The 144,179-nt window shown below is 43.9% G+C and overlaps 1 protein-coding gene across 1 annotated transcript; it reads right to left on the bottom strand.

The window, feature by feature from the left end:
• Nucleotides 1-51,150: 51,150 nt before the first annotated feature.
• tmtc2b (transmembrane O-mannosyltransferase targeting cadherins 2b) lies at nucleotides 51,151-142,611 on the bottom strand. Its single transcript, XM_041938913.1, has 12 exons — nucleotides 142,492-142,611; nucleotides 100,497-101,073; nucleotides 80,052-80,898; nucleotides 78,226-78,340; nucleotides 77,652-77,737; nucleotides 75,690-75,874; nucleotides 74,364-74,442; nucleotides 71,720-71,841; nucleotides 65,155-65,236; nucleotides 63,931-64,045; nucleotides 58,966-59,029; nucleotides 51,151-53,482 (listed from the first exon to the last, which is right to left on the bottom strand). The coding sequence occupies exons 1-12, from the start codon at nucleotides 142,572-142,574 to the stop codon at nucleotides 53,303-53,305; spliced, it is 2,535 nt and encodes an 844-aa protein (XP_041794847.1). The 5' UTR covers nucleotides 142,575-142,611; the 3' UTR covers nucleotides 51,151-53,302.
• Between the last annotated feature and the right edge of the window lie 1,568 nt (nucleotides 142,612-144,179).

The following is a 144,179-nucleotide window of genomic DNA, read 5'->3' as shown; positions in this document are numbered from 1 at the left end:
GGGCAAGAAAATGAATAAATAAAGGAATTAAATTTTGCCACATGGGTAAACATTGGTTTTTCCTTTGTCTGTGTGCTAAAACCTCAACATGTTGGAGTCTATGCTTGTCAGGGACATAGAGGAGATCTGTGTATACGGTTACTGACAGTATCTCAGCAGCTAAAATCAACGACTTTCAACTCGCAGATGGACCTTTGAGATCAGACATTTATATTTTCAGTGCTTAATGAAAGTCTCCATCCACAAGAACAAGAAAACTAGACAAAGACTGTGAGACTATAAATGCTAACATCAGCATGGTCACATGCTCACAATGACAATGCTAACATGCTGATGTCAAGCAGCAATGTTTGCCACATTCATCATCTTAGTGCAAGCATTAGCATGCTAACATTTGCTACTTAGCACAAATTCAAAGTTCACTAGTTTGGCAGATATTTGGTCATCAATAGAGATTTTTGTTTTTTCTTATTCAAAGTAATTCAAGCCTGACATTTACACAACAAAACAGGTTAATTTGCTGAACTCTAGTTACAAAGCAAAGTGTTGGACAAATTTGCAGATTGCAAGCTGATGATGACCTGATGATGGCACTTGATAAAAAGCAGGCTTCATCCTCAGGGACCATATATGTCTGCACAACATTGTACACCAACCCATCTAAAAGCTGCTAGATATTTTAGTCTGGACCAAAGGGGCTTACAGACATTGATATAATAGAAACTAATAAAACTAAAAAAAAAAATAAAACTAATTAAAAAAAGAAATTGGAAAATCAGCAGAAAAAAAACTTTACATATCAAATGAATGCATTTTGTAGTAACCTAAATAAGTTAGTGTGGAAAATGACTTAATGCTCTGAAACGCTCTAAATATCTCATTTGTCCTCCAGTATACCTGCTGACCTTGCCTTCTTGCTGGACGTGGCAAAACATGATCAACGCTGCAGGTATCGAACACTTCATTACATCAGGCCGTGCTTCATCTGTTGTGAAACTCTGCTGCTGTGCTCTCCTGCAGTGCTGAACTCTCCATACCAGTCCTCCCTGAACACGATGACTCTTACCCAATGCACATTAGTCTTAATTAAATGAAAGTGTTTTCTCTCTCCAGACTACATCCTCCCTCCTTCCCCGTCCTTTTCTCCTCGACTCCTCCAGCCCTCCCTTTTCTGTCCCTTCCGTGTTTTTCCCCTCCGTCCTTCCAGCAAAGCTTCATCACATTTAATGACTTGGTTGTCTGGTCCCATGGGAGGTGCAACCAGTTTACATTCATCTATTCACAACTGTAGGCAATAAAAAACAGACTTTCAGTTCAAAAACCGATGGGATGTTTCCAAGGCATTTCGAATGACTCTCTACTGTAAATCTCTGGCTCCATTTTCAGTGTGTGTAAAGCCTGGTACAGCTACCCGTTATCACTCCTGACGCATCACATATGGACGCTTCGTCAGGAGCCCTTGACGTCACTTTTTTAAAGGTATATTATGTAGGATATGTTCAAGAAGTTTATCAACAGAATGTGAAGAAGCAACAGGTTCTGATGTTATGTCAAAGATGTCTGTGCATTGTGCTGCAGCGACATCTACTTAAATTAGCATGCTAACAAGCTACTTTAGCTACAAGAGGTGGCAGTCTGATAGTTTGGCCCATTGTAGTTTCAGCTGTGGAGAAATGATGTGGTAGAAAACATGTGGAGAAGGGTTGGCGTCGGGGGTTGGATGGGTCAAGCACAGGACTTTCACCCTGGAGACCTGGGTTCATGTCCCATCTCAAACCAAGTGTAACATACATCTCTTAATGTACATAACTAATATACTTATTTTAAGTGAATCCATGATTTAGCTTTAGCAATTCATAAACCTAACCAAACTGTAACTGTCAAAACCTTAACTACGTGCTTATTATCACTGTCAGCAAGCTTTATCTTGAAAGTGCATCCACATGGTCCTGACCAGATGTGTCATATTTATTCTTATTAACTAGACCACGGAGTCCTGCTCGCTGAAAAGTTACACCGAACGCTGAGTTACACCCCATGCCTTAAAAAAGTGACGCCAAGGGGTCCAGACCAAGTGTTGGGTACAGATCTTCAGGCTGTTTGTATAGTACCACAGGAGAGGATGGCAGACATGTAGCTTTGTACACTGATTTCATTTTTTCTGTGAACATATTTAGCTTTACACTCACTGGTTAAACATAATCCTCACTCATATGGTCTATGTGCATGGAGAACGTAATGTATTTTAAACTGCACTTTTAACAGCAGTGGTTCCCAAACGTTGGGAGCCAGTCTAAGCCAACAATGGACTGATCAAAACAACACATTTTGACGGTGTATCCAAAGCCTAATGGATTGTATTCCTCGCCATGAAGTAAAAAACTGTTAAAAAGACATCAGTGAGCCACATCACGATGTGTTTCAGAATATGGGAGCTGTAGTTTATTTTGAGTCAGTCCCACATACACTGTCCTGCTTCTGTAAATACGCTAGCGCACACACACACACACAAACACACAAACACACACACACACAAAATTATTCATCTGCCGTTGAAAAGTATCCCCAACAAATATAGTATTTAATCCTGGTTAAGTAACAGTAAAACTGCAGGGCCAAGCTGTTTTGTGGAATTATTTAACCTTTCAAGAACATGAAACTATATTTGCAAGCTGTTTTTAAATATTTACGCATTCAGTAGGAACCACTGGGTTTGAGGCTGAGTGCTACAGACAGCGTAGACAAATAGGAAAGTATTGAGAGGTGGATGGACACATTTTCATAGGATTTGTTGACAGCAAGACGTACATAGAAATACACCAATCTTATTTTTGAAGCTAACATGAGTAACAGTTTTTTTAACATGAATATAAACACTGTCCTGTAGTGCTATAGCATGAAGAGATGCTCAGGGATGATTTTATCCTCCTCACTCCTGTAGGAAACAGTAAATCGCATTAACTGTGGCGGTTTTAAAAACAGAAAAATACCTCAGTTCCAGTTTGGCGCTGTGTCCACCGGCTTCCTTCCTGTCCCTGACCTCAGAGGTCACGGCAGCATAATGAGCGCGCTCTCCAGTTTCTCCTTCTCCTCTGCACTGTCAGCGTGCCTCTTGCAAAATATCATTCCCTCAAAGTCGTTCCACTGATGCTGCCTCAATATGACCCCCTGACTGCGAGCTTTTCCACTCGTTTGGACTCAGGGACAAACGGCCAACGTCTATGACAGTGACTCATAGTGAAGGGGACACAGGACTGGCTGCAGGAATATTACTGATTATTAGAAGAAGCTCTCTTGCAAAACATGTATAAGTGTCTCACAGGCTAAATGTAAGCTGCACCCAGTCAGAATAATGCTTGGTGTCTTGTGGCTGATGACATCTACCCAGACACCATCACCCTGTCCGTTACAGTCCCCGGTAGATTTTAATAATCACATGTACTTAAGCATTAGCGAGTTTCTCAGCTGTACAGGAGACCACAATACCTTTGGGTAGCAGAGGTTGGTAAACCTCAATAATGTTGGCCCAGAGAGAAAAAGGCCTTTTTAAAGCCTCAAAGTGGACTGTAAAAGGGACTGGATCAATAGTGTCTTTATTTGTCTATACGCAGGCTGTCAGCAAGTTCTCTCTGTTGTTTTCCTGAGAGTCTCTTTTGATTTAACATAGAATCCATTTCAATATAAAGCCGCGCATGCAGAGCAGTGCAGCTTAAGTTCTAACTTGAAAGAAAACCACTTGCCAAGGAAATGCATGCTGAGACTCCACTGGCACACAGCGCACGCCGTCTGAGGGCTAGATTCAATTTGGCAGCACTTATTCTTAGCTGCTGCTGTTCTTATCTTAACTCACAGCCAAACAGGTGTCACGGAGTTATTTAAAGTTACAGTCGCCCTTAAGATTTCCATGAAAACGGTTCAAATGTTTCCATTTTTGCCTCAGTAGCCATTAAATGTGTTACAATCAGTAATTCCCTCTCTATACAATAGTTTTATTAGTATGTGTAAAGTCTGACATTCTCACACTGGATGCAGGTTGACACATGCATGTAATCCAGCACAGTTTAATCACACTGATGTCCTTTACTGTTCCCTCTCTTTGCACCATATTAGGTTAGTAAATGGGAAATCCTACTGCTGCTTCACATTAAAGCACAACTGTCACTGTGTGGCTTTCATTGTGAAGAAGTCTGCATGTGTATTTGTCATAATAAAACAACACTTCAGTCACTTTTAGTTTTTTCCTGACAGTCGATCAGCTCTAAAGATATTTGTTTGGCTTTGCTGTAAACACACAGAACAGTCTTCTGTTGTTTTTGTGACAAAGCAGTTGCTCAGCGAGTGTTTGTGGGAGTATTAAACTGCACTTCCTCTTACTTCTCAAGAACAGGTGGGATCTAAAAGTGAAATCTCCAGGATTACAACTTTAACTTGCTTTACAAATATTAAGGTAATTTAGCTCTCTAGACTAAAACTCTTTAGTTGAGTTTGACCCGTACAAATCAGTCACCGCTCATGACAGGCAGATGAAACCGGAGGGAAGAGAGGTCGACGGTTTCCTTAGCGATGCGTGTGCGTGTCTGGAATGTCTCTATGTGTGCATGAAGCCTTCTCTGTCCCACTGAGCTGTGGAAAGTCCACTAAGTCTCTCAGCAGCCCTGCAGACTCGCTTTTGCCCATAGCACAATTTTATTCTCTGCCCAGCTCTTTTTTTGGCAGTATATAAAAGCGCTGGCTGCGACTGCACAACTCATCACACACGGCCAACAAAGGTTGTGGTGCGGTGGAGGAGGGCAGCAGCCTGCTGGTGGATGTATAGCAGCAGTGTGCACTGTAAATTAAACATCAGATCAACCTCTATCTGCCTTCAAGGCTGCAGGAGTGTGGGAGTGGAGGTGCCTGTGTGGGTCTCTGTGAATAGCAAGGCAGCTGAAGTCAAGGAGCTGCAGCACATGCTGAGATGTGAAGAGGAATAAGCCGCTGATGAAGAACTGGGGATTATTCTAGGCGAGTTTAGCAAAGGGAGGGTGGGCAGATGAATAAATAACTTGTTTGGCTGTTTTTGAATAACAGGGGCTAGTGTTCCTTCTTCCACCCTCCTGGTGGTGGAACCATGGAAAGCTTAATCCAAAGCAGACCACAGAACGGGAGCTGGCAATTTCTCCTCTTAAAATGATCAGCTGCCACTTTCAGGTTTTTGTCTGCACTTTGTATCTCATCTCTCACCTCAGCTGGATCGAGCTGGAGGTCTGGCACCAGGCGTCCTGATAATAAGGAGAAAATGAGGGGAGCGGAAGCCGTGAAAGGAAATATCCCTTCAAAAGTGCCCCTTCTTCTCTGAGCCCCCCGCTCCCTCCTCTCTGTCCCCGCTCCAACCTCTCAACCTCTATTCCCAGGCTGCACACCAGGCTGGGCCCTCCATGGAGAGCAGGAAGCTGGACTGGGAACTCTGAGCCCGCTGTCTCGAAGCCAAGGCGAGTGGGTATGAGATGTCTGCCTCGGAGGGAGAAGGTGGCCACTTTCCCAACTATGAGCCAGAGTCAAACTGACAGCCATGTTCAAGAGACACAAGGGAAATTACAGAGTCTGAAAAACCTGAGTGCACGGGGGCACAATGTGATAACCAGCACCCAGTGGATGAGCATAATAACACACATTGTGCTCGCTGGTCCCCTCATACGGGGAATAATTAAGCAAATTTATATCTGGCACACACAGAGCCTGGGAAAAAATTTTGTTGGGCTTATGTGTCTTTTGGGAGACTTGGTCAACCGCAATCCAGGGAACTTTAAGAATCTGAGTTTTTTCACTGAGCAAAAACCACCAACTTTCATCCCCATGGTTACAGACGTACATTAGCATTTGTTGTTGCCTTCCGCGTGGTTTACGGAGGATGGTGAAATGTGTCGTCCACAAAAAAAAAATTGTGAATGTAATTTATTTTTTGCTGTCAATACAAGACGTCAGACACTTCTAAAACATTTTCCTATGCACCGAGGAGCTGTCTCGCTGACACGATTCACTGCTTTGCCACCACAGTATGTAATAAGACTGTGTTGCAGAATTCATAATTGTTACTGCGGCGTTTTCTTTTGTCAGACCCCACAAAAATGCACATTTTGCTTGAGGGAGGGACCCTATTTTTGCATTAAACTCCAGTAATTCACGGCCAGTTTGATCAGAAAATTAAAAACTTGTGACGGGGCTCTCTGGCTGTCTGATTAGCAGTGGGCGAACAAAGACATGTTGTATTTTCTAAACTGTGATTCATTGAAAAGAAGAATTATGTAGACTCCAAGACAGGCAGCTAAATGAAGCAACCCTTTGGCGAGATGGTTTCACATAATTGAAAACACACTGTTCACTTGCATTCTTGTGGCCGGGAAGAGGCTTGTTTTCAAGAGGTTAACCTCTCTCTTTTTGTCCTGTGTGTGTCATATGCGAATTACAGTGGAGGAACAAGATTTAACATCTTCCCCTCTGTTCTCACCCTGAGAACTCCTTTAGGATGTTTTCAACCACATTACAATTGTGGACTGTCTCAAACATTAGTCAGATGCTAAGAAATTGGTTTTTAAGTGCCGTGGAGAGCAGTTTTTTGTGTTTGGTCCAAGAGGTCTCCATAAAACATGTTTTGGATTTTAACAGTAAATGTAAGCTCTGTGGGAGCGCTGGGTTGATTTAGAAAAAGTCATCAGATGTTTATTTATGACATGTGGAGATAATAAAAAAATGATTAAGATAAGAAAAGAGATTAAGACATTTACTAGATCTAACTATTTGAAGCGTAATGCCCCCAATCTTCCCTCTGAAAGGGTCAGTTCATGCATTTTTTTTTCACTCGCTGTACCCCTGGTGGTAAAGAAATTAATCATGCAGGTAGTTTTGTTACTATTTGGAGCATTTTTGCAATATCTATTTCTGTTCACACTCAAATACAATGAAGGTGAATAAAACTTTATTTGTGCAGATCAAGTTACCAGAAACTACATTTAAAAAAATAAATCAGAAACATGCTAGAGTCAGTGTCCCTGTTACTCTGGACAAAGCACAGCTCCACCTCTGAACACTCTTCATTTTACGGGCTAGATGAGCAGAAACAATGAAAGATGCTGACTGAGTGAAATTTTGTGCAGACATTGGTGATCCCTGACTTCTTAACGCCAACAGCAGATTCACATTTGGTGATTTGAGTCTTTGCAACTATTGGGTGGATTGCTATGACATCAGGTACAGGTGTTCATGTTCCCCTTAGGGTGAACTGTAATATCTTTGGTGATCCCTTAACTTTCCATCTAACACCATCATCACCGATTATTAGCAATTATTAGCATCCAAACACAGCAAACTAACAAGCTGAAAATGCTAAAAATCTTTACATTAGCATGGTGGTTAAGATCACATCAATCAAACTGTATTAATCCCCAGATGGGGAAATTTGGTGCTACAGGCAGCATCAATAAAAATAGCAAATAGCAATTTCAATGTAAAATAAAATAAAAAAATAATACAAAATACAAAATAAGAAGTTGATAAGAAAACACTAAAACAAAGAAAAGCGGTCGAAGCTGCTGTAACAAGCTACCACACGTGCGGCGCCATCTCGATCATCTATGAGCATGATGTTAGCATGCTAATGTTCACATTTAGCTTAAAATGCTGCTGTATATAAGTAAAGCCTCACAGAGTCGCTAGAATGGCTGTAGAGTCTTGTTTAAATGCGATTTTTCAATTCTGTCAGCACAAGAACTGACATTCAGTCCACCATATCTCAAAGCCTGGCTTCATACTAACTCTCTGCATGACTGGACAGGCTACCATGAAACCCTCTGAGCATCTCTAAAATGAGATGCAACATACCCACAACAACATCCCATTTATATTCAATATCTGCTTTTCCCCTGCTTAACTGAAACTTTATCACACTTGGAGTGAAATACTGAATTCAAAAAAGCTCAAGACGCTGTTTTTTTATGGCTGCACCATCACATCAAATGGAATACTATATCCTCTGTGTTATTTTTTACTTAATTCCCAGACATTTCTGGTGTCTGAGGAAACCCTGGGACTCTTGTCTGAAGTTGAAGAATGAAGTAGCCCAATAAAGTACTTGAACAGTCTGCACAGCAAGAGTCAAACCAAACTAAAGGGTTTGTGTGGTTGAATGGTATCACATAGAAATTATTCATTGGTCACTGCTATTTGAAACGGTCTACAGTATGTGCTGCTCATTGAATGTCCTCATGTTTTTGATGAACGGTGAACCGAACGCATCAGTTTACAACTAATGAATATGAACATGTGCGTACTTAAAGACGCATTATAAAAACCATGCATTGATTAAAAAAAGTGTGATGCAGACTCACAGCAGAGAGAGAAAGAGAGAGCGCGAGAGGTGTAGGCGTGACATGAAAACTTCCTTTGATCGTGAAGCCTGATGTTACCCTGCAGTTCAGTGAAGTGTGTAAACTCGGCTGCAGACTGGGGTCTCTGTTCATAGTGACAGACAGATAGAGCTGTGTTTGGGCTTTGCTCTTCTCCTGTACGAAACGTCTGTATCCTCGCTGCGCTGCACTCCAGCCCGCAGACACTCTCTCTCCCTCTTCATCTTCATCTCCTCCGGCTCTCATGCACTTCTGTGTTCTGTGTAGCTGCTGAGGCTGCTTTGACATGCAGTATGCTGCTGTTCAGCTCGCTCTGTGCTGCAGTGTAAATGTTCTCAAATTGTTGTAAAATGAGTCAATAACTGTATCATACACCATTTACTATGATGGATGATATATATATATACAAATGTACGAGCCCAAGAACAGATTGTACACTTGTACACTGTGAAAATAGTCCACTGCAAGTAAAAGTCCTGCATTCAGAACCTTACTTAAGTAAGAGTATGTAATTATTTTAAGCAAAATGTGTTTAAAATGAAAGTGATGTGCAGTAAAATGGTCCTCGTCAGGATTTTACTACTATATGTGATGTTTTTGGATTAATCTTAATGCTGCATTAATGTGCATGTTGCATTTTACTGCTGTGGATGTTTAAGGCTGCAGCCTTTGCAGCTCATTAAAAAAATGAGAAATGAGAAAAAGAATTCAAACTTGTGAACCGATGGTGAACCAGTTCATTTTAATGAGCGTGAACTGAACTTTGAGCTTGCTCTTGTGAGGTGTGAACCACCACAACACTGCTATAGAGAAAATGATTGATTGTCCCAATGCCCCTGTGAGAACTGGCAGCTGGTTCCCGGTCCCCTCGGTGGCCTTGCTAACTGGAGAGCCATAATGATTTTTGACTGGACAATATCTGTGAGGAGTGTCGGCTGAGGGCAAGGTGTCCTGGTTGTGTTATGACAAAGATATTAAAGCAATCTGTCTTTATCTTGTGGGACTTTTCTGTTTAATCCACTCAGAGAGGGATGGCTACCCCTGTGTGCTCTCCCTCTTATAATATTGACGGATGGGAGCCTCGTCACGCGCTCATAAAGCTGAGCGAGGAGAAAATCCTGTTATTCGTTTGGAATATTACACTATTCCCAGAACAGGTTTCAGGGTCATGTAATATGTGCTGACAGAGATAGCAGACACTTCTGCCTCTCAAACCTGCTGTTTTTTTATTGATCAAAAGAGATAAACTTAAAGTTTGGAATGAATAAGTAGCTGAATAAGTTTGAGATAAAAATGCTATGCATCAGACAGCACTGAGGTTTCTCATCTCCATTTCTGGAATATTTTAACAACTACAATGATTATCTCTCAACGCAGGAAGTTCAGCAGTTCCATAATTGAAGAAAGGATGGCTAGATCCATAATTTAGAGCATTCTGCACTTGTCTGCCCGACAGCAGCAACACAACAATCCTTTTTCTGTCATATATGTACTAATACATAATTCAACAGTTAAAAACAACAGGGAAAGAGTTTTACCCAAGCTTTTTATAGTTTGCACATGACAAAGTGCTATGTGTGTGTGAGAGAGAGCCAGAGAGACATGGAGAGAGCAGGGTAAGGAAGCAGATTATGGCATAATGAATCATTACAAATTGACGGACGGGTGCGAGCGGAAACTGGGATTACGCCTTTCGACACAGCCTGCCATGCCGGAGTCTTCGGCTACTGTCACTGTGAGACTATCTGAGTGTTCCTAACGTCTCAAAGCCTCTTACTCAATGAGCGTGACGTCCAGGGACGAGCACAGGCCTTGTGACGACTTCAGACGAGCTCACCACATCAAACATCCTGTATTAGGGGGTTTTGCCTGATCTGCAGCGGGACTTAAACCTCAGCATCAGATTGCCGCTGCAGAGAGTCAGAGTTTAGTTTGATTCCAGAATTAGCCAGTGCTTCTGAATCATTATGAGCTGAAGTCTGGAAAACGCATGTCGTTGCCCTGGATATTATCACTGTCCTTGAGTTTTACTGTTAAAACAGATGGTTTGTTTGCTTTGTATCTCCACGCTTTATGGTCTTATAACCTCCATGTGTCATATATATCACATATATCTGACAGTGCTCCCTGCTCACAGGCAAAGCACCGTTGGAGCAAGGGCTGCCGTTATCACCGAGGGAGGCCTCAACTAACCTTCAGGATATATAGGTGCCTCTTTTTACATTTATTTGACTTTTGCAGGGCCGTGAAGGTAGGTCAGAATTTATAATTATGTAATGTGGGGCAAGAAAAGTCATTTAAAAGAGACTCCTTGCCTTTTCCAGGGGAATTCTTTCAGCTGACTGGTTTCCTTTTGTTAGTGCAAACCTGTTTTTTGTGTGTTCTGCTGAAGAAGGTTGGTCAGCTTAACATACTGTCTGTTCAAATTTTGATTTTAATGCATCAAATGGTATTATTTTTTAAAATTAACAGTTTTATTGCATCGGTTTCATCATGACACAGCAGTAAAATATTCTTAGGATATTTGTAGTATCACATTGATAAATTCTGCCATCATCATCCTCATATACCATACCAGGGACATCATGCTGAAGTACTTGACCTCTGAAAATGATTAATCTTACTTCAGTATATGAGGCACCCTCGCAAATATTACACAGGGATACTGAAGGCAGTGGCAAAAAGTGCAGTTTTCTGTACGGGCTGCAGTTTGACCGTTTTTCAAAACTGCAAAGTTAAGCAGACCAAAAGAAAATGAGGATTTGATGAGGCATATAAAAATACTATATTACCCAAAGACCATCACTGGTATTTAATTGATTTAATGCCTCATAGGCACAGTGTCTTATCCCTTTGCCTCTGGTTTAAGGAAACCTATGTGCAAGTCATCAAGAGTGGGTCTGTCCTACATCACTGTATATACCACACACACACACACATTTCTCATTTGGCACAGTAATGATATCCCCCCTCCCCATTCCCTCCAACAAGAAAAAAAAATAATGATGCATTTCTTTTTCATGTCAGCAGACATTTACACACTGTGTGTTAACTTTTCAAAAACATTCACCTAAGAAAAGAAGGCTATTATACGTAAAAATGACATTATCATACGGGAAAAGGGTCAAGTTTTTATGCTTGGTCCACTTTAGATGTGCAACATCAAGAGTAACAGTGGGTGACTTCACAGAGTCTGGAAGGTTCAACTTTGAGCACTTTATGATTGGTACAACCAGATGAGATGAAGGCTGTGGTGGTGGGTTTGGGTTTCCCAGGAGAAATAAAGGTAAAAATGGACTTTCTGTGAGCCACTTTCCTTCTTTTCTAAATTGACACAGCTGTGTTAAATCGCTTCTAACAAAGACAGGAATCTACTGCATGGTCATTCGAGGTAATCTTTTCTTCCAAGTTCAACAGTTTTATTGTTCTTTATCCAAATAAATGTTTTGACCATGAAAGTAATTCATACAACTGGAGTACTTACAAAGTTCCTGTTTAACAGCACCACAACAACTCCACTGATGCAAGTGTTCCCAATTCTGCCGTTTTTTCAGATTTAACTTAACTGAATTCACAACTGCTGCTACTAAAGCCTTACAGGTAACAAGAACATTCAAGATTCAAGATTCAAGATTGCCTTTATTGTCACTGAGCATAACATATCAATGAAATTTGCATTGCAACCAGAAACAAGATAATAAGAAAGACAAGAAAGATAATAAAATAAAATGAAGATAACAGAATAAAATTAACTAACATGCAGTAAAAATATCCGTAAATGCAATAAAAATATACCAGAAATAAAAATATACTAAGACAATAAAAATATACTAAGACAATAAAAATATACTAAAACAATAAACAATAAAATATACCAACAGCAGCTCAAATATGCTAAAATGTATATACTGAGTACAGCTGACAATTTAGTTAAGCGTGTGTGTACTTAAATGTTAGGCACACAGAAGGTGGAGGTGAAGGTGAAGGTGAAGGTGGAGGTGGAGGTGTGGGTGGAGGTGGAGGTGGAGGTGAAGGTGGACAAAGTGCAAAGTACCTGCCCTCATTTTTAAATTCTAACCTGTGATAAAAGAAGAGAATTAGTTCCGCTGAAAGTCAGCTGGAGAACATGCAACCACAAGCACAAATACGCCTTTCTCTGAGAGACAGCATAATTCAACATTTAGGCAGTGTGTGAATACACGAGCCACCTTTTAAGACACTGTGTGAACATGATGCAGGCTCCGTGCGCTTCCTGCATTAACATGCTTCAGAAATTTCAACGAATGCTCTGGGGTGTCCTCGTCTTTCCCTCGCCGTCTAGTCCGCCGCAGCCTGCCCTTCTTCTCTTCCTTCAATGTAAATGTGGCAATGAGGGCCCCAAATGCTACATGTGCACTTGCGGAGTGGGAGCGTGCAGCTGCAGGGAAGAGCTGCCGCTGAGGACCAATTACTCTGCTGGAGAGCTCAAGTCAGGCCTTGAGATGCTTGATGAGACATCGATCACGTTCCAGTTAAAAGCTGTCAGTGTGAAGATTCTCCGGCTTCTTTTGTCATGAAACGGATGAGGTGCATAACGAGGCCTCGCCATGACTACACAGGTGGTTTGCTTCATTTACTTCCACCTGGCCATCTCGTTCTGCAGCCATTGCATCCGATTTCACTGAAATCTGAAGTCACAGCTCTCTCTCCTCTCCTTTCCAGCCTTTCAACATAGGCTGACTATGCTTTTAGTGCCAGTCATCCAAGAATAGTGCCCTGCTTAATGTCACAGCTGCTGCTGATTTCCTCTTTCTTTTAGGACCCTGCCAGCTTCGCCACAGCAACAAAGCCCTGCTGCATCCTGGGTCCTCGGGTCCTGTTTGCACAGAGCCACTATGGGGGGAGCTGCCTGAATTTACTTTGAAAATGATTTCTGTGCACACGGAGAACTTGAGGGATGAAAGATATGCCTCTATTTCAACATATTCTTGTATATTCAGCTTCCCTGGCTGAGCCCAGATGTCTTGAGGTTGGAATAATGGGAACAATAAATGAATTAAAGGCAAATTCACAGATATTGAAACTAGCCCACACGGTCGGCCGGGGGCTTGTATAAAAATACTTCAGCAAGACACTCATTACAACGTTTCTGCGGTATTTGAGAATCTAATATTCCACGCGTTCTGTGATAGCGCCCGGAGGTTCAGGCATGTTGAGAAGCTCATTAATCACCAACCTGCAGTCATTGTGTTTTGTGTGATAGATCGCAGAGCGAAGGCGGCGTATAAATGACAAGGCGGAGCATCAGTGTGTGTGTGTGTGTGTGTGTGTGTGCTATGATACCACGATTTGTCCGTCCAGCTGCGTATGTGTGTGAGTGTGTGTTTAACCCTTTCCTTCATTATGAATGACTTGACAGCTGATGGCGCAGTGTGACTTTGCACAAACATGGCATGAGTTCCCGGCAGGGGCATGCGGTGGTGGCCACTCTGAGGCAGATGGCGGCGGTCCTGTTAACATCTGTGTCAGACTGCCCCTGCTGTAAAATAAATTTCCCCTCCAGGCCTGAGACACGACTTTGTCTTCAGGAGCGTTAACATGCCATGTAATCACGCTGTGTCTGTGAATGTCGTTAGCCTCCCTTTGAAATATGTACGGGAATAAGAGGGAAGAGGTTTAGCTTTTTAAAAACAGGTGTGTGCACATTTGCTTCCTCCTATGAAAAACCTCCTTATGGTTTTTAAACTAGAGACTGCGGCGTGCCAGGTCCTTTCAGAATTCAGATGAAATCAATCCAAAGAATAAAACAGATCCAGGAGTGGTGTAGTAGGAGTAGTGCGGTGTTTCGCACTCGTGGATGCTGGGCTGAAGTCTTACTCGAACAGTGTACTTACAGTAGCCGCTCCAGCAGCCTTATACCTTACAATATATGAAACAAATTGTGATTGTACACTAATGAGCCATTAAAGCGACCATATTCCAAAAAGGTTTGCCTTTAATTTGTCAAGTTAATGCTGCATTTAGCAGAACAGGCCCCACAAGGACTGACCTGGCAACCTACAGCCCTTTCCTTTCATGTTCTTTCCTTTCCTTTCCTTTCCTGTGGTTTTTCTTTTCTTTTCTTTTAATTTCCTTTCCTTTCAGGTCTGACTACTTATGTATTCCACAAACACGGCAAACTTTCCTTCTCACACCGGCTTGGGCTTCTCTTTTAGCTTGAAATTTACGATGCGGAGGTGCAGCAGGGGTGTTTGCCCTGAGTACAACTGGGAGAACCGTGGAAAGGGCAATTCCGCAAGTTGTCCTCTGACACGCCACCCACACGGTCCTAAACGGGGTGTTATCCTCTGCCATAAATCACTCGGGTCATTAAATCACACCCCAGACACTCTTGTGCCCTTTCTCATCACAGTGGTTTCTCTTCATCTTTATTCAATTAGGGAGATTAATGGCACGGGATACAGCACCCAGGTTGACATTCTGTTATGGGGGACATGACTGAAATGTCACAGTGTGAGGAGGACAGGATGGGAAAAGATGGGCAGCTCATTTATTCAGGACAGATGGTGATAGGCCACACTGAAGGAGCTTTGTATCCCTGTTTATAGATACACCTGTTGCTACTGGCTTGATATGGCTTCAGGATAACAACTTAGAGAGACAATCAAAAGGAAACTGCATTTTAATGTAATTCACATCATTATACATCTATTTTTTTTTATATTGTTTTGCCTCTTAAGCCCTGGTTCAGTGTTGTTAAGATGTGGTAGAGATATGTTTTTTCCTGTCTAACAACAAGCAGCCTAAAAGTTCCGTCCTCATCTGCACCATGAATGAAACCTCACCACAGCATCACAGACAGCAATCATCCTCTCGCTGTGAGTCACTCTAAATATGAGCTTTGCACCGTGGAGCCAACAGACCCGGAGACACAGAACTCGCTCAGCGACTGCCAGAGCCCACAGTCTTTCCCTGCAGCACAGAAGGGTTTTGAGCTGGGGATCGACCAGTGTTTCGTCTGTCAAACAGTAGACCACATCTGAATTGTGGCCCTGGGCAAAGGCTTTGAAGGCTCCTTGTTAGTCCTGCCACTTGAACTGCCACTATAATGTGAATTGGATTGGGTTGTTCAAAAATGAATAAATAAAATTAAAATTGATGAAATAAAGAAATAAGTGCAGTGTTTCTTTTTATTTCAATTAGTCTTTGGTTCATGAATAAATGCCAGCCTCAGCTGTAGCGTACTGTGTTTAGTGCTAATTAGCAAAAATGTAAACATGCCAACACTAACTCAATTAAAATGGTGAAGATGATCAGTTAGCATCGTCACTGTATGCACTGTTAGCATGCCGACAGTACATTTAGTTTAAAAATGTAGCATTTTAAGTGCTGTAGATAAGTACAGTCTCACAGACCTGACAGTGTAGCTGTAGACTTCAACTTGTTATTGGGATTAAATTTTCTTACACTTTTAGTTTGCAGTTGTTTTGATATGTGAACAGCCTTTTTATTGGCATCTTTTGGTTTTATTGATGTTGTATATTCTTTTTAATGAAATGTGCTTGTTGCAGCACACAAATTATACTTTCACCTCCCCTGCTGGTATGAGTGCTGCCTTGTATACATGCTATATCAATTTTTCGAACGGCATCTTATATCTTTTTCTGTAAATAAAATCTAGGATTAAATTTAACCTCAGTCATTTTCGTCAGCTTCCCTTCTGAGAAAAATCATGTTGCGTAATGTGGACAGAATTCTGTTTGTAAAGCTATTCTGACCAAAAACTCTGGAATCATCAACAGAAGAAAAACGATCTGACATGAATTGCGACAGCTTGAATCCCTATAAACTCTTTCCATCTGTGGAGGCTTGCCCACATATTCTGCATTTCACTTAAAACATTAATTGCCTCTGCAAGTGCTGTGTTACGCTTTCCACGTCCAACATATCACACATATGAAATGTCACTCTGCAAGGAAACATGGCGAGTCTGTGAGGTCTGAACGTCAGGAACACTCTCTGAAATGTGCTCTATGCTGTTGTAGTCTACTTATCAAAACATTACGGTTATTGTGATTTCAGCACGGTTGTTTTCATTTCATTAACGACGCTTTCAACATGAAAAAAAACGTGTGACATGATTTATAATAGAATCTGCAACAAACTAAACCAAGAAGACATTTGAAATATGCATCTGATGACTATCGAATGCCGAAAAGTGTTGGAAATAAAGTACCTGCATCTGTGTGGTATTGCACTGGGTGAAGAAGGAGGCAGCTCACTTTCCATTTTACGGGTCTCTCATCAAAGTCTGGAGTCGACTCAAGCCGCTGTTGGCTCGCTCCTCTCTGCCGTCATCTGGCAAGTGACTGACAAGAGCAAACACTCAGGCAGCCATGCTATTGTTCATGGTAGGGAAATTTCCTGGGAACCGTAAGCAACAGCCCCCCTCCACCAACACACACACACTCAGACACACATTTACAACCCTTTTCAAACACAGACAGGATTGTCTACCATTAGTTAGTATTCATTTCTTTCACTGTCTGATTGTTAGGCTCTGGGCAGCCATTGTTCGAGTTGTGTAATGTGGTTTTAGATGTCGTGTAATGTGACAGTTATTGTTAGCGAAGCTGATTGGAGCCTGGCAATAAGCTTGTTCTACAGGAAATTAAATAACACTTTATATGACAGTGGAATAAAACGATAAGGTGCCATAACCGTTTTAGTGCAAAATGCAAATCCTGCAAGGCATCATGCTGTTTCGGTCTGCTTAAAAGCACAGCTTTTTAATTCATCATTTCATCTGCAGTTGACACACGGGACTCCTGTGCGCGCTGCTTATACAATTAACCTTTACCCATCTGTGCAAGTCGAAGCACAGTGGAGCAAAACAATCATGCATATGTCTTGACGCTCACAAATACAGTTTGTCTCTGATGAAATGAGGAGGCGTGAAAAGATCTTGGCACAGGAAGTAATATGATTATGCAGAGACTTGCAGGTGTAGCATTTCCAATTACCGCTGCTCTCGGTTTAATCAAAACAGAGCCACCCCAGAGCATCACCATCTACATGTTTATGAATTGTAGTTTAGAGAGTTGGCTGCACTGTGTGTTGTTTTTACTGTTGTTAAGGCGCTTAAATAATCACTTCCTGTAAGTGTTGCATTAACATCAAAATCAGTCATTCTGGCCTTTACAGAAGTAACAAAACAAACATTTTAGTGAAGGTGTTTCATGAATTTGTTGATTTTATTTGCCTGATTATAAGGCGTGATTACCAGCTTGGCACTAGTTGCGTGTATGCAAGCGGTGAGCGTTTTTGGCAATCAAACTGTTGAGTTGACTCCGAAGCCAAGACGGCAACAATAACAACTGACTGCAGCTTATGGTAATGCAGCTGAGCACTTGCTAACAAAAGCAGGCGAAACAATTGCACATTTTCACTTTCTGAACACTGTGATATTTATATTGTGGTATATGGAGAAAAAAAAACGCGACGACCACTTACAAATTACACACATTTACCACCAGCTATTGTAAAATGAGTGGATTTAAGTGGAGCTTTCCTTTATGTACACAAGAAACTTCTAGCATTCCTCAACAAACTTCTGGTGCACTGAGGAAAAGCACACAACTGAAGGGAAAAAACAATAAATCAAGGCAACCAAACAGCTCATTACAGCATTTGAGATCATATAGCTTTTGTTCAATGCAGGGGCAAAACATTAGAGATGTTGAATAGAGATGTTTTCTTTTCTGACCAACATAAAAAAAAGGTTAGTGTAACTGTAATGGTGGATAGACTCACCAGAGACACTGGCAGCATCTCCAGCCAATATACTCAATTAACGATTGTGAATAGGTTAAATATGATAGCATTTCAGTGCGTTTCACAGCAGGCGTGCAAGCTGATATGTTAAGTTAGCATCATCTGCTGTTGCTGCTGGTTTCCAGTTCTGGCGCTATTTCGAAGGTTAACTAAACACTGAATGAAATAAAGCATTGGTTTTGGATGGAAACATAAGAACTACACCAATCTTCATTACATGATAGTAGAAGCGCCAGTGAAAATACGGGTCAGTCCCTTGGTTTTCCAGCGTGGCTACTGTTATGGCAACTTCAAGCACGATTACAGCCCTCTTTCCGTTAAATGAGTATTTGTCACCATAGGGAAAAAACTGTGGCCGGTTGCACGAGCTCTTCATAAGTTCTAGGTCAAAAACAGAACCACAAAGTCAGAATATTGTCAGAAAGTGATGTTTTCACTGTGTGTGGCCAATCATTGAAAAGCACTGTTCTGAATGCAGTGCTTATTGTCGTGCTAGCTGTCATGCCCAACTGCCTTTAAACACGTTGCTGCATAATAGCAAACAGGCTAACGGCTAAAAATAGCTAACATTAATGATCAAACCAGAAAAAAGCCTTAAGATTAAGTGATATTATACAACCTTAATCTAAAGCAAGTACAAAATAAGAACAGTGGCCTCATGTGGTGAAAACAACAACTGCAACATATGGTAATATTGCTGGACAGATGAAGTTATAAATGCTAATTGGACTGTATTTATATAACACTTTTCTAGTGTGATGACCATCAAAGCGCTTTCACAACATCTCTGCATTCACCCATTCACACACACACACATTCATACTTCACACACAGATTCATACTACGTGGCTAGGCCACCTGCTCATTACGAGCTTTTAAGCTTACGCACACCAGATGGTGCTGCATCGGGAGGAATTTGGTGTTCAGTCACATGCACAACTCCGACGTGTGCCGAGGGTGGGGATCGAAGCAAGCCATAAGGGCGCACCTTGACATCTGCCGGCCATAAAGACACTTGAGAAAAGCTCCTAAAAAGACATACGCTGGCGGGAATGACAGCAGGGGGTTGCACCAGTTATGCATAAGTTCAAACGTAGCCTAGTTATGTTAAAGTTAATAAAGTTACAAGAACGCGTTGCCGACACACAACAGCAGGTATAATTAGCTCCTCCACCTTTCAAAACGATGCTCCATGCTAACTGCTCTTTTGCGGAGGACTTGCTAAGACCTGCTAAGAGCTACGTTTAAGATTGCAGTTTTTACTTATGTCTACGTTGGAACTGTTTCATCTGGCGAAACCCTTAAAATGTTAGTAGCACCCAAACTCCATCCCAAGTTCAAAATAACGAATTACAGCCCACTGCTGTCCTTCCCACCTACATATGTCTTTTTAGGAGCTTTCTTGACTGTCTTTATGGCTGGCCGGTGTCTCAGTGTGTCCTTATGTTCTGGTGGGAATTACACGAGCCAACAGCCTGAGTCTGTCCATGACAGAAAATGGACTCAATCGAACCATCCACGACTCGACAAACACAGCTTAAAGGTGGGTTGGAAAGGTTGGACCTTGGAAGGAAAAAGCACTTTGATGCCAGAATGGCTCATATGCTCTGTGGCTGCAGCAACACACATGATGTCATACTGTCAACATTAAACGACTCACTCTGTGGCCAAAACTTGATTGGATCTCAAGAAAATACTCGAGACCTGTCTGCCAACGCTGTTCTCCACGTTAGCATGAAAAGCTGAGCGACAATAAACAAGCGTTCTGTTATTTCCAAGCCAATTGTTGTCATCAACTCTTCGCTGCCTGCCATTTCTCAGGAAAGCTCAGATTCATGGGCAAATATACGCTCTGAATCTGAGCAGCGATGCTTTCACTTTACCATTCTTCAGCAGGATTGATACTTAGTAGGAGGGGAGGCAAACGAACAGCTTGGCAACTCCATTAGCATAATTGCATCATTAATTGTGAATCCCTTTCACTCTGAGAAATAGTAGCTGGTACTGGGTGCAGCTTCTAGTCAAGAGAAAGGCTTCACACACAGCGGTTTGTAACGAGCCAAGGAAATGCCTGCTGCCTCATTAGTGCTAGATCCCTGCAGGCCTCCTTCTCTGAATACAGGGGGGGTCTGATGCCTGTGAATGACATACCCATGGTGTTTGGTAGAGTGGAGGCATTCAGGTGAAAGTTATTACACTTTTCTTCCCACACTCAACCGCATAACTCAGCTTTGGTGTTTTCCCTACAGGGACACTCCAAGGTCGATTGTATCCCTCCAAGTAAAGCAGCGACCAAACTTATGTTTGAGGAACTACACCCAAACTGCTGTCTCCGCCATAATGAGGACGCTCTCCCAGCATTCCTGCAGGCTGGTGCTGTGAAGCAGAATGGAAGAAAGACTGTGTGAAGAGGATGAATGCGTAAGTAATTAGGAGTGTACGGCTGATCTTGAATTAGCAAAGGAATGACAAGTGTGAAAAGCGGCTCTTTATGTTGACACAGAGAGGAACCTAGTGAGTGGGCAGAACATGCTTCACAACAGGCAGCGTCAACTGCATTCAAGAGACAAATGCACAATGTTAAATGCACACTATTAAAGATTTCTCACTTTATGATGCGTGTGGGATTGTTCTGATTGACACTCACTTAAGTGCACTTAAAGAAACAGTTTGAAATTTAGTATAAAATGCATATTTACTTTCCTGACAAGTGAGATGAGAAGATTGATGCCCCTCGTTTGTCTGTACTGTAAATATGAAGCAAAGCAGTAGCTGGTAGCACAGCTTAACATGAGGCTGAAAACTAGTCTGGCAAAAACATCCCATAAAATGGTCAACTGTTGCTTTCACACTATTTGTATAATGTGTTCATTTTTGAGCATTAGACGTGTTGGTAGGTAGAGCTTGTTTATCTACGGTCAGAGCCAAGCTAGCTGTTTGCCCCTGTTCTGAGCCTCATCGAGTGATACCACCCATGTTTGTTTGGTGAATATAAAGCTACAGCCAGCCGACTGCTAGCTTAGCGTAGCATAAAGACTGAAAATCTACTGTCTGTAGGTAACAAAATCTGCATACCTTTAAAGCACATTTAAACCTTTAAAGGTCCCACATTATACTCATTTTCAGGGTCATACTTTTATTTTGGGTAATGAGTCCATGCTTTAAAAAACACATTTTTCTCATACTGTCCATTGCTGCAACACCTCTATTCACCCTCTGTCTAAAACGTTCATCTTAGTGCCAGTCTCTTTAAGGCCCCCCTTACGAAAAGTCCAGGTTGCTCTGTTTGGTCAGCTCTCACAGGCGTGAGCAGGCACCACCTACCTTGTTTTGCATCGGCTCTGCTGGTGTTTGTGGCTGAGTGCGGTACCTGTATACTTGTGACATCACAACCTTATAGAAGACTTGATGGATGGTTTGAAGGCACAGTGTCTGAATATGGGCTGAATGCATTTCTCAGTGGATTGAGCGTTTTGATACTTTGACAGTATTTATATAGCACCTGCTTTGTGATCACAAAAGATATGGACACAGTATGGGACTTTTAAAGCACCTTTAACCTTTAAGAGCACATTGAAAGCTCACTAATTAACACTTTTTTTAATCTGTACAAAAATCAAAGCATAAAATTGACAAGTCGTGGGTTGAAGAGCCTGCCCTCAGCCGAAAAATTACAGTATGGATCATCCTTGCAGGTCCGTTATTATGACCCATATTTACAGCTATTGTTAGGCAGTGACCTCTAGTGGCTGTAGTAGTTATGACGGGAGCAAAGGAGGAAGTTAGGTGACGTGGTGTAAAGGGCAAGAAAGTCTGCATTTGCAGGAAGTTGGGGTGGATGCATGGGTCAAACAAACACAGAGCTTTGCCCCAGGAGGCTGCTGTTAGTGTCCTGTGTGAACCTGAAAGTCAGCGGTGACCCATTTTATGTTGCATCACGCACTTCCGTTACATCAGGTACGCAATACTAACATACTAACTTTAGCCCATGATCCTTTCCTGAACGCAACCCAGTACTTTTGTTGCCTAAACCTAAAACTAATCAAGTAGTTTTGTTGCATTAGCCTAAGCAACAGTTTCACAATACAATATGAAGACAAAGACCTGCTTGGATGTGTTGGGTTTTATAGCGGGTTATGTATGCCACTATGCTCAACCATGCTAACCAGCTGCTGGTTGTAGCTTTTCTTTTTGCCATACAGACATGACATGAATCCTCTCATCTAACTCATTAACTCGACTTGATGTCAGACACCATAGACATGGTGAAAGAAAAATGATAAAACAATTTCTGAAAGCACTGTTTGGATTTTTTGGGCTATTTTCACTCTCCTCTTTCCCCTCTTGGCCGAATGAACGCAGCAGCTGATCATCATGGCCCAGCTGCTCAATCCTAAATCCTAAAATGTCTGGTGACTCCCAGATGAAAAATAAGCCAACATTGATGTAACTTGGTTGAGAACTGGCCTTTCATGGAGGCGTAAATGGTCTCTTTCAAAAGCAATTACTGGAAATATTTCCCCAGCCTGCATGGTTGAATAATTATTCAGCAGCAGTGTCAGAGAAATGCCAAAGGTAGATGCAGTACGATTGACTTGAACAAGAGTTTACAAGATATAAATATTGAAGTCATTTTCAGCTTTCAGTTAGAGCGTTGAAGTCTCTATTTTCCTGCAGTTTGTGGTTTTGAAGGCATCTAAACAAATTAATAACCCTCGTTTTGCCTGAAAATGAACTGCACACATTTGTATCTGATTAATCACAGGGATGTTCAGGGTTGCTGTAACGTTCGGCTCATTATTCATGATTGATAAATAATGCAACAAGTGTCACAATGGGCCACATGGAGGATTTCACGCTTTCTGCATATTTAATATAATGTGGCTTTCTGTTTCTGGGCTGCGATGAAAACGATTCACTGACCTTTCTCGCTGATGTGGAAGTTAAAAAGCCCCTCGGCAACATTTCAAATATAAGAGAGAGGAAAGACTTCAGATGCACAAATCTATTCGTAATGAACAATGTTCACGTGGGTATGTGGTCTCATATTTATGGAAAACCAAACACACTAAAAGGTTTAGCTGTGCTTGAGTTGGATGCTGAAGTCTGTGCTGAATGACAAGAGGATTATGATTTTTGCCAGTTTGCAACCACCCAGGTGTGGGTGAGAAAAAACCACCCCTGAACGCTGTGTCTAGAAATGCTGGGGTTGTTTTCAGCTATAAGTCTCCCTCTGTTTATTCTAAGATTTGTGTTTGCATTTGGCTTTTCCTTTTTGTCAGGCAAAGAGCCAGTACACTGCATTGTTTTGTTACATCCATATGCTTTGTCGATGTCTAATGTTTAAATAGTTTGATCATTTCTGTCTGTTGCTGAATTGCTCCAACAGTGCGATTTGTTTTGAATGCGTGTGTCAAGTGTTCCTTTCAAAGTAGTCCAAAAATAAAAGGGATGATACATCAGGGGCCCTTTGGAAACTTGAGTTTGCGGAGCTACAGCCACCTCAGTGCAGTAAACCCTCGTTTAAAGGCCAAGAAAGAGGGATTTCGGGAAATAGTTGGCAATACTTGCTAATATAATATTTTATATCACATTATTCTACTTTACTCTATTAATCTTATACTCTGTGGTTTAGATTGGCACTTCACTACACATCGCCTTCTGGCAAAAAAAAAAAAAAATGAAATAGCTTGATTTTGAAAAGGTCCTTATGAATGAAAGAGATTTGCAATGGAAAGCAAAAGATTCAAAACTGAAGTGATATAACAGCACTGCTTTCCTTTGCCAGATTAACTCAGTATTTTAGAGAAAAACTGACCTATTTATTTTGAGTGAGGATGCACAACCCCAACCAAAAACTACGTTTGTATACAGTTAAGCAGTTTTGCAAAAAACAGCCTTTCTGTCTGGATTATGTTCATTAGGTGGTTGGAGAGATTCTGTAAGACTGAGAGTCTCCAGTCATCCCAGCAGCTCTGTGAGGCTGCCGTCACAGCGGCTGCTTGAGCTAAATGCTAACGTCAGCATGCTCATAGTGACAATGCTAACATGTCGATGCTAAGATGGTATAATGTTTACCCTGTTCATCATCTTGATTTAGCATATAAGCATGCAGCAATAGGGTTAGCATCATTTGCTAATCAGCACAAATACACAGCTGGGGCAGATGGAAATGGCATTAGCTTACTTATTGCGTTATACATCAAAGAATTAGACAAAGCATAATATTGAACTGTTCATGACAGCAGATGGAAAGTCAGGGGACCACCAAACAATTCATCCTGAGGGGAATATGAATGTCTGCATCACATTTCATAAACATCTTTTAATGCAAATACAACTCCTTCATGTTTAGACATGAATGTTGTAAATTCACTATTTACACTTCAACCAATGAATAGCTCTCTCATTAAGTTTTGTTCTGCTGCTCAGGACACTTTGCTGCAGAGAATACAAGCCATCTTTAAACGTAGCTGATCCTCTCACTAATATACTCAGCACCCACTGAAGGCCAAACCCTGGCAGATATCACAGTAATGAAACGGAAAGATCTATCACATCAGCATATATGGTCTCCATCCCAACTGTCATACCACGGCACGATGGATGAGCGCTTCCCAGCAGTGAAAATCTGCTCTACTTTTACGTGTTATAACAAACGGAGCATCCTGCCCACCAGGAGCTTCTTAAGTGATAAGCTGCATTTATTTCCCAAATGTTTTTTTTTCTTTTTGGTATGAATCTGTGGACATCTGTTAAAGCTGATTACCAAAACAGACCTGTTTCATGCATTCCTGTGTTTTTTTCCCCCCACGTCGACCTTTGGGATTGTTTATTGAAATAATTCTGAGCAGTGGAAGGAGTCATCCAGGGAGAGGGTGCATGAGATAAGACACAGATGGTGGAGCGTTAAATTTTTTGATGATGTCGGTTAGTACAGTGTCGACAAGTGTGTTGTGGTTAGTGAGGAGCACTGACTGAGGACTAATATAGTTGATTCATGTAGGCTAAAGTCTGGGTGAGAGTGTATGGAAGTCCTGCCTGCTTACAGTCAGATCTAGGGGTTAAAGCAGTACATTACATACGCTCATCTGGCTGTCAAGTGACTTTTTGTCAGAAAGTGTGATACTTAAAGAACATGCAAGATAATAAGTTGTGCTTGTCTAAAAGCATTTATTTTTTTTTATGTAAGACTGTTCTTTTCTCTTTCTGCACAAATGAGCAGTTATTACCACGTCCCTCCTTGTTTACCTCCAAATATTCTGAAGCGGATCATTTTACTTAAGTACCTTTAACCCCAACAACTGGAAATAAGGTGGGTTCTGTTCTTACCTTTGTCCTTCTTAGGAGCGGCGGTGCCAAAACCACAACCGCCCTGGAGCAATATTTGCCTCTCTGCCCTGAGCTCAGACCGCTCTTATATCTGGCAGACTGTTAGGATGCCTCTGCGATACATAAACAAAACCCGAGCTTGCATTTCTTGCATATAAACAAGCTCTCAAGAATTCAACATTTGACCATAAAGTTAATGTAATTGGGCTTAAGTATGATGCCCAAAGTGGAACGGCCTATCTTGTGATTAGAAGAGATGATTACACGGTGAAAATCTACAATTATCTTGCGTAAGGTCTGCACACCAGCAGCGATCCACTTTGGCTCAGTGCTGGTCGTTAAAGCGAGCTCATGCTTCTTTAGTCATCCAAAACAAAGCATCAGATCTCTTTCAGATCTCTACCTTGGAAGCTTTCCAAGGCTCGCTTTGCTCTCTTTTAGGTAATCCTGCTGCGGTTGGTTAATTTGTCTTGTGATAACCTCCGGCGCATGCAAAGATCCAGCACAAGAGGCCGGCATGGTGGCAGGATAACAAAGGAAGATGGATGTCATAGAACAAACCTTGCAAACAATATCATAACATGTTGATGAATGATAAAAAGAGAAACATCTCTCTCTCCCGGGTTTCCTCGTGTGCCCTCAGAAGAAACCGTGCGCTCATATGTGCCGAACATGGGCGGCAGGCAGTGCAGAATGTTTGTGTTTACCTCACAGATTTACACGACAGTCTTTTCTACAAAATCTGAACCATTCGAGTTGGATCGTGAACAGAAGATGATTTGGATCTTGTTTTACTGATTGCAATGTTTTGTTTCCATAAAAGCAAACAGTATGGACACATACCGTTCACATGCAGTGCTGGTGTTTATGAAACAAGGCCTGTGAATGAGTTCAGGCAGTCAACTTGAGTCCATTGTTAGTCTCACATAACATGTTGTTCCAACCCGATCAGCAGACAAGACTATCAAGCTTGGACGAGTCTGCGAAACCCTGGAATGCATTTATTGTCAATGTTTCTCAAAGTCCAGGACCTACGTTTTGAAATGTCTCTGTATGGTTCAGGTTAGGGAAAATTGTTGTAACCCAAATTAACTATGATTAGACGAGTGCTCCACCAATTTAGCCCTGCAGTGCTATAACACTGTCTGGACAGTTTTAAACAAAATATCCAAATAAATTCAGAGAAAAAACAGATATTGTCTGTTTTATTCCATGCATTCTTCCTCTGCGCCACAATTACCCACAAAGCAACTTGAAAGCCTCCAGTTCACTCTAACATTTGGGTTTGCTTCGCTAGTAGCAGCTAAAGCATAGCCTCAAGCAGAGATAAGGGCTTTAGACCGGTCAGCTGACTTCTTTCTGACACCACAGCACGTCCACCTGCAGGCCGTGAGTCTACATTCTCAAGGGAGAAGTCGCTATCGTCACCCCCTTAATCCCCGCTGCGAGGAGCCAAATATCAACTCTAAACATATTCTTCACTCATGTACTTTCCACAGGAGCTCGCTGACTGATCTGCTGCAGTGACGCTGGCTCGAAGGTTACGAAACTGGGGTGTCAACAAAGGTCACTGCATTCATTTCCTCAACAAACAAGGAAAAGGGCGAGTAAAGCCTTCTTTCAACAGCAGCCTTGAGCAATGCAGAGCAGCCTGCTGTCGCTGCGGCAGAACGTAAAATCTCGTGTTGTTTTTCCTTCTCACCTCTACCGTTCTGTTTAGTCAGTTGTGAATCAGCAGTGCCTCTCACATGTGGCCTCCTGCTCTTACAGCTAATAGGGAAGTCTGCCCAATATGGCCCACAGATGTTCATTTGAAGGGTCATTTGCTGTTGATGTTGTATTAACGCAAGTGTTTTAGCTGACTGACCCAGCTGTGATTTATGATCTCCTGGGAATTCCAGGAAATTGTAATTGCAGGGGAACATTTTTAACTCCATGCAGTTCACTGGACATCATTGTCCAGTCAGAGGTCTGGCAACCGGAGTGGCACTTATGTCAAAAAACTACTGTTCTGACATCCTGTGATACCATAGCTTCTATTTCTTGATTGATATAATCTTAATTAATTGGAGCAGCCAATGCAGTTTCGCATTATTAATGTTTACATCCTGTCCAGTAACTCACTCGGTCCAAGCAGGGCTCTGAGTCACACAGTAAATCATTCAGAAAAGAAGAGGTGGAGACTTTGAACCACAGACCAGTCCTGCCTCTGCACCACCTCCATCTTCCTACACGATTTCCTCCAGGTGTCCATCACACAAAGAGCTGCTCTGTGAGTTAAACCATACCTGGGGTCATTACAAAGCAGCGCTCACACAGTGAAACTCTTTGTCCGGGTGCTGCATGTTTTTGGCGCATTCAGAGAAAGAAGTTCAAATAAATTAAGAAGGGATCACTCTAAAATTCACTGCTTGTAAATTCCGCAGGCGGACTCAGTTTCCTGTAGAGAAAAACACCATTAAGGGTCCGTCCACAGTGAGTCACAGTAGCAGCAGTCTTTTTGCCCACGTTGATCAAGCGTGGATTTAACTTTTAAACAGATTTTGCTGCAAACACTTTGTGCTTTCACCCCCTCACCAGCTGACAGTTCAAAGTAGAATTTCAGCACTACGCCAGCAAAAGGTTTTTACCACAACTTGTAGCAGTGCAGCGACACCGAATGCACTGCATTTTGATATTCAAGACGTTGTGCTGTGGCTGGCACTGCGATGACAGAGAGCCTAAAGAGAAGCATCTTTGAAGCAGAGTGCTGGACAAGCCGAAGGAATCCTGCCGGGATGCAAACAGTGGCTGTATGTTTCTAACGAGCAGGACACTTTGGGTTGGACTGAATTCATGTATGTGCTCAACCAATTTCCAACATGCAAAGTCCACAATTTGTATCATAAAACAATCAAATCACAAGTCTTCATTTTGGGCCCAACTGTCAGGATGTCTGCAACTAATCTGCTCCTGAAAGCAGAAGTATTAAAACGGGATTCAGTCTTGTTAAGATCCTGCTGAGCGGTTCAGAACAGAAAACAGAGCCTATTATTTTAATTGTCCAAACTGTTCAGAGAAAGAAACAGAGACTAATGCCTTTCAAATGCCAATTTCATCCTCTCAACTTGACTTTCTCATCATTATTTAGACGACAGTTTTATCAGCATCCATTCCCAAAACAGAAGGCAACAAAAGAGATTTGACGCAAGCCATATCTGACCTCTTGTGTCATCCACCAAGAAACAGGCAATTTCTCTGTTTATTTTGCAAATTGAGACCAAATCCACTTCCATGTGTGTGACCAATCATGATTTGGCATTGCATGCTCTTGGGAAGGTTGAATTCATCTAAATTCTTCTATTCTTCTCTATTCCATTTCTACCTCGCACGCTCACATCTGCTTGGCCAAACAGCCAATCGGTGGAGAGTAAATACGATCTGTGTAGTTGGCTTTAGTTTAATGAGTGATCAATGCAAATCTAATTTAATCCGTTTCTTTTACGACATTACATTCTTGATAAAGCTGTGGTGCTCCTGTTTGCTTTACTGTATCCCACTGAAAGCATGGAATTAAATCATTAACTTCCAACCGTCATGAAGAATGTGAAAAATTAAATGTCTCCACTACCCTTGACGAGATGAGTCACACCAGCTGTGACTGAAACACTCCCACATCCGAGCTCCTAATGTTGACTGATAAGAAATATCAGAAAGCATTTGCTGTGTATAATCTCCTGTAGTGCGTGTTGCAATGTGATTTGGGTGAGAAAACACTGTGGATATGCCGGAGAGTTCACCAGAGTTCACACAGAGGACATCAGTTAAAAATCATTTCCACAGAGTGTCCCTGACTGCGCATTAAACCAGCACAGTTTGCATCCAGTCTGCTGAAAAAATCTTGGGTGTTTTATGCCCACATACAGTGTGTTAAATAGTCAATGCTGACTACAAGTGCAGCACCCTTACCATGTTATTGACTTTTAACTCAATGAAATCCATTTGGACATGTTAAATAGCTGGAAAGAGCGGGCCTACAGAGGAAGAAATGAAGATGTTATTTTATGGCTTATTAGTATACATCATGATGCTTCAGCACATGCTGGACACAGGAGCAGCTCTGCATATATTGTAACTATGATCAGGCTGAACTAATGAAAAACAAACTCAATGCACCTAAAACTAAATGCTTAAAATCCCGAGACTTTTGAAATAAAGAGTGTGTGTGTGTGTGTGTGTGTGTGTCGGGGGGGGGGGGGGGGGGGGGGGGGGGGCATTGGTCATGGTGCTGCACACTTTCACCAAGACTTAGACTCTCATCATTAAAAGCCCTCAAACCCCAGTAAAGCAGTGTGGTTCGAGCTAATGAAGAAATATGACTGGTTTCAAACTGACAGCCTAATGGCTGTGATGGTAAGCAGTGAACCACCAGTTGCCTGAGTTCCATTTTACTCAGCTTTAAGTGACTATTGTTTTGCCAAATATATAAACATCTTCTCATTGCTTCCAGAACGTCTTTTTATTCTTCCCACTAGGTTGAAATAACACACTAAATCCACTCATTTGACCGCTGATGTGATGAATGAAAAACAATTACTGCACTGGTGACGGAAAAATATGAGATTACTCCAAAGGGGAGAAAAAGTGTCCAAAAACAGCAGAGTCATAAACTCCCCACAAGAACAGTTGATCTGATATTAGGTAAGTCACTCTGTTTTTGCAGGAATAATCCGTCCGTTATTCATGCTCTATGATAAGTTTGCATAAGTTTGTAGCATGTGGGACTACAGTTCAGACGGGTCTGATAAAGCTGCACACTTTACTACACAACATACGTTTGTCACAAAACTGGGAGGGTGTTTACGAGGCTTCTCCTCGTTGGTCTTACGCTCCCGCCGTGGATGAACAGCAACAACAGGGTTTAGGCTCTGCTGCTGGTCTCAATGGTGACTTTGTTTGGCTTCTCCTCCGTCTGGTTTGATGTGCAACAGAAGCAGCGGTGCGTGCTGTTTTGGGGATTTCTCCTCGCACGACGAAGGTCTGCGGCCTTGGGCTAATTGCACGGCCGTGGATGGAGGAGCTCGACACAATCAAAGGCATCAATTACAATCAGGCATGTAATGAGGTTTTCTGCGTTGTTTGAAAAAGCGCTGATTTGCAAAAAGCCATTTTGGCGCGAGAGAAAAAGGGGGATTTCTTTGACAGAAGACACGTTCGCGTGCGAGTAGAGAGACTCCACACATGTGCGTGAGGCTGCGTTTAGGCTGCTTGAACAGATGAACAGCGCAGACACGTCTTGGCAAACAATGAATCGAAATGTGGTTTTGTCTGTTAATTGTTTTAACAGCGCTGAATGCATCTGAGCCAAATAAACACTTCATCATCGCAACAAACTGAAACTTAGGGAGCTGTTTTGACTTCATCAGCTAAAAATCCTAGCGTTAAACGTTTGTGCGTGCTTGTATCTGAGGGGCCAGACCCAAAGGCCTTATCGGGAGTCTGTCACATGCCGATTCCAACAGAAAAATGTTGATGGTAAAAACAAGTGCGCAAGAGATTGATTTCAGCTTTAAATGGTCTCCAATAAACGGCAGAGCTGCGTAGCTTTTTCTCAGATGCCTTAAAAACCTTTTGATGTCAAAGGACGGATTAGAGTGTTAACGCCCCCTCTCACTTTTTCGTGTTAAGCAGTCGTAATTATCAGTGTGTGAGTTTAATATTTGAAAAAGCATGAAGAAAAGGAAACATGCTGTTTTTATCGGAATAAACTGCCCCAAGGATTCTTCTGGAGCTCAGTCAGGCCCACTGGTCGAGGTCCAAACCACAGCTTTGAGAGGTTTTCCATTGGAATCCGTATCAGACTTGTCAGGGGGCCTCTAAGCTGGAACCCTGGTGCTGAGCGTCCCGAAGCCTATTTGCAAATTACCTCCTTCACCAGAGTAGAGGGTAGAATAACACACAGCAGCCTGCTGTCTGCTACCTGGGTCAGCACCCACTGGGAGAAGAGATACGGGGCAGGACCGAGGGTGGTGTCAGACCTGGCTAACCAAACCCCACTGATACGAGACCTGTTGCTCCTTCCACGTTCACCTCCTGGTGTCCCATTTCTGTTAGTATGGGGTTTTTCTTTTAAAGGAAGTGTCCAGAGTTGTTAGCAGCAGACTTTTTACCGGTTTTTGACATGAGGATATAATAAAGCAGACTGTGGTAGACTTGAGGGCCGTGTTCGTGTTCTAGATTTGCATGATGGATGGTGGCAGTGGCTGTGTGGGACAGGTTGCCTGCTCTAATGGGTCTCTGAGGAACTTAATCAGCCGTTCCCACAGCGCTAAAGATAAATAACAAGCCGGACAACTCAGCTTTAGGGGGGGTCCGGCCAAGAAAGAGCAGACTGATGGCACTCTTGCGAAAAAAATAGCAAGAACGCCCTTTAACAAGATAATGATCTTAATCAAGAGTGAAGGCTGAAACTGAGACGCATGCTCTTAAAATGCGTTTCTTTCCAAAATCTTTGGCTGCTCGCTGTGCATTCGCAGGGCAGCTAAATCTGAGGTGAGGGATGGCGAAAGGTGCGCTGTTCCTTTGTCAAACCACATACTGTATTTAGGCTCGAGACAGTTTGCACAGGAAAGTAATCTGTGAAGAAGTCCACTGTAGTATGTCCATGTTCAGTGGAAACTGGCCTGAGTGCAAAGAGCTCTCACTATAAATATCTACTGAACACGGTGAAGAGTAGCACACGGCCATCCAGGCCTCAATTACTGATACACATGCTCTCAGGGACGCAGATAAATACATCCACATGATTATAGCTGTGGCTACTTGAAATAAATGGCAGTAGCTGTCAAGAAGCAGCAGCCCCCTCCATCTTTAATGTCAGCACAGACATTTTAACCCTTTTTTACAAGGCACTCATTGAATCTATACTCATCCTGGTACGCCTTCACCTCCAAACACACAAAACAAAACTCTCCTACATAACTAATCAAGCCAGGAAGACAGTCGGTTACCCCACGCTCTCCTCCCACCCGTTCAGTGACCAAAGCAGGACCCCTCTCACCCCCTCCGCCAGTCCTTTCAGTTGCTGCGATCAGGTTGCTGCAACAACAACCCACTGGTCCACAAAAACATCGAGAAAAAATGCTTTATTCCCTGTGCGATCACCCCCTGAACAGATTTAAATAAGATCTGCACTCTGACCTGTTTAACACTTCAACACTCGTCGTCAGTTTTAGTTGTAATAGTTTTTAGTCCTATTCTGCGTTCTTAAATGTTTATTAATGTGCATTTATTTATTGTTGAGCCCTGTCAAAGGAAAACGTCTCTCACAACAGTTTACTATCCTTTTCTCTTCTATTCTGCTACAGATGGTAGGAATCAGTAAAGGAAGGAGGTAGAATAGTCAGCATATACTGGCTGGCATGGCTGATGAGCTTACAGTCAGTAATATCTGCAATATGAGCTGTTATAAGTCAATTGATACCCTGACATATGGCCTATTTCATTTTGTGAGGTACTTTAAAGCCGAAATAGAGTCGAAACAGCATATAAAACATGCTCGTCTGCAGAGGATGCTGTATATATATTACAGCTTTCCTCCGTCAACATGAAGCGAAATATGCAACAAGCAACACAATGTTGTACGAATGTCGAACTCAAGCTGTGTTTAAGAAATCACAGAAGCGCCTGGAGCTAAACTGTGATTTGCAGTCTAATTGTAAACAGTAATTATTATAAACACAAACACTTTGTGGGATGACACATTTCTGTGTAATTCGCTGTTCAGGACCAACTGTTTTCTGCTCTTTTAACAATAAGGTCGAGTCCAAGAGCCGCTGTGTGTGTCTCTTCTGACACACACATTATGTTCCACTGCTCTCTCACGTACTCTAATGAAGTCAAACTTTAACCAGTAATAAGAATTTCTGATGCTGTTCTGCTGTTTCCATCCAACCAGTGAGATCTCCCTGTGACTTCTGATGTTGCATCTCTATTCACCACGCTGCATGTACCTTTCATATGGCCAAAGCTTTTCTGCAAATTCTAGCCTTCATTGATTTCAGTCACCTGATAAAAACCTGCCATTCTCCATTCAGCCTCTCCTGATTGAGGCTGATGACTACTGGCATTCAGATATTTTGCTTGGTTTATACATATTGTGCAACAGAGAGATGAAAGACGCGCAGTGCAGTGCAGCCTGTGTTTTAGAGGGGGTGGTTGCACTCCGTCAACATGACCACAGCAACTGGACAGATGGGAAACCTGCCCAGCAGAGGCTCTGCTGTTGCGTCATGAATCCCCTTCAGCTGGTGCCATAATGGAGGGTGTGATTTGAATGCGTCCAAAAATAAAAAAAAGGCCACACAATTTAAACCCTGAAAAACAGATTAGAGTTCCATGTTTCCTCTACGACAGCCTGGTTTATACAACATGTCGGGCTGGATTAAGTGACAACAGCACATGCTGGACGTGTCGTCTTCACGTGTTGGTCACATGAAAAGATCAGCGTACTAAAACAATCAGCTTATGCTTCGTGTTGATTAAATCAGAAAAACATATTATCTGAAAATGAAGATTTGAGTAAATTGTAAAGTAAATCTGGGATTGCTGGTCTCGAGATCAGTCTTCAATACACGGAGCTCAAACCCATTACTTTCCTCTGCAGTAGCTGTTTCTAGTCATGTATGTCTCCATGTAATCCTATTGTGCAGACATATTTCCCTCGCTCTGTGTGGACCACATTACCAACAGGCTTTGTATTTATCTCATTATTATGAGAGCAGCCTGACAACACGACAGATGACCGGAGAGATTGTTGTGATGTGGGTGTGGAAAATGGAAAAAACAGAGTCTGCACAAGTGATAATGCACCCATTTATTTGGGTATGACCATGTGACATTTTGGGTGCAAGACCTTCTTCAGGTCAAGCCCACAAGGATTGGTTATCTTCAGGATAATGTTAATGTTATATGTGGCAGAATCGGTGTATGCCAGTGTGGTGGAACGTGACTGACGTGCCATTTTTATATCTCACATGCCAGGTGAATGGCAGCGGAATAGCAATCAAAGTAAAGCACCAGTAAAACTCTGCTTTATAACCCTAGGCTTGGAGTGGCACATTATCAGCCACTTCTTCATCTCAGCATCACTCTGTCTGCGTCTGACTCATCTTGTGGTGAACTGAAGCTTTCATTGCTGCTAACAGGAGAACGAGCCAGCGACTGTTGGAGTAGCTCATTATGTCATTATGTAACTGCAATAGACACACTGTAATGAAAAAAATGTAGCAAGAGCTCTTTTAGTTAAGAGGCCCTGCTTCCATCAGTGTATTTTTTATGCGCATTTTGATGCATCACATTAGAAAAGGTTGATTGAAATGGCAACATTTGAAAAGCTCATTCATATAAAAGTAATAGTTAATAAATAAGTTAAGTAAATAATTTCTGATGTAACATTTAACTCACATAGTTGATTAATTGTTTCCACTCTGAGAGAAGAAGCTTCCTACTGTCGAGAAATTCCTGTTATGTTTGACAAATTTTTGTTTAAAACAGGACTGGCAATCGTCGAAATGCAGCTTTATTGACGAGCTGGGAGGCCGTGGTTTGGAGTGCTGAGCCTGAATTACAGTTACAGGGCAGGCAGACGGAGCTCAGCAGCTACCTGGAGGCAGACTGGCCAACGCTGGCCATGAAGCATGGGGAATACAGCATTAAACAGGGTTCAAGCAAAACACGAGGCAATGTCTGGAGCCCGAGCACCGCCCTGTCAAACCGATCAATCAGGCAGTGAGAGGCTAAAGAACAAAGGCTTAATATACTGAAGGCTGATGGGCTGCAGGTGAGCAGCTTGGAGCAGGTGTGTAGGATGAAAAGCAATCAATGTGACAATTCCTGACAAGCTCTCTCTTTTTTCTCTTGTAGATTTCTGGTTCTTCTTCTTCGTCTTCTTCTTCTTCTTTGTGTCTTTATTAGCTTGAGGTTTTACAGCAGTTGGCAAACAACTGGTTTTGTTTCTGGTTCACAACCTCTACTTCTTCTGTTTCTTTTAACAATGCATAACATCCTCTATACTGCCAGCTTCTGCTGAAACTATCCTTCATGCAGCCTAGTTTCATTAACTCCAAAGCACGGCCAGTGTCATCATTCAAGTTAATTTAAAGGATCATTTGTACAGAGATGGTCCTTCTCAAGCTGATCAGTTAAAATGTTCAGTTATAAATTGAAGACAAACAGTATCCAGAACTTTAATTGTGTTCCATTCTTCAGTTATCGTTGTAGTTTCATTGGGAGGGTGAACAGAAGACAGTGGGTGAAACCAGAACCTCTACCTGAACTGGTTCATCCTCGCTCATCTTCAGTTCCGTACATTAGATCCACCTAAAGCAAACGTAAATGAACCACTGAACATAAAGCCGTGTGTGTGAGTGAACGAGAGTGTGTGTGCATCTAGATTCTGGTTATTTTGACTCTATTGGTCTTCGGGTCAGATGTCTCTGGTCTTCTTTGACAGGTGCGTCAGGGCTCCGAGACTCTGCGCTTTTATTATGTAGAGATGTGAGAATCAAAGGCAGCCTGAGAGACAACTGAACCACCTTGTTGATGTTGGAGGAGCTGTCTGGATTGCTTGTATCTACTAATTGGACCAAGTCAAACACAGAGGAGGCCGCCAAGTGTTTTCCTGCCTGCTTTGAACACATCCATCCTCTCACAGTGGAGTCTCTGTCAAGTCGTAAGGTGGTTTTTGTGATGTCCTGTGATCCATCAAAGACCAAAATTCATCAGACTGTAACTTTTCTCATAACTCCTCACTGACTGCATTATCAGGTTCTCCCTTCATATCAATATGTTCCTCCGACACTCACACCCAGCTGCTTCAATAAAGCACAATCCTCAGCGTAAGAAGACATAGGATGGACAGATTTAGTCTTATGAAATCCTGGGAGAAAAGCATGGCACAGAGCTTGCCGTTGTTCTTCATTCACCTTATTTCATCATTTCTATAACTCACACTCAATTCAGTCATTTCTGATTCCTGTCAGACATGCATACCTGCATAGCAGTTATGTGCACCCCTGACCACACGGGCAGAGCCAGACTGTGCCGGCATGCCTGGTGTGACGTTGAATCCAGCAGGTTTATCAACAGAACAACTCATATATGTACATTACATTCAGTGTCAATGAACAGTAACCTCAGTGCTAAAATTAATCATCTCTGTCAGCTGTCTGTAACTGGCAAAGAGACATAGGTGACTTACTGTTTTGTATGCAACAGTGTGTAAAACATCCACTACATAAAACTGATGTTATTTCATTCATTTCATCAGTTATTGCTTATCACATCTGTCCATTCCTGCTGCTCCGTGGCTGCCTGCCTGCAGCACTATTGTACTCAGCTAAAAAAAAAGACCCTAAAACAGCCATAATTCATGTAGAACAGAGACTTTTACATTTTAAAAGGTTGCCCTGCAGTGTCTGCTTGAGCCAATGGAGAGCCGGAACTGTGGCCGTCTGAGGGCAGTGCCAAAAGAACTGATGGTTGTCAGGATTTAGTGTTTCATTATATAACTAATCAAAATTCAGATTTGGTCCAACGTTTGGGACAGGACAAGATTTGGGATTCAGGACAACTGCTCGTAAGCTTCCTTATTGATCTCTTCTGAGATCAAATGTTCGGCTACAGTCCAAAGCCCCAATGAGCTCTTATCATATTCTCACAACAGGATGTCAGAAATGATTAGACCGAGCTGTCTGTGATGCTGTGAGTTCATCAGAGAGAGAAAAGAGTCATGACTTCTGCCATCTAGTCTACCTGCAGAATTGAGTTTGACATGGTGGTTATCATTGGAGTACTTCAATTTGCTGCTCGGCTGAGTAAAAATCCATTCATTTAAGACTAAGAGTTTTATCAGCCGCCCTACTTTCTCCCAGAATTTCAAGTTTCAAATGAGGAGTCTGACAGACTGTCATGAACAGTCTGACAGACTGTCATGAACAAAAGTGGTCTGACTTAAACCGACCATATAGTTTCTTTGTAATGGGACCAGTAGTTGTCCCAGTGTCTTGCTGTCTATCAAAGAAGGACAGTTGGCTGCTCAGCTGCTCAGCCAAGTTGCAATATTTCAATTATTTTTAATTTTCTGTGAAGCTTTTTTTCATGCACATATTAAAAAGGTGCAGAAAAGCAGGTGGATGGAAATATACTGAGGCGCTACATTGCTGTTGTAGGAGCTGTACACTGCTCTTCTCCTTCTACACCTCAAAGTGCTTTATGCACCTTTTCAGTAGTTCAGTTTGAACTTGGCAGGGTAATGATAGCTGCAGCAAACAAAGATGGCGATTCTGACGACCGGAGCACCCATGGCCGTATCTGAGGTCCATATCTGAGGCCTTTGAAATGGAGAAAGATTCATATGGTTTTAAGAGCTGTGTTTACTGTACATATTCTTCATCACTGCCCACAAAACTTCACTGTCCAATCTCAGAAAGCATGTCAAGGTATATAAATATTTGTCTATTAAACATTTTAGTAATTACGCTATGGTTGGTCAAATCTGTCTGGGGACCAGGTCCTGTGTGAATCCACTGCTGACACATAGGTAGCAAAAATGCTGAGTTGACATTACTGACTAAAGTCTTTTCAGGAAAATCTGTTTTAATCTTGTCAGATGAACACATGGCTATTAGAATTAAAAAGGCCTCCAGGCTAAATTGTTAAAGACCGTAGACCGCCATTACATAACAATTTAGTGTAATCTATGAAACCTCTCTCTCCTTTTCTGTGTGTCAGAGTATAATGTATGCTCCACAAAGAAGAGGCTATAGAAACGTATGATACAGGAGTCAATACTATACTATGTCATATACTATTACATAGAATTCTTCTTCGTCTCACCATGTTCATGGACTTCATGAACAAGATTCAAGGAATGAAACTGGTTCCAGAGGGGGTCCTATCATGTGACCTCATTGGTCACATGCATCCCAACAATGGAAACGGTGGAAACTGTAAGGAAACAACTGTTGCAACACATCACCCTTAACAATAACTAACCTGAGATCAGAGCAGATTTGCAAAGTGCTAGACCTCTCTCTGAATACCACCTACTTTCAGTACAGACAAAAGCATGGCTGTGCCATACGCTCACCAGTATCTCCCCCTGTGGCCAGCCTCTACATGGAGGAAGTAGAGGGCAGAGTCCTGAACTACTTCAGAGGAACAGTACAGAGCCACCGGTTTAGATATGGGGACAACACATGGGTCAAAATCAAAACCCAGGGGGTGCAAGCCTTCACACAATACATCAACTCTGTGGACAGTAACATCACATTCACCCAAGAAGACATCAGGAACAACAGCTTGGCCTTTTTTGGACTGTGCTGAACACACTGAAGAGGACAGGAGACTCCACGTCGGAGTATACAGGAAACACACACACACACACACACACACACACACACAGACCAGCGCTTACTCTGTCATTGTCACCGCCCACTAAAGCGTAAGTTAGAAGTTATCAAGATTCACCACTGCGGGTGGTGAAGAAAAGAGGAACAAACGACAATGGAGACATTCCATACGTGTCTGGAGTATCTGAGAGGGATTTTCAACGAACACCTCATCCCTGGGTTTTTCAAACCCACTGACACACTGAGACAGAAACTGTTCCACCCAAAGCACCGCACACCCAAACACAAAAAAGCAATCTTGTGCATCAATTCCAGTGCAGTGATGGAATGCGCAGACTTGTATATTAGGGAAATTCAACAAACATGGAACAAACGCTTGGCTCAACTCAGAAGGGCCAGTCTCCTCAGGTCAAAACTCAGCAGTTTACCTCCACCTAAAACAACATCCATACTTTGGACAGGGAGGAAGGACGCTTTAAAAGAGGAGTGAAAAAGGCGACTTACATAGAAACGGAGTAACCATCCCTCAACTGAAGAGGACGTCTATGAACCACTTATATCCCGCGTACAATGCTGTCCTTTCATGCCTTCTCATCCTCCTGGAACAACACTGAAGAGCTAATCCTCCAGCTCTGTTCTGCACAATTTTGATGTTTTTTTTTTTTTTTTTCGTTATTTTTCAGCAGCACTTGACCAGATGACTGGGCAGCACTCCAGGTGTGACAGAGCAAGTTACATCAATCATTACAGAAGATAGAACATGTGCAGAACATTTCCTTGAAACAGCCATGCCCGTTCCCATCTTCCCAGACCGTGTAATCAATCTGGTCAGATAATTAGAAATTATCTAATTTAACTGCTAGTAATTTGGCTTTAGTGACCTGCTCAACTGATATTCCATCTCTAGATAAATTGAAATGACATGTTCAGCGTATTAGTTTTCAGCAAACTTACTGTTATTTTATTAGTTTCTTGTCTGTGTGACATGAACGATTTGACTGAGTTATGACTCAGAGAAAGAGTGTGATTTTTGACTCCAATTCACCTCACACACTGTCTTTGCCTCACATCTCCCCCGTGCGCTCCTGGGGAGGCTTTGGCTTTCTCTCTTGGCTTTGTCCTGCTGAATGTGCATGCAGTATCTATTTCAGATCATATCCTGTAATTTCCCGATGGTTAAACTGCCGTCCAGAACGATGAGCTAAACTACAGAGGAGCACAGTGAATAATAATGTCGATTCTGTCCAAACAGGACTTCAGGAACATTGTGTATGATGCAGTGTGTAAAAATCAGGATGGGGAGTAGCTGCAGTACATGGGGGGCTGTCCAACTTTTATATCAAGCCACTTCACCTCAAACTGTCTGCGACTGTAAAGGACTGCATGGGAATCCATCAAGCAGTTAATGATTTGCTCTGAACCGGGGGGGTTGGATAATAAAGTAAACAAAGACCAGCCGACACATGTGCATGTTTTTGTCATAAAAATAATGAGTTATTTTAGTTTAACTATTTAAATCGATATGCAAAACAATGATTAACATTAACATGCACTGCAAATACTCGATCAACTGAGTACAGTTTTTGTAGCATCTTAAATTGTTTTACCATTTATTGTTTCAGTAATACAGTAAGATTTAATTCAATTTAATTTTAGCATTATTTATTTCATATTGTCTTATCTATTCAAGTTGTGGCTATTTCCTGGAAGCAGTATGTACCGGTGAAGACCAGGTACATGCCAAACATGTGTCAGTAGAAAATATTTATCCTATTTTTTTGCCAGTACTAGACAGGACTGGTTAGATTGGGCAGGTTACAGGTGTGACAGTGTGTAGCTGTTTGAATGTGAGCAGGACATTTTGTCAAAATGTCCCCTACTGAGGGTCCGCAAAGGAATCATAACTGATCTCACTGACTTTAAGCAATGACATCATTCAATATCAGTCAATATGAAGCTACAGTTGTCCATCTGTGTGTGTGTGCGTGTGTGTGTGTGTTTGCTGCAGATGTCCAGCAGATGTTAGTGATTATAGAAGAGGTTTCCCCTGAAGAGCCCCAGTCTGGACCAGGAGGACCCCGAGAGCCAACATATTAAAGAGAAAAGGAGAAACTCGGGACCAATCAGCAGAGAGAGCAATGTCAAGGGCTGGAGCAGGCGGACAAAACCAAACTGCCATTCACTCCTGTCCCTGTGAAGAGTGAAAATGATGAGGAGACCCCTTAGGACTGTGGAGGATCACATCCAGCCAGGAACTTATATCCACATTGTCATCTACAACCAGATTAGATGACAAGGCCTCAGATCTGAGACTGGACTCAGTGCTGATGACTGACAGGAACCTTTTCTTTCTCTGAACCTGAGACTGAAGACGGTGACTATGGTTGGAGGGAGAACAGGGCATGTGAGTCAGGTTTAAACACTCTGAAAAGTAATAAAGTCCATGTAAGTAATACAAGATGTAATCCTGGCAAAAAATGTTTTAGCTGCTCCGAGTGTGGTAAAGGATTTCACTTGAATTGCAATCTGCAAACACACATGAGAGTCAATACTTCAGACAAATCCTTTGGTTGTGATGTGTGTGGGAGAAGATTTGCACAAAAGGGAGCTATCAACAGACACACAGGAGTCCATACAGGAGAGCAAGCATTTGGTTGGGATGTTTGTGGAAAAAGATTTAAATTCCAGGGAGCTATCAGGAGACACATGATAGTCCATACAGGAGAGAAATGACTTGGTTGTTGTGTTTGTGGGCGAAGATTTCAAGACAGGAAAATGTCAAGATACACATGTAAATCCATACTGGAGAGACACTGTTTAGTTGTGGTTTTTGTGTGGCAGGTTTTACAAAATGTCACGGCTGGGAGGGCAGAGGCTCAGGCGCAGATGAAGAACTCAGTACACAAATAATTTTACAAGAATTTATTTACAATAAGTGAATACAAAAACCCCAGAGTGCTATATACAATAAACAGTGAAGTGAGACCAACTACCAAACTATTCCTAGCAGAATATTTTCACAATTCAATGACAAGCCCAAATGGTGATAATCCTGGACGGGAACCTATAGCTCAGGAGAAACAAGTCTAGCAAAGAAACATAAAATGCTGAACACAGGAACCCAACAAAGGAACTAGGGCACACTATAAACTAACTGGGAACAACTAAAGCTACCAACAACTAACAAAACAGGACCAACAAGAGAAAGGGTTTACTGAAGGTGGCTGTGGGATAGGTTTGGATGGAGCGGCTGGAGGTGAGGCTGATGGCAGCGGAATGGTGTAGCAGAGGAAGTGGGTCGACTGGAGAGGTACTTCTACTAGTGGTACTTTCGAGGAGCTGGTTATAAACTGACGGAGTGTAGTTTACGGTCCGGCGTCGAGCCATGGATTGAGGCCAGTATTTATGGCAGAGGGAGAACAATGGAGCAGAGGTAGACCACGCCCCGCCACAGGTGAGTTGAGTTACTAATAGGCAGATTCACCTGTCTGAGCCTCACACACCAGCCTGCACACGCCCACCTGAGGAAGGAGTGAGAGAGGAAGAGGGAGAGATAGGAGGGGAAAGGGGAGAGGGATTGCCACTAGGAGAGGGCAGAGGTGGAGGGCGTGACACAAAATGGTACAATCTCAAGGCACACGAGAGTGCAGACCTGAGAGATACCATACAGTTAGTGTTTTGTAGCTGAAGTGAAGCTGCCAAACAGCTGCTGGTTGAGCTGTTCAGCAGTAAGACAGAAAACTAGAGATGCATGATGATCATTCACTGGTTATACATCTCTCAACACCATCACTCCATGGCGTTCATTGTTAATATTTACCATTAAAGTTTGCATAACGTTAGAACATTAGTGGTGACGGAAGTTGACCGCCTTCCAGAAGACGAGACGGACAAGCTAATCTTCATTCTTGACCTCCAAGACAAGTCAAACGGTTCAACTCCCTCCATCTTGAGATATGGGAGATGTTTGATTGCGAGGACAAGGCTCTGCATCTGCAGCTTTCCCTGCTGACATCATTCCCCATTGCCAGCCATATGCCAGCCACCAAAGGACTTTTCCAGGACTTGCCATGCATCATCAGGATGGCAGCAGATTGAGGGGCATTGCGATGCAAGTTAACGATCTGAACCTGCTTGTAGCCTCTTATCCGGGACTTCTTTAGTACCAGGTGATTGGTGAAGAGTAAAATCCTCCACATAAACTGTCTGGAGCTGTCCATTATAATGAAACAGGTAAAACACTTTGCCCCCTGCAGTGCTGCACAGTATCCAGGGCACAAGGGCCCCCTACTACAGTGTGTTACGCAGGTAGACGGTCCACATTTCAGCACTGATGTGTGGAGAGTGGTGATGAGCTTTTTAAAAGGAGTCAGATGATAGAAATGTTAAACACTGTAGTATAATCTCAGATCAATCCACTGTGTGGATGGAGCACGACATTGATCTTCTGGCGGCAGCCCCCTTTTCTCTGCACAGGGCTGACATGGTGTCATCCATGGCACAGCCAGTACCTTCCAGTCTTATTATGCTTTACGTTTACAAGGATCTTAACTTGTGTATGTTACTTGCGTGTTGACCTTGGTGTCAAAGTGGGCACTGACTACATCAGCTTTGGTCTTAACTCAATAACAACAGCTCTTACAGGGCTAATACCTATGTGAAGTGGAATGTTAGACATCAGTTATGTACTGTAACTCCAGAGTCTATGAGTTTAGGCGCAGCCCTCTATGGCTGTTCCTGCGTTGTACTATACACAAAGAAAATACTGGCTTTTAGACCAGAACTGAGGTGACAGTGTTATATACTGTACACGAGGACCTGAAAGAGGCAAGAAAGAAAGTCTTCACATCTGTGCATATGCGCGGGGATAAACCCAATATAGCAACATCTCTTAGAGGGCTACGCCTACACTCATGATGCTTGAACAATTCCAGTACCTAGTTTGATATAATTAAACATAATGCCTTCTGTAATACTGTGCTGTGTATTCCCAATATGCAACAATCTCAGACCTAAACAGACTTTGTCGCCACATGGGCCCTGGTCTCATTCTAAAACCTGCTACTGATTTCCTGTGGGAGACCAGAAACCAGATTGGGGTTGTTTGCACTCCCGGGAGCAGGATGGACCAGGATTGGAGTCTTGGAGTGAAAATCTCCTTCAAAATATCATAAAACACAATATAAAATCATTGTTGAGTGAACAATCGGCCTCACGTAAGAACAAAAATCTTTGTGTAATTCACCAGTTTTTGTGGAGCAGACCTGTTGTACCAGTCACATAGATATAGTTTTTCTTCACAGGGGGAAATTTAGACTGCAAATATAACCACTCCTCTGTCAAACCATGTGTCCGCCCTATCCAAAATGTGTACATTGTTGTTCTGGAATGAGTGTCCCTTGTCTTTCAGGTGTAGGTAAACTGCTGAATCACCTGTAAAGCGAAAACCCGAACCCAAAGCGTTCAGTTAAATCCAGTCAGGTAGTGAAAATGACCAATCAGGATCAGTCAGTCAGAGCAACTGATTTTCCTTCACTAGATTTTCACTGAAAATGTACGGAGAGAAGATGCAAAGTAATTTTTTTCCTAAAGTTGCCCTTCCCACTCTGTGAAGCAGCTTGATGCACAAGGCTTTTGGCACACAACACTCAATGATTCAGCAGGAATGACAGGTGGAGGCAGTGACATGGATCACTGCTGCAGCTCCAACACCAATATCACAGTCAGAGAGCAGAAGAATGACCATCTGCATCCACCTCTCTCCTCCCTCTCCCTATTACTTAAATATTAGTACATAGATTTGTCTATGGCAATATGCCCCTTTAGCAATTCACTCATTAATTTCAATTTGACCTATATGTTAATATTTATCATAGGTGGTCCTACAGTGCTGTTTCTGAGCATCCATGCAGCTGCGCCAACATGGAGGCAAGTGGCTGATGTGGGTGAGCAGTTCAGTTCTGTCAGAAACACTTACATCACATGGCAAATGGAGATGACAATACATTTTGACTTAGCGGTAGACTTATCCTCCCGGGAAGACTCCCCCTGCGGGTCCTGTGTGTATGCAGTAGAAACAAACACCATCCAAGGTGCAAACAAACAGCGCAGAGCTAAAGCAGGTGGAGGCTGGAACGAGGAGCCTCTGGCAACAGCAGCAGCTACGGTAAGTAAGAGACCCATGTGCATTCAGATTGGAGTGTGAAGACCTTAAATGGCCCCCAAATTACTGCAAGTGAAGTGTGACGGTTGAATCGAGTAAAAGTGACTGTCCAGCACAGTGACCAAGTCTTGTCACGCCATCAGCTGAATCTGTCTCATTCTCTGTGCCGTCAGTGTTGTCTCCAGCTTGTCAGAGTAGTACAAGCAGCATCTTCACTGAACAGAGTGGTTAGTGAACAGGCTTCAGTACGGTGGCTGAAAGAGCTCACACAGAACACACTGCAGCTGAAACAAACACAAGCAAATTATGAAACACAGTCACCAGTTTGATTATACAAATGCAGCATGAAGAAACTGCAACAGAGAAAGAAGGATACTGAAAACTGGATATTATGCTGCCTTTATTTGTAAGCCCTACAATCATAGCCTGTGTCTCCAGTAACATCAGAATAATGAAATTGGAACGTTAAAACTGAAATAAACAGTGAGCAGACCATTACTGTTTTTTTTAGGTTGTCTGTTTATGAACCATCATTACAAGAAGCCTGCCTGCACGTCAATGAGTTGTGAGCAGTTGAAGAAATATGATTTTTCCTTCTTTGATTGTTTCAACCAAACATTTTACTGTGGTCTCAGCTAAAACTGTCAAAAAAGTTTTTGTGGTCAACCGTCCCAAAAAATCGCTGTCATGTGCCATTTTCAGTTGGAGCACTGACTGTTTTGAGCAAATAAATACAGTCCAGCAGTCAAATTTGCATGATAAATTGCTCACTTACTGTCTGAATGAACGTTTTCATTCATCTTGGGTTACTGGGATATATTTGAGAAGTGAGGCAATCTAATAAAATCCCTGTCAAAGCAGCACCAAAAATCAACCCCATATGTGAAAATGTATTGATTAAACCAAGTTGTATATTTAATACATAATCTGTTCACCTGCATGGTTGCTCATGCAATTTAGGATCTTAGTTATGGTTGTCAGAGTGTCTTAAATCACCTGGAATCACCTCCTTGTAGGTTAATTGCTCCCTATCGGTCGGCACCACATTGATCTTCTGGCGGCAGCGAGTACTGCCCAAAGGACTTCTGAGCCCACACTGGAGCACACAAAACCCACCTATAAATATTGTCCCAAGCTTGCCTGCAGTCCATGTGATGGTCTGAATGGAAATCCAGATGTCCGGAGAAGAGCCCGATGTTTTGACAGCACGCTGCTGGATCTTCACATCTTGTCTCTGCCTCTGGAACTAATCAATCCTGACACCGAGATACGCGCCGGCCACCTGCCTCCACTCTCTCTACCACGTACACATATGCACATCCACGCATACACACATCGCACAGTTCCAGCTCAGGGAACACTGCGGTCCTGCTTCCACACATCAGTGAGGGCAGAAAGAAGACAAAGTACATTCTGTCGGTGCAGACGTAATAAAAATGGAACCATTTCCTGAGATGTGTAGGTCCCAGCTGCCAGAAAAAAAAATGCACAAAATGGTGTATTCAGAAGGTCTTAAGGGTCTGGCTGTTAATAGTGCTCTGTAAATCCTCAGGGGTGGCCATACTGGGGGACATGGGGGTCTGGGTTGTGTCTCTGACTCCTTTTTCATGCTAAAACTGTCCACCTGCACAAGCACACGTGACCGCCCACACAAGATCACGCATGCGTGTGTTGACTGCGGTAGCTGGTTCCCAACAGGAAAACAGAATAGAGCAGTCTTTCGCCAACAATTAGCCAGAACCCATAATGGGTTTAGGAGGATTCCTACATGTTTGTACTGACATTTGGGTGAGCCTTGGCACTGTAACTCTAACCATGGGCTCTGGGAATCTCATGCATCAGCAACTTCAGCTTCAAACCTTTCCAAACACATATTACACCACGTCGACTTGTCAGTAGGCTGGTGTCAAGGCTAAAAAGCAAATACAGAGGTCTGTAGTGTTGAAGAGAAGATTTATTGTGTGGATGACAGCAAACCACCCAATGTGTTCATTTCCTGTTGTATGCCAGAGCTTTTCTCTCTCTTTCTCTCTACACACACAGTCACACACACACACACACACACACACTAATTTAAGTGATATCAGTAGATATCAGAACTAATTCCAGTGGGGAACTACATGTACATGTAGTCCTGAAAGCAGAGGCTCATCGTGTCATTTTGATGAATGTCTTGTCATTTTACTTGACTAAAGGTAATATAGTCGGGATTCATGAGGAGGAGATGAGTGAGGAGAATATTCATTCAAAGTCACACTACACTTTTGGTAACACACTGTCCAATTATTGGTCATATTCTGCTATCCCCATTGGGATGGTCACTCACAAATAAGCGAGAGGGAGAGTCTACAGTCATGCTAGCTTCTTGGCAGCTGTAGTTAAGGACATACGCAACCCAGTCTCACAAAAAGTCGTGAAACTGTCACGTTAATTAATCTATTGTTTCGTGCGTGCCGACACTTTTTTCGTGCTACCCAGAACGGATTTCAAACTAATGTATTTTAATGGGAAGTTTATTTCATGAGCACGGCAATCACATGCCACGACATACAGGACAAGTTGGATTTTATCTAATATCTGAGCCTTGGGAGCAACTAAATACGACATTCTCCATCATCAGGTATTATTGTTGTTTTTTTGTTTTTCTTTTAATGTCAATCCCGAATCCATTGCAGGCTTCCTGGTCATATGATCTAATGCTTTTATTCTTCTTTTCTGCTGCGGATTCAGGCATTTTTGTGATCAGGCAACTCTCATACGATGCTTTGAGCTAAATGCTAGCATCAGCATGCTAACACACTCACACAGCTATCCTAATGCTAAGCAGGTTATAACATTAAGCATGTTCATCCTCTTCATTGAGCATGTTAGCGTGCAAACACTAGCATGCACTCAGCAATAGGCGGGTGTCTGGTCACACTGAACAGATTAAAATGTTGATCCTTTGGTGGCACTAGATGAAAAATCAGGGGATCACCAAAGTCATTATGATTCATCTTCTGAGCACAATGGATATTTGCACCAAATGCTATGGAAATCCAAGATCCTCTAGCCTGGATCAAAGTTTTGGACCAATCAATTGGCCATCATAGCTGTGCGTTTCAGCCACTAACCTAATTAGGTCAGGGTGTGGAAATATCCTGAACAAGTCTGTCAAGAGAAAAGATTACACACTAGAAATTTCGCCACATTGCTTCTTGTTTTGATAGCAGTGTGAGAGGCTGACCCAGTATTGCCAACATGTGCTTCTTTTTACTCGATGTGGCTTACAAATCCATCACAGTGTGTTTACATACAGTATGCTGAGAACTCTGACACACGAAACATCGTTTGCCACGTTCTAATGAGCACTTATTATTTGAAGTTGTAGCTTCTGTTACACTGGGCTACAGTAGTAGTCGATGCAGCGAAGTAACACAATGCTAAAGAAAATCAATTTCCTTTCTGGAGATCAAAACACTTCAATAATATGAAGCAGAGTCTCATCTTAATGCTTTGTCTGTCAAGTAATAACAATGGATATTGGGTCCAGAGGGGAGGACTTGCCAGCATCACGCACAGCCGTCCGCTCTAAAGAAGCTGGCCAGGTGCTGTGAGCGCCTGGCTCAGGCACTTCAGATCAAAGTGGTGATAGTTCATCAGCACATACCACAAAATGTTTGCTTGATAACAGCGAGCAGATTTGCAAGATCACAGCCTAATATGAAAAATTCCTTCCTCCCAGCTCGAACTCTTCTGGATGCGAGAGGTCATATAAAGCAATGAAGTACAAAAGGTTTTGAGAGCGGAGCACAGACATTTTTTGATTTCCTTGGGTGCTGGACACAGGGAATCCAGGGTTTATCTAATGCCATAAGAGGAATGTGAATATTTTTAGATAGAAACAGGAAATCAAGTTGCATGAGATGGAGGAAAGTATTTTTTTAGGTCGTTTTACTTTACAAAGCCAACACATACATTATTATGCACAATTAAGTAAACTTGAGTCAGTATTATATCACTTATACTATATTTAGTAAATATAGTATATTAGAATTAGTATATTTACTAGTACAAATAGTATATTAGTATATTTAGTTAATACAGTACAGATATTTACAATATCATGTATCGTACTGTTTTACTATACATAATGATGTAACTTCACATCAATTTGTAAATTTTCAGGTGATTTAGGGGCTGCTGCACACAATGATGGCGTCAGTGGGAAAAGATTTATCACTTGATTTATCATTTGCCTTCTGATTCAAGCTGCAGTGCTAATAACTATTCTATGTTGCATATGCTTGCAGAAACTCTGAAGGAAAATGAGGACACGAGGGCTTCACTGTTTGTTTAAAGGCCACTGACACTGAGATCCAAATAAACTAATAAGCTCAACGTGTATCCGCTCAGTTCATTTTAAAGCTATCAGTGAATGAGCAGAGTGTTGTGGCTGCAGTTACATATTATGCTTGTGCAGCGAGAATGTGAACAGTGAGTGGCGCAGCTGCATGGTCCACATTTAGTCCTGTAGGACAGGGAAAAGACCACGTCTGTCGAACAGCTTTGAACCAGTACCTCTTTCAGACAACACAGGCGTATGACACAGGTCCACTCAACTCACGTTGGGCCTGGATGATGCTCGGCCTGTGAGGCTCTGTTGAGGCACAGTGGTGCATTGAGCCAAATGCTAAAATCCTCACAACGGCAAAGCTAACATGCTGATGTTAAGCAGATTTCAGCAGGTCATGTTTACCATGTTTTGCATCTTAGTCTAGCTCGGCTGAGGATGATAGTAATGTGATTAGTTTCACAGTTATTTAGTCATAAACAGAAGTATTTTGACTGGTGATGGTACTAGATCACAACGTGATCACTGAGGGGGGCAAAAATGTCTGGATCAGATTTCATGACAATCTATCCAATAATTAGTTTAGTATTGTGAGATATCACACTCAAAACCACAAATGTGAGCTTTGGTTGGATCGTCTGCCAACCATCTCCACAAAAGACTGGGTCAGTCCTTATAGATGCTGAGATATTTGATTTGTTAAATGAAAACTTTCACCTGCTGGTGACACCAGAGGGAATCACCAAAGTTACTATTCATCCTCTGGGGACCACACGTCTGTACAAAATTTCATGGAAATCCTTCAATAGTTGCTGAGATATTTCAGTGGTGGACTGGCCAACAGATGGACGTCACTGCCCCTAGGACCGTGCTGCTTGCATGGCTAAAATCCTTTAGGACGGGGCGTAGGCTGTGTGAAACTGCTTGCACGTTCAAAAATTCCTAAATTTGTAGCCTCTGCTACTGCTGCAACTACTTGTGTGCGCTTGCATAGAATTTCCATGACAGCAGTATATTGAACATCACATGGGAAGAAACCCAAATGCCTCCTGAGGCCTTTCGCCAAAACCGAAAGCACGTTGCCTGTGTGGCGTGACTCCGCAACCCAACAAAGCAGCAAGCGTCCCTATTTCATTATTTGTCATGATAAGTGAGGCGCACCTGTGTTATGAGAAGAAGACTCAAAGTGGAGTGGACAGAGCAGGCGGCGTCTGTGCATTCCAGTCCGGGAAGGGAAGCCGGGCACCATGGCGAGCACCGATCACCGGGGCAGACCTTCCATGTAGACATGTGAGAAACATCACGAGGCAGACGGCCTCGATCTCAGGGAAGGAGCTTTTGCTTGTCAGCAGGCTCTGACTTGTGGGGGGCGGTATAATCAAAACACAGCAGCCATATGTAGACACTGTGCTACCCCTTTCCATATGGGAATATTTACATGTCTTCTTTGTTGTTCAAACATCAAAGTGGAGGAGATCCATTTGAGTTGAGTTTATGACACATTTTAGCAAATTTGCGGGGGGGACTTTAAATGTCTTGTAAAACCTGTTCCGCAGAATGCAAGACCACCCCATTAAGTCTAATATCCCACCTGGATATAAAGGAAATCTGATGTAGAGCTGTAGATGCTGCTGCGGTGTTTTTGGAGAATATTAAATCCATACATTAATCTGAAATGTGATGCACTTCAATAATGGCTGCACAGGACCCAAAATAAAAGCAGAACACCATAAATTTATTGTGGAAAAAAAAGCAACATTGGGAAGAAAAGTCTATTCTGGCAAATTGTTCATCTTTATATTACAAAAAGGAGAAAAAGGCTACAAATCTCGATAATTTATACAAATACAACAACTTTCAAAAATAAATCTTTAATTTAGTAAACGCTCTGTGGACACGTTTCTGCAATAACCCACCGTTTGAGATCCCTGAGCAGAGACACAGAGTGAAACGCTTTTTTTTTGTTTGTTTTTTTTGTTACATCTTCACTCAAGCAGGAACAACTATCAGTGTTTTTTCATAAACACTTTCTGTACACACACAGGAGACACAAGCGCGCAGTTTGACGATGGGGGGTGTGAGGTGTGGGGCAGGAATGAGCGTGAACTGTGAACATCTTACGGAACATATCACTCGTGACCGCCGCAGTCAAAAAACAGAGCAGAGTTAACACCAATGTGACTTACACATAGTGACATACATATTCAAAATGATCATCCTCCATTGTGGCTGCTGCTCTGTATTAATCTAGAATGGGCCACTCAGCTGTATTTGGACATCCGCTAACTTCATAATACATGTAAAAACACAGTGCCAGCTGGTTCTGTTGCTAAGGTAACACAAAGCAATAACTTACAATGTATAAACGAAGGACACGAAGGAGGTTTGTGACCAAGACCAAACAAATGATCACAAACACTGCACATATTCTTACTTCTGGGAAGGTGCTGTTTCACTTACTGTATGCTGACAACAACAAAACAAATAGATGTTAATTGCACAGAATATATACAAAATGAGACCTTAAGACTGAGTCTTGACAATATTGGAAATACTTCATGTAGAGAACCAAACTTCTGAGCCTCCTTTAAGTCTGGCTACTTTTTTGCTGCATGATTTTCTGTATACTATACACAATGTCGGTATATATTAGGATTCATTTATACAAACACAATGAAATTAGTTTTATTCCAACAAAAACATTAAAACATGTCCCTCAGACGTGCTATGTCTGTGTGTTGTTCTGTGGTGAAAAGGTGTGCATCGGCATAGCTTTTGGATTTGGTTAAAAGAAGTTTATTGTGTTTCGGCTCCGCACGCCCGTACGTAAGAGCTTTCGGGCGTGTGGGGGGGAGGGTGTGACCAAAACTACCGTACCTGCCGACTTCCACAGGAAGGTAGCTTAATGTTTCCATTCATAGCTTCTTATTGTTGCAAACAAACAAGTTTGCCTGTGCAGAGCAAGAAGCGGTAGTGATACGTATGCTACTGTACACTGCTGAAGAAGATTCACACATTTGATTCGAAGGCGTGAAAGGAGTCCCGTTTCCTTTGCATTTGGCAGAATCCAGCCGTCACAGAGCTTTTAGAGGCTGTTGTGCTGTGATGGCCACCAAATTAAATTCCCTTTTTCAGGCTTTCCCCAAAGATCAGGATCTACGCTACAAATGGTTTAAAGATGATGGTGTTCATTTTCATATCTTCATTATGAAGTGTGTGAAATCTCATTAGCAAAACAAAGTGACCCACTGAGGCTGTGAATGAGATTTTAGCGATTTACACTGGATTTCCATCATTAATTTGATTTTGAATGCTATCCCATTCTTCAAATTGCCTTACTTCATTCCTTTTTAAAGACAGAACATCTGATCGGAGAAGAACTTCATCAAACGGTGATGGAAAACAGCCTCAGTGCAGTTGTCTGAGATTCTTTTCTCTCTTTTCATATTTTATCTCGCGCTGCTCGGGGACAAATTTCACCACTTTGAACTACAACAGCTTATTTGAAAAAAACCCTAATTCATCACAAATGTTGAAGGATGTACCTATCTCCCTTCAAGTTCAAGTGCTGTAGTTATAAAAGAGGAAAGAAAAAAAACGTGGTTCCTGTGAGAGTACTAATTTTGAAGAATGTTCTAAACAGTCCAAACACCATGTAGCGCCTGCCAGACTGTGAGCAATGCTTCTGAGGAAAGCTGCTGGCCTGAGGTGTATGAAGAGCTCAGGAGTTATTAGGAGGGCTGCACGGCACAGTCACGGCCTCTCTGAGCAAACATCCTCCCTGAGTCTCCTCCATCTGTCCTGGATGACAAGAGCGAGCGAGGAGCATGTAGGCCGTCCTTTCCTCCAGGTCTGGCGTACAGATGGCAGGTAGGCGGGCGGGGCGAGCTCAAGGGCTCGTGGTCCTCAGGCCCTGTTTCTCCATGATGTTCCACAGCTTACGCAAGTTGGACTGGGTGATGGTGTCATCTGGTTTCAGTTGAAGTGCTCGGAGGTAATTGGCTTCAGCTTCCTGCAGCTTCCCATTGAGGTGGAGGATCGCCCCCAGGTTCATCAAGGCTGCAGGGTACTGAAACCAAAAAGGGGATCTTAGTCATTTTAGGATTAGATCAGTTTCATACTGAGTACACCTCAGTGTAGCTTGAAGCTTTGCTCCAAAGATACACTGTCATTTCTGTCCAAGAATAGCAGCACAAGACTCTACCCTGTTATTGAGGAGCGCATACAGTAGGTACAATGAGTGTAAACACAGTGATTCAGCTGCTGACACACAGGCAGTAACAGCTATTCACTCACCACCAGCGGTTTGTTTAGATTAGATGAAATGAAAAATTCCAATTTTACAACATCGGAGGCCATGAGAGGATGTTTGCTGAGATGAATAATGCAGCTAAAGTCTATCTGTTCGCACTTTGAGGGTACATGTAATTTAGGTAGGAATGGAATTTGACCAGAAGTCACTGAGTCACAGCCAATAAATTGTTGTCTGGGCAAACCGAAAACATCGAAGCGAATGAATCCATACAGTTACAGAATAAATAATTATTTTTGTCCTTTTAAAGACAACAGTCAGTGTAAAAGAACATTTGGTCATCTTGTGAAGCTATACAGCAGACCAAACACATTATCGCTTCCTGTTTGTCGGATCACCCAGGCTGTGTTTGGGGCTTGGTAACCATGCTGCTTTCCGTGTCCCTGTGTCTTGTCATGTCAGAGGGAGCAGCCACCGCTTTGAAGTGGGTCTAGATGAATACACTGTATATTCCCGCTGGTGCCGAGGGGCGAAATCATCATCAGTGTGACGGGTGGGTGAGTCATGAGAACATAAGTACAGGAAAAGTGTCCGGGGTACAATCAGGGTAAGACCATGAGGTATCCAGGCCAAGGGAGGGACCACATCTGATCTCCATTTTAGTTTGAAGTGTGGAAAAGATGTCTAATCCCGTAACAAGGCTACTGTTTTACTGCTTGAGACCATTGTAATTTATGTAATTGTTACTCCTAGGAAACGAGGAATGTTCAAATAAAACAGTCTTAGTAAAAATGGCCAATCATGTGTTTTTACTGCACTGTTTGTGACTTCTCCCCCTATAATTATCTCCTGATACATCATTGTCACATGGAATGGTACATGATTATAGCATCTTTTTTTCTCATGGCCTATTAACTAATCAAGAGTAATTCTCAGAGCAACACTCTTTGAATGAGAAAGGATTTTTTTTCCCCTATAAATGTGTAATGTTATGAGGAACCATTCACAACAGCAGTGTGACAGCGCAATAGCAAGAGCATACGAAAAACATAACAGCACAAAAAAAAGCTTCTGAGAGGACATATGCAGCGTGCTATACAGTACAAGGACAAGCAACCACAGATGACTACTTGAACCTCAACACCTGCTGTATTATAGTGAGTCTGACGTTCATACTTTGCATTTTCAAGGTTTAGTTATCCATGTGTTCAATACTTGTTCAGACAGGTTACAAAACACAACCACTCTCAGATCGTACGGCCATTTATCTTGCTTTATCCACGCTGTACGCTGTGTAAACTGCACTCCTTTGCTGGACTGTCCCACCCTCGTCCAGCACAAACATCTCTCTGTTTTTCCACTGTCAAGATTGGATGAGTGATGCCTCATGCATGAGAATTTCAATGGCAACGATATGTCCAATTGTGCTGCTTTGCCCACAGGGGGAATAAAATCGATGAATAAATCACAGAGCGTCTGGAATAATCCTACTGTCCCGTGGAGAGGAGTCACGTCTTCCATCAACACATATAAAACATGCTACGGATGCCTTGGGCCAAAGTGAAGGCTGGCATGACCAACACTTCTACTGTTGCTATATGACCCGGAATATGCAGCATTAAAGTTACAAGACACCAATTTTACTACACTCGCTGCATATTGTGCAATCCTCTGGCAAACCTACGAAATTTTCTGTTTCAGCTGTTGTTCACAGGAGCAGCCAGAGCTTTTCACTTTAATGGTTTGGGTAATTCTGAGGCTGTTAATTACCTTCAGTCTGACCCACCGTCTGAAGGTCAAACCACAAAATAACACTGGGGGATCAATTAGCAAGTTTGGCTTTTACAACTCTGAATAACGGTTGCCAAAATATAACTGTTTCCACATATGGACGTAGTTGAAAGTGACAGTGAAGGGGCCACACATACAGTAAATACTGTATCAACAACATGTACTGTAGGTGACAAGCAGGTGGATTCTGGCAAACCAGTGTTCATGTCATTTAGAGGAGTTGGCGAGGATCCAGTTTTAAAAATGAACTGCAATTATTCCTTAACCTCACTTAAGGGTGTAGGTTTGGTTTCAGAAGTGTGTGTGTTTTATAGAACATATGTATATATTTTTCATTCATTGGATATGACTACAGTGAAGCTTTATACTCAATAATGTTTTAGAAGTTTGCCACAAAGAGCGCCACCGTTTCCTGCATTTTTTCAACTCACAGCTACTTCCATCTGAATTTTGGTGGTTGGACAATCAGTGTTTAAGTCCATCCATCCCAAGTGGAAATTACACCATTGGCCTCAGTCTGTTGCCAAGAGGTCCGTCAATTAAGGTAACATGACTCAGAATAAATGGAGTCTTTGGAGTCACTAAATGAATGAATGGTTGACTAATCTGATGTCTGTTAAATGTAAACAGGAATGTTTCAGTGACAATTCAAGCTTCTCGAATCAGTCCCTTTAGCCCATGGCTATACTGCTAAATCTTGCTCTCGTGTAAATGAAAAGGCCAGAAGGAGAAAGAAGAGTTTCTTTGGCAAAGTCAAAACCAGGTCTGTCCAGAAGAGTATTTTTCAGAGAGATGAAAGGCTGGTGAAGACGTGTAACCACAGTTTTGAAATGATTTTTGAGGATAGCAAACCTTTGTCAGTCGCTGCAGAGGCCGATCTAGGTGGGAAGTTTATTTAAATCTAATCCTCCTGAAAGCTTTCTGAGATCGTCTAGGATAGATACTGATGAGTGGCGTAACAGATGAAGCCCTTTGCAAAGACTCCTGGGTAGAAAATCAACTGACTCCGTGTTTTCCTCTCAGTGCAGCTGCAGCAGACACTTGAAAGATCGATTTCTCTCTGTCCATGCAAAACTTATCAATTCCCGAGTTTAGTTTCCTTCCTCCACTCTACCCTGCAGGCTTCTACCTATCCTCACCCAAGCCTTTCGCCCCCTTCTTCATACAGCTATGAAGAGGATTTATACCCCGACTCTAGCATTTTTCCTCGCCATTGCAACACTCTGCAAAATGTTCCCTTGTCAAAAGCTTTCATTTTCCCCTCATTTCCTGCTGCTCTGTAACCTCTCTGCCTCCATACCCTTCCCAAAACTGGCATGTAGCAGCAGAGGCAAAGCCAGATGTGGAGCATATTAGCTTAGACTGTAAAGCAACATATGCTATGAAGACTGTAAGAATTAAAGGTGAAGCTAAGTTGGGTAATGACCAGACCATAATGACTCCAGATTGGTATTTAGGTAAAAAAAAAAAATATCAGCATGGAATGGGAAACTTTCAAAGCACAGATGTCAGAGGGTGCAAAGAGGGACCGACTCAAACCCAGCATCCGAAAGGATTTAGCTCGTCTAGATAGAGGGAATTTTAGGACGAAGGGGCTAAATCCTTTGAGTGGAGGGAACTGTCCTCTCTCACTCAGAGCAAGCAAGCATGTGTGCTTAATATGAAACACCAGAGCCTTTGGAGAGTGAAGAGTCAAACCGCAGTAAAGCATGAAATGACAAATGAAGATGGACAGGGTACATGGCTTAAGTCAAGTCGCATCGGACAGAACAAAGGATAATGGCAAAGAAGATGGATGAAGATGCTAAATTATAATGTGCCTCAGCTGGAAGCAATACACATGGCAAAAGGCATCCAAGCCAAAGTGACCAAGCAGGGGCAAACAGTGCCTCTGTGTTTTGGACATGGACATCAAATGCGTGTTTGTACAATTGCAGATGCCAAGAAACAGTAATGTGAACATTACACGGGTCTGGCCCTGAAATAGAACTGCACAACATCCTCAGCACATTTTTAGAGAAGTGCATATCCATGGCAAGACGGTGGCCTTCTCAATGGTCAACCCTGCCTTCACAACGACTCCCATGGCTCAAAGAGGCTCAGAGTCACTTGACCTGTAGTGTGAAGTGTGACTCATGGATGTTCGGTATTAATAATCCTGGAGATCAAACTCCAAGATGGCGCGCATTCATTTCACCGTTTTGTCTCTGTGTCCTGTGTCCCATTGCTGTTTCTTGGTGTCTCTCTGTCCTGTTTACGTCACAGGCAAAAAAGCCTTTCTAGGCTCGGGTAAAGGTTTATGAAAATTAAAGCTTTACGGTTCAGAAATCACAACAGAGATGTCCTTTCAGCGGTATCACAGGTGTCCTTTTCAATTGGTGGTCAATGGGGAGAATGCTTTTTGGTCTCAGGGGGCATTTCTGTTTACAACGTAAAAGCTTGCAGTCTGTATGCTGAACGAGCCTGAACGAGCAGTGACCTGCAAGTGAAACAGAACAAACAGCACAATTCTTTGGGCTTTCATTGTGGCTTTTAAAGGTTTCTATGAGCTTGCAGATGTTTGCTGCCAATGAGTCGGACCACATCCAAAATCCACACCGTCCCTTCAAGATTTCCAAACCTTCCTTTCACTCTAAAGGTTCTGCAACAGTCTCTAAACAGAGGGAAACGTGAGCAGTGACTAGATGTGAGAGCGTCTTCACAGCACAGAGATGAGTTTGTGCTACTTACAAGAGATAATTCATGAAAACATTCCCACAGTTCACCTTAAAATCCATGGTTCTCATACATTATGTATGCATGTGTTTGAACTGAAGCAATGTAATATTATTTTTCTTCCATCTGGGTTTAATTACATGTTGACAATAATTCTCTGGCAAATGTTGAACACTGCATCGACACTGAGAACAACAAAGGGGGTAGGAGCTCAATTTAATGGTTTCTGTGGAAATTTTAAATTTCATCCTTTTGTTATACTCAAGCTTTTGTTTGTCTTGTTGTTTGTCACTGTTTGTATATATTGTACTGGGGTTTCTGCATGCAAAACCAAACTCTGTCTGTACAACATCGTCCGGATATATTTTGATCATTAATCCTGCACTGATTTCTTCTAATCAAGACACAGGAACAAACAGGCTGACCACATGCCAAACATATTTTGCTCCCTCTGCAGACCTCAACTAAACAACTTTGACCCCTCCTGTCAAAACTCTCAAAGAGTGGACCCCATTCATTTTCAAGACGTCAGAGGCCCCGGACTGAATGTTATTATCATTATTCTTTTCAATCTACTCACGCTGACCCGTCCTTTGAAGCTGGTGATGGATGCTACACAAACAAACCTCTGAGCTAAACCCAGCCTCCACTTTTGGGAGATCCACTGACAATGAAGGCTGTTGTGACAAGGCAGACCGGGCAGTAATATTGGAGAGCCATCCAAACTGTGATAGCACAGTGCTCATCAGAGTACACAGCAATGGGGATGATTAGCTAGATGTGGTTGTACTCACATTGGGTCTCAGGATCGCTGCTTGTCCGTAATACTTCTCGGCGGCCTCATTTAGGCTGGCTTGTCTGCAAAGGGAAAATAGAGAGAGGCAATCATTACTCATCTTTATTGCTCCTGGCTTCGGATGAGGCCTTGAACCCTTCGTGTTTACTGGCACTCAGGGGTCACTGAGAAAATAACAGGAGGGAACAGCATGACGGATGAGAGGAGCCGATCCAATCGCCTGTAGGTTTCTCATTCGATAGCATCTTTCAGTCGATAACATCTGTGCTGAGCAGCGCACAGCAAGTACTTTCTGCTTTCATTGAACCGTGAGGTCAGGACATTTGGCTTATTGGGTACTTTAAGAAAACTCATCACAGACCAAGATTGATCAGCAATTTTCACTGTACATTTCTGTTTACAGAAGAGTTGTGGTTTGAGGCAGGATGGATACTGAGACGGTGAAGGAATTCAAACAGGGGGGAAACACAAAATCATTTAATCATACTCTCTAACAACCGGGACAGCAGAGTAGATGGCAGAGAAGCATCAAAACACGCAGTGCATGCCACACTGCGACAAAAAGGATTTTTAAGGGCAGATGGCTTGTCGGCATGACTCCCTGGAACCACAAATACTTTGTTCCTGATGGCAAAAACCCTGCAGTCAAGACAGGACTGTCCTATATAACGCTTCCTCTCTTCTTTCTTAACCCGCTGCTCTGCCTCCTGTTAAACACAAACCTGTGGCTCCTCTGTCACAAGACGCTTCCTGTTATTAATACTCTGCTATCTCAAAAAATCACCTTTATGGTGCGCAGCTGCATGCTATTCACCGATGGTAACAATCGTCTCATTGCAAGCAATTTAACTCTGACAAAGTCAAGGACAGAGTCAATGACGGCTGGCTGCGGAGCCCCTGAAGTTGCAATGATCAAAGGAAGTGAGGCTGATGGAACCACAGTTTCATTTATGCTGTCGCAGTCCATTAAGGGATCATCATCCATATGGTTCCACATAAAAGGCAAAGCTTTTATTTTAGGATTACCGGGTCAGTGGCATAAGTAAACGCACACTATTTATGTTTGGTTTGAAAGACACTGTCTCTGGGCTCTGTTTTTTTTTCCTTCACTGATCAATGGTAATTAATGTTTTAGCTACATATCTCATGGTAATGCTTTAATAGCTTTAAGTGTAGAGCTTAGAAACTATTTTTTTCATTTGTCTTGGGTCTTATTTAAAAACCTAAATATCACATGCGCAGAAAGTGATTCCACCAGCTGTGAGACAAAGGTGATTCCAGAAACATACTTTTCAAACTATTTACTGTCAAGAAAACACATTTGATATTTTAACACCAATAATGGAAAAGTGTCCTTAACCAAAAATCCTTTATTGAGATAAGTGAGACAAAGGCAAGACTAAGAGTCCTCATGCCATGCTAGCAGCTCTATGAGACCACGCTTAGACACAGCTGTGTTTTGAGCTAAATGCTAATATCAGCAAGCTAACATGATGTTTAGCAAGTATAATGTTTTCCATGTTCATCACATTAGTTTAGCATGTTAGCATGCCAACATTTGCTAATTAGCACTAAACACAACGTACAGCTGAGACTGATTGGAGCGTCAGTGCTTTTCCAGGTATTTGGTCATAAACCAGAGTTCTGCACAAACTTAAGTTTTGACATGATGACTGATGGAGGCTGAATAGATCACTAATATTATAACAATTCATCCTGAAAGAATGTGCACACCACATTTTATGGCAATGCATCCAATAACTGTTCAGGCATTTTACTCAAAACCACAAATGTCCACCTCATGGTGGCGCTAGCCGGATGGTCAGGGAATCACCAAAGTCCGTAGGATTCGTCCTCTGGGGACCATGAGTGTTCGTACAAAATCTCATGGTAATCTCTGAGATTAGAGATATTTCAGTGGTTTAAGTGGTGGACTCGCTGAGTCATGCTAACATGACTGAAAAGCATACTGTTGATCTTGAGGGAGTTATCCTACATGTTAAGCACTTAAACTTACATACTTCAGCTATGCAGAACAATGTGCCACCGCTGTTTATTTTTTTTAGCATGACTGAATTTTTTCCAGCTCTGTTCCAAAGAAGCATTTTACATTCCAGAGGCGATCCAGACACCGACTTGAGTTGCTGAATTTGTCCTAAGATTAGAAATGCGGGTGTCACGTCCAACCACAACCATACGTTTGTTTGCCAGCATAATATTTAGAGAGCACAACCGTATGAGGAAAAAAAAAGAAGCACAAATCTAATTCTATAATATCATTATCACATTTATAAACACATTATCAGAGGAGAACTGGAGAGCTGCCACACCATGGCCAGAGGAGCAGCTGGACCTCCTTGGGCTGTTTGACTGTGGGTTCTGAGAGTGCAGAAGACAATGGAGGCCAAGAATGTAAACCACCGCCTGGCTTTAAACCCGAGGAAGAGTCAGTGTGAGGTTACAAGAGCACAGGAATAAAGACAAGACGAGGGATGGGAAAATGGAGTATGAATGAATAAAACAAAATCCCTGGAGGAGCGTAAGTCTTGACCATTTTTCAAATCAGCAGCTCAACCGCTGGTCTTTCTAGCCTGACATCTTGCCGTCTGGTTTATTAACCCCAGACATGCACAAATCACAGCACTGACAGTGCTGCTAATAAGCGTGACATTGTTGGATACTAATAGGTGAATGAACAAATTGCACTTTCAACAACAGCCAGATATTTGTGCTTAAACTGCAGCTGACGCATCTGTGTCGAGCACAGATTTACATTTTAGAGCAAGACTGTCTCTGTTAGGATGCTACACTGAACACAGACGTCGTCCCCGCGGGCGGTGCTGCATGTGCACTACACCTAATGTAACTTCCTACCTTTTTCTTTTGCTGCCATTATAAGCTTGTTAATTTGAACCAATTTACACATGGAAATTGGAACAGCAAATATGCACAAATGGGCATACCAAACATCATGACATGCTAGTAAAATACAAACTAATCTTTCACTTATGGTGTGTTATATTATCATATAAGGCACATGGCTTGGATGGGAATCTATGAGGTGGACATAACCTGCTTGGATGTGTTTTTTAGAGATTCATTTCCCCTGCTGTCTGTGAATATCTACAGATTTAACAGTACTGAATAATGTCACAGTGCAAGTTTTAACTTTCACTGAGATGTGACACATGAAAGGCAGGTACAAGCACATCCCCACAGGCCACACCATTAACCAACCGCTCCGGTTTTACATTCACACTATAAACCAGAGGCAGTTTGAGCGAAACAAAACGAAACAAATTCAAAGGAGGCAGGAGAAAATGATAAATGAGTACGCAAGACGATCCAAAAAAAAAAAGGGCCCAGGAGAGCAATAAAAGATATTTGCACATCTGAGAGTGTCAGTCCCTCCTTTCAATCTCCTTCCTCTCCCCGTGTAGATTCACTTGTGTCCCCACCAGCCGAAGACCTTTCTGTGTCTGCGTCCAAGACAAACACATATAGAACATGAGCTACGGAGGAGCGAGACCCCATGCCAGGCAGGCGGAGAACAGCTCGGCCCCAGCGCCGCTTGACGCTCTCTTTAGCTGCCAGGGGTCTGGACCCTGGAAGAGGCTCTCGATACTGAAAGCTGTTGGAGGTGAAGATCCTGCGTGACCGGTCTGGTGGGGGGAGAGCTGTGCACAAACAGAGCTGTGGACCAATGCTGTACTGCACTCCGATTCAAAACATGGGTTAACGGTCGACATTTTACAAAACTGAAGATTGATTCCACTGTTGTGGCTGTATGCTGCATTTAAATCTACAGCCAGCAGCTGTTAGCTTAGCTCAGCACTGGAAGACTGGAAACAGGGAAACAAAATCCACCATACATCCCTTCTGAAGCTACCTAATTAAAGCCTGATCAAAGATTGTGTATAGCTCCTGAGTTGATTGTATCAGTGTAAGATCTGAATGTATATAGGTGTTACAGCTACGGTGGCTGACACCCCTGTAGTTCTTTTCTCCACGTGGGAAACACTGTTGCAGTCAGAAACTCCAGATTTCTTCAACTGGAATTACAACTAGCAGGCTGACATGAACAGCTTTTCTGATTATAATTACTGTCTGAACCACGTGAAGCCTCCACCTCAACATGTCGCTTTTACATTTAGGCCTTTGTACAGCTTAATTTAACCACCGTGTGTGTGCCAGGTTCGCCGTTTCTCCCTGCTTCTAGTGTTTAAGCTAGCTAAGCTCACCAGCTGCTGGAGAGCGCCATTGATTTTTCTCATCTAACTCTCTGCAAGAACGAGAATAAGCATTTTCCCAAAACGTCTAACGATTCCTTTAAAAGACAAGCCTTTCCTTTCGGCAGGCAGCTGTAATTTCAAAAGCCCATGATGTGCTTAAAGAAGGAAATCTCTTTGGGCCACACTATATAATTGTGCAGGTTTATTCAGTCAGTGGGCCGGCATGCTGTAAGTTGGCACGCGGCTGCATTTACAAATTTCCACTCATGGCGTTCGCTCAGATACACAACAGCTTGTGGGCCGCTAAGGCTTTGCTGCTCAGGCTCATCAGCTGAACCGAGCGCTGATTTGGAAGCAGACTCTCAAGTGTGAGCCAGGGCCAACGGAGGAAGAGCGAGGTAGAGAGAGCATATGAAGATGCATAGCTGCACAGCACGCAAAGACAAACCAGCGGCTCTCGGGCTGGCACTGCAGCGAGAGAAGAGGATTACAGTACGGCCAAGTAAATCACACTGGCTGAGGAGCAGTGTAAGCCCCTGGATAAACCATGCAGACAGCAGACCTCCCTCTCTCATACACAGCCTCCTTTCTACTCAGCCATGGAAAACTGTGGCCCACCCATTTCAGATACAAAGAACGAAATATATTCAGTGCCTTTGTGCATGTGCCGGGGCCATGGAAATCATCAAATGTACAGAAAAAAATAGGAGAAAGAGAACTCAAACACTCACCTGAGCATGTGGGCCGCGCTGAAGACCACATCAAACTCCCCGCCGTCGAGGCGCGCAGCTTTCTCTGCCATCTCCGCCGCTTCCAGCAGCCGCGACTCTTCCAACAAAAACTGACCTGGCAGGGCAGGAGAGAACAGCACTGCTGTTAAAGCGCTGAGGGATCCCCACAGAGACACAGGGATACACAGTCTGCAAGCAGTCTGCAAGTGTTGCCTTTGGCCCTGATGAAGGGACAGCCTGGTCTGCCCCTGAAATAACATGCTGAAACACGAGATATGAGCGCAACATACCATCACTCTTTGGCCATCTCTCAGACCCATTTGTTCACATTATCCAATCTTGGTAGGTTTGTTTCTTTAAAATGAAATGTTCTTCGGGCAAGATCTGTGTCTTTATTACGGGTGTGGCTGCACTGGCAGTCGACCTCTGTGCGCCTGCTGAATGAGACGGGCCTGTGGAAGCCTGATAAGGCCATGAACCGAGGGCGGACCTCTTGGTAAGGGCCAGGTTTACAGAGGAATTAATACCCTGCTGACTTTGGTTAGCCACACTACTGTACCAGAATGCTAAACCACTGTGTGAACCTAAGCATATTTTCCTTAATAACTGTGGATGAAACTGAAGCCATGGATACAGGCCTGAGGTGAGAGACAGATGTAAAGTGAGACTTCAGACCATGGCTGAGTGTAAAATAGCTCCAGGTTCCAAAAAGCTCTGATGTTATGGAGGGTTCATGATATATCAAACAAAATCTATGTAATAAAGGAAATATAGCGCCTGCATCAATAAACGCCAGTGCCCTGCTATATTTTTAAATATTTTAGAAAGGTGGTCTGAGTATACACACCTTGATGCTGTAATTTCTCATGTGACAGCATGACTTTTAAGGGAACAGTGGAATATTTAGTTCTCAACACAGACGTGGTCACTTCCAATTGTATTGATGGCTTTAAATGTTAAATAGGAGCTGACCCAATGATTGCAGCAAGCTGACAGATCGGTTCATTGTAAGAAGATTTTAAATGATTTTGAACAAAGGGAGCGATTTACAAAACTTTTGTCAGACTACCTGCCAATGTGTGTAAGTTCCTGCCTTTGTGCGCACAAGGGCAGCATGTGTGTGTTAAATAGCCAACTCAAATATTTGAGGACGTAAGAATAAAGTCAGGATATGTCAAATTGAACGTGAAAAAAAATATATGACAAATACAAATCTGTGCTTACCATAATGCATGTAACAGTTTCCCTTTGTGGGATCGAGCTGGATGGCCTTCAGGAAGTACCTCTCTGCTTCTGTTTTCTGCCCCTGAGAGAGACGGATTAAACAGTGTCATTATTGTTTCAACTGCTCCTCAAAACTACTCATTTTAAAAAATACCACACTCAGCTCAAGGGCCAAAATACCTTTGTGTATACCTAATGTCCCTCTCCAAACCGCAGGCCTACTTTAACAATAAATCTTAATAAATAGACATGAAGCTCATGGGCCACGGCTGTTATTCTTTCAAGCTCATGTGTCATCCTGTCAAAGTACACACTGTCATGCTTGGCATGGCGGACCAGACGGGGCAAAGGCTCATTCATTACACACTTTTATCTGTGCAAATAACACTTCCAGAGCAGAACCGCAGATTGCCGGTGTGTGTGGCCCGACCACTGTGAAGCAAGACAGAGAGCAGTGGATGTTAATGGAGCGGGAGGGCGAAGAGGAGAGGGGTCGGACGAGAGAGAAACGGTGAGCGAGGACATATATCTGTAGGGATCTTTAGCCTCACATCAGCACACACACTGAGTTTTCTGTCCGTGTGTGCAGTGTTGTTCCGGCCTTTAGAGAGATGAAAGAATCCATGCTGGCAGGGTGAGCAGTGCATGATGAGAGGAAGCATCACTGAATCCCCATGGACCTCAAGAGCTCCCTCAGGTCCTTTAGACGGTGACATGTAACCAATCACAGCCCAAACAGAACAGAGCAGCTGGCCAATAGACGTGCCAGCTGGGACTCTGACACATGCCTGCTCTCAGTTGGGCACCAGATGCCATCTGATCAACAATTAACAATGTGCACTCATCTATAAAAGCTGATGTTTTAGCATTAGCAATGCAAACATTAGTGTGAATTTCATTAATATGTAATGCCTTTGCATGAATAATAACATATATTGTTAGACTGGAGTTGTACCAAGACTACAAAGGTTTGAGGTAAAATGCCAAAGCATCAGAGAAAGGGAGGAGTCAATAAAACCAGAACAAATAATGTATGTGAACTCAGTGTGAAACAGCAAATTACTTCAGTTTAGTCAAATACAAGAACAGGCTCAAATCCAGTCAGCAGAGTGTAGCATTAATGACTACTTAGTCAAGCGTACACATTTTCATTGAGCTGTGGATTCAATAAATACATAATTTTCCAGTGTAAATATCTGAATGGGGTTTCCCTTGATGCAGCGGAAAATCAAGCTGGTGCTAAGTATGATTAACAGAGTTGATGGTGTCCAAGCAGTGATCACAGTCCCAGTCTGAACAGCATGATCTGTGTATTTTTATACTCTTACTCACAGATGTAGGAACGCGTGTGTTTGAGGGTCAGCTGGTTTCAGAATAACAGAGGCCTACGTCTGGAATTAGGCTTTCACACACTGAAATGAGTCGCAGTTGTGAGTGGATGGGCGATTTGGATTATGGCGTGTCTAAGTATATAATGGATCCCACGTTCAGAGTGAGCTGCGTGGCTGTTAGGAGTTAGAACCTCTAACAAGCAACAAGTTGCTCATTTCTCATTTCTCGTGTTACGGCCCCTTTGTGCAAACAGAGAGAGAAACGGAGCCAGTAACACCACAATTCAAACGCTTGAAAGAGTCGAAGCGAAAACAAAAGTACTTCATTCTTCGCTCACAAACATAAAGAAACTCTTCACAAGTTTATGCAAACAGTGCAACAACAGCTCATGCAGGATAAGAGCAGGGAAAACAAGAGAGTGAACTCTCGAGGGCACTGAATGATGATTGGCCGGCTCGACGTCTGAGGGAACCAATGAGCAGCGTGACCGGACTACGCAGGTAGAAACCAATCACGTTGTTAGCACCTGGAGAGCAAACAGGGGAGGGGGAGAGAAAGAAACGCAGGAGGAAGAAAAGCACACACCCTGCATGCCCTCTGGCACGCAACAACTCGTCTTAAAAGAAATGTTATTACAGTTCAATCCCTAGAGTGGCAATTTGTTACTCTACTTGTTATATTACTTCGCTGTTCGCCCCTTAAACTGGCAACTGCATTCTCTTTCATCTTCAAATGTCTGGATTAAAACACACTTGGCTCACCTGTATGTCTATGAATAATCATGAAAACCATCAAGCCTGATGCTCAGTTTTCTTGTTGTTTTTCTCTGCACAGTTAACTATTGCACTGCTTTTCACCTGAGACGTGTCTTTTTTGAACGTGTTTTGTTCAGGGAAGGTTTGAAATTTCTGTGTTTCTCTCTCCTGCTTATCTGCTGTGTGCTGTGAAGCAAAGGATCTTGGGTTGGACCTTAAATTTGGTCGCACACATCTGGATCAGTCGGGTCGGGTTTAGGTCTCAGTTTTAGGCCTGTGCAAAACTCGAGTGTGTGCAAACACTGCTAAGAGTCTACGGTCATGCAAGCAGCTCTGTTAGTTTAGTGTGTTATAATGCTAACATTTGCTAATTAGACTGAAACACTAAGTACAGCTGAGGCTGGAGTTTTGCCAGGTAATTTGTTCATAAACTAAAGCATTGCAAAGTCTTGGTAATGTGGACTAATGAGACTCATCCTGCAGTGAGGGATCATGACGGCACCTCTGTCAAGCATTAGACTTTCAGAATGAAGACGCATCTTTAGCTGTTTGTTTACAACCCAGAAAGTGGAACCTGTATATGAAATAACCCCCACAGACAAATGCTGTATGCGACACCAGTGCTAATGGAAGGTGGAGCTGACAAAGACAAAGACCAGGATCAATGGAAGCCACAGCCAGCTCACCTTTTACATCTCTCAGTATGACCGCTCCTTTTTTGTTCAAATTCTCAGACATGCTGAGTTTAAACCACAGATGCAGCTCTGGCTCTGTTGTCGCCGAGGTGATTATGAATGAAGCCTGCGTTGAGTTAGCTGAGGAAATGACAAGTAGATGACTGAATCCAATACTTCAAACATCAAGGCGGCCATGTCCATCTCTGACCTGCTGCGTGTGCAGAGAGCCCGAAACACATCCCGATCCCTGGCGTGTCAGCAGAGGTGTGGAGGGGTCAGCGCGGTGGGATACTGATCTATGTGATTAACTCCCTCGTCCACAAATCGCAGCAATTCTTCGCTCTCTGTGTTTCAGCCGCCAGCTCAGCTCCACTGTCCTCCTCTCACCCTTCTCTGACCCTGCTGCCAAGCCTTATCCAACAGCCTCTCCACCTCTCCCGCAGGGACCTGAACCTCAAAACCCCTGACAGTACCTGAAGCGTCTTCATCACTCAAAGCGCTGCCACGGGGAGTGCGGCGGTAGGGGATGAAAGAGGCCGGGGCTGGTGGGCAGGTCAACTTCCTGCGCTGGTTTTGATCTGGCTTAAATGCCGGTGTCAGCAGGCACAGAGGCCATAGCCACAACAGGAAGCGCACACGTTAAATGCTAACATAACTCAAATTCATCGGTGCAAACTTTCCAACACAATTCAATTAAAAAAAACTTAATAAAAAAACAGAATTTTCATCTGGATAAAGAGGCTCTAAGCTTGTCCAAAACAAACTAAGTGCCTTTCTTAGATGGCATTATTTGCTTTAACCGGATCACAGGGTCTCATAACCCCTTGACTACCGTCTATCATGGCCAGAGAGCTGCAGATATTCATCTCTGCAGGTGTGAGCTCTACTTTCCTCCAAAATCAATAACACTTTCTTAAATAAAACGAGCCTCTCTTCACAGCCCACTGAATTCTTCCCCCGAATCCACCTCACCAAGTCTTAACCTCTAAAGAATTGTGTTGTTCCCCTCGACAGTCCTCGCCGTGCTCGGTTTCAGATGGTTTTTTACGTCCAGTGGCTTTTGTACAGAAAGGAATTCATGTCAGCTTAACAAGCAACTTTAATCTGTGTTGTCAGCCGAACTGTTCTTTATGCTGACCATCAGTCTGACTTCAGATGGAAAAATCAATCTCGTGTGCTGCTGCAGCTCAATTTCATTTGGACACACAATGATCTACAACTGTACGACGGCTTCACTGAGGAAACACTCAGCCGTGGCATCACTGAGCCACAGATGTTTGTGACTGCACACAACTTTCAGATGAAAGGAAGCGTTTGACAAGAAAGCAAATGAGCGCATTTCCCAAAATGTCGTTTATTCTTTTACGTGTTATGTGCCAGACGTTATTAAGCCTGGCCAACCACAATGTGTGCTTTTTACACTTGTGTTTTTGTATGAATTAAACAAATGAGAAGCAATGTTAATTAGTGTTGCTGGTAGGTGGATTTTGCTCTGGACTCAGCTGTTTGCAGCCCATGTGCTAAGTGCTGACCAGCTGCCAGTGGTAGCTTCAGATTCACCGTACAGATATGAGAGAGCTATTAATCTTCTCATCTAGCTAAAATAAAGTAAAATATAAAAAGCTTTTGTCCTTTTTGTCCTGTTTTTAAGTTTCGGTAAATGATCTGTAAGTAAGATTCTTCCACCCGCAGCAGTTATGAGACACACAAAGTAATAATTTTTGAAAGACTCTGTTTCCACAGAGGAAATGAAGAGGGACAGGGTCGGGAAGACTCTAGCCTTTCTGTGGAAATCCAGATCCCACTGCTCGAGGCTTCTGAACACATTGACTTCCTTTCATTAGGGCCCAGACTGTGGGAGAGAGGGGTGTCAGCTGAAGGCCCACACCCTTCTTTTAACCTTTTGTGCAACTCCTCTTCTAATTTGATTATTTTTCTTCTGACAGTCCCGTTCAGCTCGAACTGCTCTGGTCTCTCTATCAGCTTTTCTCCAAATGCACCGAGCTATCAGTGATCTGTATTGGAGGACTGTATGACCTGACCACACGACCACCTTCTTGTAAACTCTGGGACTCGTCTTCTGCCCTTGAGACCTTCCCACAGCGAGGGCAGTGTCTCTGCTTATTGAAGCACAGGTCAGCTGTGTGACCCTGTGAGGACAATATCTCCCTCTCCAGTCCTGGAGAATACCGGGCAGATATAGATTTCTTTCTTTTCAGTGTGCAGAGATTATTTTGAAGAGCAGCACTGCAAACATGCCAAATGCCTGATGTCTGCTTTGCTTTAGATTCAAAGCTGTGAATGCAGGACGAGCGAGGACAAGATTTTTAATCAAGAAATCCTCTTCCATTGACAGACAGGGGCATCTTGAGAAAGGTGACCACCTTCTGTCATTGTGCTCTCATGCTCACTCTCTATCACCCACACTATTATCGAACTGTCGGGACATCAGAGCATTATGACCATCAGCAAAGCGCTGGAGAGAAAAGCCAGTGGAGATCAGAGAGCACACATAGAGAATGAGAACCGGTTCAAGGAAGCAAGAAGGTGGATGATGTTGAAGTCACACATGTAGAAGTCAGCAAAGCAGACCTAAGACCAGCAAATCACAGGTATGATACAGTGGACCAGCGGCAATATCTCAGAATGGGATGTGACTGATTAACATTCAGCCTAAAGCTGGATTTAGTTTAATCAAGGGGTTAACTGGAGAAGGTTTTGGTTTATCGTCGACACTAGATGCATGTAAATGATCAAGCTGCACTGAGCTTTAGTTACTGTACTTCCCATACAGTAGCTCCACGCCTGTCAATGCTGGGATTTGAAAATGAGGGACATTTTCCCACCACCCGTCGATCACTTGAAGGAAATTCACACATCGCTTACACAATATGCTTCAGTTGTGATATTAAGAGGCTACTGGCAAATGATACTCCATCCCTCTCATGTTCATCCTTCTTCTTCACAGTTGTTCATTCTTCCAAAGGTTAAAAAAATGTGAGATTTACAGGGAAATGTTGACATGGGAGGACAGCGGGAGAGAGGGGTATAATAGTTTATGATACAGAGCGACTCTGGGCTCGCACATACGCACCCAGGTTGCTTATTATTTCACCATGTCTTGTTACTGCGTAGATGACTACCGCTGACGGCCTACTGTGTTTACATCCATTCATGCATACAGAGGAGGATTGTGGGGCGCAGAGGGCCGCAGCGTAATCGCTTTATCAGATGGACGAAGGAGACGACTACTGAGAGTCTTTCTTAATGTTGTCTTCTCTCTCAACAAACTCCAGCAGCATCACAAACATGGAGGGGAGGGGAAAACACCGGCAGCCTCTCTGTTGAGGACGTAGCCCTGATATGTAATTACATCTCTGAGGAGGTGCATGTCAGCGGACCCTCCATAGGTACGGTGTACTGCAGAGGTGTAAACCCAGCTTACACTTAACACACACAACCTTGAGCTGCACAAGCTGTTCAGTGTTCAGCTGTTTGTATATTAGATAATTCATTCATTCGATAATTTTGCTGAAAAAGACCATTCATTCAGTGAACCTCCTATGACCACAAGTCAGTGAACTGACCCAGCTACTGTATATCACAAAGGCTGTTAAGAAGTTTGCAAACATTAAGGAACACTAGCCACTGTAAGCTAGTGGTCATACCCGGCTATAGCAGCAAGCCCACTGAAGCAATGCACTGAAGTGTATTGAAGCAAGAAAGAGCAGGTTTGTTTCTTATGACTCTGAACGACAGTCTCGCCTTAAAGGGAGCATGACACAAAAATGCCGGTCTTACCGTCATAGCCAGGAGTTTGCCATAAGTGAGGTGTGCAGGAATGTGGTCCGGCTTGGCTCGCAGGGACTCTCTGTACCAGTGTTCGGCCTCAGGCAGCCTGTTCAGTCTTATGTAGGCCTCTCCTGTGAGAGCAAAGCGAGGGTCGAGTCAGGGGTCAAGCTTGCAGAGGTTAAAACATCCCTCATCTTCCCCATTGTTCCCATGTGCTGAGGGCTTCATGACAGCGAGACCAGCCCTCAATCCGACAAATCCGGCCCTAAACTCCACTTTGTCTGATATTTTTACTTGTGTATCAGGCACAGAGCTAGGAAAATACAAATGTTAGAGCGCCACAGTACATTAACTCTGCAGAAACTACAATTAGCCCTACTTTTGATGTCTTTCACAGCAGTAAGCCTTTGATATCCATTAAGTAAGGAACATTTAAGTCATCGAGTCTGCGGCTTAAAAAACTACATGGGAAGATTACTGGGTCTATAGGACACTCCCTCACTCAGCCTGATCTGTCAACATCACGCAATACCTCCCCCACCACCAGCCCTGACCCTCCGCCTGCTAACACCTGAGAAAACAATAACCTCTCACAGCCATCCAAAACACTTGTATTATTGCAAAAATCTGACAACATCAGCTGGTAATTGGACACAACACCGTTAAAATCAACATTACAACATACTGAGGGGAAGAGCCTGAATGCATCCCAGTTGTTAAAATGTCACTAGAGCCTGGTAACGCCGTGTATATTTAAAACAAGTGGACTAGTTGTTCAGAAACTTTAATTCCACGAGGATTAGGGCTAATCACTGATCCCTGATCGGAAACTGTGATAAGCAACAGGTGTCACACACGTAATCACAACCCGGGGACCTGCTTAATGATTTGAAAACACACTCTCCCCTTTTGCTGCGAGTGAGCGATAACCCTGCGGAATGATACCGCTAAAGACACAGGCATGTAAAAGACATCAAATTTAAGACATAACTTCCTTTTATTAGGAAAGACTTTGGAGCTTTCCCCCAGGTTTTAAATGAATACATGAGAATATATTTTCAAGATGATATCCATCAGTGCAGCCTTATGTTTCACATTTAAGCGCTGGGAATCCATATTGTGGCTACATAATCAAAAATGTCCTTCTCAACAGCTAACATTAAATAGAGCAAAGTAATGGATTAGAGAGTATCGCAAATTTGATCCGGATCAGAGATATTTCTTAAAGTTTCCTATACTCCCATGGCCAGCTTCCTTCCAAACTGACATTGATACTATTTGACAAGAGTAAGAACTGAGAGCACTGCATGTTTTTTTAAGAATAGTGAATAACTTAAGTTTAATAAATCGTCTGTGTTTAATAGACAGGATTATCTGGATTTCAGAGATTTACCACCAACCCAAGGCACTGAGCTATTTAATAAAATGTATGTTCAGGTCTTGTTTGACGTGACCTCATTCATTTGCTGACGGGTTTCAAAGCAGCCAAAATACTCGTCTCGCCTTGCTGGCAGCAGACCTCTGTACGAGATTAACACAAACATCAACTTGCAATTAGAAGTGACATTGAAATTCAGCTCCTCGGAGCGGAACATTCCTCAGCCCACCAGAGAGTGCTGGAGCGAGACCAGCGGGGTGCAGATTACCACCCAGGTCTGCCTCTGATGAAAGCCTCTGCTCTTTGGCGTCTGACAAACAGCGCGAGAGCTGCACAGCGACTCAAACTGGAAATACGTATGAGCAGGTGTGCCAAATGTGCAAATCAGTTCAGCGAGGGAACAACGCTAAGCTGCAGAAATCACGGATCTCTGGCTCAGCGCCTCCGTTCCAGCCGCTGCTCCGCTCCTTAACGGTGACTGGAGCTTTCATCAACATTTTGACATAATCTCAGCTGCTCTGTCAAATTGCATTTTACCAACACCTAAGTGAACCTGTGGCGCTACCTAGTCTGGATTATAGACAAGTTTCAAGTGTGTGTTCATGTGTGTGTGTAAGTACCCGCATGTGTATGAGAGAGAAAGAAAGCAGGAGGGAGACGGAGAAAAAAATAACGAGCCTGACAGCAGCTGTTCTGCAGCTGCAATCTAACAAGCTGTTCTAGAAGTGAAAAGCAAATTAACACTAATAACATGAAACTGTAAACCTTACCACTGCCTGGTCAAAACGCTGTTACACTGCATTAATTCAAATCTCACTGATATATGTGGATATAAATGCTTGTTTGCCTGATGCCCAGATTTTATTTTTTTTACAATCTACATTATTCTAGTGCTCCTTCAAACTTTTTGCAGCGTGTCTTAGGCCAGGCTTAAGCTAAACACCAGGCTACAGAAAGTTTACTCATACTTATTATGTAAGGGTTTACAGTAAGCCTCAGGTTTAGGATTCACAACTGGAGACCTGGGGTTAAAATCTTCCTCACAATGAATGACAAATGATACGTGTCTATACATGAAAATATCTAATCATTTATGCAATTCTTCAATCACAGTCAGTGTGTCAGCTATCCTACTATTCAAGGCTGCTAGTGTAAAGTAGCTACCAAAGCCACCAATTCTTCCACAGTACTCCACAATAGCCGTCATCGCTCAGTTTTCCTGCACTTAAAACAACAGATTTTATGCTTAGTTCTTGAATCAAAAGCAGTTCTTACCCATCATGTTGTAGAGGCTCTGTGGTGCAAATTGTCTTGGCATTTTCTGTATTGCTTCTTTAAACACTGTGAGGGCCTCCTGTGAATGAAGCAAATAAGAATAAAGAGGGTGGGGGATGTTTACATTAGAGAGCGGGGGGAGACCCCACCAGAGAAACTGGCGTGGTAGTAACAAGTCATTCCTCCCCTGCAGCCAGGGCCCTGACACTGTGAATACACAGCGTGGAATCGGGGGTCGCCGGGAGGCTGGCTCACAGAGAGTCGAGCAGAAAGGGTCGATCCGCAGCGCCACGGCTGTTAAGACGATGACATACGGTGTCACATATTAACTCTGGTACGTATTGAGCGGAGGTACAGCGATTCACCTCTCAGTTTAAATGGCGGTGGGGGCTGGAACTACTTTATTGCCGAAGGAAATGTTGTGGTTAGAGGTCGGAGGAAGTGGGACTGCTCTCTTTCTCCAGCACGCCAACAATTTATAAAAGCCTTTATTGAATCTGCAGTACTACTGCTTCAGCCCTGATTGAATCAGCAGCATCAGTGCTTGTGTACAATATAAATGTGCAGCACTGGAAAACCAGTTACTTCAGCCAGCACTGTGGGTCTTTCGAGGCATGAAAGAGAGTGAATTTGTTAGAAACAGTCTGAAGACTATCTGCACAAAACACCGTGTCCCCTATGACACAGGCAATTTTGGAACATGTCCATTTAAAGGCGAGCATTTTCTCAGAGTCCTCCAAAGGCTCTTTAAGCAGCCGCCTGCATTTTTATCTCACTTCACCGTTTTATATTTTCCAGCATGCACTGTATGTAAAGGAGCACTCTTTGAACTCCCATGTTAGCAATGTCACTTTGTAAGAAGAATATGCTCCAGATATGTATAAATATGAGCCAAAATACATTAAGTGACCACTGTATTAGGTACACCTGTACAATCCATTGCAGTTCATCACAGCAGCCCTGCAATAAATTCCATCTTCAGAAAGTTTATAATGTGCAATGCTGACATTGTTGGAAATGTATAAATTCAATTCACATTTACCAGCTTTATTAATTCACATAAAGATACATATTCTTCTAGCTGTTCAACAGTGAGGCAATAACCATTGCTCACATTTGGGTATAAGTGTAACACTTAGCTAAGTCTGATATATAACTTTCTTTATGGTAAACTGACGCTTTTCATGAACTTAAATGTCCCGTTAACAGTGCTGTGGAGTGAATTTAATACTAATGCCTTGGATGCTAAAATATCTTGAAACACTCATGCATCTCTGAAGATTTTCTCAAACTGTTGGATATGTTTTCTGCAGTTTGGGTCGTTACCTCCTGGTGTCCCTGTTCATGGAGCAGCTTGCCCAGGTTGTACAGGCAGCTGGTGACTGAGCTCTTGTGGGCGTGGGGGTCCTTCAGGTTCTCATCAGGGATATCAGCGCAGGTCAGGAAGGTGCGCTTGGCCTCGTCCAGGCGACCCTGATTCATCAGGATGATGCCTGTGTTCAAGTAGGCCGCTGATGCGAAAACAAAACACGGAGATTACTGTCAGTTCAGCCAGAGCACTTCGATTGGGCTTGCATCAGCTGATTAGATCAGCTGTTTCCTTCATGCTTGAGAATCAGGCTTTCACAATAACCAGACTAATTTACTCTGCTGATATGTTCATACCGGCTCTGTTTGCTTCCGCTTCGTCCACCATCCTGACATCGTCCTGACGTGACATATAGCTCGGTTTGTTGATTGCACTAAGATGTAATCTTCCTCTCTGTGTTTATTACAGGGGGTCAGATCTCCCAGCAGAGGCCTGTTTGGTTTCTTTGTGAGCTCCCACAAACAGCCGAATCTATGTGTATAACTATTTTCCTGAAATCCACAGAGATCAGATGTACTGAAAAGATGACTAATGGCCATTTCCACATGCAATCTTTGAGGTGGAATAATAAACCACAGCTGATCATATTTATGCTTTATTGTAAGCGTGACCATTGGTGCATCCTGTGGGGATACTTTGGATAGCTGCTAAACCTTTCCATGAGCGGTCAAAGACAGCATTTAATGATCAATATGCAGCTGAGAGTAATTAGTCTCTGTGGACCTGCTTCCCCAAACAAGTCCCTATCAAGTCTGGCTGTTGGAATAAATTAACAAGAAACAGCAGATCAATCTGAAAGGCTCCTCTACAGGGCGCTGACATATAATCAAGTCAAAGGGGGGTGGCTGGGAATCAAACAGCCTTTTCTCCCCAGCAAACAAGTTATCTTCTTCCTCTTCTGTCCTTAGAATGTGTTATCTCAACCCTCACATTATTTTACTCCACATCCTCACACCTCGTTGTCTTATCTGTCCTGCATGATAATGCCTTGGTGGGTCAATATCTCGACTTTTTTTTTTTTTCCAGTGCGTGGATCTGCACTGAAAGAGGGGCAGATAAGACAGACCAGAGAGACAAAAGCCAGTTTCTTTTAACTCCATCAGCCTTCTAAACTGATGTTCTGTGTGCAGAAAATGTGCCAGAAATCAATGGCACTTTATCACAGAACAGGATAGCTCTGCATATTAAATCAAGCTATGCTACAGCTCACACTAGTTAGCTCCCATTAGGCAGTGAGTGATGGTGTAACCTTGAGAAACACTTTAACTGTCACATTCTAATTCTGCCTTCAACATGTCGGCTGTTTAAGGTAATTAATTAAACTTGTAATCGGCTATAACAGATTGAATAATTGCACGCTGAAAGAAAATTTTCTAGTCTAACTGGGATCTTGATTAGGTCTATAATTAATCCTGGGAAGAAAGGAAGAGCCTCTTAAGACTCTCTCTTTATCTGTCATTGACTGATGCCTGGAACAATGGGGAGCTAATTTACTGCCTGATCAGGTAAGATTGTGGGCGACTCGCACTAATCAGGGAGTGAAGCTGCAGAAGATGACGCTGTATGGAAAATTTAATTCCAGGAAAAGCAGAAAAATTGTGTTGAATTCTCAGGGGGAGGTGAGGAACAGTGACGGCTGACAGGAACTAGACGAGGCAGGATGCAGGAGGGGTGAGATGAGAGTGTCATTGCCTGGGTTCATAATAAATGACGTCATGCCATGGCTTGATCTGTCGACGCGACCTGGCTTTGAAAGCCAGTCGGACAGCTGTATGAATTCAGCTGTATACCCGCTGCCCTTTGCCACCTCTTCCCCTCCCGTCACATAACTGCAGCCTGTGTTCACCGTTGCCTGGACGCAGCACAGCCACAACCGCAAGAGCTGGAGATTGTCAATAAAAAAGAGGAGCTGTACTTACAAGCCAGAGTTGGCCGGCTCCCAATGGCCAGCTTATAATAGTGGAGCGCCTCTGAGAACTTGTTGCTCTCCTGCAGCAGCAAACCACTGGAACAGACAAGAGGAAAGATGGTACAGACACTTTAGAGCTGAGAAAACTCCAAAGAGGAGATGCTGAAACTTAAGAAAAACCTCTGTTAGGATTAGATGAGAACACTGAGGAGGAAGATTTAGATCTCAGCAAACAACAGACATCTGAGCACACTGTGAGTGTTGCTGTGGATGTTTCCAGCCCTCAGGCTCAAACGGCATCATTAATAACCCTGTCAGACAGACAGCTCTCTGGAGAATACAAGACAACAGGCACTTCCTCTGAGAGAACAGCGCTGATCAATGGACGCACGCGTGCAAAAGGAGAACTCGTCCGTTTGTTCGCTCGCACTCCTTAGTCATTTAAAGCAGCCGGGAGTGGAGACACGCTTCAAGTGGAGTACAAAAGCCTCACAGCAACCTCTGACATCAACAGGTGCTAAATGAAACGAGATGAAAGCAGGATAAGAATGTACACATCACACCACCAAAACACGATAACTCACAGGTTATACAGCATGTCAGCCATGTTGCTGCGGTAATAGAGGGCGTTTCTGTACGCCTGCTCAGCCTCCTCCATCTTGGCCTGGCTCTTCAGGACATTTCCGAGGTTGCCCCATGCTGGCGGGTTAGAAAAGAAAGGGTTAATCGAACCGGATAAAAACACAATTTGCGGCAACCTTCTTGAATGCAGCTTTTTCAGGATCTTAAAAAGCTCTTAGATTAACGCAGCGGGACAGAACGGTTCTGTGGCGCGTAATCATTTTCTTTTCTTATTCGCAGCCACTTAATGACATGGGCTCAGTTATTTTTAACTTCTGACGAGGATGTTGTTCTGCTGCAGCTGGTACACCAAGACATTATGGGTAAAGACGGATGACGCACCAGGGGAGGTTTGTGCCAAAACCACCAGTCATTCCTATGACAGGGCGAGTGAAAAGTAGACCACCGCAGTGCTATTGCACAGCTAATGGCATTAGCATTGAGTGGCAGAGGGCAGTAACTGACAGGTGAAATGAGGCTGCTGAGAGCTTTTGTACGTTTTGTGCAGAGACTATGGAGAGCGACAATAGATGTAGAGGGCTTATAGAACAAAAAGAAAAGAATCAGATGTAAAATAGAAACTCATATGTAACATAATAACATGACTGATTTGTTTTTAAGGTTATCTTTTACCCTGCACAAACTTGATAATAATTATGATGCAAAAGCAGGCCGAAAGAGGTAATTGTACATTTATGGTGCTAAGTATAACATTAGTATGTTTAAAGAGAGTGTTTCTTGTATCTCCACTCTTCAAACTGAACAGGAAGAGAAATCTCTGACTAATGCTGCTTTTGTTGACGTCTTTAAAGTGCTAAAATATGCTGAGCGCCTTTAAGCAATGCATTTACAGTGTTTAGTTGCTGAAAATCACAACATCTATGAACTCTCTGAAGAATATTCAGTATAATCAAGCAGGAAAAAAAACAACCCAAAGCTCCCTTCATTCAACCGTGCATCCAGTTATGTACAAATTAATTCATGAAGTTTCTTTTACGGGAAAGAGTTGTTATGTGCATGCTGAAATTTCACAGTTCAAAGGACCCAACGAGTGCGCCTGCGCTCGAGGTTGGGTCCTGTTCAAATCTCATATTAGCCATAATGAATGTGAGTCGGCACATTGCTGCTGCTCTGTTCAGCTGATGACCTGCCAAAACAAACAGCTGTCATGCCTCAGCTCTGCTGCAGAATCTGAAAGGGAAATTAGCTAACACAACGTGTGCGGCTGCTGCCTCGCGAGTACCCCGCCCCAGCACCTCGGAGAACTTTGCTTTGGATGGGAACCCGAGTCTGATGACCTTGAATGTTAAAGCTACTGAATATTTAATCTGCTGCCGAAGGTGCCAATCAGAGACGGGTGATGGTGCCCTTCCAACTGAGACGGGGCATCTGGTGTCATTAAACAGATTGCATGCTGGGCACGAGAAGATGTGTGATAAAGAGGTCCAGCAACAGCAAAATAAATGTGTTCAGCCCGCACCGTCTCATTTTGCGTCTGCGACACTGAGTTCAGCTTGTGAGTGCCTGTATACTCTGTGGTGAGGCTGAGCGAAGACAAGGAGACATTCTGAAGCAGCTATACTTTGAATTATTCAGGGCGGCAGTAGAGAGACAGCACACATTATCGAATGCCTAAAAGCTCGCCCACTCTTCAGACAACCAAATAAGATGGCTGAAAGAGGTTTCGGTGTGGCTGTGTGTATAAAAGTGCATTAAAAGTGTGTGCGTGCACGACATATTGGCGCGCTTGCTGATTCTGATGAAAGCATGCATCCCAGTTTGGAGTTACCTTTAGCGGGATTGACATAAATCCCTGACTTGTAGAGCATCTCCTCATTCTGCCAGTCCCGGTTCCTCAAAACGGTTTTGACACCAAAAAGCAGAAGCAGGGCGGCGCTGCAGTACACCAACGCAGCCCTGGAGGACCTGCGCCGCAGACGGACGTACAGAGACCTCATCCCCACTGCCACCAGCAAGCAGAAGCCCATGCTGGGGATGTACAGTACTCGCTCTGCTATCACAAACCCAACGTAGAAAAAGACGTTTGTGGCGGGGAGGAAGGGGATAGCCAACAGGCCTAGAGAGAACACCACAACATTTTCAGTGGTGGGCAGTGGAGTCCTGTTCTCATAGTGCTTTTTGGTACCATTCTGTGCACTATTAATGTGAGAGTCTGTGTGGGAATTGTTCATATGTTCATGATTGTTGTATTGGTAACTGTGTCCATTACTGCTCCCATTTCTGCCATTTGTGTAATGATGCGCTTTGCCATTGGCGTCCTTGCCCTTGGCCGTCTGGTGCGTCCACAGGCTGAACCAAGCCAGTAAGAGCAATCCAACGTAGAAGGCCACTGTATGAAAGTTCCTCCAGTCAGCGAGGTTCCTGATCAAAGGCAGGGCATCCATCGACCAATCAAAGCTGAGCGTGTCCGGGCAAAGGAGGAGCCAGAAGTTGATGGCAGGCAGGTAGAAAAAGGTGAGCGTCCTGGTGAGGACGGAGGGTGAGTCGGCCGCAGGGTTGTCAGAGTTGGAGAAGTTGGGGGGTTTGTTACCCATCCAGTAGAAGCGGCAGGCCAACAGGATGGCTCCCCAGGCTGCCAGCAAAAACACATTCAGCAGCAGGTGGACGTTCTTCCTCTGAAAGACAAAGAAAAGACAGAAACCCTCAATCCAGTGGAACAGGAAGGAGCAGCTGTGAGACAATATATACTGCACATGACAGCATCACGCTAAACGTAGTTTTCAGGGTGGATGAAATATTGGATGACTCTTTGGCCTTTGTGTTTACTCTGACCAAGGCTATGGATTGGAAGCTGATGAAAGTGATGCATGATCTTACATCACTTCAACTCTAAGAATAAAATGGCTGTCACGACAGTGCAGCGGCGTAAAGCCGTCTGGAACAAAATTATTGTTCAAGGACATTTTACAAGGTCTTGTGCAAGTGGAGGAGCTTTGATATGTGTTTCATCAAATCTTTTGTTTGGGCTGCTGTGAGAATTTTCTTTTTTCTCACTGGCCCTTTAAACCAGGAAAAAATGGCACACTAGCTTTTGATGAAGCCAGCTCATTCAGGCTGAGTCAATTCATTGATTGATATTTCTAAATGAAGGTGAGCTTCCATCATAACTTTCTATTTATGCACATTGTCTTCCTCCGTGTCCTCTGCAGACATATCAAAACAAACACGCTATATGAGCTCCATTCATCATATTACAGACTGGATATTAAACACTTTCTCAAATGCTGCGTGGAAACACTTGTGAAATATTTATATTGTGTTTGGTTGTTTAATACTTTGCTGACAGAGCATTGAAAAATTACTGGGTGAACTGTATTTCACCACGAGTACCATATGCTCCAGTGTTAGCAACAACTGACCTTTCTAATTGTTTTATGAAATCCAACCAAGCAACCAAATCTTTATCTAAATTCAGCAGCTAGAGAATAAACAGCTACATCCACTTGTGTCCTGCAGTATTAACTTCAATTGTGCCTGAAAAATGGGAAATAATTCAGTCCCGGAGTGTGCAACTAAACATAGATTAATAATAATAAGACCAATACATGAACTATGCTGCATGGTTTATTCCCTTAGTCGTCATCTTCAGCAGACTGAATGTAGATCTCCAAAGCGTCATAGTCCTAGATGTTTCATTAAACTTAAACCCAAGACAATGCAAGCTAACCTGTATTCAGCGGATGTGATCTTTTTCCGTCTCCACATGCCAAAGGGCACAAACACGTCCCATCTGTGATCATAAACTTCATACCGCTGCTGCTTTTGGGGGGTACTATTGATTTCCTGCCTTGCCATTGCCATTTACAGATTGTATCTATGAAGAGAGACCCAGAGTAACCCCAGGGACATCTGAGTGCAGGGAAAAAGCTTTGTTGTCTGCCCATGATCAGTGCTAGCGCAAAGAGCTGCAGCCCGACACTCAGGCAACAGGAAATTAGACCGCAAACAACTAATTACAATATTTTCTGTGGTGCAATAGAGGGGGCGAGCACATGCCCGACAGGACCAGTGTGTTTACTGAAAAGTGAAAGATTAACTCCTCGTCAGCGGTTCCTGCATCAGTCACTCCTATCCGTGTGTGCTTAGTCTTGGGTGCATTTGTATGGCTGAAGTCACACACAACACCGTGGAGCTGAATACTGGTATAGAATATTCACAGCAGTTTCTCAAAATATCATTAGCATGAAAACAACAACAAACACTTGCATAAGGTCAGCTCTGTCAAAGGTTTTGTGGGAGGACCCGACAGCAACCTGTAGTGCTTCGGTATTTCAGGAGGATATGCCGCTGCTGAAGAAACGGTTCAGTCGCTTGGCAACAAAAGGTCATCGTTTCAATCCACATCACTGCTTCTCATTAATCTACACTTTCAGCTGTCAAAGGTGTTGTAGCCAGCTCCCCGTGAATTCCAGGGGAAGACACAGTAAATCACAGTAAGATATTTTAAATAGCATAGAATATACAGAAGACTAGAACTGTGGGAAATATCATCAGAAGCTGTTAAATTACATTAAATTATAAGTATAAAGTCAAGGTGCTGTGCACTGACTTAATGCATAAACCATTTCAAGCAGTTAGCTATAATGAATCTACTTCAGCTGGAAACCAACTGTGACAACGAGTGCTCCACCATAAAAACAGAAGACCACAGCTAGGCAACTGGAGGCAAAACACTGGAGGCTGCGCCAAACAATCACTATTATCTCAATGTTATTAAAAATAAATAAAAACGGAAAAGTACTAACATCTGTCGGTACATGCGGATACAACTGATAACGTGCTGCGAGGTTCCAAAGTGGGGTTTGGTCATGTGAAAACGAAATGTGAGTGACTGAGACTGTGCCAGTTCAAGTTAAAGGCTAGAACAGAGAGCACATGGGTCATGAAGAGAAGAATTCTGTTCAAATGGTCTCGTAAAAAAAAGAAGTAAATAAGGCCCGCTTCCTGTTGAACAAAGGTTAATACCATGCCAATGTATCACTTTAATTAGCCCTGAAGTGACACACCGGATGCAGCGTGTATGCTCCTTCTGATGGGGTTCATCGCTGAGGCGTGCTACACACAAACTATAAGGACGACATGAGACAGATCCTGTAGTTCTGGCTGATACCAAGGTGTCTGATTGATAAATATAAAGCTACAGCTGCTTAGTTTAACTTAACAAAAGGAATTATCGTAAAAGTGTGTGACATATAATCTGCTGTAAAACCAGAACGACCAAACAAACAAGATATACGGCCCCCTCTTACACCCGGTGCAAAGCAGTGCACGGTGTCACTGCTACTTTCCGACTGATGCAGTTGTCATGTCTGTTGGTCTTTAAGTGAAGTAAGTTGCGTTGACCGTCAAAAACCAGGGGCCAAATGTATAAACCATGCGTACACATTAAACGTGGACTTAATCTGAAGCTTCCAAACAGGCAGACAACACATTCTTCTGTCCATTTGATCAACTACTATCTCTTATTTACACATTTCCCATTCCTCCTCAAAGCTTTTTGCATGTAAACCAGGCACTTGGGGTTGTGTTTGAAGCCTTTTATAGTAAACTGCGGGGATGGTCAGAGGGCATACAATTTCAGGATGATTGAGATGTATGAGAAAAAAAAAAGTTTCCTGCTTTGGGTGTACACAGATTTCTACACCTAAACACACATTTGGCCCCAGGTCTAAGGTCAATGGCACAGCATTTACCTGCTATTTAAAGGCCACTTTTTTCAGATAGTAAGATCCCACACCTGCTTCACCTCAGGGAGCTTTGGTGGATTCCTGCTGCTCTTGCTGACGGATCCTCTTCCTCAGCACAAAACCAAAAATCTGTCATCTGAACTTCATATGAACTCTTGGGATGGATGGATGGATGGATGGATGGATGGAGATCATCCTCTTCACATTTCACACACCAGGTTTCAATGCGCACTTCGAGTCAATCCCCAAAATCACTGGAGCGGAGAAACAGAGGTCCCGTGGCCACTTTTTAATCCAAGCAGGTGAGCTGAAGTGGACTGAAGTGGTCTGTGCGGCCCGGGGGCTGGACTTTGTGCAGACTTTGCCAGAGAGGCTCGCTGAGCAGTGTTAATACATCTCAAACACTACTTCAGGGAGATCCAACTCGGATTTACAAGGCTCTTCTACAGGCCCTCAAGTCGCCTCTCAGGCCCGAGCACGAGCTCACAAGACACCAGCTTGACGTTATCTCTTTTTGGAGCAAACTGGTCATCCAGAATTGGGATTTACATCGACAGGAATGTACCAGGTTCCCAACTAGACAATACCAAGATCTCCTCTGAGCTCATTTCTGAGCTGTTTATGGGTGATTCTTGCAGCTTTCTGCAAAGCAGCTTTGTTCCTGCTGTGATGAGACCACAGCTCACAGAGCAACCAGTTGGCATCTGTATCTCGTGTTTTTGTGTGTGTACCTCCGAAGTGCTGATGCTGACCACTCCCATGCACACTCATACCTGGCTCTGTGACAAGTAGATAGTGTGTGTCATCCTGACTCTTCCCAGCACATGCTCAGACGCCACCACCATAACCGCATCCATATGTCGATGCTGAGGGCTGAGGCGGCGTTTCATTTACTGCCTTGTGCTGCATTTGCACACTGAGATTTCGCTTTTTCTGTGCACCATAACGGCTTTGGGCAGCGTTGAAAACATAAAACAATCCTTTGATTGCACCTCAGCACGCATTTTTAACCCCATCGCTCCTCCTCTTGGCCTGTTTTCCCAACTGCTCTGCCTTTCTAAGGAAGATAAATGTCAAAGCACGTAAGTATGCAGGCAGTAAGCAAACAGGAAGAGCTGTAGAGATGTTGTGGAGGACACATTACTGGGGGGACAACATGAACCCCAGGTCTATTATCTCTTGAATAAACAAACATATGCATCCCCCTAATATGGCTGCAGTTAATATGTCTACCACTCAAAAGCATAAGTTCAATTACCAGCCGGCCAACCACTCCCCGGGTGTTATGGCTCTATTATGCAGGAAAACCGAGGCATTCCAGCTTTGTGTCTTTTGTGTGTAATCCAGTTTAGTTTGAAATAAGCAGTTTAGTGCTACCCCATAGGAGGCATGAGGGCAGGGTTTTTTTCTTCCCTTTTGTGTTTCAGGCACAATCGGTTCAGAATTGAAACAATTTGGCCTTTATAAGGCAAGCGTGTGAATAAAATATCCTTGGAGATGAAATGCAAAACAGGCCAATTACTGAATCCCTGTTTGTGCCTGTGCCTCTTTTTTTCCCTCCACTCTGATTAGGTTGAATTGACTGAGAAGAAATCTCAATCTAAAAAGTTTTTTTTTCAAACATCCGCTAGGGTGTTGTGAAAGGCAAAATAAAGCAGAGAGAGCTCAGAGAGAAATGTAATTAATTAGTTTGAAGAAAGTACTCTATTCTCTGGGTGCACGCATGCTTTTTTGCATAATTGGCCAATGCACTCCATACCATTTTTCAAGAGCATTTGAAGAATAATCCATCACACGACCCAGCTAAATAACCCGTCAAGCTGCAGCGCCGTGACTGGCTCACCCTCCAGCCAGCACCTCAGAGAAAATCCTGTGAAAGAAGTGGCTCGCCTGACCTATCCCCTCCTCTTCATCATTACTGAGATCAATTGTCTGCAGAGGGCCTTTCATCAAGATCCTGCTTCACATTGATAGACTTGTAATGGAAGTGAAAATGAGTTCAGGGTACCAATCGGAGAGGATAACCGCCTTCAGAGCCTTTAGACACAAACACACACACACACACACACACACACACACACACACACACACACACACACACACACACACACACAGAGAGAGAGAGAGAGAGCTCAAATTTGGTAAGAACAGCAGATCCTGTGAAGAAGTCAGTCTTTCCACAGGTTTGACAGATGGATATTCACTCTGCTTGGGTCCTTGCTCCTTCACTGCTGCATCAACTAATCAAGCTTGCGGTAGATGAACCACAAATTCACCTCCTATCTCTGCTCCGTCTTATCAGCTGCAGCTGTTGTGACAGTAAAGAACCGTTGGGTGTAAAACCTGATTGTTAGCAGGCGAGACAAGATAAGAGCCCGACCATTTCACTTCCTAACAGCTAGTTATAATCATACCAACGGCTGACTCATTTTGTGACTAATCTGATACCTGATCATTTGCTCCCCCGCACAGAATCTGTCCGCTTTTGCATTTTGTTTTGGCCAATTTCACGCTGCAGCAGAAGCAAACCAGGAGAGATTTTTTCTGGCTAAAACATTCTGGCTAAATTTACAGACTGGGAAATGTGCTTATTTGCTGAGATGAGAGGAGTGAGATAAATCTGAAGCTTAAGCCAACAGTCAGTTGGCTTTGGTTAGCACAAAGACTGGGAACAGAGGGAAACAGCTAGCTGTGTCTCAGCACCTCTACAGCTCATTAATTAACATGTTGTTTAAGCTGTGGGAGGTCAGGACACCTTCCAGCACATAAGCCCTCATAAAAAAAAAAAAAAAAAACACATGCTGTTTCGACACTTTGGTTTTTGTATGGATTAAACAAATGAGGTGTAACATGTTAACTAGTGAGCTGCAGAGGTGCTGGTGAGTGAGCTGTTTGTCACAGTCTGCTGTCTGAACAGGGGTTCAGCAGCGGACCTGCCTCTCACTGCTCATGATTAAAGCTTTTAACCTGTTTGAACCCACCAGAAAACCCAGAGTGAGCTGGACAGACAGAGCACAAAGAGGGAGAGGATCTGCCTCAGAAACAGCAAAGCCCTGGAACCAGTGACGAGCAGTTGGACATTAAAAAAAGAAAAAATCACTGACGCTAAAGATAAGTTAAAAACATGCAGCCACCAGCGGCGAGGGAGATTGAAGTGAGAGGAGGAAAGCAAGAAAGAGACCAAGACGGGCAACACACAACACTTTGTGGTGCCTGTCAAAATGAAAGCCACTGACAGGTCAGACTTCAATATGAAACGTTTTCTCTTTGAAGTGTTATTGCCAATCTCCAAAGGCCTCCTGTGAAAAAAAAAAAAAAAAAAACTGAGTTGAAACATATACGGCGAAAGCAAATAAATCTGAGTAAGAAAATTTCCGACCGAGACGTCGTAAAACACGCCAGCTCATGCTCTCTCGGTCAGCTTTTATTAACCATAATCACTGAACCAACACGAGATCCATTTCTCTTGAAACCTTCGCTCGACATTCCAGCTCGTCTCACTTTAAAAACACTTATTTTAGTTGCTCCAATCGTGCCTCAAAATGTCTTCTTTTCAAGCTGAAGCCAGACGATCCTTGTTTAGGGGTCAGTGAGGGTCTCTCTCTCCCAGTGTTGTAATCAGAGTACATTTATTTGGTCATCATCATTTGGCGATCAGATATCTATAGATTTATAACGGCGAAGGAAAGATCTCATTCTGAGCACCAGAGGGTCCCTCTGGAGGGGATGAAATGTGAACTTCTGGTTGAGTTTAAATGGAGGCGTGTGTTATAGGTGGGCAGGAGGAAGATGAAGGAGGACCTGAGGCAAAGATACATAAACAGCTAATCAATGGAAAATCCTCCAGCTTGCCAAGTTCTCAGTGGCTGCTGAAACTTGAGTTGATAAAATGGATGGAGAAGCAACAAAACTTCACCTCACGCATCAGCTTGACCCGCTGACTCGAAGCGGTGGGAAAAATGCACACGCTATTTTGTTTTCTGTCTTCTCAAGACGTACTCGCCGGGTCGCACAGCCACATCAAGGTCACACATCGCAATTCATTAAAGCAACTGAAGAGCCCAGAAAACAAAACAGCTCCGGATGCATCTTCATTAGCGTACAATACAAACTCATATTCGGAAAAGGCGAGAGCGTCAGGCAGACCAAGCAAGAGGAACATAATGACAATGGAAAACCAAAGCCGAGTCAGAACCCTTAACATTTCATAGGAGATATTTATTGAGTGAAACCACAGTAATGGTTTGAAAAATAAACGGAGTGTTCCTGATTTCTGGTCTTTCGTTTCCCATATTTATTTGTACTGTGTGGGCCAACTAGACTGTGTGACCACTGCTGCAAATTTGCTGTGACAAGACGCTGATTCAAGCTCCACAGAGGTGGGTGAAGTGTGGGTAGGAGGGAAGCGCTTTACACTCCACACGGACCCTCAAGGACTTCAGTGATAAACGGAAAAGAAAACACAGAAAGAAAATAAATCGAAATTTACTGCCCCCGAGGCATTTTGCCAGTTGCATGTTGTCAGCTGTATCCAACCTCGATTAGTCCCGTGCATGCATGGATTCCCAGTCATTACCATGCATTTGGGAGATCAGAGCCATTGTGTTGCAGGGTTTACAGAAGCGGTAAGCTCCTACAGAACATGCATGAAGCCGGAGCTGGGGTCCAAAGCTAAGCACACACACTCCGAGGGGGAAGTCAGACGCTGGACGGAGAAAACTGCTCCGATGGCATTTTCTCTCTCAACCACTTTTTGAAAATAGCTCTCTGGTGTGTCACGTTACGGTTGACCACCACATCTCGGCGACAGCATGCCATTTGTTGCTGTTTATACTAGCTAGTAACAAGCACGAGAGGAGCTCAGAAGGCATAAAAAGATGACTTGTGGTGTGGGATGACGACGAACAGCAGGAACGAGCGTCAACCATAAAGCAGTCAAAGTCGAGATCCGGTCCGAGCTTAGTCATCAAATGATAACGTGCCGTGTTTTACCAGTGGGCCCTTAAATGCTGTTTCACACGAACAAAAAGCAGTCTGAAGAAACAGGAAACAGGACTACAGTCACAAGGCTAGAATTGAAATTTCCCAATAAAAAGAGGCCGGGGATGGAACCATCGACCTTCTGATGAGGACATCCGCTCTCCATCCTGAGCCACAGTCACCCCACATAGACAAGTGTTTGCCAAATCAGCTTCAATGTTGTGTTCACAACTTGTTTCTTCTGGCCCCAAGTGGTCAAAAAAGGTTACTGCAGGTTTGCTATAGTGCATTGAACTAAATGCTAATGTTGACATGCTAACAATAACTACATGTTTAGCAGTTTTTATTCCTAACCACCTTGGTTTAGTGTGCTAGAATGCTAATATTTGCTAATTAGAACTTAACAGTCGAGAACATAACAGTAAAACAAAACAAGCTTGAGGTTCTACAAGTAATATTAATGTGTTATTAGCAGTTCAGACAGAGCACTTTGTTCATAAGACACAACAGAGAATACACACATAGAGACAGCGCTGTTCTTTTTCCAAAGCCCAATTAAAAGCACAGAGCTTTCACAGAATATCCTCCAGCGACACTGTCTCCATGAAATTACGCTTAGATTCGACTAATTTGCATTCGTAATAAGGCTGCGCTGACAAACGGAATCGCTGCACGGGTTGTGTTCAGAGTCAACATTTGTTCAAGTGACTGAAGCGCTGCATTTCATGTACCGCGCTGTCGGTGCAGGACTGTGAGAGCAGGATCCAGGGTTCATGTCCAGACTGTGGTTCAGTTTGGAGAAGCTCTAAAGCTTCTCTTTGGCTAAGGTTGGAGAAGTGATATGGGTGAACAACATTATGCTGTCTGAACACAACCATAAAAAGCTGAATAATGCTGCAGTCACCGTCGCTTTGGTGGAAAAACAAATGAAACATGTTGTCAGTAGACACGTTCAGCATCTACAATTTTGTGACTTGCCAGGTATGTTGAGTAACATTTCCTCACTATGTTAATACCAAACAGAATTTGGCCGGCATGACGCTTCCTTCAAAACCTGTTCGCTTTTCAAAAAGGCACTGCTTCGCTCATTTGTAAAGGAACGGAGCCGCAGATCAGACTCTTCCTTACAGTGAGGATTAGATTTACTTTAATTTGTCATTTTCAACAAAGAAGGTAAATCAAAAATAGCCACAGAGAGAGAGAGAAATATGGAGAGCGCTCAACAGAGACTGACAGAAATGAACAGATACAGAACAGACAAAAAGAAAGAGAGACTGAGCCGAGAGATCAAGCAGAACACGGAGAAACCCTTGGCGCTGTGGGAGTAGGCGGGGCACGCCAGACGTCTCTGTGTCGGCCTCCGAGCCTGCACATGGCTCCATACAGCTTGAACTCACACGAGGACGTTATAACTCGGAGGCCCTGAGATTCCCAATGAACCTGGGGATTAACAGAAGAACTCCCAGATGTGCTGGCAGAAATCAAACACCTGTAAGTCTGCACAACACACAACTTCTACATCTAATCGATTAGTTCTGTTAAACTCATCAACAACAAGTGGTTTCAAAGTCAATCTGTACATTTGTATAAATAATAAAACAACGGCCTATGTGGGATGTGTCTTGAAGAGAACTTTTGAGTGAACATGTCATTGGTCCAAAAACCAAGGCTTGGTACTACTGAAGTTTCTGTTTACAGATCCTATCTGGAGGAGGATTCTCTCCACACTTTGCATCCATGTTTATGTCCGGTGGACTGTCCGGTGTGGCTTCGCTTTACAGCTGCGATAATCATTCCAACGTGTCGCACAAGAGAAACTAGAATTGGATGTGGGCCAGGGTTCATTTCACCCACACTGTCGACTGAATGTTGAGGGAAAGAAACTGCAGCTCAGCAGCCAAACAAGAAAGACTGGAAAGCAGTCAGAAAGTACTGTAAGAGCAGGGATGAGGAGGGAAAGAGGTGAAGAGCAGCGCTCACGTCTTTCTGGGCAGCACCGGCACGCACGACAAACTGCATGTTCTTATCATGCAGGTTAGCGAAATCCAGCACGCTCGGAGAGCTCCCCGGCTGCTCGTTCATCACTTTGTTTTAATGCTCGCTGTGATATATGAAAGAGCATATAACCCGAGAGTGTAACAGCAGACCTGAAGTTCAACTGGGAATAAATAAAGAAGGGCTGAGTGGAAGTGGTTCAGGACGGAATCCAAAGACAGACCGATCTGAGATTTATTATTAAAATTCACAACATCTTCTTTGTGTTCATCTCGCAGAAAAAAAGTCTTGATCATAAAAGCGTGTCTGAATGCAGTGGATAAAATAGCACCTTCCCTCCCGACACCAGCCATTAATATGAGTCTTGACTGCATCTACCTCTGTTTAGGATGGATTACACTCACATTTTGAATTGATGGCCACTCCAATTTCTGCACTGAGGTCCAACCCCCATCGGGAATAGGTATTAAAAGGAGAGGAAGAGAAGGAAAGCCAAGTGAGGTAGGAAAATGAAAACTGTACTAATCTAATGAATAATTGATGTTGGAGGGACATGAAATCAGTGTGGTCAGCCAGGTATATGTTTAGAAATAAAGGGACGGCGCATGCAAATTAGCTTGAAGCTATAAAAGCTATAATAATAATAATAATAAAATAAAAATGATGCCATTGCAGGTGTCACACATGCTCATAGAGGAACACCAGCTCGTTATGTGGCTCAATCCCCAGTCTGAGTAAGATAGAGCATCCAGCGGCTGACGGCTCGTGGGGAGCGACAGGCCGTCTGACAGAAACACTGCACACTGACAATGTCTCTCTCTCTCTCTCCCTCTCTGTCCCCTGGTTGCCCCATCCATTAACGTCTCTCTGCCTCCTCTTCAACACGCATTTGCTCCGTCTCCTTCGCACGCGCTCTGTTCCTCGTCAGTTCCCTTCCTCTGTGCCGGGAGCGCCCACGGCGACGACGGGGCCTGCGGGAAAGCGCAGCTGCCCTTTGTAGCGGCGTGCACAAGGGGGACTTCTGCCAGCACTCGGCCGGTTCAGGTAATAGGCTGGACCACTCTGCCTCGAGGAGCAGCTGTGAATATTACAGGGCGCGACGCTGATGAGCGGTGAATTTGCAGATAGCTGTACATTTGTTTCCCTTTCCGTTGTTTGTTGAAAGTGGCCGTTTGCCCGTTCCACATCTGAATGATTTCATTTCTCTTCTCCATCTGAAAGATCCTGGCTGCAGTGTACAGTCCATTGGATATCTGGCCGTGTGCTTGTTTTGATTAGGGTTCCTAAATGCCGTATTAACTGTACTAAGCGTACAAACAACTGACATGAGAAAATTCCCAAGAGGGCCGTAACCCTGTCACAAGCCTTCGAGCTGTTTCCCTTTCCATGCTCATCTTTTCGTGGAGCTTTACATAACAGCAACTCAGAAAATGTCTAAAAACGAATGGAGTTTGTGAACAGCGGTGGCTTTGCACTGTGTGTAAAATTATGCACATACTTTTTTTTAATGAAATGCTGCTTTGAGTTTAATCAGAGCAACAAAACAACATCATTCACAGAGAAAAAAAAAAGGAGATTGAATCTGAAACGACACAACATGTCAACCTGAGGTCAAACAAAGGCTTTCACTAGACGGTTTTCTCTTTTTTTATTCTGGTACAGAAGCTGGAAGTCTTAAGTGATGCCGTTCTGGCTGACTGATTTTACATGCCAGTTTATTTGCTGAGACCATAAAAAGGAGCCATAAATAGGAGCTATGGCCAGCAACCGAAACAAAGACCTAAACTATATTTCACTTGTGTTGAAGTTCTAAACTATAATTTGCAAAACTTTAAATGTAAAATATCAATTGACCTTAGAATGGGTTGGAAGAGTCTGTCTAATTTTGGGTCAGGACTCTCCAACAAGCTAAAAACAAAAAAAAACACTGAAAACATGTCACACATAATTAAAATAAGGTACATTTCTTCTCTGTGAGTCTGTTATTTGCTGTAATGATCCTGGGTGAGTCAATTATGCTTTGTGAGAGCTTAATGATTTTGGGAAAACACACAAACCAGCAAATCCATACATGTCTCCATTAAGACAACCAGTGCATGCATGCAGCAATGCTGCAGGACACTGGTGCTGTGGGACATTCCTTTCCACAACTGAGGCCTTACATAACCTGCCACTATCGATTCACAGACATACTGGCTATAAAAAGAACGGGGCATGTACTGATTTTCAGCAAAAAGCGAAGCAAGGACAATGTGAAATATTCCGAGCCTCGTGTTGTATTTTACATTTGTTTTTCATACCAACACCAGGCTTTATTTTAGTGGGGTTTATTCTTTCCCTCCATTTCCATCTTCTCACAGTCGGCAAAGTCCGGGTCACCTCGCTGCCTGTCCCTGGCACCCTGCCTGTCAGGTCCACTTATGCCTGACGGACGGTAGGCTCATGCAAACCCAGTCACTTTCTATCACTGTGGCTGCACTTGCCTCATTTTACCCCAAAGCGAAGACATTCAGACCTGCTCAGTCATCTGTGTTTGTAAGTGTCTTCTCTACTACCCCGCTACTCTGTGTGCAATCACACACAATACTCACAGAATCGTTCATCCAGGCTTCCAAATCATATTAAAGCAACAGTTCGACAGTTTGGGAAATATGCATATTTGCTTTGCTGTAACAAAATCGGCATCCTAGCAACTCTAAAGCTGACTTGTTTGTTTAATCCAGAGGACAAAAAGCGACATCTAGTGGTTTGACAGAGGGCTACGTGCAGGACAATTTCTTTGTCGCGCACAGCAACTTCCTGGAGTCTCTGCCGATTGCCTAGCAAGCTCCAGCCTAGCTACTTCCCCCTGTTTCCATTTTTTGTGCTAAGCTAACCTATGTGGCTGCTAGCCTTAGCTTCATAGCTACTGCACAGGTATGAGAGTGGTGTCAATCTTCTCATTTATCTCCCAGCAAGAAAGCGAATAAGCTTATTTCCCAAAATGTTGAACCATGTTGAACCTTCATATGCTACCTTTTGTTATCTCTGAATGTGTATCTATTATGCATACCCCCGACTGCACATCTCCATATCCAGACCAGAAGCGGTGGTGTGCATCCCCACATGAGAGGCAGGTGGGAGAGGGCAGGGGGCACTAGCTGAGCCCACTAGGCCCAATCCATCACACAGTGACAGAAGCCATTAGAGCATGGAGGAGCATCTGTGGAGCCCCAGGTAAGAATGTATTGGCTGGGCTGTGTTTCCGTCTACCTCGCCTGATACACAGTGAGGGTATGTATGGATGTCATATTTTGCATGCAGGGTCTATAGCTCACACACACACACACACACACACACACACCTCGGCACGTATGCATGCACTGCAGGCATGCATATGTTCGGAGGGACCTTCCATCTCACTCCTGCCCTCGCTGTTCTCCTCCATGTCTGACATCACAGAGATCAGGCCTCACCGGCCTCACCAGCTCCACCACACCTGAGCTCTCAGAGCAGGTAAACTCTGTCAGCTCCGTCACCCTCCAGACACATGACACACACACACACACACACACACGCCGTAACCAGTGACCTTGCGCTAATAACCAAAGTGTGAACAGAAAATGGGAGGTGTGAAAAGATAAAGCGTGTAAGCTTGACATTCACTGAGGGGCCAGCTGGGTCTCGTCCCAGATTTGGAAACCATTTTCCAGTGGCTGCGTCATCCGATGTTGGACGTGAATAAAAGCAGAGGGATGTCTCAAGTTTCTCTGAAGATATATTTGAGCCCTTGAGTACTCTGCAGCTCCTGGTGGATGTACAGCATTGACATGACATCACCAAGACAATTCCTCTTTGTGTTTTTCAAAGCGTTGTTCTTCTCATGGCCATGTCAGTGTCAGCCCTCAGGGGCTGTGGCTCATACCTGTATGTACCTGTACGCCAACAGTATCATCTCTCCAGTGACAAAGGAACTGACATTTTCTCTTTCTGGTTAAAAATGTGAACAAGCACTGTAGCATGATGTGGCCAGGACAAAAGACCAATGGACCCTCATGATTAAACAAAGCTATCCATCAAAGGAAAGGAGTAAAACTGTAGTGAGATGTTTACATTGAATTATAGGGCCAAACAGGTCTTCTTTTTCCCACCGTAGAGCTTGCATTCAGGCCAAATTCACTTCTTCAATTGTCCAAACATTTATTTCATCGGTTGACTAACAAAGAAAGAACACAGAGTCCTCAGGACAGACATTTCTTGCATTATGCTATGGAATAAACGCAGTGAGATCACATTAAAAAAACATTCCTTCCTCAACCAATTAAGGAGCTCCAATTGTGTTTCACTATCTCTTATTGAAAATGAGCCTATTAACTAACGCTGTGCAGGAAACAGTCTCGTAAAAAGCACGTTTTTCCACATAAACTGTGGTTACACCGCACACTCACCCCATTGCCAACTATGTTACATTTGAATGCCATAAACTCATTGCCTGGGAGTAGCTCAATACATAAGAACACATGGCCATAAATGCTTTAATCAGGCACAAAGGCAACTGGAGAATATCACCACCTTAAAGGTCAGCTTGAGTAAACAATTTAATGACAGCTTTTTTCCACTTTTGAAGACAAGTCTTGGAAAGAACTAATTAGAACAAACTGTAAACTGCACACTCACACACTGGCACCGCTTATCAACACCGTGAAGTGCTGGTGGGTTCAATGCTAAACATACACACTAATGACTGCAGGGAGGAAGAGGAATGGCGGTTACAATTGTTTAAAGGTATATATGACATTATGGATCCTAAAAAGTTTCATTTATTCAGGCATATCTAGGAAGAAAGAGGTGTTTTGTATGTATTTGCTTGGAAAAACATCTTTTTTTATAATGCTGACGGTGACTTTCATTCATATAAAGAGCGCTGTGTTTTTCCTAGAAAGGTCACTCGGGCATGCAGAGGCTGCTCCAGATCTCTTAATAAAAGCTTTCCACACAGCTCGGATGACAGAGGATGCCAAGAGCTTTGACTCCGGCATCACCCAACATGCGCTTTTTCAATTACTGTCAGGGCACCATTGTTTCCCTCTCGCCATCTCTGCTTCCTCTTTGATTGCTGCAGCTAGAGAAGCGCCTGCGCTGCTAACACGAGCCCAGACTGGAGCGGTCCTGAACTTGTATTAGCTTTCACGCTGAATGCGCTGCATGATGTGGCTAATGTTTCATGTTCACCGAATCTGTTGGAGAATATAAAGTTGCCATGTGCTTGTTTAATCCCTTTAAGGATTTTGTATTACCCAGGGACAATTTAATTTGATGACTGGAAGAAATGGATCCATGTAAGCTCTGAAGCCGACGTTACACAGACAAAAGCCTGCAAGAAGGAGCACACGAACGAATTACAGTCCATTCAAACTGACAATACGTTCTGATCTAGTTCAAACACAGCACGCTTTAATGTAAGCTGTCTCTTTTTGCACAATTATTTATGATTTTGCTCCTTGAATCCTGAAAGAAAAGCTATTATTTTCTAGGTTTATTTTTACATATGGTTAATTGTAGTGCATGCTTCTCCTGTTCCAAGCTCTGTTACGCAATATATAAATCAAGATAATTTCCATGCATTACCTCTCTCCTCTGAGCAGAGAGTCTACAGTTAAAGTCTTGATGAAATGAGTTATGAACCTACATGGAGTTACAGTGAAGCGCTCAGTCTCGACTGTCCTCAACCTTCAAACCACACACAAGCTGTAAGGACACAATGAGAGATTTGCAGCAGATATAAAACTGTAATGTAATTGACTCGGCGCTACGATCAGATAAGTGGCACCATTTCCAACGCTAAAAGTCAAAAAGACTACAGCTGAGTGGAGAGCTCGGTGATAAAACGCAGCGCCGGGCCATCGTGGCCCGTCAGTCACGCAGCAAGCCAGACTCTGACTGAAGGATGCGTTTTATGTACTCAAACAAGGAAAAAGGTTTCCCCTTTTCCCCTGTCACAATGCCGCTTTCCCATTCGTATACTTAAGTTTGGGGAGTTAGCGGCCAAGTTTTCAGCACCTGATAGATCTCGAGCCATGACTTGAGGGAGGAAACTGTATTTATCTCCACTGAGATCATTTACAGCTCCGTACACAACTAATGTTCGTGCAGGCGGTCGGAGACTCGACTTGCCCTGAGGAATAACTCCCTTTGCTCATCATCAGTCAAAGTGGCTGCCTCTCTCTACAGTGGAAACTGTCTGACGTGAGGATTACAGATCGGGTCGCAATAATGCTCATACATGTGAATCTGTGATCATAGAGCAGTGTTAGATTACAGGCAGTTGAGTCTTGTATGAAAGAAACCTCCCAAGTTAACGTGATTGAAGTGATGATGACAGCTCTCTGTCTGTGCTTCCTTTTATGTTGTCTGTGGTGCGACTAAATGACACGCTACGATAATGACAACTGTCAGCTCGAAGTTGCATGTTAGGAAAAGAAAGCCGTATACGGCAGCCTAACCTCCAGAAAAATATGCTGCTTTACAGCTGTCTCTCAGCAGAGAGAAAAACAGTTAGTTGTTTTGCAGAGTGTTTTCCCAGAGTGCCTGACAACCCACACAGGACCTCATCCGCCTCCTCGACGCAAAGCGGCCCGCGGTGAGAGAGCTATAGCCTCGCTTTTCCTCACTCTCAGTTTTCTTTTCAGACTGCGTTAGTTTGTTAAACTTGTCATTTGCCAGTTTTTGCTGCCGTTTAAAACTTGTTGGACGTGATGGTGCGTATTCTTTGTGATTTCAGTACGCAGAAAAGAGACAGCTGGGATGGCTGCAGCCTGCAATGATGAACATAAGGACATACAGCTGCAGCTTTCTCTGTGATCATTTCGTTCAAGTAAAACTGCCGCATTCAGAGATTTTGTCGAGCTTCACTCAGTATTTAACTTCAGCAAATATTATTGTTGCTAATGCTTCTACATCAACAATTAGATTATCAGTATTATTTATATCTTACCAATGACACTGGAGTCATGAAATGATTTTGTAGCTGCAACTGTTAAAGAAAACCCTGAAACGTCTTGAGACATAGTGGGATGGAGGGTGTCAGATTGTCAAGCGACTGTAAAGCTTTGAGGCAAACGTGTGATTTTAGGTAAAAATTACAATTTTTGCAAAATAGGTTCAATCAGCACATAGAAAAATACACAAAAAAAAAGATACTACACACTTCCCAGTGCAAAGACACTGATTCATGCTTTCCTATTTTCTGGGGCTATTGCGATGCTCTTGTAACTGGATTATCCAGGATATTGAATAGACATCAGCATGCACAAGAGAAACTGCCACAGCATGGACCAAAACAAGTAAAAGAGCACATCACATGCATCCTAGCAGCTTTACACTGGCTCATTGCCTCTTTTAGAAGCTATTTTAAAATCTTCTGCTAATTCACAAGCCCCTGAATGGTTTGGCACATCCACTCTAACGTCTCTTTGTCTGCACTCCACCACAGGTCACTGAAGACTTCAACATTCAACTTGCGACTGTGAATTCCCTCAATAAAAAAAAAAGAATTTATTTTTGGAATTTTAATTTTCTGTGTACTGTCTTGTTGCCTCGCTTATTTTACTGAAATCTTTCAGTTTTTCCTCTCTTTCACTGGAGTCTAAATTGTTTGCAAACAATCTTTCAAGTTTTTTTAACATTTTTTTATGCAATTTTATGTAAAGCTCTTGGAGCTGCATCTAATTTATGAGAATTGCCATCATCTACTTATTATTCTTTTGATAGCCAATGAACAAAAAAACAAAAAACAAAAAACACTTTTACACAAAAACTACAAAGCACCAGGGCAAAAACCCTTATCTACATTACAAACAGAAGCTACACTGCATGTGCTGTGCTGTAGAGGAACACATCTGCCCCTCGAGACGCATGCCAACTTAGTGAACCACGATGGCGCACCATGAAAGAGATCTGCAGGGCTTGCTTCGTGCCAGAAGTGTAACTATCTGCCAGTCCATTTTCTTCCAAAGACAACCGGATCAGCAGGCTTTGTGGATTTTCAATCAAAAAGTTGAAAAACCGTCAGCTATGAGGCATCATCTCCTCTGGCCCTTTTGGCCCCGTTTCCTCTCTAGTCTAGCCATGCCTGACAAGCCATTAGAAGGCCTGTCTGCCCGCGGCAATGGATGGGCCACACTCCAGAGGACACGGGGAGTCAGATAAGGCTTAAATCATGAGAGGACAGCGTGGAGAAGACGGCAGCAGAGGGCCTCGCGCTTCTCTTCCACACTGCACTGAGCAGTAAAAGGGAGAGGCTCTTTGCTCTTCAATTAACCACGTTCTCACTTTGCTTCTGTGCTTTTTCCCCCTCTTCTCGCCGGCCCCTGTCCCTCCTCGCCACATAACAAGTGTTGTTCTTTACCGGGGTGTGCCGGGTAGCCACCCTCTCACTGGCTGCTCTGGAGCCCTTTTGTCACGTTTATCCACATGTCTTGTTGAATTTGTTGTGATGGGCGGAGAGTCATGGACGTCACATTGACTAGACAGCAAACAGTAAATACTTCTGACAGGAGCTGTTGGGGAAAAAGGCTACTTAATGACTGAACGCCTCAAAAGCGACCAGAAAAAAGAAAATGGCCATCCCTTTTTGTTATCTCAGCAATTTGTTTTGAAAAATGGATTCATTTTCTTCTCCTTCTCTCGCCAATGTGGATAAAGAAGCAAGCGTAGGCCCACACACACACAAACACACATCAACACATTCATACACACACACGCACAAATAGCACAAACAAAAGGAGGAACACTCCAGCTCACTCTTCATTATTATATTGTATAAAGACATCATCCATTTCAAAGTAATTAACACTAATGGGTCAGTTGGCTATTCAGTCTCACATAGGCTTTGATTTTATTGACTTCTTATTGGCTAAATTAGTGAGTAATTTAGAATGTAGTTTCTCCCGAGAGAAGAAAACAATGCATGTGACTGGTTAAGATGGAGCCACATGAAGGGACAGATCTGGATTCAAACAGGCAACATCTTGAATTATACGTCAGGACCTATAATGTGGACCAGGCCGGATTATTGTGGATTTGCACATTAGAAGGAGTTTATTCCTGAGGCTGAAAGGGTAAAGGCTGTAAGAATTTGAATGTCGGCAATAAACCTCCCTCTTTCTGATTACTATAATGATTCTTCATTACCACAATGATACTCATCATTCTAATCAATTATATTCATCTCAGATTACTCATCAATAGATGCATTCATGATGTCTGCACAGACACAGAGATAAAGGTTCTGTTTGCTGTCCCACCATGTGTCTTTCCTTGCATTTTAATGGAAAACACAACAATCTGACTTGAATGACACAGCTGTGCACACACGGGCAAATGTTTTTCAAATCATATTGTGATGAAAAGCAAACAAAACACACATATAGTGCACACACAGGCACACACACACACACACCATTATCAACTTTCCACCGGTGTTTGCCAGATTCTTGAGAGCCAGAGAGCGGGTGCATGAAATCAGATACAAGTGCAAAAGTAAAACCACGGAGCAAGAGCGAACTATTTACCTTGTAGAGGAGTACGATGACCTGTTGAAGTTTGAGCCTGTGGAAAACGCAGACATCGTACAGCGCCGATACAGCCAGGACGGTCACTCCGAGCTCCTTCCACAGCATGCTGCACGCAGCGCAGCCCAGGCTGCCCAGGAACCAGGCCACGAGCCGCCAGGGCCCAGCATGGCCCCGCAGCTTACAGTGACGTATGTAGCACAGCAGGGACAGCAAGAAGAACAGGGCAGCACCTTCGTCGGCCCGGCCCACGACGCCCGCCACCGCCTCGGTGTGGATGGGGTGAGAGGCGAAGAGCAGGCCGGCCAGCAGGCTCCACAGGCCGCCTCCAAGCAGCAGGCGAGCCAGGGAGGTGAACAGGCCTGTCACAGCCCCGTGGAGGGCCACATTGACCAGGTGGTAACCCCAGGGCTCCAGCCCACCCACAGCGTGGTTGAGGCGGAAGGAGAGGGTGCAGAGGGGCCTGTAGGACTTATGGCTACCACTGTGCGTGAGCAAGGTGCCCCAGAAGTCATCATAGAAGATGTTTGTCCAGGGGGTCTCTGGAAGCAGGTCCTGATTAGTCTTGATTGCACGGCTGAAAAGAGAACAGGAAAACATTAGAAGAGGATGATGACATACAGCATGTGCTGTAGCTGGACGGACAGATCAAATTAATATTTGATACAGCGCTGAACGCTGACATCGTTGCCAATTCCATTAACGTCGCACTGCCTCCCTGTCAGGCCACTTTACCACTCAGCCACATTCAATAAAAGTGCTCCGCCTGAAAACAGTGTTTATGGCGTACAGTATTTCTTCTGGCAGTGCACAGCGGATTCTCTGAGGAGGATGCGCAGCTATTCTTTACCAGTGCGGACTAAGCAGAAAATATAGGTTGCTACGAAATGAGACTTTGCATTTGCTTACAGCTTTACCCCGAGAGTGTGGTCATGTGGCATTCACAAACAGAAAATCAGAGGGCGAGCTTCGGGCTCTGGGCAGCTTTGCCACCGCAGCCACAGCTCTTATAGCTGTGGACTCGGGGATTAAGCAAGAGCACCACACCCTTAACCACAAACAAATACTGGCACGCAGTAGGGGAACGCCATGTTGGCAAAATGCAGCTTTGAGAGAGGGCGACCTGCGGTGGCCATCGGCATAGCAAGAGTCTGCCTGCTGCATGCAGGGGATGGAGGAGCAGTGGTGCAAAACAGAGAGATATGTTTGAAACGCCAAGTGTGTACTTTCAGCCTGTCCAGGCACGAGTGGACATTAAGTAAGGGGCCAGTGTGACCCCCCCTCTGTCAGAGATGAACCTGCGTGACTGCACGATCAGCCACAAGCTGTGTGTGTCAGTGGCTGAGGGAGGGAGGGGAAAAAAGGAAGGCACGTTTCGCCTTCAGGGAGCGTTAAATAGGTTTCCTATCTTTTCTGCCACGTCATGAGGTGACACAGCCGCTGCTGCTCTCGCTGGGAGATGGTGGCGCTGACGATATGAAGGCGACGCAAAGAGCCGAGAGAGAGGGGGGAGAGAAGGTGGATGACAACGGAATAACAGAGGTGTTGCAATTAAAAGCGTGATAGATGGGACATGACACGTGATAACAAGCCGAGTGCACCAGGATGTAATGTGTCTTCACGGCAGTCGCAATTAACAAACTCAATTAGTTCAGAGAGAGATGGGTGGAGAAAAGGTGGGAGCAGCACTGGTCAAGAAGTGAACCATTCTTTTCATCTGGGAATAAAATAACACGAATGTGAGATAGATGAATAAAACAAAAGAGCAGTGGATTCAAAAGTTATGAACGGCTTCCTCTGCTGCTCTGAAGCTCTCAAACACTTTACCTTGGCAGCTCACACCTCTCAATACCAGAGAGCTCACAGGGAGTTTGGTGTGGTGCAGCGGGGTTTGCAGCATTCATCAGATCACAAAATGCTGAAGGCTGAGCAGACGTAGCTCATCTCATGATGGATCTAAGGGAAATAAATAGTGCCTGGCCCTGGGACGTTGGGGGGGCGTAGAAATAATCAGCTGGGATGTAATAGAAATGCCTTGGACGTCAGCGCACAGATGATTGGGTTTCTCTAGCTCCTCTGACGGACTGATGGGGGCTCCAGCCCTCCACCAGCAGGTTTAGGAGGTGGTAGCCCAACTCTCCATTTCATGACTCAGATACGCCAGTTTATTTCCTCTGGCCCATTTGTCAAGTGAGATCTTCATTCCACCGCAAGATGCTCACATAAGAGGCATTACGGTTCAATTACATCTCAAACCAATTTTGGAGACAAGTGCGCTCTTTTTCCATTGCACAGTGCGGTGGAGCCAGCGATGCCAGATGCATTATATACTGCCTCTAAACCACACCAGATTTTTCTGGCATCAAAGTGCAGACAGCCAGTGCCAGTCGCTCAAGAGCCCACCGCGTTTACGGCCTCGGCTCCCCCGAGTCGCCGCGCAGGAGGCTCGCCCCTCAGATCGTCTCCTAAAGGACTGGTTAACCAGCAGAGAGCTGGGGAACAGAAGAAAAATGGGGCTGTAACCTCTTAACCCGCTCTGCATCAACTACCCGAAGCAGAAGAATGGGGTGCACCCACAGCTGATTTAACACATTTGCATCATAGTCCAACTAGTCATGGTCAGTCTCCCCAATGTACGGCCAATCATTAATCCTCCGCAGGTCTTCATCATCATCAGGCCCTCTTCGACTACGAGGCCAGCTGGAGAGGTAGATTGAGTTTCTGCGGCCGGGCCCATTTCTCAGTTGCACTGACGGCGGGGAGGACCTCTCCGTGCACTGCAAACCTTTTCCAGCCGGGAGCACATTCCTCCCCGAACCATGCGCCAACGCGCCGACTCCCAGAGGAGCGAGGGGATCATGTGACCACGAAAAAGAGAAGCCCCTGAAAAACTTTTCTACCTCCCATTAGTCTGGAGCATCTACTCCTCGCTGCCAACCTCAATTCCTCCGCGACTTGTCTGGATCTCGGTCATGTGCCTCAATCTGTCACAATCTGTTTGTCACAATGTGGACCAAACAGTGAGTGAAGTCGAGCTTTCTCCTTGTTTACATTTTTTTTATGCGAGCACAGTCTTTGATTATTTAGGTAAAGGCTCACTTGCTCGCATATGCAAATACAGCATGAAATATGCAAGGAGGATAATGCTATTCTGTGAGCTTTCTGCGTCTATGCATTATACTGTATACACAATACCACTAATTGGAGAAACTGTGGTGAACCGAGAGAGCCTAGAAATGTTAACAGCATTTCCTCCACTCAGTATTTTTAGAAGAGTGTTGCATGACTGAGTGTGAATCCCACTGAACAGAGGAAACACAGGCAGCACGGTGTCTGCTGCTCATATTAAAGGCCTGACAGGCTCCACTATAGCTCCACAAAAAAATGACTTTCACTCCAACGCCACCTCAGAAAGCAGAGACCATGCAAGGCGATGAAAAACGTTATTCCTTAGAAGTTATTCAGTATTCATGACCAAATTATTCATTTTTCATTCCCCATTAGACCATTAGACGAGAGCGTTTTATCATTCAATTATGTAATTTAGTATTTGCGTTAAAAAAAAAGCATAAATGAGAAAACAAGTTCCTGTGTGGGTGTACCCCAAGCCCTTTCTGCTGAGATCAAAATCATTTCCATAAAAAAGAAAAGAAAAGAAATCCTGCTATCTCCTCATCTCCTTATCTGTAAAATAATCATGTGAGAGCTAACCTCCTCACTCCTGGACCAGTTCCACTTAAAATGTGAAAGCAATATCCAGGTCCAGCAACTGTAGGATGCACATACAGAGGCTATCTGAAATTGAAAATTGATTGGCTTTTCGGTGCAGAGTCTAAGCAGTGGGCGCACGCAGGAGATGAGCCTGGATATTACAAAGGAGATTGAAAACCAAGGACGTGTCATCAGGTTTTTCCTTTTACAACCACTCAATGAATTTGAGATGAAGCTGTGAGGGAAACAGAGCTCTATGACCAGAATAAAGCCTATTCTGACCACAGAAGGCATATACCGGGCTTCTGTTTGCAAATTGCACCAAAGCTTTATGTCCAGATGAGAGGCAGTAAAACGAAAATATTGAAGATATGTGAAGGACATTCAACATGTGAGCAGTAAACAAATTACCACTCGCTCGATCCTTTTTTCAGCAATTATCGGATGAATTTGAGAACGGAAAAAAAAAAAAAACTTAAGCTGAGGTTAAACTAAAAGTTCAACATTTTGGGAAATATGCTCATTTACTTTTTGCAGAGAGCTAGACGAGAAGATCAACACCGCTGTTCAATATGAAGCCGGAGCCGGCTAGCTTGCTGTTATCTTACCTTCGCTTAGCTAAGATTAGCATTAACACTTGAAACAGGTGGAAGCGGCTAGCATGGTTCCGCCCCAGCATAACAAAACCTGCCGACCAATACCTCTAAAGCTGGCTAATTAATACATTATATCACATTTGTATTATTATTGTGTTATCCTGAAGTCTCCACTTCTTACCTGACTCCAGGAAGTAACTGCTCCCTGCCAAGAAATAGTCCCCTGCTTGCAGCCTGTATGTGAAGCTGAACCGGTCGCTGCAGGCTCCAGCTTCACGTTTACCACACATCAGAGTGGTATTGGCAGTTCAGTGTTTCGTCACATCTTAACATTTTTACCAATGTGGTTAAAGTTTGGGGAAAGGCTTCAGTCAGGCTTGAAAAAAAAAATCGAAAAGCTTCAATTTCGCTTAAGTAGCAATCTTTGTAGTTGAGCCTGTAAAGCCAATATTTCTACCACAACGGCTACCTTCCGCTGTGCTGCTGCCAGCCTGTTCGGTTCCTCCTCTACCTAATCCCTTTAAGAGGGGAAAGCACAAGTCTCACAATCTGTGCCTGGAAAATGTTCTTGCATTTTGGGACGGATGGCACAAACGTTCACAAGAGAATAAATGCTATTAAAAGAATAACAACACACTCATAAGACAAATTATTCCCCAAGATCCCCAAAAACACATCCGCTGGTTTCTGAGGCTATTACACAAGAAGGACAGACAAACAAAAACTAGGAGGAAAGGATAATCACGCTGATTCCACTGCAGGTGACACAGGTTCAGACTGTGGTGCCCAGCTCGGATGTTGAAACACTGAAGAGAAAGTCAGCCCGTCAAAACACGAAGCATATAAACAGTTCTATTTGTGACAGCATGTGAAAAGAAAACAAGTCTGGTGGGAGTTTGGGGAAAGTGATCGAAGGTCTGCCAACAATATGTCATCAGCCAGCTTCAATATCTGAAAGAAGCACAGTGGTATTTTGAGACTGGCCACAAAGACACCGGGGTAGCCTGCACAGTGTTTCCGGCAAGCTCTTTTGTCTCATGTTTCTTCCCATGGGCATGCTAGCAGGTCATTAATGGCAAACCTCAACTGCACTTATGGTACTTAATAAAAAAAAAAAAGGATTTTCCCCTGTCCATGAGTACACATTCAAGCGGTTTTCTTCACTGATATGTTGTATAAATACGGAAATAAACCAAAGCAAATGTGTATTTATCGGCTATTGAACAACATATTTCTGCTGTCAAATCTTTTTATGCAATGAAAGATAAATAATGTCCTATTTTGTGCCGTTATGGTCCTGTGATTAATGCATTCAGCGGCATCAGAAAAGCAATCCAGCTCTCAAAAAGCTCATTTGAATACATCAATTATTAATGCGGACAGTGATGGAGGTGAAATGCTCAAAGATTTTTATTTTTATTTTTTTTTTTTTGGGGGGGGGGGGGGGTAATTTGCCAAATGAGAGGAAAAAAATGACGGTTTGGAACATTTTTACAAATAGCTTATTAAAGCACAGGGATACGGATGAGACCCGCAAGCCACTGGCAACGGACACCAAACAAGATCAAATGTAATCAAGCATTACATTTTAAGACTGGCTCAGCCAGGGAGGAAAAAAAAAAGCACCTGGGTCCCATCCACCATGGAGAAAAAGATCAAATTTGTTTTGGCTTACATTCAAACCCCTTCATTGTCTCCACATCTTCAGGCTGAAATGTAATTCAAAATGTTGCTGAACGCTTTGATATTTCAGGCAGCGCAGTGACGAGGAGGGCTGGAGAGGACAGAGAAAGTGGCTGCAGGGCTGCAGGCTGAAGCCAACACGCCACCACTGAGGGTGCCGTAAAACCCCTATTGTCAAGAATGAATGGCTGCTTTCTTCCATTTGACATATGTGATTAGTAAGCCTATAATAAAAGCCCTTGATAAAGGAAAACAACACCAAGGAGCTTTTTTCTTTTTCTTTTTTTGTTTCGTTGTTTGTCATTTCGACAGAAGAAATATCTCACGCTATTTCACCTTAATTCATGCACCTGAAAATAACCCCTGTTCAACAAACACTCACAGCTGCAACATTCACCTTCATCTTTTCGCCATCAAACTGACCAGAATTGTACTAACTTGCAGTCCCAGAAAAAAAAAAGGAATTTAATGTGTGCAGTCCTGTTTTCCACCATTCCTGAGAGCAAATTAAGCAGAGGGTGTTACACTATTAATCCTGGCTGTGGACACCTGATGCCTCCCTCCATCAGTGTCCACACCATAGATAATCAGGATAAAGGTCAGGGACTGCAGTAATTAAGGGTGTAGTACGTGGGCTGAATGTGCTCTGTGCTCCTAATATACAGGCTTTCTCGTCAATATTTCACTTCCGTAGCTGCATTATATATGCTGACTTTTTTGGTGGGGATTAGCCACTTTCCCCCTGCTCGTTTCCTCTACATTGATCTCTATAGGTGGAGGGCAAAGCCAGTCTGAACAGACACTGAGCCACTGGCACCATAACTTTTAATTTTAGATTCTTTAAGTTTGTATTTTGGATCAGGTTTCTACAAGTTGCAACTTATACAAATGTACAAGAAAAATAAACGTCCTATCAATAAAACAAATCAAAATCTCTAAAAATCTAAAATTTTTTGGCATACTGCAAACATCCATGCATGTAAAATGCATAAAATGAGATCTCTTGAAAGGCTCAATAAAAGGGGTTGCAGTGTCAAATTCAGCCTGAAGCATTCCCTAACTAAGTGAAACAGGTCTTCCCTTCAGGGAGGGTATTTGCATTGCTCCACTGGCACAATCCTACACACTCACTCCATTTCATGGCGCAGCAGACAAGCAAACACTGGGACAGTGAGACGCTGAGTCTGGAGCGGGGCGGGCTCATCCTGCACTGCAGTGTGTTTTCGCCTGCTGTTTAGCATCCCTGATCGGCTCTTTGTGCCGTACAGGGTGGGCACAGTAGGGCATGACCTGAATGCTGATCCCCACAGCTAACCAGTCAGCAAACCAAGCAACCTGTGAGTCATTCTTCTGTCCAGCCAACCAGGCTGACAGGGCAGGAATCCTGGCAGCCCAGCACTGAATCCCGCGGTGTTAAGTTGCCAGGGGCACATATGAGTCCTGCTCAGTCCTCTGATGTCCAGCAGAGGCCTGAGGGCCACTGCCCTGTTTGATTAAGCTGTCTGGAAGTCACCAACGAGACATCAAAACAGTACCAACACTTCAATGACATTTTGCATGCTAAAGAATCCAAAACTAAATTGTACAACACTTCAGTTCATACAAATGAAAACATTAAGGTAGAATACAACGGATGGGGACGTTGTTCCTTCTCTTCATATAAAAGCAAAAAATAAAAATGAAATCTCGATCACTGTTCAAACCAGGAGTGTTCTAAACAAATCACCAAACGTCCACGTCACATTTTCAGGCCAACTCGTGTGAGGTTTGTGGTCGATTCCAGGTGCAGGAGCCAATTACAGGAGCTGCCTGTGCAGGGCAGAGCAGGGAGATATACACTCTGATTATCATGTCCAATAAATCTGTCAGCATGTGCAGGGCCGTGGCAAGACACAGCGAAGAGCCGCTGGGTCACTCCTGCAGGCCTCACACACACACACACACACACACACACACACACACACACACACACACACACACACACACTACCGCTCTCTTTTCCTCTGTCCAAACAGAAACAGCTGCTTTGTATCTTTCACTCCCTCCATCCTCTACAGACTGCATCATTGTGAGTGTGTGGTGGGCAGTCAGAGGTGAGAACTCTGCATGGCCGGAGCTCACATGGTTTCCATAAGAGTTACTTCCCTTCTTCAGGGTGAAACTCATCTGGAGCCACACACTGACCCACCACAAGCACCCGTCTACAGCCACAGCTGTGAGGCCATACTACTTTCAGCATGCTAACATACTGATGAGCAGCGTTGTGCTTGTTTACCATGTTAGTTTAGCATTAGCAGGCTAATATTTGCTGCACCAATAAAACAAACACAAAACAAATTTGACCTAACGATGGCAAGAGATTTAAAGTGAATCACGAAAGCCATTCTGGACATCTGGAGCACCTTTCATAGCAATCCACCCATAAAGCTGCTGAGATACAGATCAGACCACAGGTGAGGGACCATCCAACCCACAGACCGACCAACCCACTGCAGCCAATAAAACCAGAACTGAGGACAAATGATTTTAAAAACAGAAAGAAAAATGGAACAAGCGGATAAATCATCATCTGATATTTCCTAGAATGAAAGATTCAAATGCGATTCATGCTATTTGTTAAGATCTGACCACTAGAATGCCAGCAAACTAACTAACACTCGTTATAAATGTTAATGTCTCATGAACTTGAGCGTCTATATTTAGTTGAGTTTCTTCTTACGTAAAGGTCACCAAATGAAGAAATGTAATTTCTCAGTGTCTTCTTGGGCTTTTCAGCCAGCCCGACACGAAAGTGAAGAATTTAACCAAACAGGTTTTTATTAAATAAACGTCACAGTGCAACAAGAAACAACAGCAAGGTCTTTGTTCTCAAACTCGTTCTTCCTCCACGTCTCCCCGCAGCCTGACCCATGTCTAATGCTGCGGCCTTCACCCAGGCTCTGTTTGGAGGGGGCCGCTCCACGGCACTCCTCCTCACAACAGGAGGGCTTTTGTCACGCTCTGACCTTTTCGGCCACGTGGTAATAAATTTGTTTGATTTGTTCCTCCTCTCCTGTTTGGAGTGCCTCTCTTTCGCATGGAGAAGGCGATCAATGCAGGGGAGGCCGCCCTTCCTGGGCTCGCGGCCGCGTTGCGTGCCAGACCCAGCCGAGGATGTCGACCCAGTGAGGGGTTCAGCGAGACCCGCGCCAGATGGAGGGGGCCAGCAGACCGGGATGGAAAAATCCTGTTCGTCTACGCAGAGAAGCAACAAACGAGTGCCTGTCCATGGATTGCCTGTCCAGCAGTCGCCGTTCATCGTCCCAAACCTTTTTTGCATGGAGGGGCTTTTACGAGGCACGGCAGCCCTGAAGGATGAGCCTGAATCATGGCACATCAACACAGAGGCCTCTGCTCACTGATGTTTATTGGATGGGGGCTTAGGTGCAGGAAGGGCTTTTGAGCATGCCAGTGGAGCAGAAAGGAGAAGACATCTTTAGTGCACCGGCCATCGTCTATCTCCAGCATTTGAAACAGCTGCGTCTCGTCCCAGTTCTCCTCAAGGCTACGAGGCTTTTCTGTTTAAACACGACGCCGCCGCCTAAGTGCCGGAGGACGCTGGCAGCACATCTTCCTACAGGCCGTGCTGTGATTGGTCATCTTCTAAAAGCCCAATCAAACACAAACAAATATGAGACAGACCCAATCAGCTAAATGCACTAACAGAAAGCAGGCAGATGGAGACCAGGAGGAGGAGAGCGACTGATTACTTTGCTCGTTGCTGAGATCATGCTGTCATTAGCTTTATATAAACCTTTAAAGCTGACTTCTTTTAGCCTCTCTGCTCCCCACAAGGCAGCAAGCAGAACACGGCATGAAAGCTGATTTGGTAGATCGGGACACACACACACAAAGCATCGTTACATTAATGTATGGAAGCGTTCAAAGAGCAGCTCTGAGTGATCTCATTAGGTACTATCACAACAGGCCAGTGTTCTCACACCGCTCTCAACCCAGCCTTTTGTAACGCTCCCATTTGGTGCTCCAGTTCCAGGCTCTAATTGAAGGCACATGTAACCTACTCACAAAGAGATCGAGACCCCCCCCCCCCTCCTCCATCGTCAGCCACGTGAGTGTGTGGGCTGTCAGTGTTAATGTGAAAGGACGGGGGTTTGGTGTTCCTTCGGGGATCAGCAGACTCTCTCTACGACAGACTGCGCTGACGCACCTCCCTGATAGCTGATATCGCCGCCTCATTTGCCTCTGCTCGCTCTCAGATAGTCAGCGCCAACGTGAGCCGGTACACAAGGAGGGAATCAGGTTAAGGCACGATGGTCATCTGCTATTTATTCTAGCATAAATTGGAAATGGAAAACAAGGCTTTAGGGGGCCGATGCTTATATGTTGCAAAATGAGATGAAAGATCAGCTCTACTACAGGCTAAACAGTTAAATGTGCAACTATCAATGAACTCTGAGCACAGAGCAGCAGATGAATATAATAGGAAAGAAAGAATGAGGAAAGCAAAAACTTCCTATCAGGTCCATCTCCGTGGCCTGAAGCTTGCTATTAATGCATATGGAAGCTAAATATCTGCAGTGCCGCCTGCCATTGCGTGAGACAGCACTGCCTTGTAAACCTATAAACATGTCCAAGAGGAACCCAAATAGCCTCTTACGTGTTTTTAAATGCTTTGTCTTCCACATGGTGTCAATTTGCATTTTTGCGAAGGAGCTCATTTACGCATTTGAAATTTTATGGCCACCAAATCACATAAACCGTACCGCCCCGGTAACCAGTGCCTGTGCTTTTTACAGACTTTGGATTTCCTCACTTAGTTTTTCTAAGTGTAGAATCTCTCAAATACATAAACCAGCATAAGTAAACACGCTGATCTGACAGCGGTTGATTCTCTGTGCTCAAATATAACTAAAAAGCCTTTTACGCGCTCGCCATCCTCGCACGCAGCCTTTCCTTAACGACACGCAAACTCTCTATTTTGGGCAATGTAAAGCTGCACAACTTGACAGTCACATACCGAGTGCCTGCACAACATTCAGATTTTGTGCACCGCTGAGGCACAAGAACAACTCATCACAAAGGAAGTATTACAACACCAATCTGAAAGAAAAAGATGTGCTCACCTAAGACATTTTATTGTTACAAATTCAGCATACATGCATCTAAGAATAGGTCTTTGTCCCCTGAAATGGCCAGAAATGTCACTCCTGTCACTGCGCCACAAAAGACTTTGTCCAGCAAATCTCTCTCTCTGAGTCAATAACATTCAGAGGCAATTTTCCTCAGTTTCCACTGTCGTGTTAAACTGAATTCCAAACTAAGACACAGCACATACTGCAGCAGTCAGCACTATTGGATTTTTTCAAACCATTTGTTCAGCACAGGCATGGTGGGTTTAGAAAATGCCACAATCCACCATGCACACAACATAAAAAAAGAAAAAAAAATAGCGTAATAACAAAACCCAGACATGCTGCACATGTTGATGCAGCTGTAGCATTAGCTTCGAATTACTGTGGGACAAACTGAGCTGAGTCAATTGGATAAAGTGGGCAGTAATCAATGTGTTTGGCTGAGTCTCCTCTGAGAGCAGGCATCACACAACAGCAGTCCATAGCTGCTGAGTCCGGAGGGCAGGCCCTGATTGTTAAACAGACAGGTGCTTGTCTGCTTCTTCGTTTGTGGAGTCATCCGCAGGGAGAGTCGTTCAGTATTTCCCTGAGGGGTCTGTGATGAAATGGAGAAATGGCCTCGGGTGTGACCACACACATACATTTTTTTGTGAAGCATTAGACACAATTAAAAAACGCTGCAAGAAATGTGGATGTAAGGGCGGTACACGGCCCTCAGAGGTTTTGAGGCTTGTATTTTTTTGATGAGGGGTTATAAAGGTTTGGCATCGCTGAGATCTGATGTTACAGTTAGTGGCAAAGCGGGTTGAAAATTTTACACGGGTCAGATGGATATTATGAAAAGAATCTGACCCAGCTCTGTAGATGGAAGCTTTTCAACCCACCAATACCTCAAAAACTCACTTGGACCTGTGGTATTTGATCTCGTCAAATACCACAGGCAGCACGGCGACCTGAATGAGTGGAAAGGGGAAAAAAAAACAGGGTTTTTCAAGGCCCCTGCGAAGGCTAACCAAGAGGTGGCCGCTCCCCTTTGATGTCTCCCCATACCGTGTTCCTGTGTTGCCGCAGAACAACAAAGGACCATGTGGCGTGGAGGGCGTATTACTTGAGTGGACTGGTATTAAGGAGCGCATGCTACGCTTCCCTCTTGCAGCACCAACAAATCAATGCCATTCGTACATTAAACCAAGCAAACTGGTGAATGGTTTCATGAGGTACGTAAAATGACATCAGTTTTAAAGTTTAAATGGTTACAATGAGATCCTAGTGAAAGATTCAATTTACATCACTACCATCCTGCATGCCTCATGTTAATAAAGTGTCAGGGTGGTACAATCGCGACAAGCCTTGACAGGAGTTTTCTAAATTAGCAAAGCCTCTAATATAATGAAAGAAAGAAGAAAGAAACCTCTCTGACATGTGTGTCAAACATCAAAAGGGTCCGCTCTACAGATAAAAAGAAAAAAAAGGAAAGTTAATAAGCCTGGGATATAAAGATTTATGGTTGCAAAGGCAGACATGTTAGTGCACGTGGAGGCACAGGGACATATATTAAGTTTTTAGTGTGGTATCCAGACTTCTGACGCCTGTTTCTTGGCCCTTTAATTCAGTCAAGTATGATAAATATGTCTACAGGTTTGATCAGAAAAAGGCCTTTCTGGGATTCATGTGGTCTGTGATGGGGGTTGCTAAACCGCTGGGAACTGCTGGGTCTGAGGTCTGCCCTGTCTTGCTGATTTGCCTGCAATTAAAGCATACATGAGGTTTTAATTCACTAATAATTTAACTTAGACCAAGTTTTAGAAACTGCACCACGTTAAAAACAAGCCCACACTCAGGAAAAATGTTAATTAAACTCCTTAAAGCAAAAATCATTTCATTTTCTCTAAAAGCAAAGAAAGGAATGCTGGGAATTATGCTACATCTTGCATCCCAATGAATGAATCCACATCATCGGCTCTGCTCAATAAACAGCCCAAATCATCAGCAAAACCTCCCGAGCAACGTGAAATCAAAAACCCCTTTTCTCCGTCTTTACTCAGGCACATTCACACCGACAGAGAGACCCGCATTCATTGCATTTCTGGAATACTTGTTGGTGGCATATTGTAAGTGGATTGAACAAAGCTGAGGGAGTGGACGCTGAGGCACCGGGCCCCCAGACGGGATGACAAAGAGCCCGGCAGAGCTCGGGCTGAGTGAAAGGGCCCAAACAAAAGGCTGAGGAGGAGAAGGCTTTATGGGCCGTTTGGAGGGAGACGAGGCAGAGCCGGGGCCTCGGTGCGTGGGCACAGGTCTCGGTGAGCCGCTGGAGCACGACCATGTGTGGTCCATTATCACACCCAGAAAGCAGCGAGCACCACGCCTCCCTCAATGGGAAGACGGATGCCCCCTTGCTGATTGCCCCAAAACCTGGTAAGAAAGGCACAAGGAACAAAGGCACCCGCCCTGTTGAGAGAGGGCCATTGAAAAGGTCGCAGGAGCATGGCTGCATGGGCTCGCTCTTCCTCAGGGGAGGACAATAGAGCTGACAGGTGCTGAAGGAGGACAGACAAGAGGATGAGGCGAGAGAAAGGACGTGGACGGGTTTGAGAGTGGAGGTGGATGACGAGCTGAAAGAAAAGGGAGACGCTCTAAAGAAGCGAACGGCTTCCTGAGCGGAGCACGAGCACTTGCGTTCTATATTTTGACGTGGCTTGTTTATTGATGGAGCAAACAAAGGAATCCAGCCGAGTAAACACGGAGATGTCGAATCGGTTAACAGCAGCGGAGAGAAATGTTGTCAGTGGAACTATTGTTACACACAACCACCCTCAAAGTCATTTAACAAACATGTCAATATTTCCAGCCTCACGCGCTCGAGCAGAAGGACTTGTCATAACACGAGCGTGAAGCCGTGACTCATCCTTCCGTTTATTCATTCGTCTTCATCCGATCTGACGGCGAACGCCGCAGCCGTTACGAGCAGGAAACAGATGGAGCCGTGTCCCTCATCAGATCAAAAAACCAGGGAGCGCCTGGTCTGCAGGCTCCACAAACAGCCTCTGTCCACGTCAGCTGCTCCCTGCGCTGTTTCCAGGTCAGCCGCCAAAAGAGCGGCAGGGAGCAGGCGGCGGCTCAGGAAGCCTTTCCATAAGGAATTAGGGTCAGCGGCTCTGCTCCGGTGACCTCCCAAGTGCTCAGGATCAGAGGTGGCGGGAGGATGGAAGGAAGAACGGGAGGACACTTACGTCATTCCCCGTCCCCTCCCATCCCGTCTTCGGCGACCAGGTCTCTTACACAAGAGGCTTTAGAGCTGCATTATCCTCTGCTGACAGCAGACGAGAAGGGGGTTCAGAGGGCAGCGGGCTGGTGATGCTGCTCATCAGACACTGCAATCCCTGTCCTGGATGTCCAGCAGGTCGTATCTCACAACTGTTACCACACATCCGTCAGCACAGCACACATAGCACATAAACATGGACGCTTCAAACAGCACTCAGCAGCTTGTTACAGTCTGTGACGGATGCCTGGAAGTGCCTGAGAAGCTTAACAGTCGTCCTGTTTCTATGCAACAGGCCGTGTTTGCAATCAGCTGTGATAAGTTTAAATAAAGTGCAACGCAGTGAAGGCCTCTTGCTCCTGGACACAGAGGTGCGTTTCACTCTTGTAAAATATGATAGTTAATGTTGCGCAGCTGTAAAAGCTAGCTCCGTCTTTTGAATCCAGGCTGCTGTCATGGCAGCATTCGAGTGGTAAAACGAACGAGTCGGTGTAACAGTGCGTTCACACTGTGAGTAACACGATCAACAAGTCACCAGAGGGCCATTCATTTCATGAAGAGAGCGGAGGGGGCAGGGACACTCCGGGGCTGTGCAAGAAGCCCGCAGGCTGAAAAAAGCCACCGTGGAGGAACCTTTCATGGCCATCAGCCAGGAACAGCCGGTGTACCTGCACGCTCTCCTTACATGAATACGTTTACCTGGAAGGTGGGAGGTGGACAATATTCTGATCACAGTCTTCTGTTACTTTTATTTGAGAAAACATATTGTTGATATCAGCCACCCAAATCTAGTATTGATTAAGCAGAGTTCTACTGATAAAATGGTCCAGCTTAATCATATTTTGGCCATTTCATCAGACAATACTGGAGCAGAAAACACTGTGAAAATAACATACTGGCCAAAATATTAGACAATATTCTTTTCTGGAAATTTGCAAAGGTGTGGTTGGTGATTGATAAACAATAAACGTTCACATATCTGCAAATGCAGATGTTTTCTTCATTTGTACTTTTTATGTTGCTAGGCTAGCAAGTTTCTGTATGCATGTTTATAGTGCGTCTTCAAAACTTTGTCAGCCCTAAAACTTCTGGTTATTTAGTTGAACATCCACAAGTTTCTGACAGCTTATGTGAGGTGATTAGCTGCTACGGAAAAAGTGAAAGCTTGTTTTCGCTGCAGAAACTGACTGACGAGGAGCTCCAAAACAAAACTGCTTCCAAGAGCTTGGGAGTGTGTGACTCTGTGGCTGATAAATAGAATGAGGATTCAGCTGCACAGACAAGCTTGCACATAAGAATTTCCGTTTAGCTTGAGCTGAGGCTTTACTTCTATGAGAGAAAAGACCTCAGAGGTGAGAAAAACTTTCCCCAGAGGACGAGGTTGATAAGAAGAGCTCCTTATCGGCAAAGGTCAATTAAAAAAAAAATAGGTGCCGGAAAAATCTTGTTATCAAAATCATCTTTATATTCTGGCCAGAATTATAATGCACTGCGTCCCCACATCCATGTTCGACCATCCTGCCCCCCCCCCCCCCCCCCCCCCCCCCCCCCAGAGGAGAACAACCCATCTGGCTCACACTGTGCACACACTGTGAAAGCAGAGGTGGTGAGAGCCGATGAGAGCATCATCACAACATCTGGACCGGAAATATCACGACAACAGTTCAGTGGTACACCGGCTAAACGCCCCTGATGCGTAGGGTTAATTTTCCCACAACCAGGAAAACAAAGAAACAATATTTGGTTAACAAACGAGATGCAGTAAACAGGCATTGTGCAACATCACCATGGGTGTGACCACCCAGGTCCAGCATCTGGGATCTGGTCTGGAAATGAGTCAAACACAATCCAGCAGTGTGCAACACAAAGACAACCCACATGTTCTTCCTGTGGAGCACAATCAAAGCTCTTCCCTCTAAGATAAATATCACGCATCAAGAATATCACACAATCTTTCATCATCAGGCCAACTATGGAGGGGAAACAACCATTTTACAGTATGCGCAAACATGGAGGCTAATTTCCAAATGTCTGGGGAGGAGGAACAATAACGTGATCGCTGCCAAGAAGCTTTTACTGTATCTCTGCTTCCAGCCACTCCGGCGCGCTAACCTTTACAGCAGAAAATCCCTGGGCTTATTTCTCTCTGGGCTGTTTGAATTAGCCTGGGATACGCCGTATCACACCATCGAGACAGGAACATTTAAACACGCGAAACAGAGCCAGCTTTGGCGAATCCCTGCGCACGATCCGTCTGGCCAAAGACAAGGTGATAAGTTCACCCTTATTCAGTCTCCTCCGCTCACCGTCACTCCGCTCCCACCTCAGAGGCAGATAAAGACACGCCATGCAGATATAAACTGAAGGAAGAGATCAAAGATGTTTGAGTTGAGCTGGCCAGAAATACCATTCTGGGGTGAAAGTTGCTCTCCGAGCATTTGTCCAAGTAACAAACTGTCATTTCTGGTATGTGCTACTGAATATAATTGGCTGGGAAGCTCTTCACAAAGATACATTTTTCATCTTGCAACACCTTTGGCTATATTTCATGCACAACCCTCAGGCATATGCAGAATATTAATAAATCAAGGCAAAAATCATCCAGAGTGCTGCTTTTGGATGTTTCCTACACACCGGGGAGTAATTTGTTATTGCAGGTGGCCCCTTACAAGCCCAGTGTTCCTTCTCAAGTATCCCAAATAAAGAAAACAAAGGCTTTCAGATTGAAAATACAGCTTTTCTTTCTTTGCCCTGCACAGAAAGAGCAAGAAAAGTGCAGCTTTGGGGGATACATTAAAAAAAACAGTATTCAAAGATATCTCTAAGAGTAGGGTGATGCCAGGGCTTGTGTGGCAAACACTTTGCATAAGTAAATTCACAGAAGTAGATTAGTCTGTTTCTCCCGTAATCCCTTTGTTGCCCAGAGGAAAGGATTTGTGGGTCAAGCTTGAGGGGGTGGGTGGGTTCACTCTGTGTCCACCTACAGCAGTATGGAGGGAGAAGCTACAATGCTTCACCCAGACATGCGGATGAAGCCTCCGTGCCTTGCTCCCCCTCCCCCACCGACACACACCCAGACACACACGCACACATGCATACATCCTCCCTCAGACAGACCGGGCACAAACCATAATGGCACAATGACCTACAAACCACAACCCCACAGGAATTATTCACAAGCTTTTAAATCAGATTCCATTAAAAGTCAGCTGCAGCAGCACTGCAGAGGGTGGGGGCACGCACCCCAGCCAAGCCCACCCTGAGCCCACGCATTCTAACACACCATCATTTAATGAGTTCACAGCAAAACAAAAGACACGCCTGCCCTGTTCCCCACATACTGCATGTTGGTAGAAGGATTACAACACAGCTGAAAAGAGTTGGAAGCAGCACAAAAAGCAGAAGAAAACAGACAGATGGATGACAGAAGACAGACGGATGACATTTTATTTGCCTTTCGCTGTCAAAAGTCTAGAAACAACCTGAGGAAAAACACATTTCCAGCCTTACAAATACAATTTAATTTCCAAAGCTCGTATCATCCTTTCTCAGGCTGAGTTATTAGCATAATACAGATCCTATTATGATTGAAGCAATTAACCTAAAACCAAACCCAATCAAAACTTAGTTTAGCGGAGTGTCATTTGAGATAAGGACCTCCCTGCGCAGGCTAGGTTTCACAAAACGCAGATTAACCAGCAAACTGCGAAGCCTCATGAAGACTTGAGAGTTATTCATCATGACTCAGACACTGAACACAGCAGCAACAGCTGGGAGCCAGGCAAAAACCTCCTCTCCTGCTTCTCGTCTGCAACTGCAAAGTGAATTCAGCAAAGAATGAAAGTAAGATGTTGGCACTGCGCTACGTGGTAGGAAATAAAATGTTCTGTATTTCTGCCTTTCAGTCATTAAAACGGCCAAATACTTCTGTCATCTTTCCTCTGTTTGTGAACGTTAGCTCACTGATGGATCGCTGCTGGTTTGCTGAGCACAGCTAGGCTTCCATTGTGGTCAGGGAGCTCTTGAGAGATGAATTTTGAGCCTAACAGATGATCCTGGTGAGATAAACTTCAGGGAAAACAGAGTTCATGCTTGGTGAGGCTGTATTATGCACAGGGGGGGCCTTTGAGGGAAGTGTTAACATCAGCATGCTAACATCCTCACACGTTTGCATAACATTTGCTAATTAGCACTAAACACAAACACTGATGAAAGCCTGATGGAAATGTAATTAGTTGTGCGAGTGTTTTTCGTATCAGACACACTGAAACTTTGACCTGACAACAGCACTGGACTCAATACTCATTAGTATTCATCCTCTGGAGACAATGAACTCACATGAAACAATGAAAATTTGATGGAAATCCATGAAACAGACTGACCAACAGACCCGCATTAACAAGCTGCTTGCAAATATAATCGCTTTGCAACCTCGATCTGTTAAACATTCCACAAATATCATTTTGTTATTATAGCTTTCATTAGCAGTACAGTGAGGGAACAGCGAGGGAACCCAGGGTGGGATTGCAGCACGTTAATTTGCAAGTGAGAATACTTTAAATACGGCTTTCTGAATGCAAGTCATTTGGTATTTATGGAAAAAAAAGTACTTAGAAATGGTAGATATGGAAGTACACTCGGGTAGACCACTGGGGAATAATAAGGGAATAATGCTTAATATCATACAAATCTTTTTCACATAATATATATTAAACCCATATTGTTTACATGACATAAACTGGAAGTGCAACTGGAAACAATTAACACTTTTACAGTTCCTTTCATTCCAGCTTGTGCCCCTGTTTTATACGTTTTTCTTGGGGGGATCAACAACGAAGCAGCTTGTTCGCAGTAGAATTCAGACAGTGTATGAAATGTCAACAAGCTTAAATCAGTCTCTAAACTGCGACTACCTTCAACGTTTTATTATTATTATTTTTTTGATCATTCGCATTACAAACCACAAAGCACCTCAGGCTGCCAATCGCTGATCCAAGAAATATTGTGTTTATGATTCCATTTCCTCACTGGATGGGGAAAAAAGGAGCACTGCTGGTATGAAAAAAAGCCTCTCTGCACAGCAAAGAGGCAACTTGGATGCAAACAGCCTAATTTCTTGCTGTTCTCAGTGCTCCGATGGACCACCTGTTAGACTCCACGCTCATTAGGCTGGAGACTGGGAGGCCGCCATGGGGCCGTTCTATCAAACAGCCAGACTCATCCTGGAGGAATCCGGCTGTAAAACGCACTCTCACTGGGAAATCGCTCAGACGGGCTCATGAAAGGCGCACATGAGCGTTTACTCACACGATCACACACACACACACACACACACACGCGCAGCTCAAATGCACACAAACACATGTTAGTGAATTTAAACTGCTCACCAGCGAGCGCAGAAGCAATCGCGCTCACCGGTCGTAAAGGATTCAAAGGCGCATTATCCAGCGGGTTGGCATATGATGTTCTGTTCGGGTGGCTCCGGCGTGACAAGCTGTGGGTGAAAATAGATGATCTCTCCGGGGAGTAAAAAATAACTCCCTTCAGTTCACAACAGACGATGTTTTGTAAACATTTTGTAATCCTATTCTTCTGATGGAGTGCTGCATTTGGTTTCCATCACTATACTATTCACACACTATGCATCACTTTGCCCAGTTTTATATCTGTGAGCCAAAGACATTACTTTTAGAGATACTGATTCATAAATCAAGCCCCTGCACACACAATTTAACTGCACTTACAGTACAAAGGCTGCAGTTTAGTAAAGAGGTCGTAGTCACGTGAAAAATAGCTGAGATAGCACCACCCTGCAAGACCCATTGTGTGCTTTGATTTCCCAGAATTCCTCCCACTACGGCGAGCAGATGATGCCAACCTCACCTTGGATATTTATAGGTGTTAAACGAGCACATGCTGTTTCTTTACATCGTCTGCTTGGCCCTTTTCTGTTTACGCGACTCTTCTCTGGAAGCAGCGTCTCCTCCGCCGCACTGTGGAGGAGGGTGAGCCTCCCGCAAACTATTTTGAGTCTCAGGATCAGGTTACACTGTTTTACATGAACACGGGAAGTTTTTCCAGGGGTAATGAGAATCTGTGCCAGCCCAGAAAAGTGCAAAGCGCGCTCAGTGGGCCCCAGGGGCAGACAAAACAGCATTAAGTATTAAGGCTGCTTAAATGGAAAGAAATTCACTGTGTCAACCCAATTTCCTCATGAAGGAGCAAGGAAGCCATAATCTCAAAAAGAGCATGTTGACAGAAGGTGTGCGCTCACCTTGCTACCAGTGCTGCGGTGGTAATAACCGAAACAGCGAGGTGCCAAGAAATTACACTGGCCCCGATCTGTGATCCGACTCACAGGAGCAGATTAGCAGTGATGAAATATTCAAGACCACCGTGGGAATGAATAAACTGCCATCCCTATTCACCTGATGTACTCGCTTATGATAGTTTAAAGAGGCAACCTAATGTACAGGATAGGACACTAAGTGCTGGGATGATCAGTTGATCAACAGATCATTAACTGTCAGCTATTAGGATTAATGATTGTCATTTATGAAGCAAAAATGTCATATCTTGATGAGCTCTGTAAAAGTTTCAGTGGCATTTTTCACTATTTTCTGAACAGAGGATGAAGTCAATTAAAAAAAAAACTGATGGAGAGATTCATCAATAAAAAAATAGTGATTAACTGCAGCCCGAAAGCTAAATAGTCTACAGCCAGTGTAAATGCTAATGTTAGCATGCTAACACACTCTAGCAGGTATGCTGTTTGCCATGTTCACCACCCTAGTGTAGCGTGCTAGCATGCAATCTGAAATTTAGACCAGATTAAAGTAATAGAGGAAAAGTCGGAGGATCATCAAAGTGATTACCTTTCACCCCGAGGGGGAAACGAATGTCTGCACCAAATTTCACGCATCATCCAGTGGCTGTTGAGATGTTTCAGTCTGGATCAAAGTGGTGGACAGACCCACACTGATATTCAGAGCGGTAAAAAGCATCAAAGCGACTGATTTCCATGGTATTTTCAAGCATGAGAGCTGAACACAGAACATCACAAAACATGGTGTTGTAAACAGGAGCAGTAGAAGACGCAGAAACCCTGTGAATTACCACAAAACACTGAATTGGACAAAAACAAAGAGAAATAATAACACAGCCTTTTCCCTCATGCAGTATGATAAATGTGACGTGATTTCTTCTTTGTGGTCTTTTAACTGCTAGGGTTAGCCACTCTGCAAACGCTACAGCACCGTCCAATCAGCGTGTGTCTTCACATATCTGTGCATGAATGAGAGTCACCTGTAGCGTGTCACCAGAACACATCAGCCCCGGTGAGGCCTAAATCCACTGCCGTACTTAATTACGAGGAGAGAGGGGAGGAGAGGAGAGACGGGAGGTGTGAAAGACAGCTGCGTGCAGATGTGAACACAGCAGTGGGGCTTAATTATGTGAGCCTGCTAGCATGTCACATAGCTGATAACGGAGTTCAGAGGAGGACGGGCCCTCTCGGAGGAAATATTTACTGGCCTGCTTGACTCAGAAGAAGTCGGTGAATTAAGAGTGGGAGGAAGGCCTCATTTCAGCCTCCTACCTAGTGAGCCACATATAATCCAGAATTATGACTAGCTCGAACATTTTTTGGCTATGTGCTGCACAGTCTAGTCCACCAGCCTCTAGATCTTCTAGATGCAGGTGCAGAGCAATGCATTTTCCACATTACATTACAATTATTTATTGGACACTTTTTTAGCCATGCTAGAGGCTCTATGGATGGCAATGTTGATGTGATCCACACTGAACTAAAACCATTGATAATCAACTGGAAACCTGGGGGCTGGCCTGTCAAAGCCTCCCATCCGGCCTGCAGGATATTAATGAATCCAGAAAATGTGCATCACAATTAAGCCACCCACCAGTAAAAGAGGCCCAGCCTTTCTAGGACAGATCATAAATCCCTGACAACAACATAGTTCACAAATGTCACAGAATCTTATTATTTTCCAAGTCTATCCACTGTACTCCATGGACCCACCATCAAACCGCTCAGCTCCAAGGCTGACCATTCCCTGGAACAGTCCACTGGCCGGACTATGGGAGTTAACTCTGGGGATGTCGGAGAAACAGAGCTTGTCTACTAGATGGAAGAGACGTCACTTGGGTTTATCTTCATTGGTCAACTGTTAACTGAGTCTCAAACTGAGTATTTGTTGAGTTTTTGTGGGTTGTGCATTGACCACTGTTCGCCTCCTTGGTGGAGGTCTGAGAGTCTGTTCACACTGATAGAGGCTCAGAAAAATAACATTAACTTTGTAAGCAAGTATTCACCTGAACTCAAATTCTCGAAACAAGTTTTGTTCTCTGACAACAATTTCCGGCAGTAATAAATGACTCACAGCTCAGGCCAATACAGCAGGACTAAACCCAAGTGCTCACTTGTCATCTTATTCACTCACAGCTCATCTATCGAAGCTCAGCGTCGTTGCGTTCAGTGAGTGAGCAGGAGATGCAGTGGAGACCCCGCTCCCACCATGCCTCTTATTCCAGTGCAACAGAGCACATTCCAGGATTATTGACTTAGCAGATATTAAAAACTCAAGTCACGTAAACTGGGTTAAAACGCCACGCAGTGCACACATTTAGTCGAGCTCAGTAGCCAAGGGCTCAGGCCAGACAATAAACACTTTAGCGCTTTGGAGTGTCAGCTGGCTGCTGTGGCTGTCCAGAGGAGCCGGCAGGCTCAAAAAAAATGAGGGGAAGAAGGAATTCATGATGTCCTGTCTCTCTCGCATCATGCTGAAACTGCGGTTTATGGTAAAGGACGCAGGGAGGAGAGCGAAACACACACATCAGTGGTGTGGAGGCACACATCATCCTCCGCGCTGGCCTCCTCATCACTTCTGTCGTCCTCAGGGACGGCTTTGAGGGCTGCAAGCGAGGGACCTTCAGTGAGGGGCCTTCAGCAGCGGCACTCGAGGTGTGCTCACAGGTTTTTATGAGGTGCAAAGTGAGCTATTATTCCCTCCAACCCTTCAGCTGCCTTTCCTGAGGGCGAGGAATTCTCTCTTAACCCAAAGAAAAATACTTGTATGTGGATTTTTATGACTTGAAAAGTGTACTTGAAATTGACCTATCGCCTCTTTTTTTTTTGCTGAGAAAAGCTGAGCTGGAAGGCGCTGCTGCCAAATACTGCACCTCATGGTAGGCTTCTGTACTGTACACGCTCACAGATGGCTGAAGCACTACGGTTGGTTTCAAAGCCGGAGACACAACCCAGGAAAAGGCTCACACTGTCTCTGCATTAGTGTCCTTCGCTTGTATTATTCATGTTATACCAACAAATTATTTAGGCCTTGCCCCAAGCAAATGCCAGTATTTGGTGGAATTAATGGACACCATTTCCCCCACACATTAGGTATAGTGCACCGCAATCAAGTCTACATCCCAAAGATGTGAGCTCATCTACTTCCAATAGCGCAGAATTGAGGTTATTAATCTTTGTAATGACTTCTAATGTGGGATTTGAACTACACGAATCACAAGTGTGTGATGTCTCCGTCTCTGTGTGGTGGGACTCCATATTGAGGCGTGTGAAAAGGCTTTGTTTGGGGTCCACATTGCATTTTATGTCCTCGATATCACTTACAATGATGGGCTGTTAAAAAGACTGATTCTCTGTGTGCAGTGTGGAAAACCACATGGTCAAACACACGGCCGGTGAAAACAAATGGCCTGTGTCACTGAGATATGTTTTTTCTAATAACATCACAAGTGCCGTGTGGCAAAACGGTCGGTTTATAGCTGAGGCCGGAACGAGAACAAAGAGCCGCAGCACCATTTCCACACACTCATCATGTAGTATTGATTTTCCTGTGGGTCGTGGGCCATCTTTTTTTTCTCCCCTCAACCCTCCACTCAACTACGCTTCAGGACCGAGCTTGTCATCTCATTTCACCGAGCCTGTAGGGGGGCTTTAACAAATCAATTACCAGCCCTTGCTGGTTAGCTCTATTGAAGGCCATCAATGGCTCTTGGTTTTGGGGCAAAATGCTGTTTCAGAAAGCCAATACTGCTCTATGTTGGACCCGTACAAAGCCAGCCCCACCAGTGCTAAATGACAGCTACAGCAACATGCATTTCACAGTACTGACACGAAAAACAAAGAGTCAACAATAGTCTTCAAAACATACGTGAAAATACATCAAATACAGATTTTAAGGCATGATTGTTCTTACTGTCAGCAGCAAATCCCATGAACAGACCTAAACCAATACTAATACACCTAATTTAGGTCATTTTCAATCCCACACACTAGGGTTGAAGCGATTCCTCGAGAAACTCAAGTAGCATGATTACTAAAATAATTTTGTTGAATCCATATAACTATACACAGCGCACTGTGCACGGATGACAAAATCAATGCTTCAGCATGTCAGCAGGGAGCATCCAGTGTTTGGAGAGGACCAGTCCAGTCCACGTTAACATAAACATGTGATGAAACTCTGACTCTTCTTCCTGTCCACCTGTTTTTGCCCCCTACAAATGCCGAGCTGTAGTTAGTAAAACCTTTAAAACTGTAATTTTTTTATTCCTTTTTTAGATTTACTTGATTTTGCATTACAGAAAACATTTTCTTTAAAACCCAGAATGTAACATGGCACTTAAATATTACATAGGCTTAGTTTTACACACAATATTATTAAACTACAAACTACGCAATGAAAATGCTGATTTTTCTAAAAAGGCAACCAATTAGTTGTTCTAGTCTGTTTCTTTTGGGATATTTGCTATTGCTCTTTTCAAAGCAAAGGTTTCTCATCCAATTACTCGAGATTAATTGATGGAATAATCAATAGAATACTCGATTACAAGAATAATCAATAGCTGCAGCCCTACCATATACAGCATCCTGCTGCTGTTTCTATTCACTTGGGCAGCAAGAATGTGAGTTAAGTAAAGTTTATTAAAAACTACAGTCCCTTGCTGTTAAAGGAAATAACTGAGACTTTTTTTAAATAAAAGGATATATTTGGAAGCTGTTGCGTTTTTTTCAAGATTGATGTTTTCAGTAATAAAGAATGGGATTAGGGCTGGGTGCCACGGAGAGTCAGAGGTAGGTAAGCCAGAACATTTTCACAGAAAGAGACTTTTTTTTTTAATAATGCATGATATTGCACCTGATTCAGTTTCAGCCTACTTAAAGGGAAAAACAAGCAGCATAATTAGTCTGCACTCGTCACTGTCAGTCATACTTGCAGTTCCTCACAATCAGAGGGCATTCAGGGAAAATGAAAAGGTATTTTCTGCTCATTCTGAGCCAGGCAAGCTCACTTCATGGCTATCTGGAAGGAAACTGATGATTTAGCTGCACCAAAACTCTTGAGGTAAACACTGCTGAACACTGAGCTGGTGTTTTATCCAACCCATACAGTAAATCTCACAATTATCTGACTGGGCCGACTGTATCCTGCAGAAGCCGGTCCCAAATAAACAGCCTTAAATCCTGCTTAAATGAACTCAGTCCCAACAACCATAAACACATCACCAACTGAGCTAATAACCCGACTCGAAGCTGCTGAAAATAAGGTAAGCGAGTGCGTGCTGTCGAGCCTTGGAGACAGACTGTATGAGGAGAAAGTGTTTACTTTTGGCATTTGGATGAATGACGCTGATGTGCCAGGATCTTTGTCCATAGCAGTGGGTCCACTTATTAACGATTTCAGTCAGATTTAGTCGTTTCTGCTGAAGCACTGAGCCAGTACATATTGTTTTTGTACTGTTGGCCTGCCTCATTAACCTGCATCATTTGCAGTAAACACCATAAGGCATTAGGCATGATTTCATATTTTTCTGCCTTCATTCAACAGACCGTGTGTTCCTGCTAATAAAGTGTGTTTGACCTCGGAAGTATTTGCTAATGAGGGCCAATTGGTCTTCAGAGAAAAAATAAAAGCTGAAAATGAGGAAAGCAGCTCAACATATCAAATATTTGTGACGTGTCATCGCGATAAACTCAGGCGAGGTTTCCAGTAAAACTGATGTTGGCTACTGCACAAAGCTGGCAGGAGGACAGACTCATTGATCAGCCAAAGGTTGCACCACACACGGCTAAACTTGCATCATGGCGGCTTTACTGGATAAACAAGGTGAAGGCTCTCCGCATTTTACACAAGGCTCCTGTCATGCTGCGCCCAGCGTTGTGATAGATGGTGTTTACTTAGTGTGCTGAGACTGACAACTGGATTCATTATGATACACAATGTACCATGATGTATTTATTCAGAGAGCAGCTGCCCCTTATTTCGTGACTAACAAGGCAACACCCACACTACGTTATGTGCACACATGTGAGAATGTTTAGAGCTGAAGATGTAGGTAGACACCGGGTCAACTGTACCGAGGTTTGTGAATATGCAAGCGACCTCCGCTCAGAGGTTTGGAGCTGTCAGAAAGCGTAACCGCGCTGAGGTGAAAACACTGTGCATGCATTCATAGAGGAGCACTGGGTTCTATCTTTGTGCCTCCAGCTGGGGTCAGTACAAAATGCTCATTCTTTGATCAATTTTTTAAAATAAGATCAAGATGTTTGACCAGCTTTGATACACTTTGATCTCGATCATCAATGCTTTTTGATGAATTCTGAGAACAGGATCAAGTGCATCTCATTTCAGGCAAGGTGCATTTGATCCTTTTATCTTTTCAGCAGCTTTAAGAATTATCTAGAAATTATTATATTTTACTGCATCCAGTTTCTTAGAAATTCTGAACTTTGCACATTCTTGCATGCAAAAAATCCCCTGCTAGAAAGGGATGGATCTAAATTAAGCAAAGTTTAACAGCCTCTTGACCGGCAACTAAAAGGTTTAAACTCCTAATCTGGTTTAGACTGTGGGCGTCTACTGCTGCAGCAGCTGACTCACCGTTGGGAGTCCGCTGACGGTTGCACAGAAAGCCTCCTCAATCAGACAAATCTGCAAACAGTTAAGGCTTTTGGGAGAATCCTCTGTTTTATTAAGTACAACCCCGATTCCAAAAAAAGTTGGGACGCTGTGTAAAACGGAAATGAAACAGAATGTGATCATTAGCTAATCCCTTCTGACATCTACTCAACTGAAAACAGCGCAAAGATGGCATATTTATTGTTTGACATCATCAGCTTCATTGATTTTTGTGAATATCTGCTTATTATGAATTTGATGTAGCAACATGTTTCAAACGAGTCGGGACAGGAGCAACTAAAGACTGGGAAAGTCTAAACAGGTTGATTGGTAACAGGTGATAGTATCATGATTGGGTATAAACGGAGCATCCTGGAAAGGCTCAGTGGTTCACAAGCGAGGATGGAGCGAGGTTCACCACTTTGTGGACACATGGCTGTATAAAGGATGTTAGGCTCAGGAGCAATACAGAAAACTGTTGTCAGTAAACATTTGCAAATGATTTCACTGGTGTTTTACACAGCATCCTAACTTTCGTGGAAACTATTTTGAGGCTGCAACTATTTATATGAGAAAAGTCTGCAGTATCATCCATCTGCTATATAGTTTGAAAAAGAAAATGTAGAAGAGGTAACTTTTCCTTTATTATTATGATTATTATTATTATCCATCGGGTTCAGATGAAGGAACCTGGAGAACATATAAGGATCTGTTTTTTGATTATTGTGGACAACACAGGAACCATGACGCACATATAAAACCAGGCAACACAGAGCAGTGAGTGAACCCGCAGCTCTTCCTCAGCACTGCTCAGGTTTCTATTTCCCAGTGTCCCACTCAGGTCAAGGATCCCCCCGCTCACAATGATTAAAGATCTCTGTATAGAGATGAACCGGTTAGATCACAAACTAGAAATGCAATACCCTGAAAATAATGACCACTGACGGCTTCCAAGACCAAATAAGCAATATTTCATGTAGCTACTTTCTCCATCAATCAGACGACAGACATGATGTGAGACAGCAGAGCTGGTTTCTCTGAGAAAACCAGAGGTCTTATTAATAAATGCCATGAGATCATTCATAAAGATGATTATGTGATTATGGAACAGCTCCGAATGAGCCCTGTCCAGCAATACACTCACTCAGACAGTGCGCTGGAAAACTATTAGGCCCTGGAAACATGCAGTATGACTGTAAAGACAAAAATCTGAGTATGTGTTGAAGAGGCACTTTACAGCACATTATTTCCAATTTCTACTTAAAATATTCTTATTTCCATCTAAAACATTGATTTTTGAGAAACTCCAACAGGAGGCGTGGCCTCGTGTTACGCAGGTCGTGCAGAACAAGCGTGGCTTAATCGCGCCTCTCAGATGGGAAACTGTGATTGTGAAGAGTGAAAGCCAAGTTTGCAATTTAGTGTGAAACACAAACTACCCATGAAAACAACAGCCAATTACACTGGAGAAAAAACAAACGAGGAACCACAGCCAAGCTGGGAACGAGGGATAATTTTGTGTGTTGAATAAATAAATACAAACCAGATTAATAAACTAGCCATGATGGAGGCAACCGTAAAAAGTCTTTCAATGAGTCGAGGGGTACCAGCACAACCGACCAGTGCCTCATGTCGAAGAGCTCTTTCCCAGATGCATCTGGCCACTTTTCCTTTGTTCTACTTTACTTTACTGTGCTTTGCATGAACAGTCGAGTCCCATAAACATTGTTTCTGACTTTTAAAACCTTAGTTTCTAGTCTATGACTCTATGACATATTGTCTGCAGTTCAGGAAGGAAACGGTTTTTACTCTTCCACAGAAGTTTGTTTTTCTGACGTCCAGAGGCCCCTCATTCGCCAATGTCCAGTTTTTGCTGCAATTTAAAAGCTCACTGTGCAGGCAAAACATGGCGGAGTTCATCCAGCCAACTCATCTGCTCATTGTGACGACCCGTATCATCACACACCCGTATGATTTACAGCCAAACGTCTCCAACAGTCGAATGTGAGATACATCATTAATCTGAAACGTACTTGTTGGCCACATGCAACACATCACATACAAAACACTAAAACCTTTGTGAGGCTTAACTTCCTCATGCGAGAACATCTCGGTACTAAAACCGATTTAGGACTTTAACCACTCCCACAGAGAATATGCTCTACATACAAGTGTATACTGCTGTGACGCTGCAGGAAATAGACATATAAGTCATTCATTTTCCATTATGGATTTACACTTCATTGAACGAATGAATGGGCTCAGCAGCGGCTGCAGGAAGAAATAAATGAAATCCTTATTCACCTAATGAGGGTCAGCCATCTGTGTGCTTACTGGGAAACCATGGTGGACTATTCGGTCGCTAAAAATCAATAACCTCTGAATGCGCTGCTGGGGTTGGGCGTTAGCTCCTGAGGAAAACGAGGAAGCGAGCTTCAGGACGTGCGCTTCAGCAGAACATAATCATAGACGCCAATGAAGGCCCACTGTCTTCGAACGACAGCGGCGCGTCTCGAGGGAGCGAACGAGCCCACGCGGCAGGTACCCGAGGCCGGCCTGCTTTACTCCGGCTGTCATGTGGGAGAGTCATCAGCTCCATCAATCAAGTGGAGTGACGGGTGCACCGCATTAGCCAACGTTTCAGAGCAGTGCTAAATGAGAGGTCAAGCCATTTATCGAGTGCTCAGTGCTGATAATGCATTTCTTTTTTTTGTCCAGAAGTGAGACAAATCTACCAGCTGGGACAGATCATTTCACCGAAATGACCTGCCTCAAGAAGTTTTTGATATGAGTGTCATTCTCCTCAGCATAATTTGTCTTTTTCGGTGATACTGGTGTTTGTTTCTAAAAATAAAACATTAAGCCTGAAAATGAGGCTAAGAGACTTGCTGAGGTCAGCATTTTTGGGGATCCAAAGAGATGTTTTGAGGTTTCTGAGTGACGGTTTGCTTGAACAGTTGTGAGCCTCATGTGTCTGAGGGTTTGGGTCTTCATTGGGGACCCGGGCAGTCAATCACGCAATGAAAACAAGCCAGCAGGGCCGTGGATGGATTTCCCCTGAACTGCTTCCTAATTAAAAGAGCCGCTGATGTTTCTACCACGTGGTGGCGAGAAACGGGTCTACTGTACACGCCGGACACGTTCGGAAGAGCCACCTGGGGGATCCGGCGTGGTTTTGGGCCCTCTTAACATCTCATCAGGTAAATGTTGTAAGACCCTTAGCAGCTGGAGTTCACAGTCAGGACAACACATGCTCATCGCAGCAGATAGACAGCCTGGAGGCCTTCACAGTCACACTTAAACAATCAGGGATAGGACCTTCCATCGGATTCCATAATGCTCCATCAGTCATTCTTTCTTTTTGCCAGCTCTGCTCTTTTCGCTTTTGCATACCCTCAATTTCTCTGAGATGAAACTTTTTTTTTCTTAAAAGCGCATTTAAGGAGTCTCATTATTCTGTCAGAGCAGCTGACAGCACTTCTCTCCAGACCCTCAAACCTCAGGGGCTGGTAAAGGAAAAACAGTTGCGCACACTTTCTCCCAACCCAAACTTCCTCCTCGGATCAAAAATAAATTCGGGCCAATCGTGTGCATCCATCTCCCGCCTGAAGAGGAAGACCTCACTTGGCAAAACAGCCAGAGGGGAAAGTCACACATGTGAGAGGTCAAAGAGGAGGAGAAACACCGCGGCCACAGATACTGAGGGTCAGCGCTCAGCCAAAATAAACCACTGAAATCAACCCTGTAAACCATCATGATTCCATCAATCTGTCACCGGCGTGATTTTATTCATGATGACAGAGAGCGAGGGAGAGCGAGCGAGACGGCGAGAGAGCGAGCGAGAGAGTTGGCTCTGTCCGTGAAACACAATACGACGCAAGCTGTTCTCCATCTGGAGAGATGTCAGACTCGTCTGCCTCACCAAGTCATGACAAGCTACATTAGAACTTGTCAATTTACACCACATTTGATTGGATTTGGTAATGACACATGCATACATGCAAGCACAAAAAATACACAGCCCCAAACCTTACACAACATAACTAACTGAAAATAAAACATTGATTTAAACAGCTTGGAACATGTTGCAGGTGTAGCTGGTGAGGAAAAGCAAAAGTGTGGAGAGAAACAGTAGCAGAAAGCCAGTACCAACAGCAGGAACTTAACCTACACATATATCTGGTTTCATTCTTTCATAACCCACAGAACCATTTAGCGAAAAGCCCCCTAAGGCTGAGATTACAGCTCTGGATTGGATTCAACTCTTGCCCTCTCTCGGCGTAGTGATTTGATGAAAGGCTTGGCATGGGTCACATCCAACTGCTGTGGTTTTTTTTTTTTTTTTTTTTTTAAACTTACTTAAATGAACCTACACGAGAACCTGGGCCAGACCGGTCGTCTGGTTGTAAATAACCTGTGGTGTCCCAGAGGGTGGCACACAGCAGGCCGTTGTGCTTTGCACGCATTTTGCAGAGCACTAAAACCGCGCGCTGGGTTCCCAGGGCTCAACGGTATCAATTAGAGGCAGCTTGTGAAAAGATGTGCTTCCTCCACTGCTGTGGTCTGGTCAGAGGTAGGAAGTGAGGGAAGAGAGAGGGAGGATGCAACTCCTACAGCAAGGGCTGCTCGGATCCACAAGAATCCAGTCCTCAGATTGTTCTGACAGCTTGTCCACCAGTCCACAAATGAAGAGAAGCGTGTCCCTCACTAGTTCATCAGTTCAGTTCATCTGAAGTGTACAGTAACGTCCCAGTGCTACAATCCCGAGGGGGGCGGCAGGTTCCCCACAGAGGCCAGACTGGCCAGACCACAGGCCCTTCTGCGCTGAACTTGACTCACTTACTACACTTACGAAACCCCAGATACTGTAATCACATCTGAAAACCACTTAAACCACAATAATAACACAAGTCAGAGAAATTCCAACACTTAAGAAATGAACCTGAACCTGACAAGAAAGGGAAAAAGACCAAACCGATGATAATGTCAAATAATAGAAAATTTTGCAGAGTCACTTGTTGTCATTTAGGACCCTCTCGACAGTGATATAAGATTTTGTCCCCTGGGATCGACAGTAGCCTTTGCCAGGTTGCCGCAGGCAACAAGATTTAGACCATGGTCGCCCGTTTGGTTTGTTTGCCGCAGCCACTGCATTAAAAAGTCCCAACAAGTCCTCCACATGAAATGACAAAATGCATCATCTGTTCGTGCCTTTTAGAACGACACATAGTAAACTGCACAGTCGTCTTTTCATTTCTACCCGTCAGAGTTCGCTGTTAAAAATAAAGATGACTTCACGTGATCTTACGTCGTCACAACGCTATGGTTATGGTTTGGTTAGGTTTGGAGAAACATCATGGTTTAGGTTAAAGGCTCGGGAAGCTGTGCTGTCATGGTTATAAGAATAAACATGTTGAAGCTTAGGGAACGAGCTTGGTTAGGCTTAAATGAGAATAACTAATGTTCAACTGCGCTACAGCCTAAGTTCCACTGAAAAATAAAACGGATATTAAAACATATTTCATTTTGTTATTTTTTTGTATTTTGATTTGTTCTTCAAAGACAATCTCCTTTATGCTGTCAGTTTCTTCGGTGTCACTGGTTTTCAGCTCCAACTTTCTATCACCGTCACTGCATACTAATGAGAAAACATCGCTCCGCTGGATCCGGAGCCTGCCCCCAAGCCTCTGACATGACCACACACGCAGCACACAGCACTGGCTTCCACGAGTTCACCTGAAACTCCCAAACCACAAGTATGTTAAGCCTGTTTCTCTGTGCTGTTGTTTTCCCTCATACAACCGGGCTGGGTTAAGGTTACCGTTTAAGTGATGTTGTGCTGGTCTGGCAGCAGTCTGCTGGAACAAGTGCTGAATTTAGCTAAAGCTAAAACGGTGACACAAAGTTGAAACTGATAAGCAGAGACACTGACAAAAAAAAAACACTGTAAAATAAAAAAAAACACTGAAAAAGAAGGAAAAATAAGAAAACTGTCACTGGAAAACACATACAATACAAAAACTATCAAAATAACATGAAATTTTAAGGAACATTTTTCTAGTGCCGCTACAAATTTTTCCAATACAAGTGTTTCAATGCCAAATTTTATTTTTGATGCCACAATTTAAAGTCACTGATCGAGTCCCATACCCTTCGTGGCACTTTCTGAAATGACTGTTTCTGTCATTCTTCTTGGGAGGATATTCTCAAAAGCCCTCTGTACTCCTCAGCGGGGAATCTTCCATAGAGGTGACTGTTGTTGTACTGCTTTAATCAGTTTAAGACAAACACTAATTCAGTTAGTAGACATCAGCACGTAGATTCGGGTGATGACTGATTTCACTTTTCCATCACTTAAAACATGGTCTCTTATTCTCAGGGCATCAAACACCGTCACATCCCTCAGCATCCCTCACAAGGTAGCCTTTAGCTCTATGAGATGCTTTCCACTAACTCTGCTGCAATTTTAAATGCTCAGAGCAAGGTGACGTAGTATAAGGAGAGAAAAGGTCTGCATGTGGAGGAGGTTGGAGTAGACGGATGCATAAAGACAGGAATTTCACCCAGGAGACGGGGGCTTTATGTCCTGTTTGAAATCAAAAGTCAGCGTTGACTTATTCTAACCCGTGTGCATCAGTCAGTTCATGCAACATACTTCAGTCATGTATGTGATGTGCTTTTGGTGCTTACACCCAACCAAACGGCAACCGTTTCCCAACTTTAAACATGTGTTAGAAAGGCTTTCTGGCAGGCCTCTCATACACATGCTAAGGTATGCTGCGCAGCTGTATGAGACACTGCGAAAAGTGACAAAAATGTCTGTATTTGATGACCTGAGAATGGGAACGGGTTAAATTAAACCAGATTATAATTACTTCAAATATAAATGACTAAAATATGGGAAGCATTCTGTCAGCTCTGGCAATCAAAAGCTGATGGCTGGTTGCCAGGCTGGAAACCAGCTCCAAAACTTGTCAGGCCGTCTTCCCAAAGTGCATTAACTGCCTCGTCGTCTTCTCAGTTAAACATCCGCGCCACCTAAAACTAACAGGTAAACTGACATACTCATACCACAAAGAAGCTTCTGTTAGCTGTCACCTCTCTGCCCTCCTTCCTCTGTCTCGCCTCCTGAAAATGCTAACCATAGCACGTACAACCGTAATGAGTTCACCCGATTGGTTCTGACATGTTTGGTCCGCAAAGCTGAGGCGGGTTTCTCTGCTGTTCAAACACTGAACACTGAGGTCTTGCTTCTTTGTCCTTTATAAACAACAGGCCAACACAACCCAGGATTAATTCCCCTCTGTTTGGGGACAAATGGCCTCCTTCATTGGGTCCAGAGAGAACAGAGGGACCACACAACCCTTTCTCCTCAGAGTGGACAAAGGCATTGCCCCCGAACTGGCCAACTTGTGTCATAACCTTATCGAAACGAACCAACGCTCCTTGTCAGAGAACAAGGCCACCGAGAGGCCCGGCTAAGAGGGGATAGCCTTCTCCTCTTCCTTACTGAAAAGGCCCAACCATAGCATCCCTTTTGGATATGGGGGACAGAGGAGTTTTTGTTTCTAATGGCTTGGGGTTCTCTGCTTACACATCGTGCCCCCTCTCATCCACAGTCCTGTTAATCCCATTAATATGAAGAGGGCCAAGAGCCTGAGAGTGGCCACGGCTTAAGAGCCATCAGCCAGCATTAGCCCTCGAAATCCAAACCCTTGTCTAGACCCATTAACAACTTAGCCCAAATCATTTGAGACTCATGTTTAACGACGGGAGCATAACCTATAGCCAGCATTTACCGATCGCCACACGTGTTCAGAACGCTGTTTCGGGAATGCACGGAGCCGACACACCAGATGCATCACGACTAATCGCTTTTTGTCACTCAAACAGCACATTAGTTTTATCATTTTGAACCAGTGTATTCCTTGGCAGCTTTAATGCCTTTCTCACACTGTTGAGTAGCTGTGTTGAATGTCTGCCACGCAATGCTGACCATGTGAAGGATTTGCTTATTGGATGATTCAGTTCGGTATTACACATTATTCCCATTTAAGGCGATTAATATCGCTGTGTCTGCCTGCCTGTCCCTCTGTCTGTGTGCAGTGTACTGTATGCGTGTGTGCTGCTATAACCACATGATGTATTAGTCGAGATAATCTGTTGGCTTTTAATTAAATACCCAGGCAAGGAGCACTGAGAATACCCACAGAGGACTAAGGTTAACGCCTTGTGCAGCCAAGACAATCTCTAATGTCTCAATCTACCACCAGGCAGCAACCCGACATCTACATATGGCCCATTTCTCATCCCACTGCATACCAGTTGGGTGATTTAAAAGCATTAGAGCCTGATTAATGCAGCTTGCTCTGGCTGAGCTCGAGCACAGTGAGGGTTTTCAAGAAACAATGGGCATGGTTACTGCTCAGGAGCAGCTTTCAATCCCACAACGAGACCAGTGACCCAGTGTGGTGGTGTATCACAAATGACAATCAGCTGAAGCAGTGATTCGGGTGCCTTCACCCTGCAACACATACTCAGCTTCAGCCAATGGCAGATAGCGGTTTGCTCCAGTGATCAAAGGATGGTACCTGCAGCTCCACGCTGTGATTAACTCCAAATCAAGCTATAGCAGGTATTTAACACGCCTTTACCCCTCGCAATAAAATGCATTTTGGCTGATCGGACTGCAATCAGATAGCACCACATGAAAGTACAGGTGTAAATGCACCCTAGACGCATTAAGGACAGATTGTGATCTGATTGGCCAAACCGGAGGTGGTCAGGGATGCATATCATGCTTGTCCACATAGATCCCCAACACTATCCTCTCCCACCAGTCTGACTATCTTCAGGCCATGATTGGGAACAGGCCCACTGAAGCATTTTAACCCTGACCTATAGGGGGTGCTACAAACACCAAAAACATGTACCTCAAAAATCTAGTGGACACAATTTCACCAGTTTAGGAGTGCATGGGTTGATATACGCTAACCTTCTGTGCTTTTTATCATTTATTTGAACATATATTGGCATTCTGGACTGCAATTACTTATCAGCCGACATGCTGGTTATAGGAACTGACAAAGTACTGCAGGCTTCACAAACCAGAGAAGAGAGAGTTCGAAGGAAAGCTTGCCTAAGCCTGGTGGTGCCACACCCACCAGTGCACAGATCACACAGTCGAAGCTGCCTTTCCACTTTGGGCCACACAGCAGTCTGAGGAGCTAATTTAACTGTTTTCACTGAAATCTGATGACCCAGAATGGAAAGGTAGAGAAAAGGAAGTCCACAGTTAGGCAAAAGGAATGCAGTGTCCTGCAGGACACGGCTGCAACGTGTGCGTTTCCACACATTTTACATGTTAGGAAGTGCACCAATAAAACACTTTCTCAAATTTAATTGCTACTGTACATCTTCCAAATATGCAGGTATTTCAGATTTTTCCCTTCTGCCCTCACCACAGGGAGTGCAACACAAAGGCCAACATTTTGACATGAACTTCAGGAGGTGAAATTCAGTAACCAAGATTCAGCGTAATGAAGTCTTATTCTGGGCCTGATGACAGTGAGGGAGAGAAAGGAGCATCATATCTAGTCAGATGTTTCCTATTGACCTAAATATGAACTCGCTTTATCCAAGACTCAGATGCTTCAAGTAATTCTGTGGGGTTTGTGGGCAAGGGAGCAAGTCACAAACATATCAGAACCCCTCATTAATGGTATTTTTAGAAACAAATGAATTTCTGCCTGGCTCGCTTATCTTGCAATTGTGGAAAGGGTGAAAATACCAATTTCGACCCTGATCGGCCATCTGTCGGAAAATGAGAGTTTAGGACCGGTCTATCTGTGGTCAGAGATTCATCCATGTGCATTGCGAAATGACCAGATGAAGGGAGATAAATTATTGTTTCTGTGATACTTCAGCAAAATGAGGAAGGAATTGGAACAAAAATTGCTAAAGTTTGTTGCCTCACAGCAGCTACTGTGTCAGGAATATGAACGGTCTCACGGCTGGCACACATTAATTGTGCATGAGCCGTAAACGTTGCTCAGAAATCACAAACATCCTCTTCCCCTCATCTGAGAAAATCTGTCAGAGAAAGTGTGGGGCCAACAAGATTGGGCAGGATGCCTCCCACATGTCTCCTTCCTCTCCTGCCAACAGATTGTACTCCCCGGTGGGTTGAGGGAGGAAACGCAGGAACATCAAAGTTTCCTGCTCCAGACAACAGATGCACAACACATTGAAAATAGCTACTATCACATGGATCATCAGTAACTTGCATCATTTGTTTGTATTTTTATTTGACATATATTTAAACCTGCAATAGCTGATTTTATTGGCCACGTGGGTGCAGCATAATAGTGACTCTCCTTTCAGCTCCACCTGGTCATGAAGGGAAAACGTGTGTCTTTAACTGCGACCCCGTGTTCATAGTTGAAAACTTTCTCCTTCTTTTTTAGGTCTTTTTCGCTGAAAACAGCTGCTTGCTGAGAGCCGTGACCAAAACTGCTAAATCTGCTGGCCTTAAAACCAAAACAATTAGCTGAAAGATGCTAAAGCTCTGCAGAAATGAGGGGAACTGCATCGTCAGGTGACTCCTCGCTGCCAGCTTTCATGTAACTCATCCAGCGTTTTTATGAAAATATTAATTATAGCCTGTGTGTGCTTTTGCCATGAGGCCATCTTCACCGACTCTATTACGCACTGTCTGTGTCAACGGGAGCTTTGATGTCTCCATCCTGGCAACTGCGAGCAAACACAACATCCTCCATTTGAATTCACTTCAAACCTTCCCCTTCAAACTGCAGAAGAGAGAAAAACCCTAAACTGCTTACCAAACGGGACCATCTGGAGGCAGTCGTTGGATGATGGGAGCTGGAGGCCTAAAAGCCTTTGGGGGGGCTGTTGAAGGGGAAGGCAGACAGAGAAAGAGAGAGGGAGACAGTGGAGGAACTACGTCCACCAAACCATGTCGTGAGTCCCTCTCTGCAGGCAGGACGGTAATTACAGGGCACGGGCAGAGAAAGCCTGACTGGGGAAAAAGGCAGAGATACTCAAACTGCCGGGTTGCCGCCCTCAACATAACCGCAACCAGCCCATCCTGCAGTACAGGCCATGAGAGCAGGGTTCCAGATCAGTGCACTGGCACACAGTGCCAAGGTAGAAGCAGCCACGCGCACCAACAGAGTCCGCATCAGGCCAGGTGGGTCAGCACTGGCTGGTCTCAAGGACCACACAGACCTGCAGTCAACAGAGGCTCTATGAAGACTCATAACACTTGTATTTTTATTCAACATCCAGTCAGCTTTTCTCCCACAATACGTCATTAAAAACTGAATAAAATTAGGCAAAATGGAAGAAATAAAAAACACACCAAACACCAAAAATAAAGATTCTCAGTTTTTTTCCATAATCTGGTTGGTACGGCCATTAAACGACATGAGTCACCACCCAAAGCGCCGCATGGCTTCTCGGAGCTCACACCAGACCGTTCGGTCCTGCCTCCAATCCCGACTTCTCCGACAAAGCTTTCGGGGCATGGAGCGGGGCATCGACTCGCCTTCACCCGCTGTCTGAGCGTCATAAATCATCGGCCATGCCGAGGGAGGCGGCGTCCTTCAGCCAGACCCGCAACCTTCACACATCCTCACACGGTGAAACCACTGTGACACCGCACCGGGGCAGAGGAATGAGGTGGGTGCAGTTCATCGCATCCGTCAAGCCCCTGACGGGGAACGGTAATCTATAAAAGCAGTGTGTGTGTGTGGGCAGGCTGAGAATAAAACAACTCAGTGTTTTCAGCTGGTAAGAGGAGAGAGTGTCTGCCTTTTGACTTCACTAGCAGCACTCTCACCTTGGTTGACCTGTGGCTCAAAAGCTTTTTAATTCAAAAACTTAATGGCATTAACTGGCCCTTAACTGGCAATCAAGCTAATAACGCAGCAATGTTCCACCAGGCTCTGCTGTTATCCTAAACGGTTCTGGTGTGCAGAGTTACAGCAAGTCGGAATATTGCACCAGTATTTCTCCTCTGACGTTTATCTGGCCTCTCCCATTCCTTCACTCAGCCCCCACTGTTGATTACAGCAGCAGAGATATGAACCACATGACGTATGATTCCCATTTTCCAGCGCAGGTGTCAAAGCTGCGCACGTGTTAATGATGAGTGCGTCCCGGGGAGGGAGAGGAAGAGCCCCCCACCCCCGGTGCATTTTGGCACCGCGGACCTGACGTTCTTATCGAGGGCGGGGCCGTGACTGACTGCGGGGTCAGAACACTGCCTTGCATGGGATTGTGCTTTTTTTTTCACAACCTGCAGGATAACATTTCTTTGAACACGTGTACACTCTTTTTTTTCTTCCTTTAACTGTGACCTCCCGGTGGCATTGGTTTTCATACGTGGAATACACAAACATCACATTAATATGTAACCAGTGGGCTCGCCTTTGATAACATACATACAACTTTGATAAAAGCTTCACAGGTTTCCAGAAAGCAGCCAATCATTACGCATTCCACTACGTACGAGACTTACAGCCAATCGATTGCGGATCCTCAGGTGTCTGTAGCCCTCACCCTTTTACACGCACCCTGATGCGCAACTAACTTTTTACACTGAGTTCAGTCGGTGCATTGGTTTCGCTGCCTGGAGCAAAAGTGGTGGTACAATCTGTCTTATCAGAGAGGAATCGATGTGTCTGACAAACTATCCATATTTAATTCTTGCACAACTATTTATCATAGATGCTCAGTGGAATGGGCACAGTGGAATAAATGCACACCAAATAAGATGTCAACTACAGATCTGTATTCTTGAGCGTAAGGCCTTACACTCTGCAACACTGATGTCCTTTGAGTTGTTAAAAACATTATCTGAATGATCCATAAATTACTGTCAGCCGCAGCTGAAATAAATCCTGAGCACGAGCTGCGGGGTGTTGGTTAATGGCAAGCTTGCAGTTTGATTTATCGTCACTCAGTCTGTTCCACGGTGACAGCTTCTTTACCATCACCAAGTCGCATCAGCTTCTACACATCAGCATCAGCGAGCTATACGGCTTTGTGTGTCCGAGGCTGTTTTACTTAGCAAAATGATGCACCTCTGTCGCACCCTCCCTTCCTCTATCTCCCTCTCCTCCCCCAGCAGAGCCCGAGGGGACAGGAGACAGCAGCTAATTACGAGCCTGAACCAAACACGCGGTGTTAAAAACAGATAACAGCGGCTGACAGATAGCCTGCGATGAAAAACATGTCAGAGATGGGACACATCAGGCAAAAACCTTGAAAAATCCCCAGCTGGCATTGGAGAGCTCTGTCATTCGTCTGTTTCGTAATAACTTGGACCATAACTCAACGTGGTAATAGATATTATTATGTTAACATCTCCTCACAGAACAATCAGGCTTTGGCTTTCCGTGAGAAGACTTGGCGGCTCAAGGCCACACAGCAGCCGGCTCTGCAGCAGCAGCAGCAGCAGCAGCCTCTCACCTCTGAGATGGCGAGGCCACTCCCTGACAGGTTTATGGTCGCAGAACACCACCTTTCCTGCACGGCAGTTGCAAGAACCACCTGACCGTAACACCAAGTGCAACTGTGCATTGTGCATAGCCGTTCTACTGCAAGGAAAGTGCCCAGTCCCAGCAGAAAGGCCTTTGGGGATGTGTTGCGCAGGAAGTGTTCTATATACAGAGCAGTAAGCGAAGTTGTGAAGGAAAATACACCACCAGTTGATGTGGAGGGCACTGTTTCTTCTATCCTCTGGGTGTGTTTTAGAAGCTGCTAGAAAGCACACGCAGAAGCACAGTATTCTAAGAAGAGCAGGTGAATTCACTCCTAATACCCGTAAACATGAACTCATTATGAATCAGCATGCATTGGCTATTGAGAGCATAGTGGTGGCAGGAAAACAACGCTGCCTCTGACCTACATCAAGGCATGGGTGGTGCATTAATGAGCCCGAGGCACCGACAGCCGTTCAGCCATCACATATCAAAAGGCCATATATGAGTAATGCACGGCCTCGGTGAACCCAGGCACCGTGCTCGCCCCACTGCGTATCCTGAAGTCAGTTACTAACAAAGTGCTTTGCTCAAACTTTCAATGCACATTTGGAGCAAGCTGACAAGAGGACTGTGGAGAGAGAAGACACACTTCTCCTCCAGAGATCAATTATTTCCTCAGCACAACTCACAGAGACTCACAGCGAGTCCAGACTCTGGAGACAGCAACACTTTGCACTTGAGGCATCCAAGCACACTTACTACTGATCTCACTGCTCATCCCGCGAAAACCAGCACTGCACGACAGGGGTGTGTGATGGTGAGCCATTAAATTCCCTGAAAACACCAAGAGGCTGCAGACGAGAGGGACGCCACCGTGATTTCAAACTTACTGACGAACTGCAGGACGGCTAAACAACAAGCAGCGCATTGTGGTCAGCCCACAGCTCCTCGGACGCTTGCCCCGATCACACCGCCTGCTCGGCTCACATGAACTGCCCGTGCAGTGACACGCCGTTGATTGAGAGTTATGGCAGCGTCACGAATGGAAGCCCACCGCCCCTTTGCTGCTGTGGAGAAGTGGTGAGGTACAGGTGGGGGAGACAGTGGACACAGTGGTGTTAGTAGCGCGGGGATGGATGTCATTCATTCACCCAAGTACCTGTCATCGTAGCAGAAATCGGCGCCCAGAGTGTTGACATACAGGACCAGAGCCACGGCGCCGCACAGCAATTCTGCAAACATTTCTCTGTCTCGCACGCACGCGGGGAAATAAACAAAAATAAAAATAAAAAACAACTAAACAAAAACAAATCAGCAGAAATAACGAAGATGCGAAGCGAGACAGAGAGAAGCAGCGAATCCCGGTCTCTCTCAGTCCCCTCTCAGTCCCCGTCTTTGTCAGGGTGTCTCTGCGAAAACAAGTCCATCTCCCCCCGTCATCCTCGCTGAAGTGCACAAAGTGGATAATCCGTTTCTTTCTAACCCATGTTGGGTGTGCGCAGGGGAGCCGTGTGAGCCTGCTGGGAGCCGGGCAGGAAATAAAAGACGAGCGGTGCTCAGTGGATGTGTGACAGCGTGCCGCGCCGCTTCCCGACGTGGAGGAGGGTCCGACCAGCGCTCTGATGCTCAGCGGCCGCCGCTGGCTGAGCGTCGTGATCCAGACCGCTGTCAAGGCGGCCGTGCTCACGCCCGCAGCGTCCGGTTGGACTTTCAAAATAAAGCTCGCCGATAAACCTTACGTCTTGTGAGCAATACGAGTGGCAAAATGAGCATGAGGAATAATGAGTTTGGACATTTTTTCCTTCTATTTCCACAACCTAAAAATCCTGCAGCAACCTCATCGTGTTACCAGCCCACACTGGCTGCATATCTGTCTCCCATCACTCCTGACTGAGCATTATTCTGCCATCCATGCCATCCGCATTATATTCCTACATTCACCTCTATTGCTTCTATCCATATTCATTCTCCAAGTGATGGATGCTTGCTTTTTAATATATTCATGCTTTGATACTCTGCTTCACTTCCGCTCCGTGCGTCTGTTTTGTGGACACAGTCGCGATCCAAACGCATGTGCGCAGGAGACCTCAAGCGCATGCGCACCAACGGTGCCCCACCATGGTGCCCCACCAAGGAAGAAGGGGACTGATAACACCACACGATGCTGGGACCAGTTGGTCAGGGTCTCTTAGCACCACCAACAGTGGTCCAGAATATGGAGGTGGTCCTCAGCATGAGTCAGTTTTTCACGTTGGCACTTTGGATTCTCCGAGCATAACCGTGAATATTTGATTTCATTTCACTATTATTTAATTCCTAAGGGGTTACCACCGTAATGAGCTGATTATTATTTCAGTCAGAGGTGTCACTGCATACGAGTGCATTATGGTATCCTAATTATGATACATAATAATGAACCCCAGAGGCTATATAAAGAACAACAGCAACGTAAAGTCATCCAGTGTGTTGTAAATGATTTCAGTTATCTTTTCACATGATACTAATCTGGCTTCAATAAACTAAACATAAACGCCCACAGCTGCAGGAAACAGCGGCTATAGAGGAACATGTGCATGTGTGCATGTGCTTTGACTTCCGTTCATTGAAAACAATAAAATTACAGTTGTGTGTTACAGAGTCTGCTTTCAGTAGGATTTGTGAGTTCTGTCTGCTGCCTGACTAGATCCTGTCAGAAAAAAAAAAAAAAGACTGTGTGTCTGATGAAATCATAAAGGGAAAAAGTTTTCCTGTTACTTAAATTGAAGAAAATGTGATATGTTCATCACAGTGGCTGCTAAGAGTCTCACTGTCGCTCCTGTAATTGCTTTCTATTGATTTTGGTTTGAG

This window comes from Chelmon rostratus, chromosome 6, assembly GCF_017976325.1.
Source record: "Chelmon rostratus isolate fCheRos1 chromosome 6, fCheRos1.pri, whole genome shotgun sequence".
Classification (NCBI taxonomy): domain Eukaryota; kingdom Metazoa; phylum Chordata; class Actinopteri; order Chaetodontiformes; family Chaetodontidae; genus Chelmon; species Chelmon rostratus.
This window is presented reverse-complemented; position numbering and strand designations above follow the sequence as displayed.

Coding starts and splice junctions, on each gene's coding strand:
- tmtc2b (XM_041938913.1), bottom strand. CDS start 142,574: ATGTTTGCAGAATTGCTGTGCGGCGCCGTGGCTCTGGTCCTGTATGTC. Junction 75,875..77,651: donor GAGCCGGCCAACTCTGGCTT/GTAAGTACAGCT, acceptor TTTTCGCATCAG/CGGCCTACTTGAACACAGGC. Junction 59,030..63,930: donor AGCGCGGCCCACATGCTCAG/GTGAGTGTTTGA, acceptor TTCCCTTTGCAG/ACAAGCCAGCCTAAATGAGG.